A 144,179-nucleotide genomic window follows, 5' to 3' on the forward strand; every position below is an offset into this window, starting at 1 on the left:
CGTTTTTAACGTCAATATTGGTTAACGAAAAATAGTGAATTGTTAATAACTTTGCATCAGGCAAACCACCATCTGCTACGAGGGGATGCCCAGTTTTTGCCAGACGAAAGTTTTCAGATCACTTTCTTCTATGCTCATTCAGAATTTTATAAGGCATTACTAATTACGTTGAAAACTGCAGTGCGCGCTTAGATATAGCAGTTAACTATATTCCTTCCCCTGTCCCTAACCAAAAAACAATAAATAATGTAAAAGACTGGCTTCTCAACAAAATTATATATATCAGCAAACCACACAATTCGTGAAGATTTTAACCTTCCACCATAGTTCAAGAACCTGCTGGAAGCCATGTTAAATATTCTTCAGCTATATAGCCTCTCTGTTATCAACGACTACTCCACAAAGGGGTTAAAAAAAAAAACTTGACCAAATTCTATTCGTCTGGTAAATTTTCCATCTGAACACATTCAAACTGCAATTCAAATAATCCCACTCATATTGACTTCAATGTCAAGGAAAAATGTAAGAGCCAAGTAAAATGAAGGGGGGGGGGGAAGATCCAAGAACCACCTATCAGTGATAAATTCGTGGTGGCGATGCCTATGGGAAATTAGTTATCGCCGCAAGAGCGGAGATAAGTAACTTCCTCACAGTCCAAACGGCGATACTCAATACTTTCCAATCCAATCCAACGTTGGGGCCCCGGAGGCGACGCTGGGCAATGTTTTATTTTTGCTGATTATATTGCGCCATTTAGCTTGTGCAAGACATAAGTTATTGATTGCATTTTCTGGCAAATAAAACTAAGCGTCTAAGGCTCACACTTCCTCGTGGTCCGGGGCGGGCGGGTAGGGGACGAGGTCTCGTTAATAAATTTGACTCAAGAGGGGGGGTGTTCAAATTTTCTCCTCTTGAGGTGTGTTAGAGCATTTCCGTGCTCTTAGTTAAATTGTGAGTATTTCCGTGCCCTTTGGCACAGTTTGCCTTATTGGCACAAATTCGTGAGTCGATCCTCTGGGACCTTTGCCTGTTAAACTTGGGCAAAGTGTTTTAGACGCATTTATTGAATAGATTTTCTAAGTGCAATTTTAATATTCCATTTTGACAAGTGGATTGTGGCTCCTTGTTTGCGTACATTGATTGTATATTTGTAAATAGTTACTGATTTCTGTTGTTAGATTTCAGTTTTTAATTGTAAATATAGAGTTTTATATTATACATTATGTCTTCTTCTTCTGCCTCTTCAAGTGAGGAAGATTTGATAAGGATGGATGATCAAGAAGTACAGCCAGTTGTGAACGTTATTACTGAAGGTGAACGACAAGATTTGACAAAAGAAATTTCTTGTTCAGCCCAGGAACTAGTGGAACAGGATATCTTTATTGGAAAAACTTTACAGAGAACACCAGTAAAGACAAGATCAACATCATTACCAGGTACTTCCCAATCTTTGCAAAAAGGAAGTAAAAGTAAAAAGTTAAAAAAAGTGGAAGATAAACAAGAACTAAGTGATGGGGAAAACATAAGAAGAGAAAACGAAAAAAACAGTGTAAGTGAGCGGCCGAGTATGGAAGGTTTTGATTACGTTAGAGAAATAAGGAGCGAATTAAGCTCGGTTTTGTGGAATGAGCAAAGTAAAGTCCCTATTGCAGTGATAAGAATTATTTTGGAAAAATGGGATAAATTGGAACAAAAGGCGTAAGAAGTATATCTTGAGAATGTCTTATTGAAAGAGAAAGTAAAAAGAAAGCAGGAAAAACAAAGTTATTCTACTCTTGTGAAAAATAAACTTGAAGATACAGTGTCAAAGGTTATGATTATTAAAGCAACGACAGATAAACATAAAACGAGCGAAGATGTTAAAGTGGATATCTTAAAAGAAATAAGGCCGATGTTATCAAACCTTAAAGTTCGGAACTTAAAACCAATAAGAGATAGGGGAGTCCCGATAGAAGCTGAAACAAATGATGATCTGATAAAGTTGAAATCGTGTTCCAAAATTCAGGACTTAGGATTAAAGTATATTGTGCCTAAACCTGTATATCCTAGAATTGTATTATTTGATGTGGAAAAAGATGTAGAGAAAGAAGAACTATTGCAGCAATTGTGGGTGAAAAACTTTAAAGACTGTGATATAAGTGAAAAGAAGTTTAAAGAAAATATTGAGATTTTAACTGTAAATAGGAATACACAGTTGAATAACTGGATTTTACAGTTATCTCCTATATTATAGAATAATGTTAAGGATAGAGTAAGATTATTTGTGAGATGGATGGCCTACAAATTTAAAGAGATATATTCAATTACTCAATGTTATAAATGCCTTGCTTTTGGCCATGTTGCAAAGTATTGTAGGAGAGAGATGCGATGTGGTCACTGTTCCAAAGAACATTTGTTTAAAGACTGTCCAAATAGAGGGAAACAGCCCGAGTGTTGTAATTGTAAAGGGAAGAATGAAGAGACTGCTCATGCTGCCGTGGATAAAAAGTGTATTGAGTATCAAAGGGCCTTAGATATTCATAAAAGAAAAATTAATTATGGATAAGTATATTAAAATTTTACAACTAAATGCACAAAGAGCTAAGGCAGTTGCATTGCAAATAAATCATATAATGGAATGTGAAGATTTCTCGGTGGCCCTCTTGCAGGAGCCATATGTAATTAAAGGTAAAGTAGCAGGTTATCCTATTAGATATAGAATTGTTTCTAAAGGTGATAATCCAATGACGGCCATAGTAATTAGAGATCCTGAAGTGGTTGTAACACAAGTGTTATCACTGTGTGATGAGAAACACGTTTGTTGTGAAATTATAGGGAAATGTGGCAAGTTGTATGTTGTTACAGTATATTGCCAGCCATCAGAAGGAATGGAACAACATATAAAGTATTTAGATAAATTATATGAATTAGTTGGCTCTTGTAATGTAGTGGTTGCCTTGGATTCTAATGCTTGTTCTCCATTGTGGGGTAGTGATGTATCCGATGAAAGAGGAGTGATGCTGGAGGAATTCATTGCTGCCTCAGGTATGGAGGTGTTAAATGTGACAGGACATGCTCCTACTTATTCCACGGTACATGGACAGTCATATATTGATTTAACTTTGGCGACTACCTCTATTGTGGATAATATTAGAAATTGGAAAGTGATAAAACATCATACTACTAATGATCATAACAGCATCTCTTTCTCCTGTGTTATAAATGATTCAGTGAGAATATTGAATGATATTGATAGATTTATGGATAAAACTGAAAGGTGGCCAAAGTTTGAGCAGGTGTTTTTGAGTAGTATTAATGAAATAAATTGGGTGGGCCTGACATCAAATGATTATGTTAAACAATTAACTGTTATTTTAAAAGATGCATGTTCTAGTAGTATGAAGAAAAGGTATAAGGTTAATAAGCCAGTATTCTGGTGGAGTACTGAATTATCTGAAAAAAGGAGAGAGACTTTTCGCTTAAGAAGAAAGTTCCAGGCTGTAAGAAGAATTGGAGATTTAGATTTGTGTGAGGTGTATAAAAATATGTATAAAGCTTGTCGTAAAGAATATGTTACAGCTATCTGTAAAGCTAAACAGAATAAGTGGAGGGAATATGTGAGCAAACAAGGATCTAGGGATCCATGGAATTCTATTTTTTAATTATTAACTAATAAAAGAAGCCTATCGGAAATAATGAGCACTATTGGCAATGAAAATAGTCAAACTTTAACTTGGGAAGAATCAGTGAACAGGATATTGGACGATCTCTTTCCAGATGAAAATGAAGAAGTCAATGAATTAGAAATAGATGGTCAAAATATTGTTGTGACACCAGAAGAACAGTTTACGTTAGAAGAGTTGACAATGGCCATGGGCCAGCCGAAGGATGGTAAATCGCCGGGCCTAGATAAAATAGAAGTTTTGGTTATGAAAAGATCTTTTCAAATGGCTCCAGAATTATATTTAAATCTGTATAATCGATGTTTAGAAGAGGGTGCCTTTCTGAATGAGTGGAAGAGAGCACAGATAAAATTACTTATAAAAGGAACAGATCGTATGCTTAATGAAACTAGTACATATCGTCCAATTGCCCTCCTCTCTGTTTTGGGCAAGATATATGAAAGACTATGTATGAACCGTCTTATGATGAGGTATGATTCAAGAAATATGTCATCACAAAACCAATATGGTTTTAAGAAAGACTCATCAACTGAAGATGCGGTATTATAGATTGCTTCAAGCGGTGGAGGACAGTGAGGAACGGTATTGTTTGGGTGTATTTATTGATTTTAAGGGTGCTTTTGACCACTTATGCTGGGGAGGCATTATGTCTAGAATTAAAGTATGTACAACAAAATTATATAATGTATTTAGAAGCTACTTTTCCAATAGGGAAGTAGTAGTTAAAACAAGATATACAGAGATAACTAGGAAAGTTAATAAAGGATGTCCACAAGGCTCGGTGATTGGCCCCTTTGAGTGGAACATGGTCTTTGATGAATATTTAAATGAAGAAATGCCTGGTGTCACAAAGATAGCTTATGCTGACGATCTGGTAGTGATGGTTCAGGGAAATTCCAGATCTTCCATAGAAAGCAAAGCAGAAGAAGCTTTGAGAACATTAGAAATATGGACAAGGAAACATAAATTGCAGGTCTCAAAGGAAAAGACGGTTCAGATGTTGCTCAAGGGAAGACTAAGCATGAATAGAGCTCCTACTGTACGGCTGATGGGGAGTGCCGTTCGATATGCACAAGTAACAAAATATTTAGGCTTAATGATTGAAGAACGTTTGTTCTTTACAGAACACGTTAAGTATTTAAAAGTTAAAATTAAAACCTTATATGCCAAGCTCCGGAGGGTGATTAGAAGAGATTGGGGTATAAAAGGTAGAGGCCTCAATCTGTTATATGATTGTTTATTTTCGCCTATAATGTGTTATGCTGCCGGGGCTTGGGTTCATAGGATTGGGAATAAGGTTATTCAAAAACACCTAGTACAAGCACAAAGATTTGCATTACTAGGGATTACTCGGGCATGTCGGACGGTGTCCACAGAAGCCTTGCAGGTAGGTTGCCAGTCCAGTATGTAGTATTAATAGCTGGAGTTGGATATCTTACTAAGCGAAACATCAGGAAGACAATAGTAAGAATAAGAACTTGTCCAGAACCAGGAAAAATTTGTACAAGAGCAGATGTTAAAAATGAAAAGAACAGAGTTTTAGAAGAAGTTAAAATTAGATGGCAAATGGAATGGGAAACATCTGAAAAAGGACGACAGACCTTTAAGTTTTTGCCGAGAATTAATATAATTGATGTTAAAAGAAAGTTGTGGCAAGAGTTTGGTCTTTGTTCTACGTTTTTGTTAACTGGACATGGATTGGCATTGAGACTCTTTCAGCTTGGACTTAAAGAAAATGGGTTGTGTAAATGTGGAGAGCTTGAAACATCTGAGCATGTTATGCTTGACTGCAATTATTATGTTGACTTGAGAATGGAATTGGAATTATCAATTGGCTATCTGGAGAAAGAGAGACTCCATGTTATGCTCACTGATAAAAGGTACGTTTCGGAAGTCTTTAAAAGAAGATTTAGATTGCTGGGTAGTAGTGGCACGCCTCCAAGTGGCAGGGATGTCAACTCATCCAATTAGGATTAATGGATAGAAAATCAAAGTTGATTCTCCTTGCATGAAGCTAAGTGGCCAGATAGGAATTGTTTATTGTTCGGTTATTATTTATTTATTTATTAACAAAATTGAATTCTAAAAGTTAGGAAAAATCCCATTCTCTGACATTACCGCGGATAGGCTACGGCCTCGGTAGCGGATTCGGCGAATGGAGGTTAAAATGGTAATGGTAATCCAACGTTGGGTCCCCAGCAGAGGGGTCTAGTGGCTAAATGGCTAGATGACCAACGATACATAACACTACACTTACAAAATCCATACACTTTTAAATCTCTGGTCTTTGCAGTGAGCTGTTCAATCATAATTAACCCTGGTGCCGTTTGACATCAATATACTTTACACTTAATCCAGAGAAATGAAGTTGCAATGATATAATGCTGACATTAAAGCAGCCTTCACTAGTCTGAATGTGCATGTCCTACTACGTCTACCTACAGCATGCCTTTCAAATAAAAGAAAACATACTTTCCTGCAGTCGCTACTAATTTGTAGGCCTCTGCACTCAGGTAATCAGATCCTCCTACGCATAACTGACGTGCTAATTTAATTCTTATTCCAAGTTTTAATTGATTTTAATTCGTTTTGCAAGGGTAGGGATGATGTATGCATTTACGTAGATGATAATAAGACTAGCGACTAGCCGACCATCGTTGACCAATAGTGCGTTGCGCGAGCAGATAACCAATAAGCTTAAATTCATAAGATTTATTTATATGCTTGGGTACTTTAGCTTCACCCTAAATCCACAGAAAACTATGACAGTGATGTACTTCCTGAAGACTTCACTAAAAGGTTTTACAACCGTCTGTTTTACCTATCTCGATTATCAAAGCTCATAAAGACTTTGGAATAACGTTCAACGCCAAACTCGTTTAGGTCGCATATTCACATGCTTGAAAAAGAATGAACTATCTATGCTGGACAACAAAACAGAACCTCATGCACGTAAGAATGGCAGCGTATCGAGCCAAATTTTATGGAAAGAATTATGAGTGTCGGCCACTCCTGCCTACATTACATTAAAAGAACACGTGTTATGGAATTCTGACTGTACCATTCCTACCACCAGTTAAGTATCGCATAGCTTGAAGAAAACTTCATCTACAGCGTTTACCAGACATAATTGCACGGAAATGACTACTAATAACATCAGTTAAGATGACTATGCAAGATCAACACCACCATGCTTCTGGCCATTATGTAAGTGGCACATCCCGATACCTTTCTTAAGATGCACTAACTCCTTGGAGATGAAAGCCAGCAGACTAAGGATAGCAGATAAATTTATAACAGATGGGCGTTTGAATCAATTACTCAATACTGGAATTGATTTTCAACTGAAAAGTGATGAGCGTTACAAGGAGCACACCCCGGCGTAGCTTGTTCAGGCTGCTGTTGCCTGACTAATGCGCTAAGACACACGCCAACATCCACATATTAGGATGCTGCTAATGAACCGTCTGAAATCTCAATTTCTTCAGCCAAAAGATTGTATTGAGGCGGTGCAAATTCAGCGAGGAATCCAAAGAAGTTGCACAAAGTTTACAAAGGTATGAGGCGTCCATCGCGTATTTTATGCGAACAATTTGTATAAAAACATTTCAACTCAAAAATTTCAAGTGTAAATGCGTTGTTAACCCTGATTAACTATGATGTATATAACGTGAGCATCACAATCGCATTTGGTGTTGTTAAACTGAATATTTTCTATATTAAGTTTGAAAAGCCTTTCAGTGTTATAAATGATAATTAACATCAGCAACTTGCGTGTGTGTGTGTGTGTGAGAGAGAGAGAGAGAGAGAGAGAGAGAGAGAGAGAGAGCGCGTGGGTGCTTTTTTTTTTTTTTTTTTTTTCCCTATATTCATAGAGAAAGGAAAAAACAACCACAACAACAACAACAACAAAAAAGCGCAAGTCGTCATTTAACTGGCATATTCATTAATTTGACCTTGAGTTAACCGGTTGGCGCTCTCATGCCTCAAGTCAACTTGAGGTACAGCAAAGGGAAATTGGGAGGATATAAATGAATGATGAGAAGTTCCAGAAGGAAAACTTCCGTCTAGGAAATGGATATGCCTTTTTAGATATAATGTACACTTCAGATGATAGTGTGACACACTAAACGCTAACTTATTTTGGCAAGATATTTTCATCCAGCACGAAGAGCATCTCAAAGTACAGAAGAGGTAAGCGTCAAAGGTAATTTGTTAGCCTTGATCCATTTATTTTCCTTTCTTTCCTTTTCATTTAATTGTATAGCTCTGGATTGAAGTTCAATTATCATTCGGTTAAAACATCGTGCAGAATGTGCAACTCATAGGAGGTGTCGCTTTTCTCTTGGTCCACAAAAACGTTTAAATACCGCGATCGCATCATTGATCAGAAAGTGAAACGCTGGAGGGGAGGGAGGGGAAAGAATTTCTGTATCATCATCAAAAGAAGAAAAATCTTCTCTACAAAGAAACCCGTTATCCAGGCGCCATTCTTTAATCGTGACGTCATGTCCGGGCAAATGCGGTATAGATCTCTCCCACATGTTTTCAGAAGTTACAAAGATTTCACTAGTTTGAATGCAATATGATTTTACGAGAACTGACGCGAACATCACTATTTCTAGATAGCAAACTGCTGAGGCGTCGTTCATAAAAGCCATAACCTCTATTCATAACCAGGTTGCTATTCAGAAGAAACGTTAGTGAAAATGCTTTATAGACATTATGTAAGTCCTAATGTGAATTTGTAAATAAGTACAGATGCTTTCCTGGTGATCACAAATACAGATTAATTTGCCAAATTTCATACACGTTTTCGTGTGGTCTGTCACCATTTACCTGAATATATATTTAAGCACATCATCTGGATAAAAGTACAACTGTTATTATAATCTTATGTTAGCTCAAATCTCTTATCTTAATTCCAACACGAATGCATATGTGAATCTCGCAGAGATGGATACCTTTTAATTTGTATTGTGCCCACTTTACGTTCAGGGTGTGTGGGGCAAAACCTTGTGTTTAAATAAACGGATAAAAAAATGATAATAATTATTATTGAGGAACTTTTGATCTGAGTGCCAAAATTGTGGCTGCTTAATGGGGAAGAGATTTAAAAGCAAAGGTTGTGCATAACCATCATGATTTAAAGTGCTTTTATTATTTGTTTCGCTCTGTATATAACGAATGGATTGTAGGGTTATCCGTTTATGTTTTAATGTCATCTTTAAACATACTCTTAAGTTATAAAATCAATTATTTTAAGAAATGAATGTCAATAAATCTTATATAATGCTTGCTCAAAATGTGTCTGCCTCCTATTTGGTTACACGTGTCCAAGTTATCCTTTTAATTGTTATCTGATCATAGTAGTGTGCAATGTCCAAAACCCTCTGATGCAGAGAGAGAGAGAGCTTGCACAACTGTCTAGTACCCATTCTTCTGCAACAGATGTAATTCACAATTGTATTCCTACACGACATTACTAAAACGTATCGGGATCTTCCCCTGGGATTTGTGAAAAATACCGGGGTATCCCGAACCATACCGCTATCAAAGCGTCAAAAACACACAAACTACACTTACATAAACTTGTCATAATTGGTTGCAGCTCTCACAAGAGAACTTAGAAAAAAACTGACAGAACTGCTACGTAAGTGATGACGTGTTATCTTGTTGAGCATAAAGACTTCACAGGATGTTTGACTGCAGTAATCTGAAGCCAGATTAGGGGAAAACGCGTGATCTATCAGATTTTGAAATGGTTTTATCGTGGGTGCATATTTAGTAGGAGCCACGATTCAAGAAAAGAAGCCATAACTGGTTTCTCAAAAGCATCCATCTCAAAGGTTTTTTAATAATTTTAATAACTAGAAAGAAAGTGGTTCTTCCACATCTCAAAGCCGTAAATGTGGCAGAAAAGCAACACTTCAAGAGCGAAACCGTCGTACTCTGCACGGAAAAATAGGATATCCAATGTGATGTGCAGCAAATAACACCTGAATTCAACCAAGCCAGAACTCCCCTATTTCAAGTATCTTAGTCTGGCCTTCATTGCAATATAATTACTCCTGCACTTCATTGTGTTGGATCTCTGACGCTGTCAGCGTCAGAGATCCAACACAATGAAGTGGAGGAGTATTTAATATTTCAATCAGGACCGGACTAAGGTATTCTGCACCCCAGGTAGAAAGATTATTTTGGCGCCCCTTTGCGCATCCTAGAAATCTGCGTAAGGTTTTATATATAAAAAAATATCCTTCCCTTGCTCTTCAGCTTCCGGCGGTCCTGTAAGAATGGCGTCCCGGGCGTCTACCCTGTTAGCTCGTGCCTTAATCCGGCACTGACTGCAATGTTGCAACGTCAGTAGGTCCGACAAAGGCCGGGGTTAAGTCGAGTCAGGAAAAAACGAATCCAGGAAAGTCAGATCTGCTGAAAAAACAGTCTTAACCTAGAGGAGGTCAGGTCTGGTGGTGGTTGACACGTTGAGTAGAAAGTAGCACAAGCTGACAGTGGACGAACTGGGAGGAGGCAAGTTGAACCAGATAGCGGGTGGTGTAAGGTGAGGTGTCGGGTGCTGGCCCTATGACGGGCGAAAGCCCACAGAGGTGACCTGATTGAGAAGGATAATAAAATAAATTAAGGCGGAATTCTCAATGTTATAAAGAATTCCAGAACTAGGGACCATAAATTCAAATTACAGGGAATAAGGTTTAGATTAGATTATAAAAAGTTTTCTTTTAGCCAGCGAGACGTTGATAGCTGGAAAAAGTTTTCCCCGCAGGTAGTTGAGGCTGACAGTTTGAATAAATTCAGAGGTCAACTAGATATTTACCAGTATGGGGTGGGAAGCATATAATTTGTGTTTTATTATCTACTTTGTTGGTTTTATTAGTTCTATGCACTTCCGCCATCTGAGTCAGACGTTGTATTCCAATCATGTAAAAGTCCTTTCTCTTTCTCCGGAGGGCTTCGCAAACAGTGTGCTTGAGCTGGTCGTTGTCCGCAAAATGGGTTTCACGGAGTACATCCTTCAGCCGGCCGAAGAGGTGATGGTCAGAAGGTGCAAGATCCAAGCTATGAGAGGCGTGAGGAAGAACAGTGCACTCCAGTTTCGCGGGCTTCTTTGTGCTCGTGTGGCAGCATTTTTAGAACCGACCGGGCGCAAACCTTGTTGTAGCCTAGTTCCTTTATGATGGTTATCACAGCAAGTTTCACTATACCAACTGCATCACACAATACGAGTGTTGTGATCCGGAGATCTCCTTGGATCAGTGCGTCGATCCGACTCTTGTTGTCTGTTGTCACTTACGTTACTGGCCGGCCACTTCGGGGATTGTCAACAAAGCCACTTTCTGAACTTTTTGAAATTAAAAACGTTTTTACTAGCGTTATTCCAAAAATTTTTTAACGAAAAACCGTCATGCGAAAAGTGCTACGGAAGTGACGTCATCTTCAGCTTCCACCAGAAGCGAATTCTTGTAACTTGTATTGTTGCAATCATACTTGTACGATGGGAATAATAATTTATCTTCTACTGGACCAAATTTAATAAAATTTTGCACGGACGGAGGTTTTAAAGTTTTTCCTCTATACTAGAGGAAAAACTTTAAAACCTCTGAACATTGCAGTAGTTTTTCCAGGATAGTGGAAAATATGAAATATGTGATCAAGGAAATTTTCTCACGTAATAAACGGGATAATGTGGACGTATAGCATATCGTTGGAAAGATAAGGAATTTAGAAACAGAAATATTAAGGTTTTAAGATACAAAAAAAAAAAAAAAAAAAAAAAAAAAAAACTTTCAGAAACTGGGAAATGCGTTAATTCGAAAACGCATCTGGTTTCAAGTCACCTGGTGTTTTCAGATTGAATGTAATTTTTTTCTTTACAATTAAACTGTGAAGCTGGAAAAGAGTTGTGCACATTTATGAAAACATTCTTCAACTTGGACACGTCATCAGATCTTTCGATAAATACTACACGTAATGGAACAACTATAGATGGTGTATTTAGTCGTGAACTCTTCAATGTAAAAATTACATATCCTACTTTAGTGATCACAGACCAATACTTTCAATAACCGATATGTAATTATTATTAATAAAATAAAAACATCGTTATATTATTATCGGAATTTATTAATATCTGAAAATTAAAACGTTTTTAACGCCTGCCGATGACTCCTAAATGTAAAACACGTTAAATATGCTAGCGGCAAGACACATTATGTACCTGGTACAGAATTCTTTTTTATTGTATGTGTGTGTGTGTTTTTTAATGCATAGGTTCTTGCCGCTGAAATCTTCGGAAACTAGGCGGCAGGACCTACCAGAGTACCACAGCGATCCCTCTACTGCCTGACCTGCTCCACGTGGCTAAGGATGGGCAACAGGGGGTTACACAAGGGACTCAACAGCTAAATGGTCAGAGGAACAACATAACATGACACTACACAACACTAACATACATTTTACACTTTTTTGAAACCTTCGGCCTTTACAGAGTACTGTGACACACAAAGAGAGTACACAACGCAGGAGACGGGGAAAACCCCCTGGAGCTGTTAGACAATGAACGCTTTATCCTTTTAATGCCACTTTCCCCACTCTTAAAGTGTCTAACTCAGTGGTTTTTCAACCGGGGTGCCGTGTAATTTGGGTTTAAGTTACTTAAAGTTATTATTATTATTTTGAAATTTATATATTTATTTCATTATAAAAGGGTACATTTTAAAGGGTACAGTACAATATCCATTGTACCGTATCTTTTTAATTTTGTGGTGATCTATAATTGATCTTTATTTAGTACCTCTATATAAAGAATAAATTTATTATATAGGTATATATTAAAAGATCGAAAACCACTGTGTTAGGTATTTCTTTTGTACTTAGGGATGCCGTGAAAAAATTACTGGGACACTAAGAGCGCCGTGAACCGAGAAAGGTTGGGAACCTCTGGTCTAACTGTACTCACATCTACAGTATTGTCAACATAACCATTTTTGAGACGCGTATGGATTTCGACAGGCGTCACTTCTTCTTGGTAAGAAATTCAATCACCACTGTTTGTTTGATATGTTTATCTGTAATATCCACCATTTTACAATCAAAAAAGTTAGTACAGCCAAAAATTTAGGTATCTTTATTAAAGAATTATTTTCCTTTGATGTCCATGTCTCTCACATTGTGAAGGCAGCTAGCAAAAAACTAGGTTTCCTGAAAAGAATTAACCGAGACTTCAATCAGTTGGCACTTTTCATCTTTCTTTACAAAATCTATGTTAGGCAGCCCTAGAATTTGCCTTACATGTCTGGTCCCCACATGTTGCTTACCAAAAATTAGAAATTGAAAATATTCAAAAAAGAGTAATCCAGTACGTTTGCTTTAAAAGTGGCCTTGAATACAATGAGAAATCCTACCAAGAGTGGTGTGTAAAAAAAAGAGATAAAGCCGAATTACTCCTTCTTAACCAGCTGTTAAATGGTACCCTGAATTGCCCTCATCTCGTCTCACAAATAAATTTCAACGCACCGACAAGAGCGTTAAGAAACCGTCCACTGCTGAAACCATCCTATGCGAGAACAAATTATGGATACTACAACTTCTACAACAGGACGGCAAGATCAATGAACAAAGCAAATATGGAGATATTTGACACCCTCCGACACTTCAAGAGGCAACTGAAATTGCTAACCACATCCGTTATCTGACTTAAAATGGACTCTTCTTGCAAGTTCTAAGACTCTGATTGTGTAATGTGTATGAAGAAATACCAGTGCTCTGCCTTACTCCTACCTGTTCACTTAAATAGGACGGATGAGTCCTACTTTTATTTATTTAGTTTTATTTCATCTGTACATTTCAATTCACTAGTCTTCTTATGTACATTTACTTTTCTCTTTACTTTGGGAAATGTATACTCCAAGCTTCTGCTTTGAAGCTGTGTAATAATGCTTTGTAACTGCACCCTCAGGCACGTTTGTTTGCTGTTTTGTAGCTGTTAACAATAATAATAACAACAACGTTTTGAACTATCCGTGTGCTGCACTCACGAGACCGATCACAGCGCCACTCAGTATGGTGAAACTAGAGACCTCTAGTGACCACTCAGTACGCGCGAAATGATCTGCGGCGCTACATTTGAAAGCAAAAAATGAGGCGGCATTACTTTCGACCGGTCCTCGTACTATTACTGTACTGAGTAGTCTTTATTTGCCAATGCCTTCCTTTCCAAATTTATCTCGTTTTTTTTTTTTTTTAATTTCTTCTGTATGTACACTCCAGTTAAATTAAACTAAAATAAAGAAACTTACAAAGGTTCCTGCAAAAGTAAAGTATAAACACATGAATGACAGCTAGGTATGTATCCTTTCAGGCTTAAAAACCAAGGCACGAGTTAGGAAAGATCTTTCACATAATATCTTCACAACAAAAGTTTCCTCGTTACTGAATTACTAGGCGCCTCCGTAGCCAGGTGGGCAAGAGCAGCAGTGCGTAGCACACGCGTCTGGATTAGACCGGGGTTCGAGCCCGCCACCACCAAATACGGAGGATGCGGAAAGGTCAGGGAATGACCACCGCATATCCCGGAGCAATATGGCCTTAGTTGCTAATGCGCTTAAAAACCAAATAACAACAACAACAAACATACTGAATTACTTCAAATAGCACTTCCACGGCCTTACTCTGCAAACATATTAGAAAACATTTGTTTAAACTGAGTGCAGAACTACACAGTGAAGTCCATTACATTGTCCATGTTATACTTGAAATTGCAGACCAATTATACTCGCCGTGTACAGTACATACTCACTCATCTCACTTAGCTTACATATAATATGGAAGCATGCAATTTTAAACGAAATTATTGTTTAATCAAGGAAAAATAATACTTTGGAAAGAAAAGTGCTTAACAACTGCCGCCATAGCCGAATGGTCAGGCGCGAGTGTGCATGAGTACAAGTGCTTTGAAGTCAAGGGGGTTCAAGCCCGTGACTGCTAAATACGGTGCTGTTTCTCGTATTCTCCGAATCCTGAGAACTCTTGCGGTCGTCCCGGAGTATACAAAAAGAAAATTTTATTTATTTAAAAAGCTTCCTGAAGCGGTGGAGTATAAACGTGTGAGTGGTAGTTAGACATATAACATTTTTATATTTTCGACTTACAAACCAAGGTATATACAGTATTAGAAAAAAATAAGGTTTTTATGTAAATGACATAGATCTCTTTTTTTCTCAAAAGGAGTAATATTTATATGAATAAAATTTTATCTTTGTACTCGGGGGATGACCACATAGGGTCAGAGGAGTTCACAAGACAGAGAGCTACAATAGCATTACTGTATTTAGTATTCTTTATTTATAAGTAGCTATAACACGGTCACTCAAAGCCCGTATACTTTTGTACCCTGGCACTTCACCGCTCGGCTACGGCTCTTACTATAGATTTCGAATATCCTCTTAACACGTGTCCTTCTGGAATGTAATCCCCGCGTTTCGTGTTGCTCGAATTTTTTTAGTAACTGTTTTGGAACGGAATCGAGGGGTGTGCTGGTGGAGTTCGGTAGAGCTCGCGCGAGCCCCTTATTAAACTTTTGGGATTATCATAACTTCTCGTTTAAAAAAAAAAAAAAAAAAGTAGTTTGTCAAAATTTAGCAGACTATTTTAACTGGGGCTGAAATTCCACTGAAACGAGAATAATTTCGGCCTAGTGGTGTGCTGCTAGTTTGTTAACAAGCCGAGAGCTGCTTGTTAACAAACTTGCAGCGCACCACGCGATCGTATCAAAGTGAAAATGTCACTTCCGTGTGATCTTTCATCCGCCTGAACAACTTCATTACTGAATTTCAACTTTGCCGTTCCATTGTCTTTTACGTAAAAGTTCGTGACACTTTTACTTTCGACAAGACACAAATTGCTAATTGTTTCACTTCCCACGTTGTATCTGTAGCTATCTAGCTAATTTATCGCAACACCAAAATTACACAAGCTGTAAAAACAGTTTGTTTTTATTATAGCGTTTTCAAAGGCCTATAAAGACAACTACAAATTATAACCGTGGGCTATTCACATAATTCATTCAGAGTTTCACAGGCAAATACGGGAAGGCTGACGTGACTCCTCTTATCACAAATATAAATCGATGGCCACGTAATCCATAAGTGGGTCATATATATATATATATATATATATATATATATATATATATATATATATATATATATATAAAAAAATACGAAAATTAAGTTCAAATTATTTATTAAAGAAAATAAGAAGAAAGTAAGAAATAATAAGCAGGAAACTAAACAAGAAAATATGGTGGGTACTGTTAACTGCAACGCATTTACATACCGCATGTTGCTTGCTTGGATAAAACGATAGAGAATCAAATTAAGGATAGGTATGCGCAGAATGGAGGAATACCTTACTTGACTTGGCCATTCTGGATACCTACTATTAATTTAGTTCAATAGCGTTTTACTCTTAACTCCACTGCTCGTAGAAATTTTTACAAACTTATTTGGGCTGTCCGATGCAATCGCACTCCTGCGCATCACTTAGCAAGGCATAAAACTGCCAGAGAGACAATTTTGACAACAGCCCATGAGGATTTTCTGCGTGCACAGTATAGGGCATCTACAAACCTCCTTTACAAAACTAAAACATCATAAAAACGTTTCGGCAGCCGTCGGGGTTTAGGCCGTTAACGTGGAATATGCAGCCTCCAGTTCTAACTCCACCCCCCCCCCCCCCAAAAAATATATAAGCCTCTATGATTACTAAATACGGTGATCTTTCTTGTATTCTGTCTATATTGTGAACTCGTGTGGTCGTCCAGGAGTATAAACACAAAATTGGATCGCCAGTAGTCAAGCGCTCGTACACATACCTGCATGACTACTAAATACGGTGCAGTTTCTTGTATTCTCTCTCTCTCTCTCTATGTCGTGGACTCCTCTGACTGTGTGGTCATCCCAGAGTATAAACAAATTTTTTTTTTTATTATGAGAATAAGGCACATGATACAAATCTCAAACCGATTTCAGGCAACAGAGCATATCTTCTAATATTTATTCACCAATCGCAAAAGTGTGCTCTGCAGTAGGCAGCGGCATACAGTAATTGAAAAAAATTTAATCATGGAGGAACACACCAACCTCCAGAGGGCGCAGCATATTTTAGTTCAACGAGTTGCAGTCTGCGACCGCTGCTATACGTAAATTTCGAACTCAGTTTGAAAACAAGCATGTGCCATTCCAGAACCATGAGTGTACTCAGAGTTCTAGAATGGTACGGAAAATTCATGAAAGACGCCTGTTTGTGAAATCATTCTGGAAGAGGTGAGGTGAGGTGCTGGCTGAACAAAAGTCAGTGAGGGCGCAGTGGAGCTGGTTAGAGGAAATTTTACACAAAAACCAAGGAAATCCATACGACATGCTAGAGTGACCTTAACATGCTAAGGTCATCAATGTGTAACATGTTACGTCACCGGTTGAGGATAAAACCATAAGCAATTTTGACGCCAAGAAAGCACCAGGTTCTGATGGAATTTCTCCATTTTTCCGAAAACCTGTGCTTACGAGATTACTCCTATTCTGTGTTCCTTTTTACACTTTTTTTTTATTCCACTGGTGTTTTTCCTTCCGCTGGGAAATTTGCTCATATCCAACCAGTTCTTGAAAAAAGGTAAAAAATCCCTCCCGTCCAATTATCGTGCCATTGAACTCACATCTGTTCTTTACAAAGCAATTGAAAAATCTATTAACCGCCAACTTCTAAACTATCTTGAAACCTTCCATCTGATCAATGATCGCCAGTATGGATTCCGTTAGTATCGAGCCACTGGTGACATACTTACTGGCTTATGTTACCCATCTGGATCGTTTTTGCGATAAAGGTTTTCTAAACAAGCTCCCACCTTATGGATTACCGACTGTTTTCTTGCAATTGGATATCCAGTTTTTTCTCAGGCTGCTCGCTGCGGGTGATGGCATTCTGTCTTCTAAATTCTCTACTAATTGATGGTGCTCCCCAAGGTTCACTTATTTCACCCATGTTTCCTCTTGTATATTAAATTTCTTCTTCCACTGATTGGAAATCCTTTCCATAGTTTAGCAGATGATGGCATGTTGCATTCCACCTTCCAATTTGATAAATCGTGCTCTGTACAAACAGCTTCATCTTATCGAGCATCCACCACCAATTTCTTAAATGACAATCTCCAGATAATATTCCAATAGCGCAAAGATAACTAATTTCAATCCTAAAACTCAGTTCTGTCTTATATCTCGCAAAAAAGACTCTGCTGCTCTATGCTGTTCCTCGATGACACTTCAGATCTCTAGATATATCACAATTCTATTAGGGATTACTCTGACTTCTAATCTCACTTGGCATAAGCACGTCATGAATACAAACAAACAAAAACTGGGTTTTCTCTTTCACTCTCGACGTACTTCTAAACAAATCCCTCTGTACAAATCCCTACCATGGAACGCTGTTCCCACATATGGGGTGGTGCACCCAAAACCTCTTTCTCAGGCTTCTAGACTATTCAAAAGAGGGCAATCAGGTTAATTAATGACCCATCTCTTACAAAATCTCTCCACTCTCTGTCTCACAGATGTATTCTTCCTTTTGAACGCCCTTTCTACAGATTCTTCAATCTATAATTAACTCTCTCTTTTCCAAACCAGTCCACACACGTGCTGCAACCAATCAACGTCCATTTACTTTCTAACTTCAAACTCACAGAATCAACAAAAGTGGGTTATGTGAGTTTGAAGTATTTTCTGAAAATTAGAATCCACAGAAATTCAACTTCTAATGTCAACAAGTATCATCTATCTTCTCGACCTTCATTAACTCACACATGGTACTTCTTCTTCTTCTTGGTCCTTAGCTGGCAGCTGGGGGAGGCGGTTGGCCACGCAACCAGTATGTTCCTGTAGGTGCCGCAGGGTTTCGGACTTGCTCTGTGATGTTCCTCCATACTTTACGATCCATGGCGTCAGTCCTGGCCTGGTTAAGGTCGAGACGTCGGCTCTTCAAGTCATTTTCCACTTGCTTGGCCCACGTTTTCCTAGGCGCGGTCCGTTGGATGCTCCATTGGGTGGGTCGTTGTCTCCAAAGGAGTGTGGATGGTATTCTGTTCGTGCCCATTCTACATACGTGGCCAAACCATCTAAGCCTTCGCTTCTGAATTTGGTCGGCAATGGTTGGTTGCTGTTGGCATCTGGTGCGGATGGTATCATTAGTGATGCGGTCACGAAGTGAGATGCCCAAAATCTGCCGCAGGCATCGCATATGGAATACCTCAAGTTTGTTTAAATCTAGCTTGAGACAAATCCATGTTTCTGATCCGTAAAGGAGAATGGGCAGGATCAAAGTCCGGAAGAGTCGGATTTTAGTCTTTGAGGAAATGTTGGTCCTCTTCCACAGACACCATTTGAGCAAGGCGAACGCAGTGGCCGCCTGTCCAATTCTGCTGTGGATTTCCATGGTGGATGCAACTTTCTTCTCCTGGACCAGCGACCCAAAGTATTTAAAGCCCTGCACTTGCTCGATCTGGACGCCTTCGAGATAGATGGTGGCTTGCGACCCATCTGTTGTCAGGGCTTTTGTCTTATCAGCATTGATCTTCAAACCGTATGGCCGGGCAATGCGGGCAATGTCGTAGAGGATGTCCGTGGCTTCAGAGTCGTTACCAGCAAAGATAGCACTATCATCGGCAAACATCAGGTCAGTCACATAGTGATCCTTGTCATATTGTATGCCCCGTCTGTTTCTGAATGCTTGCCTCATAATGGCGTCGACCACGATGTTGAAAAGCAATGGGGAGGCTACATCCCCTTGGCGGACTCCAGTTTGGATGGTAAATTCCTCAGATAAATCATTCTGGATGCGCACCTGGCTGGTTAAACCGTTGTATGCAGTTTGGAGGAGTGTGATGACTTTTCGAGGTACATGTTCGACCTCTAATAGTTTCCATAAGGCAGGCCGATGGACACAGTCGAAAGCAGACTTAAAGTCAATGAAAACAATGACGGTTCGCTGTCCACACCGGATCCTCTCCTCCATCAGCTGACGGATGGCAAAGATTTGATCACAGCATCCTCGCCCGGGTCTAAATCCAGCCTGTTCTTCTCGACTGGTTTGCTCGCGATGTTTTTGCAGCCTTGACTGGATGATCTTCATAAAGACCTTTCCGATGATGGAAAGGAGGCTGATGCCACGGTAGTTCTTGCTTGCAATCCCGGTTATCACCTTTCTTGTGGATCGGTACGATAATGGCTTTCCTCCATGTTAGCGGAATTTGTTCAGTGCACCAGATGGTTTTGAGGAGTGAGTGTAGTCGGCGAAGCAGTACATCTCCCCCGGCTTTGATCGCTTCTGTGGTGACTTGGTCCACTCCTGGTGCCCTGCCATTCTTTAGGGATTGTATGGCTGCTTTCACTTCTTCTACTGTAGGCTCAACATCGACCATGGAGACTTCAGGGGGATCGATCGATAGTGCGGCTTCTGGCGGTCCCTGAGGTGGATCGTGATTAGTACCACACATGGTACTAATTACAGTAGCCAACACGATTTTTACCTCCAAACACTTAAATGCTGTTTTTAACCAATTTTTATGCGTAGATTTCGAAAATCACCATGAGAGTTTCACATCACGTCACAGTTATTAAATATAGAGGGAGTTATATTTTACTAAAGTATGCCAATTTCGCATAAACTAGCCAGTAATGTATGACATACTGATTTATTTTAACAGACATAAGCTAATTCTCTTAATTTTAGCAATCGATTCTGGCCTCAGTTTTCTTGTGATAAACATAATCAGACTTCCACCTATGGTTCTTAGGTTCAAATTCCGATGCAACAATTTACAATCTGAAGAGAGCACAGCGTTTTTGGTGAGGATTTTAAGTTATTGGTTTGCAGGGGAGGTTTACAAAATATTGTTCTTGATTTTTTTTTTGTTTGTGGGACAGCGGTGCGACAGAAGAACGAGTTCATATCATTACAATGTAATGAATAATATATTCTTTTAGTGCAATCAAACAAGGTTCTTCTTCTTCCACCCTTGCACATCCAACTTGGATTGATGAAAAATTTCATGAAGGGACTAGATAAAGATGGTAATGGATTTGCGTACTTGAGAAGTGTGTTTCCTAATTTCACATATGTCAAACTTAAGGAAGGGATTTTTGCAGTACCCCAAATTAGGAAACTCCTGAAAGACGATGTGTTTGAAACCCAGTTAAAGGAAGTTGAATTGGCAACTTGGCGACCATTAAGGCGGTAGTACATGGTTTTTTGGGTAATAGGAAAAAAGAAAACTATGAAATGTTGGTATCTAATTTACTCGAGTGCTACCAAAACATGGGTTGTTGAATGCCGTTAAAAATACATTTTCTTCATTCCCATCTCGAATTTTTCCCCCGAAAATCTGGGAGATGTGAGCGATGAACAAGGGGAGTGATTTCATCAAGATATTTCCACGATGGAAAAGCGGTACCAAAGTCGCTGGGATCCTGTAATGATGAGGGATTACTGCCAGTTCCTTGTGAGGGAGAGTAAGCAGAAATACAAGAGAAAATCCCTTAGTAGCAAACATTTTTAAGGACAATTACAGGTATGCCGATTATATATTATTGAAATATAACTATTTTGCTATGATTTATGATATTTTTTCTGAATTTAAATGAGTTATAGAGAACTATATAACTCATTTAAAAGTGTATAATTTTTGTTTACAATTGTATTACAAACTTGAATTATACGTATATATCCCTTTATTTTAACATTAAACGTTGGTACATCTATTGATATAGACGTGACAGAGACTTTTTATGGTGATTTTCGTAATCAGCGCGTTTATTTCCTCCAGAATTACATAGTTTCAATGCGGATGTATGGCAATTTTTATTTTTTTTTTTGTTGGCAAGTGTTATTATAGGTTCTAATACCTTTCCAGTATCTTCATTTAAAAAACAAGTTAGAACTCGTACAGGAGCCGCTGTTCAACGAAAACAGCAAGATTGTTATGATTAAATTTTGCAATAATACTACTACTGTAGCGCGCACATTTTTCGATTGATGAATAAAAACTTGAAAAACTTCTCTTACTTGGAAGTGTTTTCGGATTTTTATCATATGCCCTATTCACACAATAACGTTTTAGTTTTGTCAACGATGTTTGTGGATACCATGTACATTCGATATTCCTGTATATTCGATAACAACTCGTTGCTTGACATTACTTCTATACCTACTTTAATGACAGCAGTGTCCACCTTTTTCACTGAGGTACAGTGACAATTTTCCTGTACTGTCACTTACAACTTTCATTGGGTAGTAAGAAATGGTGCTCGTTTAAGTAGCTTCATACGAAGTTTATCAAAATGAAATACTCTAAACAAAGCCATTTATATTCATTTTTACTAGAAGTTAACTTTGCATTTTTTTTATTTATTAAAAAATGCGGTCCTAGCCAGTTTTCCTGGCAACCCCACCATCTATTGCAATACTGTACAGGTAATTTCTAGCATAACTTACACTACCACTAGTTGGTTATCATTACTGGCACATGGAGACGACCAGGGATCGTCTGCCTGAGTACGGATGATATCAAATACAGCATCAATCGTCTGCCAGCGTACTGATAACATCATACGCAGCATCGATATAATACCCTCAATTTGGAGGTTATGTCAGTTCATTAATCAATGAAATAGCTATTTCGCACTACAGCTGATCATCAGTCTGCTGGTCTTAATTAGAGGATAAATCTTTCTCACGAAGAAATATTTAACTGTTTCACCTCACCACAGAAAGTCGACTTTGCAAACCACAACAATATATGCAGCTGATGTACGCATCACATCACAATGTTGAATTCCTAATCAAGAATAGCACTGCTCGTGAAATGGAACGCAATCTTTGAGACTAATGAAATCCAATAGTCTCAGAGAAATCTTAGATAACTGCTTGAAAAACTGTTGGCCCGTGGCTCGAAGGTTAAAGTCCAGTACGAAGTTGAAACGTCTGGAACTGCAAGTCCATACTTTCTTCGAGGAGGATGATCAAACTGTAATAGTTAATCCAGGACAATGCATCCATTTATTTTTACACATTTTCACAAATGAGTTTTAAGAATAGGAAAAGGCCAAAACAGAGTTTATTTCCAAAACTGGCTGCTGTAGCAGCCAGTTTTGGAAATCAGTATTTGGAAATCAATATACAGGCTTACGCGCATCAGCAACGTAAGGCCATATTGAGTCGTACATAACATGTCTGTAAATTGCACGTGTTCTGTAGTCGCTTTGCTGTTTGCTGGACGAAAAACCCGAGTTTCTGGGAGAAAAACCATCTCTGTCTCTCTCCCTCGACCGACTAACTCAACCCATGTTGTGGGAAAAAAAAATTCCTCGCGTTACTGATGGAATTCGAACTCAGTTCTTTTCTACTCGGTGTGGGGTGAATGGTGATTATACCAACTGTTCTACCCATGAGGGCTTTCCAACACACCACCAGCCCACACTTCCCGTACCACTATTGAAGTTTACGTAATATGCATCCTAATCATGTTGTTTCAAGGGCTAGTGACACTACTAAAGTTCCCCCATCACAGTGCAAATGACGCTTATTTGTTGGGATATTTGAAGAAAAGCGCTTTCCGTGATTTGCTTACTTATTTCTCGCACTTTTATGCTTCTATATTCCTACGAATATCGCTAAAGAGACGATCAAACAATAAATCAGTGATTGATGAAAACTTATTCGTATCATGGAAAATTTTGGACATAAATTAAAAAGTAGTCCAGCAAAATGAGTCAGTACATTTTAAATAAGTTTTATTATTTATTATTTTTTTTTTTCCAAGTTATGCCAATTTATTTAGTTGATACTGCAAAATAAACCCCACTAGTTTTCAGTGCCGCACCGTGTGCTTTCATTGTATATGTTGTGTTTTGAGTGCTTCAGTGACGAAGAACATCTGACGAAGCTGATCAGACACCTGCTGGTTCTTCACCGACATTCGTCATGTAATCGCATCTTTGCTGACAGTTCATTAAAACTTATCTTGATTTATTAAAATTAATTGTTCCAATAGACTGCTGCCTCGAGAAGTTCACTGTATTTAATTGAAATAGCTACATTTGCTGATAAATTAAAAATTTTCCTGCTTACAGCACCATATTATACGTTGTATAATGCAAAGGAGGCACTCATTGAAATCAAAGGTGAATAGTAAACAATTTCGTTTCAGATAATAAAAAGCTTCCCGTCTGTGCCAAACACAAAGGCCAGTTGTCAACAGTCAGCTTCTCTTTCTCCATACTTGACATTTTCATTAAACATTTTTCCATCGGAAAACTGCCGTAAGCTGGAATGATCATTCCTGCTTTTAAAATGATTTCGAACGATAAATGCCATAAATTTACAACGAACCACTTTGAAAAATAAACTGCTGTTTTCTGTAACAAAGGTTATTCCACGTGAGAGTTATAAAATAATCGTTATTCTAAAACTTTTCACTAAACAGTTTTTGCTACTTTTAAAAATTGATTGAATACAAAAAAATTGTTATTCCATAATAGCGTTTTGATGCATATTTTGGTATATATTATTTCATATTGCACGCATAATTTGCTTATTATTATTGCACATTATCCGTTGTCTACTTATCAAAGTCAGATGTCCCTCTTTGATGCTGCCAATTGCCTATCTCTCAATATTTAAATGCCAGTCTAGAGCCTGTCTGTATAACCCTGGAAAACTGAAAGGAAAGGAGAGGGAGAATGCGCTATTTCGTTTACTAACCCCTCGAGCTTTTATGCTTTCACAAGGTACAAGTAGTGAAATCAATAACAGGCGCAAACGACCGCTCGTGATGCGAAACTAGTGCAAAGGCGTTAATATCGAAGGTTATTCTGCCATGACGTCGCGTCTCTGAGTTGAGAAATCTCATAACCAGAATTGTATTAACTTATGTATGTATTCTTTCGGATTCAGGATTATGGCATCCATTTGTTTCGAGATTTGACTTCTCCCACGTGCAGTGCGGGCATATGGTTTGAAAGGGTCGGCGGCTAGGCGAGTGTAATACTCAACTCTGCTGATTTCCACGTTGAAAAATATTACCAAGCTGCTTTCTTGGTTTCCATCAACATTCTGTAAATTTAATAAAAGCGCTGAGAGCTTCAATAATAACTGAAGCAGGAGCATGTAGTGAAATGGGATCTCCTCTCTCTTTTATACAACATACTTTACGAGTGAAGGAATGCAATACCGATATCTGGTGGCCTGGAATCTTCAGCCTGGATATTTCCTACACTCCACGAAGCATTCAACAACACTGTCTTCAGTCATAAAAAGGCAAGTTTTGTATTTATATAACTATATTTGCTAATGACTAATAAAGAATATATAGTGTATATAATATATTTCGTATACACATTAATTTAGACCGATTCTTTAGTGTTCATTAAACAGGTATCGAAAAGTATCTTCTTCCAAATACAATATACAGGCTTTCTTTAACAATTTTTTATTTTATTTTAATGAAAAAGACTCATATGTAAATATTATAATTTAACTTATACGCTTCGCAGTTTAATTTTTTAAAAATAACAATAAGTTTTATGTTGGTATGTACATCTTCGGAAATAAAGATTTATTTATTTTATATAGGGGCCTGGTAGTTAATTTCCACTCTAAGTATTGTGGTATTGCTGCCTAAACCATTTGATTTTAGGACAAAATTCTAGTTTATAAAAAGGGACTGTGGGTGGAAGGTTCAATGATATCAATCTTTCGATCTTGTGAAACTCTTCCGACGATGTGGTTATTGTGGGAGGGGGGAGTATAAAAATAATATTTAATTTTTAATTTAAATAAAAACAGTGATGCCTGGATTTGGGCTTTACAATGAAACGGATTCGTACAAGCTGCGGGGGAAGCTATTGATGATATTGTAAACTAAGAGGTATGAAAGACCATAGTCACGTTGTTATTAGATGAAGCAATTACGGAAACATCAAAATGGAATAAATTTGGTTTAGAGAGAGAAGTGCAGTAGCGAAAAAAAATCAATCATATTACAAAACTGGAATAATAATTGCTAGTAGAGAATGATAATCAGTTTATCAATGTTAAAGACAGATCAGAACACTGGGCAAGTCACAGAAGCTTAGAGGCCTCAAAGATAACAGAATTAATATGAAGGCCGGATCGAAGGATAGCTCTTGGATCCTTGATAACATGACGCCGATAGTAGTATAACCCGAAATTTTCTTAACTGTACGATTAGGGGGAAATTCGGTATAATTTTCATTCCGAAGCACTTTGTCAATATTCATACGAAAAGTGAGAGAATTCAGATAATATAAGAGATAAGTTTTGTGCAGTCAAAGGATGAATCAATAACGAATCAATTCAAGAAATAATTTGCTGATTTAAGCAAATAATCAAATGGTGAAAGCCGATAACTGAATTAACTAGCCAAAATAAGCCGTCATTGAGAAAATGTTTCTGCACGTTTATAACGAGCTTGATGAAGTGTGGGATGTAATTCGCGCATGATGCTGGCAAATAGTCAAAAAGATTTGGGTCATAATCGGATCTTAAATTTCAAACACTGAATCCCTGAAAAAAAAAAAGAAGCGTTTTACACAAATAAGTCGATGGAAGCAGCATTTCACTCATCCGACCACATCATTCAGAATCATTTTTATTGTTTAAATTATTTTAATAATTCGGATATTCATTTTTCTTCACGAGGTCACAAGGTTTAAAATTATATAATATTAAATATTTATGACCCCCTTTTTTTATGAACGAGTTTTATGGTTATATTCGAGTTCTCCGCTATTCGAAATATTAAAAACTTTGTTCCAATTGAATTAACGATTTCTCAACACCACGCGGAACGAATGGATTTCATACAAATTTCACTTCTGGTTGAGGGGCAGAAAACTCACTGAATTTATGATGGAATTTTTTGAAGAGATTTTCAAGATTTTTAGAGAAATCAAAAGGGATCAAACGAATTTGCGCTAGATGTTGCTTGAGTGACATAGTGCATAGACCATGTAAATATATGTTGAAAGTGGAATGAAGCATTTAGGCTACAGCGGGAGAAGACTGTTAGATACATAGAAGACACAAAGAAAAAAAATTTGCCCCGTGTAAAAATCGTGTCTAGTCTTTCACAATTGAAGATCACAAATGGGCCTTTGTCAAAACCAGAGTCCTATCAACAGGAAGTTCCGCAGACCTATATATATTACTACTGGCTTATGTTTTTATTTTGTTTTATTTTGTATTATCGGATATATCTGGGCTTCATGTGGAGGATGTGCATTTTGCTGCCTCTAATGACAGCTTAATATTTATTTATTTTCTTATTTTATGTTAAACTTTAAGCCATTATTTAAATATATATATATATATATATATATATATATATATATATAAGCCTTTTAATAGAAACCATGGACAATAATATTAATCTGAACAAGGACATACAAATTGAAAAACATCCACAGTTTTAAATATATTCTTATCAAAAATTAAAAATAGGTAAAAACTTCATCATAAGCACTGCTCCAACCTCACCAACTCCACTTCTCCAAATAAGGAGGTTCCAAAGAGTTGCCCAAAGACTTATGAAGAACCGTACTTCTGGTAACGAAATTATAAAGCAACTAATTCTTTTGAACAACCTTAATTTCAATATTGTTATTAGATATTATTAAACAACCCGCTAACCAGATAAAAAAAAAAAAGAAAAAAAGTTATGTCCTCTGAAACAAATTTTAATTAGATCACCTTTGGCTATTTTGTTCTTTGTTGAAGGTAAGGTAGTAAGCAACGCAAGTAAGTACTGTATATACTTTCTAAGGTACCTAAATTCATTCCTAGTTCTAAATTTAACTCAAATCTAACCTCAAAATGTATTTAATCCAATTGAACTTTAATATTCATTTAATTCAAAACTAACCTTAACTGATAATTTTATCCTTGGGTAATTTACAATAATTTATTAATTCAGTAACTTCAATAATTTAATAACTTAACAACCTTAAGTTACTAAATTTAACTCTATTTTCCCATTTATTTGGTGTCTTTGCAGAACGCTGATGAAGTGGTAGGAACATACACGTAACGTCTGATTGCCATCTGTACATAGTTTCAAATTGGAAATAAACAGGTATTTAGATGTCATTTAGGTTAAAAGCGCTCATTTCTCTTTTAATATATGAATCTTCACTAGTTTTCCGTATCAATTTAAAGTTAGAAAATAGGACAAAAGGCTATCGGCAAAATACATGAGCGATAATTAAAGCTTGTCTTCGAAAGAATTTACTGTACTCATCACATCGGAAAATCTACTAGAGAACACACGCAATTTATTAATACAACACACATGGGCATATACCGTAAGTTAGTTCTTGGGTAGCCCTAATATGACATTAAGTTTTTTTTTATTTATTTATTTATTTTTGTACTCATCGTGTTGGATATTTCGCAAATTCTCCCTGCATTCATTTAATTAATTTATTTAAATATTACATTCATTTAATTTTATAGTTAATTAAATAAAATAATAATAATTAAATTGCCTCTTGTTTATTCATGAGGGTGGAGTAGTTTTAAAAAAATTTAAACAAAAATAAGTGAAGGCAATTTTCAGGAAACTTCACTTCATGAGAATATTCATACACTAAATATTACAGTATTTGTCGGCTTATAAGACGCACCCAAATTTTGGAACGGTAAATTGAAGAAAAAAAACTTTTGTTAATGCAATGGAAATTTAAAATTCAATAAAAATTAGCATAGTAGAGGCACATGATGCAAAAAAGCAAGCTTATACAGCATCAAAAAAAAAAAAAAAAAAAAAAAAATCCTCCCCATTTCACTGATCCATTCATTCCAAATGTTTGTCTAGTTCAGCCTTGAATTTATTTAAGTTATCAACTTCCACAACAACAGGTGGAAGCTTGTTTCAGCAATCAACTACCCGCTGGCTAAAGGCAAACTTCCGCACATTATTCTACAACTTTCTATAGTTTGAATCTATGCCCCTCAGGTTTGTAATATGAGCAAGAGGAAGAATCCCATCAGCATTGGCGCCTCCGTGGCCAGGCGGGAAGGAGCAGCAGTGTGTAGCACACGCTTCTTGATTAGACCGGGGTTCGAGCCCGTCACCACCAAATACGGAGGATGCGGAAAGGTCAGGGAATGACCACCGCATATTCCCGGAGCATATGGCCTTAGTTGCTAATGCTCCTAAAAACCAAATAACAAACAAACAAACAAACAACCCATCAGCATTAAGCCTGCTCAATCCATTCCAGGCCTTATACACCAAGGCCTTATACATATCAAATCACTTCGCGGGTGCCTAGTCTCCAGAAGCTGCAATTTGCAGCTTCTGGAGACTAGGCACCCGCGAGGTGATTTAAGCCTTTCTTCGTAAGAGCACCCCTTTACTAGTCTTGTTGCCCTTCTCTGTATTCGTTCTAGCAACTCTACATCCTTCTTAAAATGAGTCTTCCAGACCTGTATGCAGTACTCAAGGTGTGGCCTGACCTTTTACAGTCAAACCATTGATATCCTTATACAAGGGAATAATCACCTCCTTATCCCTGCTCGCAAAATTCCTGTATATCATTGACAAAACCCTATGACCTGCTCTGGTCAGAAAACTTCATATCCGAATGCACGATTACCCCAAGGTCTCTTTCATTCTCCACTACCCTGAGTGTAGCACCACCCAGTTGGTACAATTTCTCTGGAGTCACTGCTGCCCATATGTAGTAATTTGCATTGTCAAAGTTAAACTTCAATTGCCACTTCTCAGCCCATCTACCCAACTTTTCCAGATCCTGTTGCAGCAGCATACTGTCTTTACTGTTATTAACAACCCTGCCAACCTTTGTATCATCTGCAAACTTTGACATTAAGCTTGATATACCTTCATCAGTATCACTGATAAATATACAAAACAACAATGGGCCCAACACCGTACCCTGAGGGACACCACTAATAACATTAGTCCACATAGATCAGTACCCATTGACCACCAGCCTCTGTCTTCTCCCACTGAACCATCTTTTTATCCATTGTAGCAACTTGCCCTTAATGCCATATTGCTCCAATTTGTACAGTAGTCAATTCATCCCCTTCCTTTTAGAGTTTATATAAGTAAAGAAGTCCTTGCTGTTTTTCTTTGCATACTTTGCCAAAGATTTCTCATAATCTGCCTTCGCTTGCCTAACCTCCTTTGTGACTTGATTACAGATTAGCTTGTATCTAACATAGGCTTCTGTGCCACCTGACAATTTATGTGCATCCCATGCATTTTTCCTTCTCTGCCACGAGTCTCATTAGTTCATCTGACATCTATTTCGGCCTGAATGAGAGCCGTATTTCTTAGTTGGAACAAAAAGCGTATTACCTTCCAAGATTACTTCCTTGAATGCTTCCCATTTAGAATTCACTGTTTTTAACATCATCAGTTGGTCCCACTGTATAGAACCTAAAAAATCTCTGAGACCACTATAGTCGCCTTTAAAACCCCTTCCTTTTATCCCTGATGGTAGTGACATCTTAAAGATGTAACTACCATCAGATTTAACTGCCTTAAGTTACATCTTAAAGTAAGATGTAACTTTAAGTCATCAGTACACTGTAATCACTGCTACTTAGTAGTTCCTTTATCTGCAAATTTTTAATGCATGAATAATCACTGCTGATAATCAGATCAATAGTGTTACTCTCTCTTGTTGCCTCTCTAACATGCTGCTGTAGAAAACAATCCTCCAATAAATCCACAAAAGCCTTGCTAGTGTGCGAGTGACCAACCCACAAGTTCCAGTCTATATCTGGGAAGTTAAAATCCCCCATTATAAGACACTGATTTAGTGGCCCACTCTATTTCCCTGCATAATTATTCATTGTACTCAGAGTCATTAGGCCTATAACACACTCCTACCCTCATTTTTGCTTTCAATATCACACCAAACTGAATCAACATTGCACTGTCCATCTTTGTCAACTGGATGCACTTCCTTAGATTTTATGCGTTTATTAACCCCTCCTATCCTCTCTGTACACACTGTACTCCCCAAATTCCAATTCTGCATCCCTTATATCTGGGTGGCACCAAGTCTCTGATATATACCAACAATATCCCTTGGATGTCTTAACCAGCACTTCAAATTCATGAAATTTGTTTACTATACTCCTAGCATTGGTGTACATGCAAGTATACATACACCTGTTTTTACTCTTAATTACTCTAACACAGCCCATGTATTTACTTGTTTCATGACCTCCATCAGTTACTGAAATTCCCAGCAACTGGCTTTCTCGGCTGCTGCTCATTCCAATAGAAGCAGTGCAAGAATCAGTTTCACCTCTGCCTGTGAATTCCCCCCCCCCAAGCTAGCTGTTTTCCGACCCACCTAACATTGCCTCGATAGAATCAGCAAATATTCTTACACCCTTTCTATTTAAGTGTACCCCATCCCTGTAGAAGCAGTCTCTCCTGTCAACAAGCACAGACCACGCTGAAAATAATTCTACCCCGCGAGCCTTGCGCAATCTTTCCAGGGCCGAATTGATTGACAAGGCTGTCATCAGATACTCCCTCCTATCGTGTTTGGGCAGGATTGCAGATACTTTCAAATTTAACCCTAACTCGCGACTTTTTTTCAACACTGACCCGTACATGTTTAGTAAATCCGCAGATCTCATACACTTAATGTCATTAGTGCCAACGTATATAACGATATCACCTTTTGTGCCTTTAAAAGGCAAAAAAATTACCTTGTTACGCCAACAACAGCCTGGTAATTACTGAAAAGTGTACTAACGTATAGTAGTTAAAACTCTCGGTTTTGCGCATGTGCCGTATTGCCACTTTCGACGTCTAAGACACAGGGCGATTTTTTAAAGGTATTTATAAGGGGTCAAAAAAGTGCGTCTTATAAGCCGACAAATACGGTACTTATTAATTTTAATTCAAGGCTTTCTTTGAAGCCTGTCTAGAGGTTTTAAGGTGGAAGCCCCACCTACCCCGCGATAGACTGGTAACCTATCCGGGGGACATTCCAAATACCCGAAATAAGCTCAAGGGTAAAAACTAAATCGCTTGCCAACGACCTAGGCAATCGATATGGGACTATGATTAAGGACATTAAAGTAGCAACCTGGAATGTTAGGGGAAAAAAATCATAAATTGGATGAATTAGTAATGGAATTAGAAAATAAAAATACTGATATTGCAGTAATTATCGAAACAAAAAAGAAAAATAACAGATCTAAAGAAATGGGTAATGCATAATGATATTCTCAGGCGTACCAAATGAAATGTGGGCATCATCGGGAGTAGTAGTTATAATAAAAAAAAAAAAAGAATGGAAAAACAAAATATTAGATTACTCTTGAATATCACCCACAATGTTGAAATTAAGACTACGCACCAGTAGAAGACAACATTGATGAAACTGTAGAATTTTATGATGAATTACAAGTGGTCATAGAAGAAACTAACAAAAATGAATACTTAATACTAGCAGGAGATTTTAATGCAAGAGTTGGTACTCAATCAACTATATTATCATTAATGAAAATTTAAATAACAAAATTAGCGACACTAGAGTACTTAGTGGCAGTGAAATCGACAGTGATTACTACCTACTAGAAAGCACTTTCAAAATAAACAGAAATTATTTTAATAAAAAGAACAAAATACCAATAAAAATTACTAAGAAATTAAAAATACATTTTTTGGAAGATGAAAGCACTAAATTATTCGCCCTCGTGGATAGCACAGATAGTAGGATCGCCGCCCGCCCACACCAGGTAAAAAAAGACCAGAATTCGAATCCCATCGATGACGGGAGGAATTTTTATGGGTCTTTTTCACAGCGTGGCTGAATTGGTCTCAGGTCTCAGGCGAGTGTAGCATGGTTTTTTTCTCCCGAAAACTCAAGTTTTTCGTCCAGCAAACAGAAAATCGACCTCAGAATACACGCAAATTACAGACAAATACACGGAGAAACATGGCCTTAGTCGCTTGCTCCTAAAACCCAATAACAACAACTAAATTACTCTACGAGAGTCACCTGAAAGAAAAACTCAAATCAGACGAGAGTGATAATGTTGAGGAAATCTGGTCAAACAAAAAAAAAAATCAATTCTGGGAGCTGCTGAAGAAAGTCTTGGATATAAATCTATAAAAAATAAAAACCTGGTTAAGAACTTGAAATGAATAATTGAAACAAACAGTTGATGAAAGAAAAGTAAAGGCCTATAAACTCTTCCTACAAACTAAAGACCTACATTTACATATAAAATGCTTACCGCAGAAGTCAGAAAACTAACCAGAAGAATCCGACGAGATGACTGGGATAAATTTGTTAAATCCTAAGAACGTGATATCACGGGCCCACAGAGAAGAGGTTTCAAAATTAAGAAAATACAAGATACAAATGATCAAATAAAAACCAACTCCATTTCTCAAGCAGAATGGAAGAAACACTATCCCAAACTGTGGTATAGCCCTGGAACTAGGGAATGGAAAGATGAATCTGTGGTAACCGAAGATGAAGAAAATATAACAATGGAAGAATAAGATTTAATATTACAAAAATCAAAAAACCGAAAAAGCCCAGGAATAGACAATTTGAACGTGGAACTATTTAAATATGGTGGCACCTTACTAAAAAACGCACTACCAAAATTATTTAACGTCATATAGCAATAGATACCCAAAGATTGGGAAATAAGCAATAGATACCCAAAGATTGGGAAACAGGAACAGTAATCAAGTTATACAAAAAAGGCTCCAGAAATAATCCTAACAACTACAGCGGATAACACTGCTATCAACCGCAACAAAGCTATACTCTAATATACTAAAGAATAAACTTAATAAATACAGTGAACAATCCTTAGAAAAAGAACAATGTGGGTTCAAAAAAGGAAGAAGTACAATAGATGCCATATTCTCATAACAGCAAATTTTGGAGAAAAGAAGAGAATTTAACGTACCAACATTTCTGCTGTTTATTGATTATGAAAAAGCATATGACAATGTAAACCGGGAAAAATTTTGGCAGATTTTTACATGAATAAAATATTCCAACCCAACCTGGAAAGCGATACAAGGCCTATATAAAAACTCAAAAGTCTGCATAAAATATTCTAATGGCCAACTACCAGACCCAATTAACACCAATAAAGGAGTCAAAGAAGGATCCGGACTATCACTAAATTTATTTAATATTTTTACATCAATAAAATTATTAAATAATGGAAACAAACAATTAACAACGGAATACAGTTAATGAACTGAATAAAACAGGCAAAAAGTAAGAGATGGTCTCCACCCCAAAAACAAAATCAATGGGATTATGTGCCGTAAATGCCGGTTATAGTGATCACATATGCAGATTGAAGTTTTATTCTAATGAGCGAAACAAACGACAACTGAAACAAAATTATGATTGCACAACATCACTTCAAAATCAGCCTTCTTCTACAGCTGTGAGATTTTGGTAATAAATAAGAAAGATAGAAGCAGCACAAATGAGATTTTTAAGATCATTATTAGGCCTTACAAAGCTAAATCATTAAAGGAATTCAGATATTCGTGAGAAATTAAAAGTAGATAATATAGTAGATGACAAAACGGTATAAAAAAAATGGATCAGTCACATAGAAAGAATGAACCCAAACTGGATTCCAAAATTAGCACTTAATTGCAAACCTATACACAAGACAGATGTGGGTCGACCAGGACAACGATAGCGAGATCAAGACCACCTCCAAGAGTTACAATAAGACCTAAACCGGTTCAAGTTCATGATGATGATGAATTTTAATTCAAATTTTTCAAAAATATCTTGAGTCCTCCAACTCACTGTTTGATGCGGGAAACGAAATTTGTTAATTACTGAAATGATTTCACTTTTGTTTTCAAAAGCTTAGAAAAAAGCGATTCAGCGTTTTAGTAATGATAACGGAAATCGTTTCAGTAACACTGAGAGAATTTCCGTATCGGATAGTATCATTTCTTTTCCCATCTCATCATCACATAACATCGTCAATTTTTATGCTACGTTAACACGTAATAAATTCTGAATGACGTAATAAATTTAGAAATAATAGATCAATCACACTTTCTTGATTGATCTATTATTTCCTTACAACAGCTGGTTTGGCAATTTTCATTTCGTATTACTCACTACAGTAATCCCTGTTAATAGCTTACATTTTTTTATAAACACTTTTCACATTACCTTTTAGACATAGTTTGCCAATGCGCCATAAAAAGCCAAATAAAATCTTAGACACAGGACTACAATATTTCACTGCACAGAAATCATACCCCTTTGTCGTCTTTTGTAATGACAAAAATGACACTTGTTCCTATTTATTGTTATTGAAAAACAAAAAGAAAAAGAAAGATAAAGATAGAATTCCGAAGCTCACGAACAGCACTGTTACAGACCGTTTTAGATCGACTGATATCATTTTGGTATCAGAAGATTTTTAATATTCGCTGGCTAAAAGAAAATTTCTGCAATCTATTCCAAACCTCTTGCCTCGTAATTCATATTTATGGTCCCTAGTTCTAAAATCAATGATAACAGTGAGAATTTCAATCTCGTTCATTTTACTTTCACTTCTCAGAGCCTGATAACACCTCAATCACGTCTTCTTTTAAGGTGTCTAGTTTAAAACTCTGTAGCTAACATATCGGAGTCTTTTCACACATAAACGCCCTTTTGCCGATCTCACTAGGCGCATTGCTCGTCTTTGGGCATCTCTCAAGAACCTCGATGTCTGTTTTTTTTTTTTTTTTTTTGGGTGTGGTCTCCATACTTGGACACAGTATTCCAAGTGTAGTCTTAAATTGCCTTATACAGAAGTATTATTACATCCCTATCTCTACAAGCAATTGTTCGATAAATCATCGACAGGACATAATGGTCCTTTCTTGCCACCTGTCTACACTGCTCGGAGAACTTCACCGTATCTTAACTTCCACATCGCTTTCTTTCTCTACTGTTTTCAGTTCAATCCCACCAAGTGAAAATTATTTTAGGGTTACTATTCCCCATGTATAAGATCTTGCATTAAAAGATAACTGTCCCTTTTCGGTCCATCTGTGAAAACTGTAAGTCGCCCTGAAGAAGCCGTGTTTGGTGCTGATCATTAACTACTCCACCATTCTTGATATCATCTGCAAATTTTGACATCACGTCCTTTATCACTTCATCGATGTCATTTAAGAAAATCATCCCCCTATACCTCCTTCCTTGCATGGCATTCTCAGTACATCTAAGGATTTTCTCTGTGATTACAAAACAAAAATTAGTAAAATTCTTTGCTGAAAGCTAAAAACAATGTCGAAATTATTTTCTACATCCAGCTCATGAGTGACTGTGTCAAAATAGCTAACATGTTGTGTAAAGGAAAAATCAATTTCTATCTAAATGATCCTGTAATGCACTCCTCATCGTTGCCTCCATGATTTTCCTTACTACTGAAGTCAGACTAACTGGTCGCTATGTTGTTGTTGTTGTTTTGGTTTTTAGGAGCATTAGCAACTAAGGCCATATTGCTCCGGGATATGCGGTGGTCATTCCCTGACCTTTCCGCATCTTCCGTATTTGGTGGTGACGGCTGGAACCCCGGTCTAATCAAGAAGCACTGTGATACGCACTACTGCTCCTTCCCACCTGGCTACGGAGGCGCCAACTGGTCGCTAGTTACCCTCTTCACTCTTAGTGCAACCTTTATGTATCAGAGATACATAACTTCTCCATTCCAAAGAAATAACGCCCGAGTCTCGTGACGACCTCATAATTAACCGCAATGGTCCAAAGCTCTCTTGCTGTCTCCCTCAAAATTTCGGGTGTATGACACCAACTCCAGAAGCCCTACTCGTCTTTAGGCTAGAAAGCTTTTCTATTAAATAATCATTTGAAATTTCAATATTACTGATTTCATGCTTTCTAGCTTCACTCGTATGGTTTCTCCTCAATAAGAAGGATCGTTCCTCTGTAAATATCAATGCAAAGTACCTGTTTAATTCATCTGCAACATCATCAGGATTATCTATAACTTTCTCTCATACATTATGCAAAATCCGACCTGATTTGCTCTTTTCTTATTAGTATTACGTCAAGGGTTCAAGGAAAAATTCTGTGCCCTTTCTTGCTCTCTTAGCCAGCGATTTTCTCATACTCTGCATTTGCCAAACTAACCTTTTCTGTGGTATTGTTACAGATCAAGTTGCAGCTGTTATAGGCTTCAATACTTTTTATCTCACTGTTACGCGATAAACCTTTGGTCGTATAAATTCCTCTCTGAAGAGACGGTTGGCCACAATGTGAATTATTTATGTGAATATGTACACACATAGCCAAAAAATTATAACCACCCCGGTCTCCATGAGTGGGCGCATCCCATTGCACCTAGGAATGAAGTCAACGACTGGCGCAGCATATATAGTGACGGCACGGTAGTGCCTGTCAGTTCGTCAGTACGAAGCCCGTGCAATAGGGAAAAGGAAGATCCGGATGGGGTTTGAACGGGGAAGAATTTGTGGAGCTAGGATAGGATGCTAAATAAGAGTAAGATACTGGCCCCGCCAGCATCTCAACAACACAGGCATTGTCGGTTGTTCGAGGACGGCCGTAGTGAAGGTGTGGCGGGAATGGTCCGAAGAGGAACACATAACCACCCACAGTGTCAGGACGGGAAGACTACCACTGGTTCATAGTCGAGGTGAACATCGGTTGGCATGCGCTATCCGGGATAACAGCCAGGACGCTCAGAGCAACGGTTCCGAGGACACTATCCAGCGGACGCTGTAACGAATAGGCCTAAGCCTGTGCGAATCAAGGTTCCAGCTCCATCATGCCAATGGAAGGGTGCGGATTCAACTGCATACAGATAAACAGTGTCTGCGCGGGTAGCACAGTGGTATCGTCACCGTCCTCTCCACACCGGGTGGAAAAGGCCTGGGTTCGAATCCCGTCGATGACGCGAGGAACTTTAATGGGCTTTTTTCACTCCGTGGCTGAGTTAGTTGGTCTCAGGCGTAGATAGCGAGGTTTTTTTCCCCAGTAACTGGGGATTTTTCGTCCAGCAAAACAGGCAAATCAACATAGAGCATACGCAATTTACAGACACAAATACGGGTTAATGTATTTAATTACGGGCAACCCTAAAATAATAATAATAATAAAAAATACAGATAAACAGTGTAGAGTGCACGGTTGGACAAAAATAGGTAGGTGGAATCATGGTGATTCCATGTACATTACTGGGTTCCCTCCTCCCCATTAAACATAGACACTCACCCCTAGATCCTACCTCCACATTTTCGGACAAAGTTTGCCTTCCATGGTGACCTTGTATTCAGATGGCACTGAACTCATGACAAAGCCTCGTGCCACAAGGCATGCATTGTGCAGGAATGCTCCAAGGATCATGTCCAACCGTTTCGTGTGCTTCCCTGGAGGACAAATTCCCCAGACATCCTTCCCATCGAACATTTTCTTGAGGCGGTGGAACGCAGCATTCGTCAGTCCACGCCAGTGCCTCACTCCGGTACGTCCTTCTGTCCAGGATACTCGAAGCCACTTTCCGCAGTCTCATGAAGTTGATGGCACACAGGGCGCAAGCAGTTATCATAGCGAAAAGGCAACCCTACACGCTATTAGGTGGGTGGTCATAATGTTTTGGCTCATGAGCGTATGTTGATGAGTTCGTTTGCATGTCTGAAGAAGAAAAACCCGACAGAAATCCTGGAGTAAAGTTCTACATGTTCGTCTGAGATTGTCTAACTCAGCTACGAATGGAAAGACTATAGATTTTACTGATCTACGACATGAGTCGAACCAGACCTTGCCTTATGGGTGGTAAAACGAAATACAAGTACCAAAGGGAAATGAAGTCCCTCCTAGAAGACGAGGGATGGATTTAATCCTTATAATTTCAATAATACAAATGAAGCAGCAAAGTAACTTTAGTCTTATAAATAACATTTAATGAAGATTCTCGTAATTACAAATTGCATTTTGGGTGATTTGTAATTACGAGAGCCACTGAAAATATTTCTGCAGAGTGCTGCCTTTAGAAAAATACAAATACTGACACGATGGCACTAGAGTTGTTCGTTCATCTCAGATTAGGTTAGAGAGCCTTCACATCAATAAAGATGACAAATATCAAGGATAGAAACGTGGGTCAGTACATATAAATTACCGTAATAAAAACGACTCTAGGTTTGTGAAAGAAGTTGTTAAACAAGTTCTCAGCTCCGTTATTACACAGCGCTGACGTTGCCGCGTTAGCTAGAGCTAGTATCAACTGGGAGAGGTTGCAAACTAGTTCCTCATGTAGAAAATATGGATTGCCATAAAGTTTTGTTTACTACAACACCTATATGCGACATTTTCTACGTTCTAAATAAATACGTGGTCTCTCTCTGCCCCTCCTACCAACGAAACGTGAATGCACGTATCCATAACTGAAGAGCCAGTTCAAAACTGCATCCTCCACAGTGTTTAAGAAACATTCAAGACGTGCACTTACTCTAAAGATCACGAGCTTCATATTCTCTCTTTGTAGCTCTGTGATGGAGCACTGTGTGCCTCATGGCATAATATTATGCTACGAGGAAATCATAAAGTCACAAAATAAGGGGGGTGGGGAAAGTAAGCAGAACACAGAACGTAGCATTTGTTTTTAAAGTCCCATCGCCTTATCAAATTTCTGGAGCGTAAAAAGACATCTGCTGTTGTTATCAATAACGCACATCATTTTCAACCTCCACATAGTCAGAAAAATGTTTGCAACTAAACTGGGGTTTAACCAGAACAAACACATTGTTAGAAGCAAGGTCAGGACTGTGGGGAAGACGATCAACAAGTTCCCACCCCTGTCATTACTGGTTTCTTGGGTATACGCTTTGTAGTCTGGTTTGTCAAACAGCACTGCCCTCGTGGGTAGCAGAGTTGGTAGAATCGCCGTCCTCCCCACAGAGGGAGAAAAAGACCTGCGTTCGAATCACGTCGATGACGTGAGGAATTTTTATGGGCCTTTTTCACAACGTGGGTGAGAGTCGGTCTCAGGCGAATGCTGCACTGTTTTTTCCTTCCGGAAACTCGGGTTTTCATTCAACAAACAGAAATTCGACCATAGAACACACACCATTTACAGACAATATATACGGAGCAATATGGCCTTAGTCGCTGATACTCCTAAAACCCTACGACACTAACAACACTGCATTACTCAACAGCGCAGGCGCAGTTTTCTGCTAATTAAGCTTCTAATAAAATATAATAAACTTTGTAATAAAATGTGAAGGGGAAAAAAAAAAAAAAAAAACCACCATCCTACTGACAGTACAGCCTTTGTTCTTCTTCGTTGAGGATGAACCTCGATACTTTGTTGCATTTATGTGTTTGGATTCAGGGGAGAAAATTATGTTAAATTATGTACACCACCAGTTGCAACAGCAATTGACTCCTTTTTATACAATAGCGCGTTTCCAGAACTCGATAAAGCGACGAGATAGGCATATTAAATGTTTTTGCTGATAATATTATGCTGAAGAATCAATAGTATTTTCAGGTCAGTTTCTCCCTTTTTTTATTATTTCAGGTTTTACTTACTGTCTCTCATACTATGCTGCGGGAAAATTAACAATTGCAAAATGGTGCTTTTCTCCTTACAAACAACACTGCTCTACATCATCCAGACGTACAAGCCTTACACCCTCAGTTCCGTTCCTACCCAGTGCTAGATTAAACGCATAACGGGTTCTAGGTACTGTACAGTGTAATTTTGGGGGTCCCCATGTTAAAAATAAATACAGTAGTACTGGACACTAGCTTGTGTCCTAAGCCATAGTGCTGCTCTGTTTCTAGCACTAATCAGAACCAACTTTTGTTGTTTTTTTTTCTTGACCCAAGATATGGGTCAAGAAAAAAACAACTTTGGGAGAATGAAAGAGACCTGGGGGTAATTGTGCAGTCGGACACTAAATTCTCTGATCAGTGCAGACGGGCTGCCAGAGCAGGTCATGGAGTTTTGTCAATGATATATAGGAATTTCGCTAACAGAGACAAGGAGGTGATTATACGTTTGAGGCAATAGCCAGGCCACGCCTTGAGTACTGCGTACAGGTCTGAAAGCCTCATCTTGCTAGAACGAGTACAGATAAGGGCAACAAGATTGGTGAGAGGAACAAAGGAGTGCTTAAGTGCTTGAGCGTCTTAAGAAGAAAAGCTGAAGTTCTGCAAGTTGCAGCATCTGGAGACTAGGCATCTGCGAAATGATCTGACTGAAGTGTACAAAGGCCTTGAATGGTTTCAGCAGACTCAACGCTGATGGGATACGTCGATTTGCTGAGATTAAGAACCTGAGGGGGCATAGATTCAAATTGAAGAAAGACAGTTGTTGAATAGATGTGCGGAAGTTTGCCTTTAGCCAGCGGGTAGTTGATTGCTGGAACACACATATCTTTTGTTGTGGAAGTTAGCTTAAATAAATTTAAGGCGGAACTAGACAAAAATTTGGAGTGACCGGATGGGTGAAATAGGAAGGGGTTTTTTTTTTGTTGTTTTTTGACTGATGCTCTATAAGCTTGCTTTCTTGCATCATATGCCTCTGCTAATGCTAATGCTAATATAGCTATGTACGTATTTCTAGGCAGGAGTGCGGACTTAGTGCAAAAACCGTTCGTCTTATGTACGAAGCTGTTCTCCTTCTTCTTCCTATTGTTACTTATATGGCTGGAGCCTGGTTTCATCGTTCCAGGCGCCTTACCCTTCACTTTAAGCCTAATTCTATTCAGCATACTTTTTTTCTTGCCCTTGTTCGTACCTGCCGCACGGTCTTCACTCCCGCAGTCCAAATTCCGCGCAGCCATCCCTTCCCCTTGATTTTCTCTTAGTATACAGCGGGCTTTCTTATTATATACGACAAGGTCGTTCTGGTGAATTTGATAAATTTTAATTGACCCTGAAGCGTCTCCTAAAGAAGAAAAATCTCGCTGTTTCCAAATTTTATTGTACTTCATCCAAAGGTACAATTAATTATAAGTTTTGTCCACTGTCTACGTTTTCTTGCAATAGTTCACTCTGAGCTCACTCATTTGTTTATCATTTCCGGCAGTGGCTAAATTAATACCAAGTTATTTTATTTCAACCTTTTCACAAGGCAGTTTTGTTCCTGTGGTGTTCGCGACGACGTTCCTCATATATTATTCTACTAGTCCAGTTAAATAATATGATATTGTTTAACTTCTCCATTCTTACTTTTCTTTCCTGTCCCATTCCTCTCTTCTCTCTTATTTATTTTTATTTTTAATTTTATTTTATTTATTTTTCTGGTAGTTGAGACGCGGGCAGTCTTAACTACGGAATGTCTGGCACCCACTGGTATTGCACTACCTCCAGTAGGTGCGGAATATTGTCCGTTTCAGGACCAGCAGACGAGATTCTTAAGGTGGGCTAAGGCACCTACTTGATTGTGGCCCACCTCCTCGTGGTGTAGATGGATACTGGGCAGGCTTTCGAGGTGATTGCCTTCCTGGTGACTAAGTGGCCAGAAGCTACCAGACAACACAACAACACTTTCACTGCACAAATACAACATTACACATCTTTCTGGCCTTTTTCAGAGATCTGTATCATCACAGTGTACTACGGCAAAGTTGAACTAAAGTTCTGGAGCTGCCCTGCATAAGGTACTATACATATCTACATGCCCGAAAGATACGAAGCATCGGTGTACTATGTCTGTAAACTATGCGTATTCTGCAACTGGTTTACCTCTTTTGATGAATGAAAACCCGAGTTTCAGGGAAGGAACCGCGCAGCCATCGCCTGAAATCGACACTCGGCAATGGTGTGAAAAAAGTCCATAAATATTGCTACTGTCTTGAAGGAATTTGAGCTCACTCCTTTTCCAAATAAAAATAGTGATCATAACGATACTACCCACAAGCCTCTGCAACTACTAGTAAACATCCAGGAAACCGGGATCTTTACTCTCGGAATAGAATTTAGTACACACAGTTCCATGCACACTCAGTTCAGACTTAAATGCATAACGGATCGCAGCTATCACGATACCGCTGAGTGTGCTGAGCGTTGGGATTTTCTGTTTTTGCCATGATTAGCATTGACCCGACGGATGAGCATATGTAGAGTAGGTTAAGGACCGAACCTTCAACTGAAATAGGCAATAATTTATACAACATGTTAAGAAATGTCGAAATGCACACAGGAAACTGGAAGATTCGGCTTCCCGAAGATTGTGAACTTGATGAACCGACACTACGTGACGCAGGGTCATGAACAAAGTGACATCGCCACCAATCAATGGCTATAACCGGGTAGGAGAACCGTAAGCCTTAGGGAAACATAAAGATGATGATGATGATAATAATAATAATAATAATAATAATAAGCACTATGCAATAATATCAACGTGGCTAAACCAGTTTAATCACGTACACAGTGAAATTTTCTGGTTTGAATACAAATTTCCTCGATCGCGACCGGTAACTACCATAAGCTCTTGCCATTCTTGATCGTTGTTTCATCATCCAGTTATTAAAGTACATTAAAAGTTAAAAAACTTCCCTCAGTTTACTGAATTCAGGTAGCAGATGCACTCATAAATGGGCCATTTTTACGTATATTTTCAGTTTTTTTTTTTTTGTTGTTTTTTTTTAAGCAATACGAGTTAACTTTGAAGAAAATAGAAACGGCACAAATTGCTCGGGTGATTCTTCTACCAAGTTCATTCAAAGAACACTGATTTGAAATCATCAGTCAAATTAAATTCGCTTGATGAGCTCGAATCAGCACATTTTCCATGGTCCTCACCCGAAAGATTAAAAAAAAAAAAAGTTCTATTTCTCCTTGAATAGATGGTTAAAATTTACTGAAATAGTTCATTCAGTGTTCGGAAATCATCGCGTGTTGTAGTCAAATAGAAATGGCAATACACCAGAAACAGATACATGCACCCGTCCCAGATCATGTGCAATGCTTTGAAAACTTTTAATGCAACATCTCGTATGCTGTGCTCCAGAAACGGCGCTAGCGTTTGTGGCCTCTGAAACAAAACCCTGTCACGGCGCCTAATTTATATCGTATCTTAACAGGCATATACATTTTTTTTTTTGTATATATATTTATTTATGTATTTAATCAGGTAAAGAAAAGGTTACATACAGCCCTGGACAAGAATAAAATGCTTGGAGGGTAAACACAACTACAAAAATTAATACAATATCAATATTAGGTAAAATAAAATATAAAGAGATGACGTCAATAATTAATTACAGAAGTTAAGACATTACTGTATTTCAACATAATACTCTAAATATATTCACGTCTATCCAAGATGAGTGCGGGGATGCCGGCAAGATGCTGCAGGCTGTCCGGAACAGGAGAAGGAGCGCATATCATCCTCTAACACAGAAGCCACGTAAAGCGATGGTGAAATTAAAGCTCTAAAAATGCAAGATTGTGTAGGTATCAGCAAAAACTTTTGATCTGTAGGCTTTGTCCACGCAAATCGTCTCAGGGTTGATATTTAGTTGGTTGAGAAGCCCAATCGTATTTTCTGGGAACATATGGCTGAGCGAGTTGATTTGGTTGAGGGAAGGTCTGATCAAAGATGTTTTCCGGTTAGTTTTCTGCTGTTCTTCGTAGGCAGGATGATAAGGCTATCGATGTTAGGAGCATCTAGTCTACCTGAAATGAGCTTGGAGAGGGTAATTATGTTACGAGTGGTGACGATTTGCTTCCATGCAGCGAGCGTAGTATATCCCTAGAGATAGTAAGGGGATGTCCTGAAATCCTATGCGTAGGGTACCACCGGTACCACACAAATTCGGACAAACCTAGTTATCAGCTTGCTATTGCCGTAACCCACAAGTTCCTGTAGAGCCGCCCAAAGGGCTGCCACGAATTTGTTTCTTGCTTCCTTGAAGTGCTCCAGAAAGGTCAGGTTCGAATCCCAGACCAAACCTAGATCCCTGTGAGAGTTGACAAGTTTAATTCGATGTCCATTTATATAGACATGCATTGGATTTAATCTTCTCCTCTTTGTAAATGGTAAATGGGCAGATTTTTCGGCATTTAATGCTAAATACGGTGGTTTCTCGTATTCTGTCTATCTTGTGAACTCCTCTGACCGTTTGGTCGTCCCGGAGTATAAACAGAAATTTTATTTATTTATTTAACTCAAGACCAATGTATGAAGAAAGATACATATCTGAGAGATTTGTTTTGTTGCAGCTCATTGGACAGAGCGCTTGCTCCGGCTGCCCCGAATGAACGAAGAGCTTCAGATCCTTAGCGTACGATATCATGTTTTGAAAATTTGCTAACAGTGGTTCGAAAGCCTCTGCGAACAGCGCTGCTGACAAAACGCCACCCTGTGGAACCCCTCTGAAGGCAGTAAAGGCTCATGAGACCATTGCGCTCAACAAAGAGCCGTCTTTCATGCAAAAATTTTTTTGAGTACAGTGAGGAGTTTATCGGAGATCCTGAAGTAGGTCATTAGGATGTTAAGTAGAGATGTGATAGAAATCCTATCATATGCAGATTTAACGTCAAGAAAAATGATGTCGAGCTACGTTCGAGCTTCCTGTATGTGAAACAGCGTTTGAAGGCGATTGGTGGCAGTAGATCTCCCAGGGATAGTCTGGCATGGTCTGTGATGAAAATAGTGCTCAATAAGTTGCGCTAGTATTGTCTTTTCAAAAACTTTAAGGAGCGAAGAGCCCATTGAGATCGGACGAATATCCTTTGCAGTTTTAGGCCTCGAATTCTTCGAAATGGGTTTGACGCAGTAATGTGTCCAAATTTGAGGCACCGAAGATGTTCGCACAATTTCATTAAAGATATGAAAAAGAACATCCACAATGAAGACACAGGATATATTTTAATGCTGTGACCAGACGACAGTAGCTTTGTTCGGTAAGTCGTTTATTACTTTCAACAGATTTTCCTTTGTGATATTAAGTGTAGACAGGGGAGTCAAATCGCGTAAAGGGATGGAGAAGGGACGATTAGATTCTTCCTTTACATAACTCTCACCAAAAGTATTGGCTGCTCATTCTGTGAAGAGGCTCTCCTCCATCTCAACATCCTTGCAGTGCTTTGCAAATGGCCGCTTCGAACATACTAATCTGTTAGCTATATATCTATAGCTGGCTTGTCGTTTTTGCTTCAGAAAAGGTGCGCGTTTCTTTTTAAAGTTGATAAAATCGTGTGTGGTTCCAGAACTCTTCCGTTTCCTGAAGGCACGCTGCTTATCTAGAAAGGCGGGCTTCAGATCTCTTGAGAACCATGGTTTTGTCCATTTGGAGAATCTGATGGTTTGTGAAGCTTCTTGAATAGCCATTGCTGTCACGTGGGAAGTAAGGCCATTAGTGGCTTCATCGATCGGCAGGGTGGAAAGTGCATCCCAGTTGGTTGAGGTGAAAAAACTCATAATGCCATCTTGCTTAATGAAATTAACTGAAAAAATGGTTTTGGTTAGGGCTTCATCACCCTTAGGATGCATCAAAGGGAACGTATAGGCAAAGGTTTGTGGTCTGGGTTAAAGGGAAAGGTCGGGATTGTAGGCGTCAAATCTGCAGTACGATGAAATACTAGGTCTAATGCCTGGTTGCACCTTGCAGGCTGTGATTCAAGGAAATCCAGCCCTAAATTTTCGATGAAGGTAATGAAGTCTCGTCTAGTTTCAGTATATCTTGGGGTGGGCTTATTGAAGTCCCCTGTAGGAAAAGTTGGTTTATCAGAGATGAGATGGCTCGCGAGCCATGAATTCGTCCCTGGAGTCTTGTGTATGATCAGGTGGAAGATAAATTAGACAAATTTGGATCTGGTGATTTCCACATGTAACATTGGCACACAAAGCGTTCTGTACAGCTGATCTTTAGCAGGAAAGTGAAAAATTACGATGGTTAATAACCATAACACCTTCCCCTCATCTTCCTTTACGATCATTAGAAGCTGCATGATAATATGAGGTTCTCAACAAGGTATCGAGCTGTTTATTGGATGGCATCGGTTTCTGTAAGGCAAATAATCCCGAAGAACAAGTGTGATTGCAGAGAGTGGAGCTTATTGCTGATGCTCCTGACGTTTTAAGTAAAAACTAAGCAGTGCTTGTCAGAGCTAATATCTTCTAATGTCGTCTGAGCTAATGTATATGCAGTAGCGCATCTAGCAGTGCCTATTTTAGGCGGCGCCTGTGTCAAGTGCTTCACTTGCGCACCCCCTAGCACCGGGCCTGCTGTGCCCCCACGCGCTGTATGTCTCTTACCGAAATACATTGCTGGTCAGGAAGCTCAGGTGACCCTGGCGGAGGCCAGCCAGAGTATGGTGGGCAGCCTGGCTCACTTCCCAGTGGGGGTGGTGGTGGCGGACAACGCAGGGTCCCACCAGGGGGCTCTGCGGCCGAGTAGCCACAGACACAACAGCAGAACATAACGCTACTTACATAAACCAGACATTACACTTTTCTGGCTTTTACAGAGATTCTATACTTCTTCAAAAAGTACTATGGTAGATGTGGAAAACCACCGGTTGAGCCTTCCACAAAACATTATGCCTCTACAGTACATGCTTGCACGCTTTGAGTTCAAAATAAGTGGGGGCGGTAAATATCAACGTAGACAAGAAATAATTCACTTTGTTCGGTAGTATTTACTAACGAACATGTGGTGCACATCAATACGAAGTCAAACATCGAAATAGAGTTCAGAAGGTAGCAAATGTCATCTTGTTGAATACTTAACTACTTTAAATGTACTGTTTCTTGATCGTGGTCCAGATCATATAAGATATTTCTATTTTACCCCATTTGCTTACTTAGAGATAAAAATTTAAATTATCTTAGAGAAAAATCAATTTCATTGTGGTAGAAAAAGTACGAGAGATGTAGTGTTATTGATTTTGAAATAAATTCTGCACGTAGGCTTTGCAACTACGGCAAAATCTTGTTTATGTGAATGAAATAATGACAGTTTCACAATTTTATGTTGGGTGGGTTATGATCATAAAGCTCGTTTTCGGGCCTTTGGAAGAGAATCTCTAAGGCAATTCTTCTGAACGTTCTTAAATATATGAGTGAGGTATTTATTTCTAATATATGATGTGAGTACTGTATATGTTTTATTATTTATGTATGCTCATCTTTTGTAAATAAGTAAATATTTAACTTTCAGGTCGAGCATCATGACGCCTACTTTCAATATCACCGATGTAGTCCTTGACAGCATATTTGGCCAACCTGGTTAGTAAAAAAACCTCTACTTTTAATTGAATTTTCGTTTGGAATCTTTCTTTATGCATTACTAAAATCTTTCTGTTTGCACTCTTTTAATTTAAAAAATGAAGCAATACTTGGTTTGAAAGCTCTAAAACTGCATTCTACGCAAGCTTATTTCTAAAATGACATGTAGAGTTTACATAACCATAACAATTTCATAAGCAAAAATAAAATAAGCAAAAAATTTTATTCAAAAATAAGCAAAATATTTTTAAAAGTGAAGCGTGTCTGTTATACTCTGCAGCACACAGCTATATATGAAGTTTTTCGAATTACTGTAATTACTTGTAATTATTATTGTTAGGAAGTTTAACGATACAAGAGCTACTGAAGCCAAATTGCCTCTGTTCAGTTTATTTCATATACTATATATATTATAGCTATTGACTATAGGCCAGTACGCGTCAAGTATGCCAACATAAGAGTTCTTCTACGTTGGCATGAAATCTGAGCTTTGTTCAATTCCCCGAATGACTGGAAAGCGTTTGAACAGATGCATACGTAAAGAGGACAGTCTATAAGAAAGTAACAGACCGTAAGTTGGGTGTGACAACTTACAGTGCACTGGGGGTGGATCTCCTCCCAATAATAAAAACAGATGTGTAAGATGAGTATGCCCAGTCCTGATTCTTGATTGTGCAAGGCTCAAGGGGTAGAATTTTTTTCAGCTTGGACTGTACTTGTTAACAGGAGAAACTGCTTCTATAGGGATGGGATACACCTAAATAGAAAGGGTGCAAGAATATTTGCTGATGCTATCGAGGCAGTGTTAGGTCGGAAAACTGCTAGCTTGGGGGGGGATACAAGGAATAATAGTTTAACAGTAGCCGTAGGCAGAGGTGAAGATGATTCTTGCACAACTTCTATTAGAATAAGTAGCGACCTGGAGCGTGGGGTGTTGGGGGTTTCAGGGACGGATGGCAGTCATCCTGAAATAGGTGGGTATATGGGATGTGTTAGGGTAACTAAGAATAGGAGTAGGAGCATGTATGCTTACATGTATACCAATGCTAGAAGTATAGTAAATAAATTTGATTTGCAAGTAGAGATAGGGACGTGATAATCCCATTATATAAGGCTTATGTTAGACCACACTTGGAATACTGTGTTCAAGTATGGAGACCGCACCTAAAGAAAGACATCGAGCTTCTTGAAAGGGTGCAAAGAAGGGTAACTCGCCTGGTGAGATCGGCAAAAGGGCGTCCTTATGAAGAAAGACTTCGAATATGTGGGTTGCAGAGTTTGGAAACTAGACACCTTAGAGGAGATTTGATTGAGGTGTTTAAGGCTCTGAGAGGCATCAGTAAAATGAATGAGGACAAAATTTTCAAGATTATAAATGATGCTAGAACTAGGGGACATAAATTCAAGTTACGGGGGGAAATATTTAGATTGGACTGCAGGAAGTTTTATTTTAGCCAGCGAGTTATAAATTACTGGAATAAGTTGCCTTCATGGGTGGAAGAGGCCGACAGTTTGGGGAAATTCAAAGGTCATCTGGATAGTACTTTCGGGTAGGGAAGCGCATAGGCTGATAGGATTAATTTCCTTTTTATTTATTTTTTATTTTATTATTTATTTATTTTTTATTTATTAATTATTATTATTTAGTTATTTATTTATTTTTTGTTTTTATCATTGTTTTGTTCGGATTTTTTTTTTTTTTTTTTGGCTGGTGCAGCATAAGCCATAGGCTTTCTTGCACCATACGGCCGTTACTAATACTAATACTAAGACATCAAAGGCGGATATTGGGATAGCAGAGACGTGGTGTCACACAGATATAAGGAATGCTGAACTGGAATTTGGGGAGTACAATGTGTACAGACAGGATAGAAAGGGAGGAGGTGTTATGCTGTTAATTAAGAAAAACATGAAATCAAAAGAAGTGCATCCAGTTGATATAGATGAACAGTGCACTGTTGAGTCAGTTTGGTGTGACATAAGCACTGCGAAAGTAAAAATAAGAGTAGGAGTGTGTTATAGGCCTAATGACTCGAATGAGTACAATGAACAATTGTACAGAGAAATAGAGTGGGCTAGTAAATCGGAATGTCTTATAATGGGGGGATTTTAACTTCCCAGATATTGACTGGAACTTGTGGGTTGGTCACTCACACACTAGTCAGACTTTTGTGGATTTATTGGATGATTGTTTTCTGCAGCAGCATGTTCGAGAGGCAACCAGAGAAAGTAATACTCTTGATCTGGTTATCAGCAGTGATCATTCGTGTATTAAAAATTTGCAGATAAAGGAACCACTAGGTAGCAGTGATCACAGTGTACTGATGTGGGATTTACTTAAAGATTTAATTACCATCAGGGGTAAAGGAAAGGTTTTTGCTTCCGTAAAGGAAGTACAGTGGTCTCCGACAGTTTTTAAGCTCTGTACAGTGGGATAAACTGACGATGTTACCAACAGTAAATTCTAAGTGAGAAGCATTCAAGGAATTAATCGTGGAAGCTACTAAAAATTTCATACCTATTAAGAAATATTGTTCAAGGTTTAGGCCTAAATGGTTATCAAATGAACTAATGAGACTCGTAACAGAGAAGAAAAATGCATGGGAGGCATATAAATTATCAAGCGACTCGGAAGCCTATGGCAGATATAAGCTAGTCTGTAATCAGGTGACAAATGAGGTTAGGCAGGCGAAGGCAGATTACGAGAAATCTTTGGCAAAGGATGCTAAGAAAAACAGCAAGGATTTCTTTACTTATATAAACTCTAAAAGGAAGGGGATGAATCTGATTGGTCCACTTAACATCGATGGTTCGACTGTTGATGATCCTGCTCAGATAGCAAACAGTTTGTTTGCTATCTGCATCTACATTCACACATGAGGAATTATTAAGGTTTGAAAATGGCAGAAGGTTATCAAATTGTAGCAGGATACTTAATGATTTTGTAATAACTGAAAGCAAAGTGGAAGAGAAATTGTTGAAGTTAAACATAAGAAAAGGACCTGGGGTGGATGGAATCTATCCAGTTATATTAAAGGAGGCGGCAAAGCAACTAAGCAAACCCTTAGCCATAATTATGAGAGCATCCTTGGACTCAGGAGAGGTTCCCACGGATTGGAGATGTACAAATGTATCCCCAATTCACAAAAGGGGATCGAAGGGTGACACGAGTAATTACAGACCAGTTAGTTTAACTTCTGTTCCGGGTAAAATAATGGAGTCACTGGTTAAAGATGCATTGCAGGATCATCTAGACAAGACTGCAGCAATAATTCAGACACAGCATGGGTTTGTTAAGGGAAAGTCTTGTCTGACAAATTTGATAGGATATTATGATGTGGTTACAAAGGAACTGGATGCAAAAAATAATTTTGATATCATATATTTGGATTTCAGGAAAGCTTTTGACACTGTTGCGCATGGAAGACTATTGTACAAATTGGAGCAGAATGGTATTAAGGGTAAGTTGCTACAATGGATAAAAGGATGGTTAAGTGGGAGAAGACAGAGGGTGGGATGCCGACCGGGCTAGCCGAGTGGGTAAAGTACCTACCCGGCAACCCAAAGGTCGCGGGTTCGATTCCCGCCTCGGGCTTGGATCAAAGTACTGCAAAAACCTTGGGAGGTGCAATATGGCCACAGAAGCCGATGCACCAACAACTACCAAATCAAAAAAAAAAAACAAAACACAGAGTGGTAATCAATGGGTGCTACTCTACTTGGACTAATGTTATTAGTGGAGTCCCACAGGGTTCGGTATTAGGTCCACTGTTGTTTTGTATATTTATCAATGATATTGATGAAGGTATATATCAGGCTTAATGTCGAAGTTTGCAGATGATACAAAGGTTGGCAGGGTTGTTAATGACAGTAATGGTATGGTGTGCTACTTTACGTAACAGGATCTAGAAATTTTGGGCAGATGGGCTGACAAGTGGCAATTGAAGTTTAATATTGACAAATGCAAAGTACTGCATATTGGTAGAAGTAACCCCAGAGAAACGTACCAACTGTGTGGTACTACACTTAAGGTGGTAGAAAATGAAAAAGATCTGGGAGTAATTGTGCAGTCAGATATGAAGTTTTCTGAGCAATGCAGACAAGCTGCCAGGGCAGGTCATGGGGTTTTGTCAATGATATATAGGAATTTTGCTAGCAGGGAAAAGGAGGTGATTATCCCTCTGTATAAGGCAATGGTCAGGCCATGCCTTGAGTACTGCGTACAGGTCTGGAGGCCTCATTTTAGGAAGGATGTATATTTACTTGGCGTGTACAGAGAAGGGCAACAAGATTGGTGAGGGGAATGAAGGGATCCTCTTATCAAGAGAGGCTTAAGTTCTGCAAATTGCAGTGGCTGGAGACTAGGCACGTGCGCGGTGATCTGATTGAGGGGTATAAGGCCTTGAATGGGTTCAGCACGCTGAATTCTGATGGGATCCTTCCACTTGTTCAGATTACGAACCTAAGGGGGCATAAATTCAAATTAAGAAAAGACAGATGCAGATTAGATGTGCGGAAATTTGCCTTTAGCCAGCGGGTGGTTAATTGCTGGAACAAACTTCCATCTGTCGTTGTGGAAGTTGATAGGTTGAATAAATTTAAGGAGGAACTGGACAGGCATTTGGAGGGAATGGTGTGATTTTTTTTTTTTTTTTTTTGGCTGATGCTGCATAAGCTAATACACTTGCTTTCTTGCATCAAATGCCATTGCTACTACTACGGCGACGCATCTTTCAAGTGTCTGCCTTATCAACTGTCACGCACTGCAACGCTTTTCTCACAATCACATTCTCATTGATTGTACACTATACACTGATGCCCGAAAATCCTCATTCAGTATTATACGAAATCTTCAAGAACCTTTAACACTTCGTCATATTATAGGCAATGATGCAAATCTTCAAGAATTTTTCTGCTTCCTCAAAGAGATACAACTATATGATTGCATCTGATATGATTCTATAATCACAATATCTGAACTCCATACCTTTGATAGGCGCAATATGGCCCTAGTAGCCCTTGCGCCAGAAATAACAATACCAATGCTACTACTACTACTACTACAATTCCACTTCTCGTCTGAAACCAGAGAGCCACAAGTTTGGATCTAGCATCGAATTAGCAAAGACGGATAGAAATTATATTAAAAGTGGTAAGGTCCAGCCAGCTTTGTACATGTCAATTGGTGGGGTTCAACTAATGTGCAAGAGCCGCCATACATAAAAGGTAAACTGCAGCCATTATCAATCCACTGCAAGATGGAAGCCTCCTCAACGATTCATGTTGTGGGAAGTAGACCATAATCTGCCACGCTGGTCCAGTGAGTGTTGGCAGATCGACCGTATTTAGCAGTCAGGGGCTTGAACCCCGGTCTACAAAAAGAGCGTGTGCTACTGCACTCCCGCTCCTGACCACTCGGCTACGAAGGCCTCCCATCATACATAAGATACTATAAATGCCTGTATGCATGTTGAATAGCCCTTCCGGGTAGTATAGCGTTTATAGTCACCTCCCGTTTGTGCGGTGTAGAAAAAGCCTGGGTTCGATTTCGATTCAACGATGCAAAGAACCGTTATGGACAACGTGGGCGTTGTCGGTCGTTCTGGGGTAAGGAGAAAAACCCGAGCTACAGGTTTTTCGTCCAAGAACACAGACAAACCGACCAGAGCAGCCAGAAAATGGATGGGCGAAAGGGGAATTTTTTTTTTTTTTTGGCTGATGCTGTATACGCGTGCTTTCTTGCATCATAGAGTATGAGATTTCAGCTGGGGAAAATCTCTTATATAAAAAATGTTTAGTTTTTTTTTGCTTTCTACATGTCGAATGAAAGAGGAAATGAAAAATAATAAGAGTTATATGATGCTATGAAAGAATGGATTAAAAATATACATATCTCGTCTAAGAGCTGCGAATAAAGAATTTTTTTTTTTTTTTTTTTTATTAATTGTTGGCGCATCAGCTTCTGTGGCCATAATGCACCTCCCAAGGTTTTTGCATTTTACCGTGATCCAAGCCCGAGGCGGGATTCGGACCCGCGATCTTTGGGTTCGAGGAATACAGAGCCCTGACCAACTTCGCTCAAGAACTCTTCTCAAGAAGGAGAACCCTATATGCAATACACCAGGAGTGAAAGGCGACCAGCCAGATAACAAAAAAAAACATCCTTTAGGACACACCCCAGAATGAAATTATGTGGAAGCTACTATCTGTCTACCAAGAAACCCTGCCTATGTACCAACAAATATGAGACCTAAATGAAACTGACAAATATACTGAATGAAGATAGAGAACCAAAAACAGACATTCAACTTGGACGGGACACTATCCCACAAGTGACTCTACTACCGGAGTTATGACTACACTACGACTGATGCAGCCTCACTGCCATGTAGCCAAATGGCAATCTCTACCAGCTCCCTTGCCTGGTACCTTTTTTTTCCTATCCCTGGCAGGGGGGAGGAGGAGATGGTCTTCCTGTTTCCTCCCTCCCCTACCACCCCATATATTTCGCCTGGTGAGGCATGGGCATGCCTTACTGACCATCTGGGGTTGCCTTCCCTATCGACCCCATACTTCTGTCTTTCCCAGTCTTCAGTCTCTTCCCCCTACTCTGACTAATACGCCAGCGTAAACCCCACATAATTAATCAATATTATCGATTTCTAAACTGAAAACTGAACCATATCAACTTCTCCTGGCTTTTCTAAACTTAAGTGCCCCCGTTTTTTTTTTTTTTTTTTTTTAAGGTCCTAGCCACCGAAATCTCAGGAAATTAGGTGGCAGGACCTGCCAGAGTGCATATAAGCTACTGGGTTCCTGGTCTGCCTCCACGGGGCTTAAGGGGGGCAACGTTGGGCCCCAATTGGGGTTTAGCGGCTAAACGACCAGAAGAACAACGGTACATGACATTAAACGATCCAAGACACACACACTTTTAAATCTCTGGCATTTACAGCGTACTGTAACACACCACAATGTAAACTACGCGGAAATGGGGGAAACCCCTGGTGCCGCTTGACCCTAAACACACTTACACTTACCTTTGGGTTCCACCCAAAGGTCGCGGGTCCGACATTGCTGCCACCTAGCCATATGGCGATCTGGGCTGGTAGCCTTGACCAGCCTGCTTTCACTCCTATTCCTTAGTGGGTGGGGGGAGATGGCTCGCTGTCTTCTCCTCCTCCTGCCATCCCCCACTGACTGCAGGGGCTATCTGCCCTATCGGCCCCTTACTTCTCTTTCTTCCCCCCAGCCTTCAGTCTCCCTACCCTTCTCTTTGACTATACACCGCGAAAGCCCCACGCATCCAAATTTAAATTAGCACCCAAATTATTGCCCGCCCCATTAGGCCTCTAGAACTTGTCATTTTAGCGTACAACCGCATTGTGATTTCGGGGAACAAACCCCACATACTATCTCGTAATAGCGATTTTGCAACTATACCACCGCGATTATCTTTTTTTTTTTTTTTTTTTTTATAGGACCCAGCCGCTGAAATCCAGGAAATTAGGCGGCGAGACCTGCCAGAGTATAATATATTTCAAGGTACACCTGGCCAGCTTCCTCGTTGGCATAGTACGGACAACGTCGGGTCCCATCAGGGGCTCGACGGCCAATAGGCCAGAAGAACAATAGGCACAACATACTACACAACACATGATCCACACACTTTTAAATCTCTGGTCTTGACAGAGTACTTTTCCCTCGATACAGCGAACACTCGCGGAGATGGGAGAAATTCCTGGTGCCGTTTGACCCTCAACATACTTTGTACTTTGGGTTCTGTCTTTTCCTCCCAGACTTCAGTCTCCCCACCCACTCTACCTGCACATACGCAAGCGAATGCCCTACACGTCGGAATTGATTTAATCGTCTCCAAATTACGTTTTTCGCCCATACACTCGGCCTTTCAAAAATTTAGCGTTATTCCTCATCGAATTTACCAAAAATATATATATTTATTTTTTATTTTTTTTCTCTTTTTTTTTTTTTTTTTTTTTTTTTTTTGGTCCTAGCCGCGGACCTGCCAGAGTAAATCTTAGTCTACTGGTGTTTCCTGGTCTGGCTCCACGGGGCGAAAGTGGGGCAACGTTGGGCCTCAGTAGGGGTCCAGTGGCTAAACGACCAGATGAACAACAGTACATGACACTACGCATATACAATATCCATACACTTTTAAATCTCTGGCATTTCCCAGCGAACTGGTTCACCCACAATGAAAGCAACGCGGAGATGGGGGAAACCCCCTGGTGCCGTTTGACCCTAAACACACTTTACACTTTACCTTTGGGTGGCCAGGCAGGCATTTTACCCACCCGGCTAGCCCGGTCGGCGAATAAAGAAATGGATTACAGGAAAAATTTGATGAAAATATATAGGCCAATAACACATTTTACTCCACTTTGTTTATATAAAATAAGATTCACTTTACTTGCACATGACAGTTAGGTACAGATAATCGGGTTAATACAATTAATGTAAAACCCTAACGCAATTACCCCTTAACTAAAAACCAAATTTTTGCGTGGCCTTATGGATCCTATATAAAATTCTGTCATAAAGGTTAGCGCAGTGATTACAATCCTGTCAGCAGGGAAAAAAGGAAGGTGATGGTGCGCAAAAAAGGTTTACTGTTTCATATATATGAGTATTTCATATATATGTTCACTTATCACATTTACTAAGTGTTGTAAACTACCATTACTATCTTATAGAAGTTAATAAATAAATAAATAAATAAATATTAATTTATTGCAAATACAGCAAGCCCATCACAGCACATGGCTAGGGGCAGATAATAATACAAAGGAAATAACATAAAGTAATCGAATATATGTACATAGCAGATTTCATATAAACATTAACAATGACCAGGAATTAATTTAGTTTACTGACATAACGAAACAGGCCTACGCGCTCTGGATTCATTGATTAATTTATTGTAGCTTAAACACAGAGCGTACAGATAAAGCAGAAATATATGAGCTTTCGGCTATATTATTTTAATTCTGACGAAGGCTACCATATAGCCGAAAGCTCATATATTTCTGCTTTATCTGTACGCTCTGTGTTTAAGCTACAATAAATTAATTAGTTTACTGATTTTAAATTGCTATTTTTAATTGTAGTTTTATTTAAACCTTGGTTAAAATGCATATTTTCTGATTTTAAATTATAACGAATTAAGTGAATTAAGTACAAGTTAGTGCAAATGCATCATATTAGTACACAGCCAATTCTAGATTAGCAAATTATTTGCAAAAGCGGCATCGTTTTAGTCATATCTCATATTGTGAATACCTTCACGACGAGTTACCATGACATTGCACTACTTCGAATAAGTAACGCTTCACCTAAGTTTAAAAAGATCAGCTTTAGCCAGTGTGAAAGGATAAAATAACATATGCTCTACATTTGTAAAATGAAATAACTGTATTGAATGGCGTTGTAATAAATATTACAACACAATACGAGCGCGGTAATAATATAATAAAGAATGATCATAATTTTTCATAAACAATCGTACTGCTTGCTATTTCTAACTAAGCTGCAGAATTTAAGATCAAACCAAGCTGCATCACATGCAGAGTGGCTGCAAGAGTAGCTCATGGTGTCTTATTAATGATATACAGGAATTTTTCTAGCAGGGATAAGGAGGTGGTTATTCCCTTGTATAAGGCAATGGACAGGCCACACCTTGAGTACTATATACAGGTCTGGAGGCCTCATTTCAAGAAGGATGTAGAGCTGCTGGAACGAGTACAGAGAAGGGCAACAAGATTAGTGAATGGAACACAGGGGTACTCTTATGAAGAAAGGCTTAATTTTTGCAAATTACAGTGTCTGGAGACTAGGCACCAGCGAGGTGATCTGATAGGTGTATAAAGCCTTGAATGGTTTGAGCATGCTCAATGCTGATGGGATTCTTCCTCTTGCTCAGAATAATCACCTGAGAGGGCATAAATTCAAATTGAGGAAAGACAGATGTAGGATAGATGTGCGGAAATTTGCCTTTAGCCAGCGGGTAGTTGGTTGGTTGGTGGAACAGACTTCCATCCCTTGTTGTGGAAGTTGATAGCCTAAATAAGTTTAAGGCTCGGCTGGACAGTTATTTCGAACGAACGGAGGGGTGAAGTGGAAGTTTTTTTTTTTTTTTTTTGGCTGATGCTGCATAAGCTTGCTTTCTTGCATCATATGCCTCTACTAATGCTAATGCTAATGCTAACATAGACACTGCGCAGTTGACTTGTGCGCACGGTGTGACCTTGGCGGTCAGTCAAGTTTATGTCTATTCAGTGTCACCTATACGCGAGGAATAGTATGCAGTTTTCAAATTTTGTTTCCATCTCAAGTAAACATCAGCTGAAGAATATGAAATGTTAAGAGACTTATGATGAATCTACGCTTCCATATAGCACAGCTCCAATTTTTTTTTTTTTTTTTTTTGATTTGGTAGTTGTTGGCGCATCGGCTTCTGTGGCCATATTGCACCTCCCAAGGTTTTTGCAGTACTTTGATCCAAGCCCGAGGCGGGAATCGAACCCGCGACCTTTGGGTTGCCGGGCAGGTACTTTACCCACTCGGCTAGCCCGGTCGGCCACAGCTCCAAGGTGGTTTAGAATGTTTAAAGATGGACGTGATTCAGTCACAAAAATCGGTGGTCCTGGAGCTCGAACCACTGCTGTCACCACAGAAACCATAAACACTACTTCTGTAACTGTTCTGTAACAGTAAGACAACTGTTAATAAATAAATAAATTTTCTATTTAAATTCCGGGACAACCACAGTCTGAGGAGTTCACAAGATAGAGAACACAAAAGCTACAGCGGCGTCGAGAATATCAGTAGGAAGCATGCACGGTATTCTCCATGACAATTTGCATATGACACGCGTTTGGGCACGTTGTGTTCCAAGACTACTCACACCGGAGCAACAGCAAGTTCACATGGGGCTTTGTCAGAAGATGCAACAGATGGTTACTGTAAATGGTGAGATTCTGTACATCAGTGCATAGTGTTTCTTGTCTAGCGGCACCGGGGATTTCCCCAGTGTCGCTAGACAATAAAAAACTACAAACTACTACGCTAGACTACAAACCGCGAAAGTGGGGTTCTCTATAAGATAACAAGGCGGATGACACATGGCTTCATCATTTCGACCCAGAGAGTAAGCAACAAAGCTTGTAGTAGTAGTAGTAGTAGGGTTCAGGAGAGCATTCAGCGACTAAGGTCATATTGATCCGTGTATATTGTCTGTAAATTGCGTGTGTTCTGAGGTGGAATTTCTGTTTTCTGGACGAAAAACCTGAGTTTCCCGGAAAAAAAAAACCATGCCACCCTCTTGAGACCGACTAACTCAGTCACGTTGTGAAAAAGGCCCATAAGAATTCCTCCCGTCATCGACGGGACTCGAAATCGGGTCGTTTCCACCCTGTGTGGGGAGGACGGTAATCCTACCAACTCTGCTATCCACGATGGCTTAACAAAGCTCTGTTTGGAAGTCTGCGTCATCACCAACACCCAAAAAAGCAAACTTTGTGTCTTTTGCAGGAAAAGTTATGGCCATCTCTTTTTTTTGACATCGAAGAAATGGTTTACCAGCATGTTGTGCCACATCAGACTGTTACAGAACCTTACTACAGAATCCCAGGGACTCACATCTGGTGAGTATGGGCTTGGCACACCAGGGTCCTGAGCTGGATATCATCATTCTCTCTTTTTTGGCGATTCCCTTCTACTTTTGACTTCCTCTCTCTCTCTCTCTCTGATCATATTCGTCATAAACGAACACAACTGCACGCAGATGGGTGGATGGTGCACCACGACAAAGCAAGACTCATAATACAGTCATTGAGTACTTAGCCAGAATTAAAGTCAAATGCGTTCCTCATCCGCCCTACCTTGCACCCTACGATTTTTTTTTTTTTTTTTTTAATTTCCAAAGTTAAAGAAAACGAGCAGCGAGGAAATCGTTTCCAGTTGCCAGAATAAATTGTAAGACATCGGAGGCGATTGCACGCCTCCGATGTCTTACAATTCCGATGTCTTACGATGTCTCAAATGCACGTCAAAAAATAGCTTCCACCATGATTTTGAAGCCTGTTGGGGTAAGTGCATTTCATCAAATGGGGTCCATCAAAATATGGATGATTAATAAAGGTATTTTGTGAAAAAAAAATTATTAAGTCTTTATTGAACAGCCCTCGTACATAACACGGTAAAGAATTGCGTTTCAGCAGCATAGTATCAATTGTCCTCAGAATTATACTGATTTGAAACAAGGAAATGAAATGAGGAAATAGTTTGAAATATGGAAATTAAATTCTTTGTTTAAAAGCTCCAAGAACGACTTGCGCTATCCAGCTGAAACGTCAGCTTTTACAGCATATGATATTGGAATATTTGTTTTTGTTAAATAAAATAAGTGTTAAACAACGAGAAGAGCGAGTGTCATTTGTCTTTATGACGTGATATCCTACAATCACTCATCGTTAGGAAAGAATACATGGGATGTGCGATGAGCACCTATTATGAAAGATCATAATCATGTCCAAGTTAATACCTTGAAATCTTCTAATCGTTTGTAATCTCCTTTAGGAAGTCAATAAGTTGGAAATTTCAAAAGAAACATTAAGCCCGAAGTTCCCAAAGTGTGGGGAGGGGGTGAAATGGGTGGAGGAGGAGGAGGAGGGGGCGTGCTGTTTTTATGAAGCACTTTTGTAACGAAATATGGAGAAACCATCTCACTAATCCAGATACGAAATGTATTTTATTTCAATCGTTGAAATTCAATGTATTGATGTATATATATTAATTTATAAACGTATGTATATTGAAAACTAAAATTTGTCAAATCAGCTCATTTGCACTTGTTATGGAAGATAGGGGAGAGCATGAAATTTAGGAAATGTTTTAAGGGGGACACAAGACATAAAAGTTTAGAAACCTCTGCATTAAGCAAATGATTATATTGAAATGTTCTAATAGTCAGGGATTCGTAAGTTTCTAATTTAACAGATGAATGTAATTTTAAAATAAGCTAGGTTTCATTAATGCCAAGTGAGCGATAAAAAAAAGTTCGCACTGCGTTAGCGGCACAACTAGAAATTCACATTGCAAGGTATTCGTATATGCTATATTAATTGATTTAGTATTGCACATATAAAAGATCTACCCTCTTAGCTTATAAACTAAGTCTAGTTGACTTTTTTTAGTAACTTAAAGATAGTAACTGAAAGTAGATAGTAATAAAACTAATAGCGGATGATTTGTAATAAATTGAAATGATAATTGCAAAATATGCATATTTATTTCTTGGTGGGTAGTACAAATACACCCGATCTCCCCCCACCTAGTTGCGTTATTGCACGCGCATTTATTCTGCCTAGGAATAATCAGAAGAAAGCCTATGGCGATGATTTCAAAAATTAATATGCAAATTAACACATAATTAATAAAAAGTTAATTAGATCATCAATTATAATCAGTAAGTTATAAAGCAATTTTAACTGATTATATTATGTTTAAGTTATAAAATAATTTAAATACATTATGATATAATTTTTGGGTCGCTCCCAGAGTTATATACGACTGTGAAAATTCAAAAATGCTTCCTTTTATTGCCAAAAATGCATTTCAGTATTACGAAAGTGAATTGTGCCGCCCTTGTGGCTTGCCTTCTGCGTGTTGATTTGAACGGCTCTGTACTGAGGGAACATATGCTACATCACAGTGTACATAAAGGGGTGTACATTAAAATGAAGGCTCACCACTATAAACTATTACGCGACTTTTTAATATTTAAGTTATCAATATTCCACGTTATTGTCCTTTAGAAAAATAACAAGTTGGATAACATTTCAAGCACATTTGACTTTTCATTCTTAAAGTAACTGATTTTTCCCCCTTTTTCTGTGATTTAAAACACAGAATTGAAAAGTATGTTACCAATTAATTACTAATTAATTAGCTAATAATATATGTAGCCGAGTGGGCAGCAGCGGGAGTGCAGTAACACACGCTCTTTGAGTAGACCGGGGTTCAAGCCCCTGACTGCTGAATACGGTCGATCTGCCAACCCGCACTGGACCAGCGTGGCAGATTATGGTCCATTTTCCTCAGCATGAATTGTTGAGGAGGTTTCCATCCTGCAGTGGGTTGATAATGGCTGCACTTTACTTTTTTTTTATATAGAAATGTGATTGTTTTCGCTAAACTACACATACCTCACAATATAATAGTCACTGAACGTTTTTAATACTTTATTTATTTTCTCCTGGATTTTTAATAAAATTGAAATGCAACACTTACTTCACAGATCTTCTATGATCTAATAAAAAAAAAATAGCAAAAGGTACTTCAAATCGTAGTATGCAATCAAAAACATTTTTATATTGTACTTAGTTATTTCCTCCTGGATTTTAATAACAGTTAAAATATAATACCTTATTCACATTTCTGCAAATCATGAACTGCAAATAGCAATTCATAATTTGTATACTTAGTAAACGATAACAAAAAAAACGAGCTCCTCAAAAAAAAAGCAACTTCATATGCGAACAATTTTTTTTTCTACGAGAACTTTTTTTTTTTTTTTTGTATGCATCCGCCATATTGCCTATTCGTTCCTCCAATCAAGACACGGTAACAAACATAATATCCAATTACTTCAGCTACAACATAAGATATACGGATAGCCTATGTCATATGTATGAAAAAAAGAAATAACTACAGTTTTTTTCGATTTTAATGCAATTTGAAAAAGCTGGACAAATCATTCTGAAAGAGCCAAATATAAAATTTCATGAAAAAGTGTCCGCTGTGAGCGGACTGTTTTTCAAGTTATATGTTGACGAACGGACACGGTGAAAACAACAGGCGCTTTACGCACATGCGAATGCGCCAAAAAAGTCTTACTGTCATATTTCAGTGGCATTTGTATATTGGAGAAATGATCAGGATAAGCGTTAAGGCCGCCAAATACTATGAAAATATTCCACAAATTTACCTCAGGTAAATTCGACTAGGCCTATAGACCTTGACGATTACTCTGATACAAGTACATACAGATCTGCAACCACCCAATTTGCAACAACTGTGGGAAGCAGTTGAATCAACATGGACCACCAGTCTTACGTACACTTCCAACATATTTGTCGTTTAGCTCTCGTGACAATGAATCCAGGTTGTTCTGAGAGCTAAAGTACACTTACATAACAGATGCTCCTTATTATGTAGGTGTACTTAATAAAGTGGGCACTCAATGTATCGCGTTTTATTCACATCTTCCGGAAATTAAAATAGTATTCTACTGTCATATCCGTATTTATCACTTTAAATTACATAAGATTTCATAGAAAAATTTAAGCGATTACGTGTAAAATTATAAAATAATATGTTTGTAGCTTAACTTTTGGGCTGATGTATATACTGTACTGCTTCATTACTTTAATTATATGTTCACGATGACTTAATGCTTTAGAGTAAGTTGGCGAAATACCTTTTTCTGATATTAAAGAGAAGTTCTTGGTATTTTTAATATTAGATTAGTAGGACAGTATAACTATAGTAGAGAGAATTTCCGCAGGCGGGTCAAGGATCATTCATTGGATATTCTGCAAGGCATTCATGATACGATTCCATTGCTTTTCATCAACAAACTGCTGTTATATATATATATATATATATATATATATATATATATATATAAAAAGACTGCTTACTAAGTGGTCGGTACCACGGATTGTGTGGTGAAAGATAAAATGAGTTAAAAGAGGTAGATTAACGAATGATCTTCTACCGCCTATAGAATTTCTCTCCATCACAGTAACTATTGGTTATAATTAATGTCTGAAATATCTTTGTTTCAGATGAAATGCTAAAGCCATATCCCCTCATGCAGAATACAAACCTAGTTCTGACAGTTGCAGCAATCTATTACGTACTGGCTCGATATATAGGGCCAATGACAATGGCAAATAAAGAACCTTTTGAGATGAAAACAGCTATGATCATTTACAATGCGGTCATGTCATTAATCAACTTCATCATATTCAGTGATGTAAGTATAAGCAAATTTACTTTTTTTTTCCCCCATTAAATGTGTAATACGTTCGCAGGTGAAGGGCCATGTCAAAACTTAAGCACTTACTTGCAAACCAGAAAATTCTTTCCCCCACTACATGAAAAGGCTCCAGTAGTGAGGTGTCCATTTTGTTGGCCCTCAGAGCTGACGCCTCCCTTGTTTCTTCCACGTTAATACGTCTCTGCTTATTTGCATACTAAATAATGACCTCTACTATCCAGTTGACAGAAGTAAAATGCGCTGTAAATAAAGACACCCACAATACATTAATTAAATTTTATTCAATTAATATTATATTAAGTGAATACAATTTAATTAATATAAAACATGTCCTTAGCTTATCAAATATGTCATGATATTTTTTTTTATAATTAATAACTGTAGATTTTAACTAATTTGAAGTAGCAGCTCCATTTATTCAGATGAGCTTTCAGTACATGAAGATTTCTGGGAGGAAAGGCACCTACAATTTGAACGTCTGCTCGATTGGCATCTTTTAAAATATGAAGTTTTTTACCTCCCACAAGCAAATTTTCCTAAAATTGAGGGATGAAAGTGGCCCTTCCTCTCCAGTGCACGTTTGTACAGTTGCTATTTGAGAAAAGCACAAAATCAACAAGTGGAGGAAAAGGCAATGCTCCTTAAAACCAGTATGTTGGTGTTTTACTTTCGTTACATTGCTTGAAGCTGGTTTTGACTACCAGTGGACTCAGCATGTATAATTAAGTAGAGCTATAATTAGCTATCTAATTCCAAGTATTTATATTTTAATGCTATATACACATTTTGAGAATGAAATTTACAAAATTTAATATAAATCTCTGGTTAAGCTTTAGAATATGATACACTATTCCACGGATCATTGCGAAGAAAGGAACAGTGATTCGAAGCTCCGACTTATTATATACGGTATCCATTTCAGTTAGCGAGTTTATTCCCCCCCCCTTTCCGCTTGATTAAAGTCCGATAATCAGCAGTCTATCAAAGTAACGTGTGGAGGGGAGCCAGCGCCACCCTATCCCCCCCACACACACTAAAACAGAATTCCAGACGAGATATTGGAAAATACTTTGCTAATTCAATTGTTTATATTAGGAAATTAAAACAATAAAAATGAAAATAAATAAAATATTTGGGAAAATAAAAACGTTAACACCAACATGACAATCGAACTCAGAGTGAAGGGATACATGCGTTCCACTCATCCCTCGCATTTCATTATACATGAAGTACTAGTCGAAATAGGCTTTTTCTTTGAATATTTCGTCGCATGACAACTCGTGGAACGTTAATCCTATGGGGTTTTTTTATTAGTATTATTATTTTTTTTATAAGAAACCCAAAACGAGAAATATTAGAACCTATAGTATTTAGTACCGTGCGTGGGTTTCTATTAAATACCTGATCTTCGATGCCAAATTTGAATAAATTTTTAATATTTTTGTAGTTATTAAATTTCTTGACAAAATATCTCGAAATATCCGTTCATTTTCCCAAGGAGACCATACAAAGTTATTATTAATATTATTATAGCCATGTGGTGCAATGAAGCCTGTGGTTTATGCAGCACCAGGCAAAAAAATAATAATAATAATAATAATAATTCTGAATTACCCAGAGAGAGAGAGAGAGAGAGAGAAGTAGAAGGGAATCACCAAGAAAGAGAAGAATGATGATATCCAGCTCAAGACCCTGGGTGTAACAAGCCCATATACTCACCAGATGTGAGCCCCTGGGTGTGCCACTCAAATTCTAATCCCATTGTAATACAATTAAATATTACAAGATCGCTAATTAATAACTAGTATAATTATAGTTCTAAAATAATTATCTATCCTTACCACCACGTACACACACTAAATTTGGCTTAGACAGGACTGTAAACATAAACATTACTGTGACAAACATAAATAGTCAGTTTTCCACTTGTGGAAGTAAATGCTCCTAATACAGTATATAAATTTATTTTAATGTATATGAAACCATAGAAAGTTAAATTCAGCAGGTTTTCAATTTTAATTACATTTATATAGCTTACTTACTCCATGGTGCTTTGGGCCACCACGAACATCCTTGACAGCAAAATTCCAGAATTCTCTATTATATGCAAACTCTCTCATATTTATATAATGTAATTAAAATTTATTTTAACGTATAAATTTCTTCTATGGAGTTTACCCTGCATAGTAAACTTCAGTACAGGTAACCAAAGATTTATAACTTAGATAATAGCGCATTAAACTGAACGCTAAGTAAAAACTATGGGCAAGGTTTTATGAATGAGCCATCACTTATTGAAAGCGGTTAACAAAGTAGTTCGCTGAAAACATACAGAAATACATTGACAAACATTAATATACAAGTACATACTTTTCTGATTCTGGCTAACTTAATCTTCTCAAAAAAATAAACTCTATAGCAAAATATATTATGCCACGATTGCATTAAACGATACACTCACCTTAAGAAGTGTTATAAAGAGAAGCTTGCTGTGCCGTTCTTGTCAAGTTACTTATTTTGCGCCATCTCGATAACTTCTTTGCCTATAACAGAGCCCGACTTCACTAATGAGGCGTAACACTTATCAAAAGCACCAATGTATCAAATCGTTAATAATACAAAAAATATCAACCATGCAATAAATATTTAATGCATTAATGTTTTAATGATCCTTCCTTATATAACAAGAGTACACACACTAAAACAGAATGACAGACGAAAACTTTTACCCAACGGCTGCTCGCGCTTGTAAGTCACTTATCTTGCGTTGCCTGCACTCTGGTTACAGGGATTAACAGTAATAAGCCATAACAAATAAAAGAAATAATTAAATTAAATAATTAAATTAAATAAAATAAATAATTAAATAAAGAAAATATATTATCAATAATTTAAATAAAACAATAAGAAATAAAATAAATAAGATGATCGATTAATTAAAAACAATAAGAAATAAAATAAATAAATAAGATGATTAATTAATTAAAATGACTTTATTTCAGTACATTTATGTAATGTAATTAACGTATAATAGTATAATTGCTGTATAACTGTCTTTTAATAATATAATGCTTGGAATATGCAAAAGGAGCAAAATATAACTGCCATAAAATAGCCGAAAAAATTATAAATAATATTTTCTAGTAACTAAGCCTACAAATTCAAACTACAGATACTGTAAATTTCCAAATATGATTTGTAAACTTCCAATCGATATCTCCATGTCTAGTTGTGAATTTTATAAAAAATTAAATCAAAATTTACAAACACCTGGATTGTATTAAAAATATATATACAATATTACTTATTGGATATTCCATGTTGTCATTCTAGGAGGAGTCCCTTTGATACACATAATAATACAAGGAATCTTGCGATTCTGCAATTTTTGAAAATTTGCTGACTACCCCCTTCCCCTTTTTTTATAATCTTAAGCGTGGCTCTGGAAAAGCTTTCAACAGCCTTAGAATCGCTGGGCTCGCTATAAAAAAAGGACTGTACTACTGTACTTCGGGGATACCAGCGTGGAATGCCCAAAAAATGAAAACTTTTTGATCGTGCCTCGTAACTTGCTTTTGTACTTCAGCGTTTTAAGTTGTGTGACAATAAAATAAAGTAAATGCTTGACTTCTTTTGAACACGTTCTGTGGGGGACACTTGCCACTTATCCACTGCTCTGCCTTCCAGACAGCATAACCTCATTGAGATCCGTTGGATTAGGTAGGGATTTCTACAGCGCATTTTGTGTATTTCAACTGTCTGGAGCTCCTAAATATTGGGAATCCTAATTGCACACCTAGTGCGCCTATGCGAAAACGCGCTAATACGTGGCGGTACAGTAGAGACGCTGCCTCCAGTCCATTTCGAAACGATCAGTTCCATCAACCTTTCATAAATCTTAGGGGTATTCCAAATTGAATTACAGGCGTCCTAAATGTGAAGACCTGGGTCTTGCTCGCATTCCACATTTCCTTCATACGCCAGGGTTCTAAGCTGTCTCATAAAAAGAAATTCACTGGATTCAGATAGAGGACTACGCACAGCATCACAGTTCCCAATATATTTATCAATGATATTGACGAAGGTATATCAGGCTTAGTGTCGAAGTTTGCAGATGATACAAAGGTTGGCAGGGTTGTTAATGACAGTAATGGCAGTGTGCTACTGCAACAGGATCTAGATAATTTGGGCAAGTGGGCTAAGAAGTGGCAACTGAAGTTTGACCTTGACAAATGCAAAGTACTGCATATGGGTAGAAGTAACCCCAAAGAAACGTATCAACTGTGTGGTACTACACTTAAGATGGTAGAAAATGAAAAAGACCTGGGAGTAATTGTGCAGGCAGATATGAAGTTTTCTGAGCATGGTCATGGGGTTTTGTCAATGATATATAGGAATTTTGCTAGCAGGGAAAAGGAGGTGATTATCCCTCTGTATAACGGAATGGTCAGGCCACGCCTTGAGTACTGCGTACAGGTCTGGAGGCCTCATTTTAGGAAGGATGTAGATTTACTTGAGCGTGTACAGAGAAGGGCAACAAGATTGGTGAGGGGAATGAAAGGATCCTCTTATCAAGAGAGGCTTAATTTCTGCAAATTGCAGTGGCTGGAGACTAGGCCTGCGCGGTGATCTGATTGAGGTGTATAAGGCCTTGAATGGGTTCAGCACGCTGAATTCTGATGGGATCCTTCCACTTGTTCAGATTACGAACCTAAGGGGGGCATAAATTCAAATTAAGAAAAGACAGATGTAGATTAGATGTGCGGAAATGTGCCTTTAGCCAGCGGGTGGTTAATTGCTGGAACAAACTTCCATCTGTCGTTGTGGAAGTTGATAGGTTGAATAAATTTAAGGAGGAACTGGGCAGGCATTTGGAGGGAATGGTGTGATTTTTTTTTTTTTTTTTTTTTTTGGCTGATGCTGCACTCATACATTTGCTTTCTTGCATCACATGTCACTACTACTACTACATTTCTCCAATCAAATTTAGCATGATGGTACCCTGCTCATAATGAACAGAGAACCAATAATACTGAAACCACACATTCAGAAGAATATTGGTCACTAATTCAAGCAGAATTCGATCGCAATTTTTTAGATTTTTAAAACTCATAAAAGAGGGCTGTAACTCCGAAAAAATTTACACGAACTTTTTCCTTGTTTTGGAAAATTATAGAGCTTCCCATATAATTTTATAGGGTCTAGGTATGAATTTCTGTCACTAGCATCTTACATATTTAACTCTGTTATTATATCATTGCTGTATTTGTCCTTTTCATAGAGTATTAAGTTGACTATTTTACCTGGAATTTTTTTTTTTTTTTTTTTCATTTGTATTTTCAGGGAGTTCGAGTACTCTGGTTACAATATGAACGGTTGTTTTGTGCTCCCATATCTGTTCGACATCCACTTGGAGCTGAGCGGGTAAGTTATTTGGCACAACTCATAAAATAACAGTCATTTAAACCTTTTTTAAAATTTACTGTCATCTAACATTAGATTACACTAAGTTTTAAAAGTTCAACTTACTAAGGTAATTTACATTACTAATTACTAAAGTAATAAGGGATGCAAATTTTAAAAAAAAATCTCTGTTTATCAAAATATGCAGTGGATGAATGAAATCCGGCCTTCATTCTGTTACAGTATTAAGAAACCTGTGAATAAAGAAAGTTTCAATGGCCAAATTCATTTTTTGGAAAAAAATTGTTATTAATTTATTTCTGCATATGACATAAACTGAATGGTAATGTAACATTTTTCAGGGCAATTTTCTTGCTTGGGTTTATATGATGACAAAGCTAGTGGAATTACTGGATACTGTGAGTACTTTTTTTTTTTTTGTTATTTTTATTTTTATTTAGAACAGAGTTGTCATTTTCCAGTAGGAAACAAATTAATGGTGGTAGTGGAGTGTGTTTAACAATACATTAACCAGTGCCATGAAGCTTCTGTATACTTTGTCTGTAATAGAGTGAATGCTTCGGTCGGTTTGCCTCCCTCTTGGGTAGAACAGTTGATATAATCACCGTAACCCCCACACGGGGGTGGAAAAGACCTGACTTTGAATCCCATCAATGACGCGAGGAAATTTTATGGATCTTTTTCACAACGACGTGGCTGAGAGTCGGTCTCAGGCGACGGTAGTAGATTTTCGTCCACTACATTCGTCTGAGGAAAGGGTAGTGGTAGAAGAAACTCGCTTTTTTCGTCTAGCAAACATCAAATCGACCACAGAAGACATGTCATGTACGACATAATATGGCCTAAATTTATCATGTGCCTAAAACTTATAACAACCAACCAGCCTGGTTGCTAGACGAAAAACCCAAATCTCTGGGAGATAAAACCACGCATTCTCGCCTAACCGAATAATTCGGCTACATTGTGGAAAAATACCAATAAACGTTTCTTCTGTCGAGACGGGATTCAAACCAGGCCTTTTCCACATGGTGTGTGGGGCGGCAAGTGTTACATAACATGCGGCTTTTCGATTTTTCGCCTTTCGAGCGAAAAGGCGCATGTTATGTAACACAACGTCAATTACAGCAATTACTTGTATTAGAAATTTGTTTGAAAACGGTTCCATTCCTAAAAACAACAGTATCCGCCAATTTGGAACATCTCACCTCTGGAAGCAATAGTTAATTTCTGACGTCATATGGCAGATAGACGCACTTGCCAATTAAAAGTAGAATATAAAAACCAAGCACACCCAGTGAAGCGTCATTAAACATTTTATGCATTTAAATCGGAGGATAAGTTTAGATCTTATATTCAAGACTAAATAACTACTGTACTCTGATCCTATATGATCGTCCCGAAGTATAAACAGAAAATTTATATATTTATTTGAAATGTTTCAAGTATCGTATAGTGACCTAATTAATTAGGTCACTGAAAGTTTACTCTTTTATACATGACCTGGTCTTGGCGCATTATAGCCTAAGTTGCTAATGCGCCAATAAAACCCAAATCAAACTCAAACTCAAACTCAAGTATCGTATTCGGTAGCAATCTGACTTACCAAGAACGAGCAAAGTCAGGTACCAGACATACTGATGAAGACCCCATTATTTTACAGTATTTCATGTTACGTGTAGAATCCTGATAAGCTTGATTTCAGGTGCGCCCCCGATATACAGTACAACGAAATCTAATAAATTATCATAACACATGCATTTTATTGGTTTTGCCTGAATAAACTAAAGAAGATTTATATATGTATGTACAGGGGCTTATAGTTACTCCAGAATCCTTATTGTTTTTTTTTTTTTTTTTTTTTTTGTTAGCTGTTGGCGCATCGGCTTCTGTGGCCATAATGCACCTCCCAAAGTTTTTGCATTTTACTCTGATTCAAGCCCGAGGCGGGATTCGAACTCGCGACCTTTGGGTTACCACAGGCAGGTACTTTACCTACCTGGCTAGCCCAGTCGGCTGCTCCAGATTCCTTATTGTCTTTTGTATACGTCTAATATAGAGACTATGGAAATAATATAGCTCTATTGTTTCTGTGGAATATACTGAGGAAATAAAAGTGCAAAATCATCTGGGTTTTTTTTTTTTTTTTTTATTTGCTGGATGTTTGATTAGTTTAGATTTCTGGAAATTACTGTTTAATGCTTTCATTGCGATTAGGAAAATAGTATAACTACTTTTAGTTCTTTAAAGTGAATTTCTATAAAAAAAAGAAAAGTACTTTCAAAGTCTAATTTAGCTTAGAAATTTTGAAAAATTGCACTACTCTGCTATTAATAGGCTTAAACGGATGGATTTGAAATGCATGAAACAGAAGTGTTTGGGCCTGCTTCCTGAATTTAGTTTTGCTAGTGTCAAGATCACGGTGTTTCTTTATGGTATAATTTAATAGACAAAAAACTGCTGATAACGCATCCCTGAAGGGTGCAAGGTTGTGTTCACACGAATTTTAACTCTCGGAGTGTCCTACTTCAGCAGCAAAAACGGCTCACCTTAGCAGGGCCTCAACTGATGTCAATGTGATACTCCTCAGTTAGCTTCAAGGTAACATTGCCAAATTCCTGGACTTGTCATATCATAAATTTCCACACGTACGTAGGAAAGTGCTTTTGTTTCTCTCTCTCTCTCTCTCTCTCTCTCTTCTCTCTCTCTCTCTCTCTCTCTCTCTCTCTCTCTCTCTCTCTCAAATGCTATCATATGCAATATAAAAAACCGTCTTATAACAAGTTCACATAACGCTGTATAATGAAAGAAAACGTGTTGCTTAAAATATTGCGATAACGATCACATCATTAAATTATGAATAATATAAAAGTGTTTAAGGAACATTTTTGTTTTTTTTTTTTTCACTACGGTGAGCTTGACAATCATTGTCCAATGCATATACAGTCCACAAACTCAAGTAAATATAAAGCAAAGCTTGAAACATACGATAACTTAAAACGAGAGTTGCCATCATTCTCATATCGTGACTGATTTTCTTCACAATGCGAGAGTCGTATTCTGTAGCAAACATAGTTGGCTTTTGAATTTATCACTTATTTATTCATCAGACCTTGCCATCTTAGAAGCAGCCGCAAGGTAACTAAAAACGGATTAAGAACAAAGTACATAGTTGAAGTGTTTGCAAACGTATTTACATTAATGTTTTATAGCTGGTAATCTTTACTCTAATTTTATATCAGCTTTGAAATACGTATCAACACCATTCTCATACTATGGAAATATTTCATTTCTGGGTTGCCAGGTTCTGTGCTATGTCTAGTTACCTACTGACAGGGTCGGTCCCAGTTAAAGGCTAAAGAAGCTGTAGCCTCTCTCTATGTGGATTCTTTTTATTGCTACATGATGAGTAAAGTTTAATGATGCCCCTGAACAGGGCCTTAGTCACCTTTAATACCTTAGTTACTTTCTTTAAAAAAATCCTGGGATCGCCACTGCCTACTAATGAAGATGCGAGGATCTCTGTAACGGTTGTGTGGATAATGGCACGAGCAGCAAATGAATAGCAACGTACACTTTTGAGAACAGCGCTGTTTATTTGAAGTTCAAGACAGGTAACTCGTAGTAATTTGCTTCACACAGATAAGGTTTTGCCAATTCATGTACGTTCTTATTTTCCTGAATAATTTATTTATTTACAAATATTTGTATACAGGTCAGGAATCTATTTAAAACTTGAAACTGCATAGATAGGAGCGCTTTAACAATAGCATAGCGAATAAACACGTACAACGGATAATATTAGTATGACTTATGATAATAATATGCAGGATTTGCAACATAAAGTGTTACAGGCATTTATAAACCTGTAACATTCAATGGATACTTCGCATTTACAAAGTTTAGCAACATAGCAATAACCAGAGAATATGATTTATGCCTGTGGTTTTCAAACTGTGGATGTACCCTGTTGCACTGCTTCAGCGTCTTTTGCTGAAGAGCCAAAAAAATCATTTTAATTAATTGCTATAAAAATGAACTACGAGGTTCAAAAAATATTTGTATTCACCCAGAAGATTGGATAGAAAGTTGAAACAAACACCATGTATTACAACTTTTTCAACATGGCCACCACACAAAATGACACGCTTTTGCCACCTCCCAATACACTTCCGCAGGCCAATTTTGTATAAGTCTTTTGACTGTCCACAACTAGGCAGAAGAAATCACCTCGTCATCATCTGTAAGGTGTTTTCCACGAAGAAAAGACTTTAGGGCAGGAGAGAGAAATAAATCGTCATGGTAACAATTCACAGGCGCATGCCTTTTGACAGTTTTCCCCGTCTTCTTTCTTTTATAGCAACACGTAGCTTTATGACGAGTTTGAAATAATACTTCAACGTCATAGTACGGCCCTTTTGAAAGTAATCTGTGCGTATTACACCGTGCTGATCCCAAAAAAACTGACAGCATCACCTTGCCAGCACTTGGTTGCACCTTTGCCTTTTTGGAGATGGTGATTCTGCATACTTCCATTGTTTTGACATTTGTGTAGTATCGGAATCGTAGTGATGGATCCACGTTTCATCCATAGTTACTAGCTGTGAGAAAAACACCTCTTGCTTTTCCGCACATTATCGCCATTTTATGCACATTATACCCTTTCCTCCTTCTAGTGAGGGGTAAAAAGTCTTGGAACCGGTCTACCAGACACTTTACTCATATGCAACTGTCAATAAATTGTGCTCTCCACAGACACTACACTAATTTGTAGCTCTGCAGCTAGTTCTTTGATGCTAATACGGCCATTTTGCAGGATTAATGCCTCAATTTTTGCAAGACTCTTCTGTTTTTTTTTATGAAAACCCCAAACACGAGAGATATTAGAAGCTATATTACTTAGTACCTTGTATGAGTTGGAGGCTGAGAAGACGAGAGAAGATATTTGTTGACATTAAACTTGAAGTTCTGCAGACTGTAATTTTCAGGAAATACATATGAAGGAAGGTTGTTCCAGAAAACGGCAGCTGAATGAATATGCGAGGAAGATGAAAAGTTGGTTCTGTCGGTTTGAAGTTGGACAGTAAAGGGATGTTGGCTGGTGGTGGCACGTGTTCGGACTGTTTTGAAAGAGAGAGCGAGAATTATAGATGTCAATTCAGAAGAACAGTGCCCATGGAAGTATCTGTAGAAAAGGCATGCAGCAGAAACAATACGTCTATGAGACAGAGAGTAGAGAGACTCTGTTAGAGATGAGTCATTAATTAACCTAACTGCCCTCTTCTGAATGGAATCTAGAAGCGTGAGAGAGGTTTTGGGGGCACCGCCCCAGTTGTGGGAACAATATTCCATGGTAGGGCGGATTTGCGATTTTTTTTTTTTTTTTTTGTACAGAGTGAACAGCTGTTTGAACGAAAAGTAACGCCGAGAGAGAAAAAGAAAACCAAGTTTTTTTGATGCAGCCTCATCTGAAAATATTTGTAATATGGAAGCAATATTTGTAATATGCTTGTGCCAAGAGAGATTAGAAGTCAGAGTAATCCCCAAAAGAGATATATCATCTTGACTAGAAATTGGAGTGCCACCAAAGAAAAGCATAGAGAATACTTTTTTACGAGATTTAAGACAAGATTGAGTTTTAGCAGGATTAAAATAAACTAAGTTGTTTTTGCCACACTGGAGATTTATCTGGAGATCAGCATTTAAGGAATTGGTAGCGGATATTCGAGAAGTTGAAGCTGATTGAGCAAAGCGAGGTTTATCAAACTGGAAAGTGGAATTAAATGTGCTGTCATCATCAAAACAATAGATAGGATTTCCGGTAAACGGAAGCAGGTCTTAATAACATACAAGTGGAAAAGAGTGGGGGAAAGAACTGAATCTTGGGGGACACTAGCATTAGTGGAGAAATTAGAAGACAGAGATCCATCTACCATCACCCTCAGTGAGCGATCAGAGAAAACTGGATAACCAATTACAAAAAAACAGTTGGCAAACCATAAGATAGAAGCTTGTTTAGAAGGTCTTTATGCCAAACACGATCGAAAGCCTTTGAGATGTCAAGAGCAACTGCTTGCATTTCGCTGAACTTTTCCATTAATTTGCCCATAAATGGGTAACATAAGCCAGATTATCACCAGTGGATCAACACTGGCGGAATCCATACGAGCGATCGTTGATCAGACAAGGTTTCTAGATAGTTCAAGAGTTGGCGGTTATCGATTTCTCCATTACTTTAGAAAGAGTAGAAGTAATTGCAATGGAACGATAATTGGATGGGAGGGATTTTTCACCTTTTTAGGAACTGGCTAGATATGAGCAAATTTCCAAGCAAAAGAAAAAACACCTTTGGAATAAGAAAGTGAAAAAAGGGGGCAAAGAAAAGGTTTAATTTCAGGAGCGCAGATTTTGAGAACAAGCGGAGAAATACCATCAGGACCTGGAGCTTTCTTAGCATCAAGATTCGTCTATTAACGGAAGACCACAGGAGGTATTGAATGGAGCATGTTGGGAATAGTGGGAGTCATTCTACTAAGATCATTAATGCGCGAGTTGGAAGAAAAATGGGGTGCTAGCAGGTCAGCTTTATCCTTAGCTGAAGGACAACAGAACCAACTGGCTTTGACAGTGGTGGGAGCAGAGATGGGCAAAAGTTGCGACCGATAGCTTTGGCAAGAGACTAGAATGCTCGGCTACCATTAGGGCAAGAAGCAAGTTTTCTACTCTTAGCCTGTAAATCTAGTTTGGTCTGATTAATAACTGCTTTACAATTGTTGAGAGCTTTGGCGTAGGCAGAAAATGAAACTGAAGAATTCGAAGCAAGCCAAATACGATATGCAACATTCTTCTCTTGAACAGCATTTGCACATTTATTGGAAAACCAAGGTTTAGATAAATGACAAGATTTTAAAATGGAATGTGGAATAAAGGATTCCATTCCCACAAGAATAAATTTGCCTTGAATGCGTATATACCATTAAAAAAAATACTCCATGAGGAAGATTCCAAATTGAATGAATAATGAAGTTGCCAGATTACTTGAGCAGAAAAAGACGGTGTGTGTAAAAGTTACAGAGAAATGAAAAGTACTGAAGCCTATAATAGCTATGCAAAGGCAGATTATGAGAAATCGCTGGCAAAGAGAGCAAAGAGCGATTTATGGAATTCTTCACATATACGAGGTTACCACCTGAATTAATTTTTTTTTTCAGATTTCAGCAAAGCATTTGACTCAGTTATGATCCGTTACTTTATAAGCTGGAACAGGTTGGAATCACAGGGAAAATGCTTAGATGGACAGCAGGATGGCTTCAGGGAAGGAGGCAAAGGGCTGTGATAAATGGTTATTTCTCAGATTGGGTTAATGTAAAAAGTGGGGTTCCCCAAGGATCAGTGTTGGAACCACTATTGTTTTTGGTGTCAAATTTGAAGATGATGTAAAGATGAGTACAGTAGTTAATGATCACCACTAAGAAAAGTGGCAGCTATGCTTTAATTCAACAAAATGCAAGGTGTTATACCTGGGGAAGAATAACCCCAAAATAACTTATAAACTTGGTGGAGTTGAACTAAAGCCAGTAGTGGAAGAAAGAGACTTGTGAGTTACAATACGGTCAGACATGAAATTCCAAGCATTGTAGACAGGTTTCAAGGAAGGCTGGTGGTGTCCTATCGATAATTTATCGAATAATTGCTAGTAAAGGTAAGGAAGTACATTATATATAATATTCTTATTACACCACACTTGGAATACTGTATTCGAGTATGGAGAGTGCACCTAAAAAAAGACATCGAGATTCTTGAAAGGGTCAAAAGACGGGTAACTCGCCTGGTGAGATCGGCAAAAGGCGGTCATATGAGGAAAGACTTCGAATATGTGGGTTGCACAGCTTGGAAACCAGGCACCTTAGAGGATACTTGATTGAGGTATTTATGTCTCTGAGAGGCAAAACTAAAATGAATGAGGATGAAATTTTCACGGTTATAAATGATTCTAGGACTAGGGGCCATAATTTAAAGTTACGGGGAGAAGAGAAACTTAGACATGGATTGCAGGAAGTTTTATTTTAGCCAGCAAATTATAAATTACCGTAATGAGTTTCCTACATGCATGGTTGAACTGACAGTCGAGGGAAATTCAAAGGTCAGTTGGATAGTTACCTAAGGGAGGAGGGAAATGCACAGGTTGTGTATTTCCTTTTCTTTTATTAATTATTTATTTTATATACTATTTTACTTTTTTTTTTGGCCAGTGCACCATAAACCTTACGCTTCCTTCCATCATGTGACTAATACTGACGCTAAAAACGTGGTGTAACTCGTGCAGGTTGCGATTAAGCGGGATATAATTCTGGTATAGTCTTCTAGCATACAATAATGATAAAATAGGAGACTGTAAGAAACTTAAAACAGGTTCATATAAGGGACATTTATGGGGATTGTATAAGAATTACCAAATACACCGATGAGGCAAAACATTACAACCACCTATCTAATGTGATGTTGGTCCTCAACGTGCAGCCAAAACAGCTCATCCCTGGCGAGGTTACAAGATTTCTAAATGCGTCTTTTGGTATCTGGTACCAACACGTGACCAGCAGATCCTGTAAAGTCCATGGTTGAGACGCCGCAAATCGGAGTTGCTGTTCCAACACAAACTACAGATGCTCGATGGGATTGATGTCTGCGGAATTTGGAGGCTAGGGAAGTCTTCCTCATGTTCTGTGAACCAGTCTCGAACAATCCGGGCGGTGTGGCATGGCGCATTATCCTGCTGAAAGACGGCACCGCCTGAGGAGAAGACCGTTGCCATGAAAGGGTGTACCTGGTCAGCAATGATGTTTAGGTAGGTGGTAGATGTCAGAGTGCTCGGCACATGGATGACTGAACCCAGGGTATCCCAGCAGAACATCGCCCAAAGCATGACACCGCTGCCACCAGCTTGTTTTCGTCCCATGGTGCATCCAGGCACCATCACTTCCCCAAGTAAACGACGCACACGTACCCGGCCGTCCACATGGCAACAGGAAACTTGATTCATCGAACCAGACGACCTTCTTCCATTCACTCAAGGTCCAGTTTCGATGCTCGCGTCCCCATTGTAGGCGCTATCGCCGGTGAACCGCGATTAGCATGGGCCCTTGGAGCAGTCTGTGGATACACAGCCCCATTTTCAGCAGGGTTCGATGTAGTGTGTGTGTGTGTGTGTGTCTGTTGTGACACATTACTCCTGTCACCAGCATTTCAATTACTGGCGAGTTGCGCCCCAGTCGCCATTCTGTTGCCACGTAGCATCCAGGAATTCCTTTGTTCACCTCGAGCATTGATGAGCCATGGTTGTCCAACACCTTGCTGGCGGTTCATGGGTTTCCTCACCTCGGACCACTTCGGTAGGTATTATCGACAGCTGACTGAGAGCATCCCACCAGCCATGCCATTTCGGATATGCTTTGACTGTCTGCACGGTAGCACAGTGGTATTGTTACCGTCCTCCCCCACACTGGGTGGAAAAGGCCCGGGTTTGAATCCCGTCAATGACGTGAGGAACTTTATTGGGCTTTTTTCACTCTAGGGTGTGTTAGTCGGTCTCAGGCATAGATAGCAAGGTTTTTCCCCAGAAACTGAGGATTTTTCGTTCAGCTAATAGGCAAATCGGCCAGAGAATACACGCAATTTACAGACAAAAGAAATATGGGTAGATGTAATCATTTGCAGGGGAACCTAATATAATTTGGATATGCTCTGCCGAAACGTCTGGCTATTACAATTTGACCTTTGTGAAACTCACTCAAGTCCACTGCCATCTGAAGAACAAGAGTAACACTGATTAACGGAGCTCAGTATCAGGTGTTTTTTATACCGTGTCCTGACCCGCACGCGCTCTGTAGTTCACCTGCAGTTGCTTTTATTTGCATAACGACTCGCTAGGCGTAATGTTTTGGCTCATTGGTGTAGGTCACATCAGAGAAGTCGATACAAGATGCTCGAAAATATGGTCCATGACATCAGTATGGCATACAATATAGGCCTCACAATATAGGCTAAATAGGCCTCACAGCAGTGACCCATGCTCGATTTAACGGTTTCTATAAGATTCTGTGTTAACAAATCTTCCACTAGTGCACACCTTAGCTTACCAAGTGATTGAGGACTTGGTGTCGACACTCAGGGCGTCCTACGCATGTTCGATCGGATTTAAGTCTGCTGGTCATGCTGGCCACTGCATTCGCTGGATATCTTCAGTTTTTAGATATTCCTCCACCAATTGAGATCAATATGCAGTGGCATTGTTGTGCATGAAAAGAAAATCTGAGCGAACCGTGCCCTAAAAAGTCACACAAAGTTCGAGGATCTGTTTCTGCAGCTGTGTGCAGCTAAAGTACCCGTATCAAAAGCATGAAGAGGAGTGCTGCCGTTGATCATTGTTTCACCCCACACAAGAACACACCTCCACCATAAGTGTACTTTTCTCTGATGTTGGAAGGAGAGAACCGATTCCTCGTTGTCTGCAAACGAAACAGCGTCCATAATCTGTTTATAGGATAAAACGGAACTGATAAAAGAACAGGACTGTATCCCGTCTATCAGGGCTCCAAGTCACATATTCATGGCATCAGTTTCAGTGAGTTCTGCAGTGATTTTGGATTAATGAGAGCGGTGAGTTTGGATTAAAGGGATTCAAAGTATGATTATATATGGCAGTAACCAGGGTTTCCCCTATATGCTGCTGGTACATCTGTAAGGGCATAGCACCAAGGCTGGCAAGTGTGTGTGTGTGTGTGTGTGTGTGTGTGTGTGTGTGTGTGTGTGTGTGTGTGTGTGTGTGTGTGTGTGTGTGTGTGTGTGTGTGTGTGTGTGTGTGTGTGTGTGTTAGAGTATGGTCTGCGCACATAGCACAGTGGTATCATGATCCTCCCCACACTGGGCGGAAAAAGCCCAGGTTCGAATCCCATCAATGACGCAAGGAACTTTAGTGGGCTTTTTTCCCTTTGTGGCTGAGTTAGTCTGTTTCAGGTGTAGATAGCAAGGTTTTCCCCCCAGAAACTGAGGTTGTTTCATCCAGCAAACAGATAAATAGACTATAGAACACATGTAATTAACAGACATAAGATACACAGCATGGCAGATGAATTTCATTATTTGGGTGGCCTAAAAATGTAAAAATAATAGTTTTTTTTTTTGTGTTAGAGTATGTGTCTGTGCATGTAGCACAGTGATATCATTACCATCCTCTCCACACTGGGTGGAAAAGGCCTGGTTTGAATCCCATCGATGACGCGAGGAACTTTAATTGGCTTTTTTCACTCTATGGCTGAGTTAGTTGGTCTCAAGCATAGATAGCAAGGTTCCCCCCCAGAAACTGAGGTTGTTTCATCCAGCAAACAGGCAAATTGACCAGAGAACACACGCAATTTAGAGACAAAATACATATATGGGTATATATTAGAAATAATGGGTGGCCCTAATATAATAACAATTTGTTTTGATTTTTGTTTTAGAGTATGTGTGTGTGTGTGTGTGTGTTCTGTTGAATGTTGTGTGCTGGTGCTTGGCATTTTGCAGTCAGGGGACAGGGAACACCTGGTTCCCTGACTCCCATCCCAAGCCACATGGAGGAAGCCAGGCTCTACAACCCAAAAACGCTTACTGAAGTGTCCAGACAAACTAGAAACCTCAAGGTGAATAAAGAAAGGAAAAGTTTATAGAAGGAGAAGTATGAGAACTGGTAGGGAAGGAAAGAGGATAGAAAGAAAGGTGATGAAAAAGGATATCCCTCTGAAACAGAAAAGAAGGGTTTAAACAGAAAACAGAAACAAGTTAGAAGAATACTAGACATTTACGCTGTAACATAATTAAATTCAGCATTATTTACAATTACCATTAGGTGCAAGTTAGCAACCTAGAATAAACAATATCTAATGATGAACATACATATATCGTGTAAGTTAATAAGTGTTATACTATTGTGACATCCTGAACTATCCTTGTATGAATTGCCACTTAATATTCAATTACATTCATCAAGGTGATTGAACCAATCGTACAGCATCATATCAGCATTGACAATCATTTAATTCCACAAAACCCAAGCTCACCACCCTGAGCCCAAAACTTTGGATCACCTATTGTGATATAGTAATAGTAATCGTGGCATGTGATGCAAGAAAGCAAGCATATGAGCTTATGTAGCATCAGCCAAACAAAAAATTCACACAACCATTCCTTTTAAAGGTTTGTCCAGTTCCTCCTTAAATTTATTTAACCTATCAACTTCCACGACAGATGGAAGTTTGTTCCAGCAATTAACCACCTGCTGGCTAAAGGCAAGTTTCCGCACATCTATTCTACAGCTGTCTTTCAATTTGAATTTATGTCCCCTTAGGTTCGTAATCTAAACAAGTGGAAGAATCCCATCAGAATTCAGCGTGCTCAACCCATTCAAGGCCTTATATACCTCAACCAGATCACCTCACAGGTGCCCAGTCTCCAGCCACCTCAACCTGAAGAACCTAAGCTTCTCTTGGTAAGAGGATCCCTTCATTTCCCTCACCAGTCTTGTTGCCCCTCTCTGTACATGCTCGAGCAAATCCACATCCCTCCCAAAATGAGGCCTCCAGACCGGCACGCAGCACTCAAACTACGGCTCAACGACTGCTCTATATAGAGGGACAACCACCTCCTTTTTCCTGCTACCAAAATTCCTGTATATCACAGACAAAACCCTATGACCAGCTCCTACAGCCTGTCTGTATTGCTCAGAAAACCTCAATATCTGACTGCACAACCACTCCAAGGTCCCTTTCACAATCTACCACCTCAAGTGTAATACCACACAGTTGGTACGTACCTCTACCCATACTCAGCACTTTGCATTTGTCAATGTCAGACTTCAGCTGCCATCCCTCAGCCCATCCTCCCAAATTTTCTAGATCCTGTTGCAGTAGCACACTGCCATTAACAACCCTGCCAACCTTTGTGTCATCTGCAAACTTCGACACCAAGCCCGACATACCTTCATCAATATCACCGACAAATACACAAAACAACAGTGGACCCAACAACGAACCCTGTGGGATTCCACCAATAACATCAGTCGATGAAGAGCAGTGCCCATTGATTACCACCCTCTGCCCTCTCTCACGCAACCATCCCTCCATCCATTGCAGCAACTCACTCTTAATACCATTCTGCTCCAATTTGTACAGTAGTCTTCCGTGTGCAACAGTGTCAAAAACCTTCCCGAAATCCAAGTACATGATATCAAAATTACTTTTTGCATCCAGCTCCTTTGCAACCACATCACAATATCCAATCAAATCCGTCAGACAAGATGCACAACAAACCCATGCTCTGTCTGAATTATTGCTGCAGTCTTGTCTAGATGATCCTGCAATGCATCTTTAACCAGTGACTCCATAATTTTACCCGGAACAGAAGTTAAACTAACTGGTCGGTAATTACTTGTGTCACCCTTTGTGAATTGGGGATATATTTGCACATCTCCAGTCTGTGGCGACCTCCCCTGAGTCCAAGGATGCTCTCATATGGCTAAGGGCTTGCTTAGTTCCTTTCCCGCCTCCTTTAATATAACTGGATAGATCCCATCCACCCCAGGTGCCTTTCCTATGTTTAACTTCGACAATTTCTCCTCCACTTTGCTCTCAGTTATTACAAAATCATTAAGCACCCTGCTACAATTTGATAACCTTCTGGCATTTTCAATCCTTCATAACTCCTCATGTATGAATGTAGATGCAAAATACTCATTAGTTTGTTTGCTGTCTGAGCAGGATCATCAACAGTCGAACCATCGATATCAAGTGGACCAATCTAATTCATCCCCTTTCTTTTAGAGTTTATATATATTGTTTCCTTTTAATTCTGTACAGTTCTTTAAACACTAATGCATCAGCAGAATCTCTACTTCTACATCTTTGGTATTTCTTCCTAAGGGCAAACACATCCCTTTGTAAAACCATCAAACCATTATATCACGAAGGTACACATCTCTTATTTTCTCTTTTGCTTTTAACAGCTAACAGTAAAGCTCTATACAGAGCATTTTGCACATTAAATACATATTCAACAGCATTCAAATTATTTAATTGACTCAAAATATTATCGCCAAAAGATATTTCTAAAGAATACTTAAATTTATTCCAGTTAATTCTTTTATACCCAAATCTTACATGATCAAATGCCAAATTACTATCTAAATGGAGATCAGTCAGCAATACATGAAACAATGTGGCCTTGTGATCACTGTTGATGCCACAAAGCACCTCATCCCAATGACATACTCTCCTGCTAAATTGCTGATTTGCAAAGGTAACATCAATATTGGAACTTCCATGTAAGTTATCAAATGTGAAGGGTTTCCTCCCTAGGGTTGTTTGAGAACACTTAAATTATGGTTTAGAATAAATTCTTCCAGTATCCTACCTCTGTTGTCAACTATGGAACTGTGCTACAGTTTTGACTTGGCATTTGCATCAACAGCAACCAAAAGGTTTCCACTACCCACAATTTCCATAATTGATTCCAGACACTGCAACGTATTCTCAATATTATGAGAGAGGGTACAGTAAATTGAAGCTAGATAGAATGATATCAGTGGAGCTGATATGTGCACACAGATAAAATTCTGTGTGCACATACCAGAAATAACAGTGACATTAATGCTCTTATTAAAAATAACAATTGCTGATTTAGGTTTATCATTATCTATATACACTGCCCTTGCTGTAATAGGAAGATCAGGAAGACCAGTCACCTTATATACCCCTCCAAAGCAACCAATATATGGCTCTTGGAAACACACAATATCTAAATTCATCTCATAGGCTATAACCCTTGCCTCATTCATTACTCATCTACTCCTTTGTGCATTTAATTGCATAATATTTATATAATCATCCTCATTATGATATTTAAAGACTCCATATTGCTCAAATAAAAACTCACTATCCATTATTAACCTTCATACTTGCTATTTCCAAAGCTCTAATATACTCTGGACAATTATTGTGCCGAACTGAATGATCACAACTTTTACCCTTCCTTTTACAATTGACACACATAGGACTCATCTTTATTAATACAGTCAGCAAACATATGCCCTCCTTGGGCACAGTGTTCACATGAAACAGTTTTATGGGAACAATAGCTTGCAGAGTGTCCAAAACCTAAATATTTGAAACATTTAGCTATTACTGTGAATTTTCTAAATTTATGTGATGAATAACCAATAAACCAAATTACCTCTAACTAAGTCATCAAATAAAGCAGCTCTTGTCTGCAATTCCTCTACCCTTGCTTTTAGTCTTTCATTATCTATTAATAATGTTGTGGTAATTATTTCTAAGTCTATCCACTTATCCAACACAAAATTTGAGACTGCCTTTGTTACCTTGCTACTCTCACTTGTTGTATAATCAACTAATAATTTTTTAAGCTAAGTAATTAACTCATATATTGAATTTACCTCTCCTGGCCTACATTTTTGCTCATGAATGTTACTGACAATATTACTCTCTCTCTCTCTCTCTCTCTCTCTTACATTGGCTCCTGTGCTTCTCCTACTAATATCACTGTAAAAGCTATCTATATCAACCTCCAAATCCCTTTGCTGAAAATCTGACTCATCCAATGATTTAGGTTCTGAGATCTTCAGTCCCCTCCCCTAATTTCCTCTATTTGCACACCCTGATCATGATACTCTGCCTGCTTGTCAACAGGCTGACTAAGACCTGTATTTAGATTAGATCCACTACTCCCAATTGCTCCTGCATCTGTAGAAGCTTCACCACTTGATCCACCTGTGTTAGCTAACTTAAGATTTTTTCCTTTTAAATACTTTGCATCCATTAACTTCTTGTTTTGATCTGAATGTAATTTTGGAACCCTAGAAGGAAGTGGGGGAAAGCACCAATCTCCTCCTTTTCTCCCCCCTCAAAGTCTTCCTAGTAAGCTTACTTTCCATTTCCTATAGCATAATCTGAGAGAGCATAACAAATAAACCATAAGAAACAACCAAACCTAAACTTACTGCTATTTTCCCACTGTAACGTTCAGTATGCTATTACCAACCATCCTTTACTCTATAATTACCGTCTTTTATTCTATAATAATCTGGTATTTGGACCACCAATTAATAAAACACAATCTTCTAATTTCACCACAAAATTTATTAAACACAGCTCAGCAGAAGCTTAATGCAGCTATACAGCAATCACAGCATGGATTTGCTGAAGAGTGATTTTGACTGACCGATCCAATTGGCTACCATAATGCAGCAACAAAGGAGTTGGATGCAGGTAACAATTCTGGCATCACACGCTTGAACTTCAGAAAAGCTCTCATAGCCGAGTGATCAAGAGCAGGAGTGTAGTAGTACACGCTCTTTGAGTAGACGAGAATTGTAATGGTTCCTGTCTCCTGAAATTACTTCCATAGTGCCGAGACAAAACTGCGTGACACATTAAGCTAATGTGAAACCTCTGCCTGTTGCTGCATGGCTTCAAGTCTTCCAAACTGCTCGCAATCTCGAAGAATCATCTGAATGATGATGATTTGTCTGTGCGGGTAGCACAGTTGTGTCGTCTTCGTCCTTCCCACACCGGGTGGAAAAGGCATGGGTTCAGTGGCATAGCTACCATTGCCTTCAGGCCCGGGTCCTGGTGTCTTTGGCTGTCTCCTCTTTTTTGCAATATTCATTAATTAAGTAGGGGCCCGAACATGTTCTTTGCCTGCAGGCCCGAAAAAGAATAGCTACGCTACTGCATGGGTTCGAGTGCCATCGATGATGCAAGGAACTTTTATGGGCTTTTTCACTCCGTGGCTGAGTTAGTCTGTCTCAGGAATAGATAGCAAGATTTTTTCCCCTCTGGAACTCGGGGGTTTTTTGTCCAGCAAAGCAGGCAAATAGACCATAGAGCACATGCAATTTACAGACACTATACACGTGGGTAGATGAAATAACTTTCCTGGTGACCCTATTAAATAGTTTTTTTAAACGATGATGACTTGCCATCCTCAGTACTGGAGATGTGGCTGTCTCACTGAGCAAGCCAAAAAAACGGAATGAGTTGATTTGGTCGTGACCTATATGTTTATTGGCATGAATAATTGCATAATGTGCGGCTCTGGTACATCGATTTCTGTTGGATACTTGGAACACTGTTCTCAATAAAATATTCACGAAAAACGTTTTGTTCTGTTAATTTTGTCTTTTTTCGAGCAGTGTAGTACAAAATAAATTTTAAAACAGTTCATATAGTACATAATTTACAATCATTAATTAATTTTAGAAATGGATGCAAGGGATCGTTAGTTCTGTAGTTCTAATGATTCCTTGCCTCTGTTACTAAAATAGTCTGGTAGTAACTTTGATTTCATTTAATTTTTTTATATTAATTTATGTTAATAGAGATTACTTTTTCCAATACCACAGCTGCGCGTGCGCGCGCGCAAACACACACACACACACACACACTAAGCATGTGCAAATTATTTTTTTTTTGGAATTATATTAAGAACAAGTTTTTCTTTTATGAAAAAATAGTTTTAAATAGTGCTGACACTCGCCTAGCATAATTACGGAGACAGCTCGTGAGGTGTACTGGCAACACGCGTAAAAAAATTTAGCGGTAAAAACTTAACAAAGGATGTGAAAAAATTAATGAGTTTACGAAAATATTTTTTAGCTTTGCTTGCCATTTTACATTTTCTGTATATTAAATTCAACGATATTTTTCGGTGTGCGTCTCCTTCCCCCGCATCATCTTTCCTATTTGGGACGTACGCTGTACCAGCTTTCGCGGCAATAGGGAAAAAAATATAGGAAATAATTTGAGCATCTAGTGCTTTTATGGGACAGCAAAATTCAACTGCTCGGGTGGAAAATAGAGCTACCAAATTTCCGGTTATTCCAGATTTTTAACTGAAATTAAATTTGGCCTTTTTAAATTATAACTATCTAAAATCATATGGACTTATATATAAATTTCTATGTAAATCTATATATGAAATTTTTCTATATAAAAATTTTCATATGGAAAATATACGAAATTATTGAGGCCAGTTCATATGACTCTTATAGCCGTGTCCTTTATATGTATTTTTTTTTTTCGCCTGACTTTCATTAAAAATACCACAGAGTAGTAACATAGAGAGTGAATACTCATAAACGATAATAGTTCCCAGGGGCTCACATCTGGTGAGTATGGGCTTGGCACACCCAGGGTCCTGAGCTGGATATCATCATTCTTCTCTTTCTTGGTGATTCCTTTCTATTTCTGATAGAAAGGAATGACATGTCAAGAGGGTTACTTGGGAATTTTTTGAGATGTCAATAGGTAACTCGGAAATTTTTTTTGGCTGGTGCATCATAAGCCGCAGGTTTCCTTGCACCATATGACTAATAATAATAATAATAATTAGCCGTTAAAATGCATAGAAAGTGGGGTCACCAATATGAAAACAGAGAGAACCACCTGCACCGCGAAACCTTTTTGATGTGTTTTTCTGTATTGCTAAATTTGACGTAGGTTACATAATACGATTGTAGTTTCGAAACGTATCTTGTTCTTGTATGTGTGCATTTTTTCTTTCTTTTTATCCAAACAGTAGTGATTTATTAGCAGTTACTTTAAAAATTGTTTATACAGTAATTTTTTGGGTTTTTTTTTTTTTTTTATAAAAACCACAAACCGTGAGGTATTAGAACCTATAATACTTAGTACCGTACTTGGGTTGGAGGTTGAGAAGACGAAAGAAGATATTTGTTGACATTAGACTTGAACTTCTGTAGACTTTAATTTTCAGAAAATACGTATGAAGGAAGGTTGTTCCAGAAAACGGCAGTTGAATGAATAAACGAGGAAGATGAAAAGTTGGTTCTATGAGTTTGAAGTTGTACAGTAAATGGATGTTGGCGGCACGTGTTCGGACTGTTTTGAAAGAGAGAGCGGGAATTATAGAAGCAAATTCAGAAGAACAGTGCCCATGGAAGTATCTGTAGAAAAGGCATGCAACAGAAACAGTACATCTATGAGACAGAGAGTGGAGAGACTCTGTCAGAGAAGGGTCATCAATTAACCTAACTGCACTCTTCTGAATGGAATCTAGAAGCCTGAGAGAGGTTTTGAGGGCACCGCCCCAGATGTGGGAACAATATTCCATGGTAGGGCGGATTTGTACAGAGTGAACAGCTGTTTGGAAGAAAAGTAACGCCGAGAACGAAAGAGAAAACCAAGTTTTTTAGATGCAGAGGAAGTAATATTTGTAATGTGCTTGTGCCAAGAGAGATTAGAAGTCAGAGTAATCCCCAAAAGAGATATATCAACTTGCCTTGAAATCAGAGTGTCACCAAAGCATAGGCTTTTCCTATGGGAATTTTATGGGCTTTTCCAAAGCCCTTGAAACTTCCTGAGACCGACTTACTCAGTCACTCTGTGACTGAGTAAGTCGGTCTCAGGCATAATTATGGTATTATTATTAATTATATCAAAAGACAGTATTTTGCGAAATCGAATATAGTAATGAATTACATGAAAGTGATTCACCGTTTTGTAATTTTTTTTGTGTTATATTCAGTAGAAAAGTTTCTTCTATTATTATCTTTATTTGGAAAATCAAAATTTTTTAATTGTTCTGGTTTGTTTTCAACTAACATCATTCTTATTTTATTATTTAAAATTTGCAGCCATTTCTCGGGATCACTAAGTGAAATTAGTTGATCTTGTATTGTGATCTTCACTTTTCTCTTCATCCGAATTTTCTTCACCTGCACCTAGTGTTTCTTACTGAATTGGAATGTCAACATCTTGATAATTCACGTGTTTCAGTTTCTTCATCAATAGCAGTAATGCTAAAGAAAATCAAAGTCAATGGGACCTGGCTGTGGCTGGGATATCCAGAAACCTGGTAATCGAACTTGTTGCTTTTTTTTCTATTTGGTCGTTTTTAATTTTTTTTTTCTTTTTCTGTATTCATAACCAGAGAGTCGTTTCCTTCCATCAGACATCCAAGAAATATTTTAAAAAAAAAAAGTTTTAAATTTAAAATTCATTATTTATTAACATAAAATACGACAAAATTCATTCTTCGATACACTGAACTTTTAGTTGCCTTAGTCTTTGCCATCTCTTTTAGTGTTTACAGAACACTGGTGTTTACCGCCTCTTAGTCTCAGCCACCTCTTAGTCATTGCTGCCCTGGTGCAGACACCGCTTGCACCACGGGATTGGCGCGGCTCTGTCCATGTATATTAGTTCATGTTTTGCATTGGTCATGCTGCGAGTAATTGAGCGAGTGCCACTCTGTCTCTTTTTATTCTTTAATTAATCCAAATGTGACATAAAAGCTATAGACTGTTCAATAAATTTTTATTATGATAAGCTGAAAAATACTGCTGTGAGAAATTCACTGAGGAATATATAGTACAGTATTTAGTATATATTCCTGATAGACTCATTTAAAAATCTTTTTAATGGAAGAAATTATATTAAAATGGCCCTTGTGACTAGCACAGTAGCTTCAATTACTGAACATTCATAGAGCGTGGAAAAGGTAAGGCGAGGGTAGTGGCAAATCTACTATATACTGCCAGACCTGCGATCACAGGCCTGGCAGTATACTTATCAGAGTATGCCTACAGCATATTCCTACTCTCAATTTTGCTTTCCCAGTGCTTATGTCACACCAAACTGATTCAACACTGCACTCTCCACCCATGTCAACTGGATGCTCTTCCTTAGATTTTATGTTTCTTAATTAATACCACTCCTCACTTTCTATCCTGTCTATCCATTCTCTACACATTGTATTCCCCAAATTCCAATTCTGCATTCCTTATATCTGTGTGACACCACTTCTCTGATATACCAACAATATCTGCCTTTGATGTTTTGACCAACACCTCAAATTCATCAAATTTATTTACTACACTCCGAGCATTGTTGTACATGCAAGTATACATGCACCTGTTCTTATTTTTAGCTACCCTAACACAGCCCTTGTATTTACTTGTTCTGCAGTGACTCTCAGCAGTCTCTGAAATCCCCTGCACCTTGTTTTCCAGGCTGCTGCACATTCCAATAGAAGCAGTGCAAGAATCACTTTCACCTCTGCCAGTGGCTGCTGTTAATCTATTAGTCCGTGTATCCTCCCAAGCTAGCACTTTTCCAACCCAACTAACACTGCCTTGATAGCATCAGTAAATATTCTTGCACCCTTTCCTTTTAAGGCACACCCAGGGTCCTGAGCTGGATATCATCATTCTTCTTTTTCTTGGTGATTTTCTTTTTTCTCTCTCTCTCTCTCTCTTTCAGGGTGACTCAGATATTTTTTTTTTTTTGCCTGGTGCAGCAAAAGCCTCAGGCTTCCTTGCACCATATGGCTGATAATGATAATGATAAAGTGTATCCCAACCCTGTAGAAGCAGTGTCTCCTGTTAACAAGCATAGACCAGGCTGAAAAAAATTGTACCCCATGAGCCTTGCACAATCTCTCCAGGGCCGAATTGATTGACAAGGCTCTCATTATATACTCCCTCTTATTCGCGCCTGGACAGAATTGCAGATACCTTCAAATTCAACCCTAACTCACGGAGATTTTTCAACATTGACCTGTACTTGCTAAGTAATTCCGCCATTCTTCCATTGGTGTCAAAGTTTACAACAATATCACCTTTTGTGCCATTAAAAGATGATATCTGCTCTACAATGTCATTAACTTTTGCCATTGGCACACATACCCTGATCCTGTTACACCTTTCCTTTTTGCACAATATAGCATTGGCATTAGTAGAGGCAGATGATGCAAGAAAGCAAACTTATGCAGCATCAGCAAAAAAAAAAAAAAACCGCTCCCATTTCAACCCTCCGTTCATTCCAAATACCTGTCCAGCTCAGCCTTAAATTTATTTAGGCTATCAGCTTCCACACCAAAGGATGGAAGTCTGTTCCACCAACCAACTATCCACTAGCTAAAGGCAAACTTTTGCACATCTATCCTACATCTCACTTTCCTCAATTTGAGTTTATGCCTTTTCAGGTGATTATTCTGAGATAGAGGATGAATCCCATCAGCATTGAGCATGCTCAAACCATTCAAGGCTTTATACACCTCAATCAGATCACCTCGCAGGTGCCTAGTTTCCAGACACTGTAATTTGCAAAACTTAAGTCTTTCTTCGTAAGAGCAACCCTTTGTTCCATTCACTAATCTTGTTGCCCTTCTCTGTACTCGTTCCAACAGCTCTACATCCTTCTTAAAATGAGGCCAACTGACCTGTATACAGTACTCAAGGTGTGGCCTGACCATTGCCTTATACAAGGTTCTAGTAGTTTGTTGTTTTTTAGGAGCATCAGCAACTAAGGCCATATTGCTCTGGGATATGCAGTGGTCATTCTCTGAACCTTTCCGCATCCTCCGTATTTGGTGGTGACGGGTTCGAACCCCAGTCTGATCAAGAAGTGTATGCTACGTACTGCTGCTCCTTCCCACCTGGCTATGGATGCGCCTCCTTATACAAGGGAATAATCACCTCCTTATCCCTGCTAGAAAAATTCCTATATATAATTGACAATACACCATGAGCTACTCTTGCAGCCCGTCTGCACTGCTCAGAAAACTTCATATCTGCCTGCACAACCACCCCCAGGTCCCTTTCATTCTCTACCACTGTCAGTGTAGTACCACAGAGTTGATACGTTGCTCTGGGGGTTGCTGTTTCCCATATGTAGTACTTTACATTTGTCAATGTTAAACATCATTTGCCACCTCTCAGCCCATCTGCTCAACCTTTCCAGATCCTGTTTCAGCAAAATAGTGTCAGTAGTGTCCTTGACAACCCTGCCAACCTTTGTATTGTCTGCAAACTTGGACAGTAAGCTTGATATACCATCATCAATATCATTTATTAATACAGAAAACAACAATGGACCCAACACTGAACCCTGAGGGACTCCATTGATAACATTAGTCCACAATGAACAGTGTCCATTGATTACCACTCTCTGTCTTCTCCCACTCAACCATCCCTTTATTCATAGCAGCAATTTGCCTCCAATGCCACATTGCTCCAATTTGTGCAGCAGTCTTCCATTTGCAACAGTATCAAAAGCCTTTTTAAGATTGAAATATATGATATCCAAGTTATTCCCTGCATCCTGTTACTTTGTGACCACATCATAGCATCCAATCAAATTGGTCAGAAAAGACTTCCGTTTAACAAAATCATGCTGTGTCTGAGCTGTAACTGAAGTCTTGTCTAGATGATTCTGCAGTGCTTCTTTAACCAGTGCCTCCATTAATTTCCCTAGAACAGAAGTTAAAGTAACAGGTCTGTAATTACTTGTGTTGCTCTTTAATCTTCCTTTGTGAATTGAGGTCACATTTACACATCTCCAGTCCATGGGTACCTACCCTGAGTCCAAGACAGCTCTCATAATTATGTCTTAGGGTTTGCTTACTTCCTTTGCTGCCTCCTTTAATATAACTGGAAAGATCCCATCCACCCCAGGTGCCTTTCTTATGTTTATCTTCAACAATTTCTCCTCCACTTTGCTCTGAGTTATTACAAAATCATCTAGCTCACTGCCAGAGTTTAATTCACCTCTGGCATTTCCCTCCCTGAATAATTCCTCATGTGTGAATTTATATGCAAAATACGCATTTAGTTTGTTAGCTATCTGAGCAGGATCATCAACAGTTGAACCATCGATATCCACTGGACCAATCTGATTCATCCCCTTCCTTCTAGAGTTTACAAAAGTAAAGAACTGTTTGCTGTTTTCCTTTGCATTCTTTGCCAAGGATTTCTCATAATCTGCCTTTGCCTGACTAATCTCCTTTGTTACTTGGTTACAGACAAGCTTATATCTATCATAGGCTTCCATGTCACCCATTAATTTATATGTATTCAATGCATTTTTCTTTTCTGCCATATGTCTCATTAGTTCATCTGACATCCATTTAGGCCTAAACCTTGAACAATATTTCTTAGTTGGCATGTAAAGCCTAGTAGCTTCCAAGATAAATATTTTGAATGCTTCCCATTTTGAATTTGCTGTTGGTAACATCATCAGTTGGTTCCACAGTATAGAATTTAAATACTGTCTCAGATCACCGAAGTCGCCTTTACGAAAGCAAAAAACCCTTCCCTTTACCCCTGATGGTAGTTACCTCTTTGAGTAAATCCCACTTGAGCACACTGTGATCACTGTCACCTAGTGGTTCATTTATCTGCAGATTCTTAATGCATGAAGAATCACTGCTGATAATCAGATGAAGAGTATTACTCCCTCTAGTTGCCTGCCGAACATGCTGATGTCGAAAACAATCATCCAATAAATCCACAAAAGCCTTGCTAGTGTGTGAGTGACCAACCCACAAATTCCAGTCGATATCTGGGAAATTAAAATCCCCCATTATAAGACTCTCTGATTTACTGGCCCACTCTATTTCCCTGTACAGTTGTTTGTTATACTCATCACAGTCATTAAGCCTATAAAACACTCCTACTCTCAATTTTGATCTCCCAATGCTTATGTCACACCAAACTGACTTGACACTGCACTGTCCAGAGATGTCGACTGGCTTCACTTCCTTGGATTTTATGTGTTTCTTAACTAATAGCATAACCTCTCCTCCCTTCCTATCCTGTCTATTCTTCCTATACACATTGTACTCCCAATATATTCTTCTATATATTACTCCCAATATATATTCCACTCTATATTCCTCATTTCCCTGACAATAGAGTCTCTGACAACAACTAGTTCCTATGTTGTACATTAATTATTAGCTATATGGTGCAAGGAAGCCTGAGGCGTATGCTGCACCAGCCAAAAAAAAAAAAAAAAAAAAAAAATTCCTGAGTTACCCTGAGAGAGAGAAAGGAATCACCAAGAAAGAGAACAATGATAATATCCAGCTCAGGACCCTCGATGTGCCAAGCCCATACTCACTAGATGTGAGCCCCTGGGGTTTGTCTTAGTAATATGGTTACTGAGCCTATCCCACATCTGAAATCTAAACTGATAGTACAAAAATTATATATGAAATAAAAATCCTTCATGAGACTCTTCTGAAAATAGACACAAGGAATCATAATTACTACCACATAATTTATATCATGGTAACAGTGAGCACAAAATAATTTCTTGTCATGAATTAAAATTTTTTTTAGGTTGATATCAAATAATCATTATGCAGGCAATACACGAGATGCAAATTTTATATAGATAAAGAAGCTGGCTGATAGATGAAGGTGGTCTTACCAAGCACATCAGCTGAGGCTGTGGAGACTTTGTTAACACTGCCCCCCTCCCTCCCACTAATTTCAAATTTGTTTGAAAGCAGTGCAAATAGTTGGACAACTTGTTGTAAAGACAATGTTTGTTCTGCAGTTAAAGGCCACATTTTTCATACCTTACTTATGACATTCACATTCATAACCCCGGCAACCCAAAGGTCGCGGGTTCGATTCCCGCCTCGGGCTTGGATCAAAGTACTGCAAAAACCTTGGGAGGTGCAATATGGCCACAGAAGCCGATGCGCCAACAACTACCAAATCAAAAAAAAAAAAAAAAAAAAAACATTCATAACAATACAGCTGTTGTAGTGGTAGGGATATATATATATATATATATATATATATATATATATATATATATATATATATATATATATATATATATATCATTGCTGATCGTTTCACAAGAGCTCATGAAGTAATATGCAGAATATTAACCTGGAAAGAAAGTAGTCTCAAATATGTGATGATACACAGTTCTTGTGGGTCACCTTCAGAAGGATACATTTTAAAGATATAGGGCATCCTTGGCACACAATGAGACTGCCTCTAGAAACCAGGGATGCCTGGTAGCTCTCTCATATATAAATTAATCCCAAAAATATGGCATCTGTGTACGTGTGCATGTATGCACAATGCATGCATCTGTGTAAATTACTTCTATAACTAGATTCAAGGAAAACTTGGAGTATCAAGGTAACATTTTATTTCTCATCTTTTCCATGACCTAAATATAAATGTCTATTCAAAATTTAAATACTTTATTACCTAACATTTTTTTGAATATCTGCAACTCAATGCTGGTGGAATTCTTTCAAAAAAAAAACAAAAAAAAAACATCCCATTTCATCCCTCCATTTGTTCCAAATGCCTGTCCAGCTCAGCCTTAAATTTATTTAGGCTATCAGCCTCCACAACAAAAGATGAAAGCCTGTTCCACCAATCAACTACCCGCTGGCTAAAGGCAAATTTCCGCACATCTATTCTACAACTATCTTTCCTCAATTTGAAACTGTGCCCCCTCAGGTTCTTAGTCTGCACAAGATGAAGAATCCCATCAGCATTCAGCTTGCTCAACCCATTCAAGGCCTTATAAACCTCAATCAGATCACCTCGCAGGTGCCTACTCTCCAGGTGCTGCAATTTGCAGAACTCAAGCCTTTCTTGGTAAGACCACCCCTTTGTTCCCCTCACCAATCTTGTTGCCCTTCTTTGTACTCGTTCTAGCAACTCTACATCCTTCCTAAAATGAGGTCTCCAGACCTGCACACAGTACTCTAGGTGTGGCCTGACCATTGCCTTTTATAACAGGATTATCACCTCCCTGTCCCTACTAGCAAAATTCCTATATATCATTGACAAGACTTCATGACCTGCCTTGGCAGCCCGTCTGCACTGCTCAGTGAACTTCATATTTGGCTGCAAAATTACCTCCAGGTCTTTTTCACTTTCCACTTCCCTGAGTGTAGTACCACCCAGTTGGTACGTTTCTCTTCTGTTATTGCTACCCATATGCAATACTTTGCATTTGTCAATGTTAAACTCCAGTTGCCACTTCTCAGCCCATTTTCCCAACTTATCCAGATCCGGTTGGAGTAGCATACTGTCATTACTGTCGTTAACAACCCTGCCAACCTTTATATCATCTGCCAACTTCGACATTAAACCTGATATACCTTCATCAATATCATTGATAAATATACAAAACAACAATGGGCCCAACACTGAACCCTGGGGAACTCCACTAATAACATTTGTCCACGAAGAGCAGTGTCCATTGATTACCACTCTCTGTTGTCTCCCACTCAACCATCCCTTTATCCATTGATGCCTCCGTAGCCAGGTGGGCAGGAGCAGCAGTGCGTAGCACACGCTTCTTGATTAGACCGAGGTTTGAGCCCGTGACCACCAAATACGGAGGATGCGGAAAGGTCAGGGAATGACCACTGCATATCCCCGGAGCAATATGGCCTTAGTTGCTAATGCTCCTAAAAACCAAATAACAACAACAACATAACCCTTTATCCATTGTAGCAGCTTACCCTTGATGGCATACCTCTCCAATGTGTACAGCAGTCTTCCATGTGCAACAGTATAAAAAGAGGGGGTATAAATAATATATTGAGGAAAGATGATTCCAGGGTAGATGAGCAGAGGTTTGCCTTCAGCCAGCAGATGGTTGATTGTTGGAACAAACTTCCATCTGTTGTGGAAGCAGGCAGTTTGAATGAATTCAGGGAAGAACTAGAAAAGTTATTGGAGGAGGTGGACAGGTGATGTGGGAAGTTTTTTATTTTTGGCTGTTGTTTTATAATCTTGCTTTCTTGCATCATAAAATGCACTACAACAACAAATACTACTACTAACAATAATAATAAATAAATTGCACTGGTCAGCAAAATAAAACATTTTTTTCACTCCCATTTAAAATTCCGGGTGTGATTTTTGTAGATTTGACATTGCTGAATTCAAATATGGCAGTCAGTAACACCCACCAAATTTAAGAGAGAAGGGATTAAAGTCAAAAACTAAGTTTCTAGTAAAAAAGATTTCATATATTTTGAGAAATTGTTACATACAGTACTAAATATTGAACAATATGTCTATTAACCTTATTCTATTTACAAAAAGGTTTATCTGGTAACAAAACACTTATTTTATCGTTGTTTGCCTATTATAATTGTCCACTGGTGTCTCATGTATGAGATTCCAATAGTAATCTGCCTACATATTTGGACTCCATTTTCCTTGGTATCTTTTTTGCATTTGAGAAATATCTTGGTGAAACCTCTTCACTGTATTCATCAGAGACCACTCTCAAGTTTTCAGGAAAAAAGTCTAAATGGGCCTGTAGGAAATGAAACTTTTTAATGACATGTTGCATACCAACTCTATGTATGCCAAAATTAGCTCATCCACAATTTCACTGTAATTTTGTGATTTCTCATTGCCTAAAATTTTCCAGCAGACATTTTCAAATGCCTTCCAGGCTGTTCTTTTTGTAGCATTTAATTTTTTAGTGAGTTCCTCATCTTTGAATATCACTTTGATTTGAGGACTTCCTCCCCCCCAAATGCCCTCTTTTATCTTGGCCTCACTGATTTGAAGAAACTTTTGCCTCAAACAAGAAGATCCTTCTCCTTTTTTGTTCATCTCTTTGGTCCTTGAGGTTGTCACAGACATTCTCTCAGATATGCCAGACAAGCTGTACTTGCTACCTGCGTGTCTAAAACGCTGATGGAACTGATATTCGGGTGACACTCAAGTCAAGTAGACCCAATTTCGGCGAAGCCCGGACAGTCTGTGACAGCCAAATCCTCTGCTTGCACTTTCACGATGGTGGGACTGTTAGTAATCCTGGGTATAACCTCCATGCACAAGTACATTGTGGGTGACCACACAGGTGTGAACCAACGTAAGCAGGGGTCGAGGTGTGGTGCCAATACCACATGGACGAACGCCGTCCCTCTATGTTACCAGGCAGTACTAGGTGGTAAATGACTCTCATCAACTGGTGCAATACCACCACTTTGCATATTGGAGGCTTGAAGTGGTGGAACCCATGTTTAGTCTCTAGAGCTAAGTTCCAGTCAACCCTTCCCTATCTCTTCCATCATGCAGTGTGATGACTTTTGAGGTTATGATGAACATCGTGGCGAGATCCAATATTCCTTACATTTTGAGGGTACAGCTTTAAAATGGTGTTCACAGGCCGGCCGCTAATTAGTACAGCGGACCAAACCTATTGGTAACTCTCTAGGAGGCTTCCGGATCAGCTACTATATAATCTTGCTACCTCTACTCTGCCAGATAGTGACTGGAAGGAGTCCGAGTAGTGTGTATGCGTGGAGCATTGTCGGGGCCATGTTATGTCAAGGATCTGGGTGTATTCTTACCATGTGTACACCATATCCAAAAATTTCATTACTTCATACAGCATGTCCCACCCACTTTTTCTTACTATTGAATTCACCATGAATTGTCAAACTAATAGAGCAAGCTTATCTGCGAAAAGATCTAAACCTTCCAAGCACTTCCTAATTCATTTCACAAATATACGTGGTCTCAATTCTAATCTCAACGATGTCCATTTCCCTCTGCCAAACCCCATGTACTTTTTCTGACAGAATCTCAGTTATCGGTTGATTCAACTACTGCTCATCTCAGATGCCCAAATTATTCGCTGTATGATTCCTTTTGCCTCAAAGGTGGTACTTGTGCATATGTCCATTCTGATATTTCCTGTCAGAGACTTGGCAATTTGGAATCTCCTCTCTTTGATCTGCTCCAGCTTAAAATCCCTGTACCTCATTGTGTCAAATTCATCTGTTGTCTCTACCATTCTCCTAACTCCACTAATCACTTGGAGCTCTTTGACTTCCTCTATTTGCAACTTGACTTTCTCCAGTCCAACTTTCCTAACAGTGAGGTGATTTTCCTTGGTGATTTTAATGTTCACAACTCCAGCTGGCTTCCGTTTTCTAGTCACACCGACCCAGCTGGTCGAGATGCTGAGGCTTTTGCAATTACTAATGACCTTGCACAGATTGTTCATTTAACTCCACGAATACCAGACAATCCTAATCATACAGCCAATATGCATGCTCTTTTCTCACAAACAACCCTTCTAAGTACACGGTCGAAGTGAGAGGTCCTTTAGGCACTTCAGATCACAACTTGGTGATTGTCTCTTCTCCAATGGAACCTTTATCTCATGGCTTCTCTGAACCTCGTGTTGTTTGGCATTACAAGAATGCAAAATGGAATGACCTGCGAGACTTCTTTTCTTCTTTTCCTTGGTCGGATTATTGTTTCAAAACTTCTGATGTCAACATTTGCTCAGATTGTGTCAGTGAAATTACTCTTGCAGGAATGGAATCCTTTATCCCACACTCCTCTTTAAAATCTTGACCTTTATCTAAACCTTGGTTTTCCAATAAATGTGCTAAGGCTGTTCAAGAGAAGAATTTTGCATATCGTAATTGGCTTGTTTGTAATTCTTCAGTTTCATTTTCAGCCTACACCAAAGCTCGCAACAATTGTAAAGCGGTTATTAATCAGTCCAAACTAGAGTTTGAACGGGCTAAGAGTAGAAAACTTGCTTCTTGCTCTAATGGCAGCTGAGCATTCTGGTCTCTTGCCAAAGCTATTGGATGCAAACTTTTGCCCATCTCTGCTCCCACCTCTGTCCAAACCAGATGGTTCTGTTGTCACTTCAGCCAAGGATAAAGCTGACCTGCTAGCATCCCATTTTTCTTCCACTTCATTCCAACACACTCCATTCAATGCCTCCTGTGGTCTTCCATCAAAAGGATGTCAGAAGGATTTTGACGAATCTTGATTCTAAGAAAGCTCCAGATCCCGATGGTATTTCTCCACTTGTTCTCAAAACCTGTGCTCCTGAACTTACTCCTATTCTATGCCGCCTTTTTTCACTTTCTTATTCCAAAGCTGTTTTTCCTTCTGCTTGGAAATTTTCTCATATCCAGCCAGTTCCTAAAAAGGGTGACAAATCACTCCAATCCAATTATCATCCCATTGCAATTACTTCTATTCTTTCTAAAATAATGGAGAAATCAATTAACTGCCAACGCTTAAACTACCTAGAAACCTGCCGTCTGATCAACGATCGCCAGTATGGATTCCGTCAGTGTTGATCCACTGGTGATATTCTGGCTTATGTTACCCATTTATGGACTAATTCAATGGAAAGGTTCGGTGAAACACAAGTGGTTGCTCTTGACATCTCAAAAGCTTTCGATCGTGTTTGGCATAAAGGTCTTCTAAACAAGCTTCCATCTTATGGTTTGCCAATTGGTTTTAGTAATTGGTTATCCAGTTTTCTCTCTGATCACTCACTGAGGCTCTCTGTCTTCTAACTTCTCCACTAATGCTGGTGTCCTCTCAGGTTGTTCTTTCCCCCACTCTTTTCCTCTTGTATATTAATGACCTTCTTCCATTGACTAGAAATCCTATCCATAGTATTGCTGATGATAGCACATTGCATTCCATTTTTCATTTTGAGAAACCTTGTCCTGCTCAATCAGCTTCAACTTCTCGAAAATCTGCTACCAATTCCTTAAATGCCGGTCTTCAGGTAATTCTCCAGTGGGGCAAAGACAATTTAGTCGATTTCAACCCTTCTAAATTCAGTCTGGTCTTATATCTCTCAAAAAGGATTCTTCTGCTCCTATGCTTATCTTTAGTGACAGTCCGATTTCTAGGCAAAATGATATATGTCTTTTGGGGATTACCCTGACTTCTAATCTCTCTTGGCACAAGTACATTACAAATATTGCTTCCTCTGCATCTAAAAAACTTGGTTTTCTCTTTCGCTCTTGGCGTTACTTTTCTTCCAAACAGCTGCTCACTCTGTATAAATCGCAAATCCACCCTGCCATGGAAGGTTGTTCCCACATCTGGGGTGGTGCCCCCCCCCAAAACCTCTCTCTCACAGGCTTCTTGATTCCATTCAGAAGAGGGCAGTTAGGTTAATTAATGATTCATCTCTAACAGAGTCTCTCCACTTGCTGTCTCATAGACGTACTGTTTTTGCTGCATGCCTTTTCTTCAGATACTTCCATGGGCACTGTTCTTCTGAATTTGCTTCTATAATTCCTCCGGCTCTCTCTTTCAAAACAGTCCGAACACGTGCCACCAACATCCATTTACGGTCAAACTTGAAACTCACAGAACCAACTTTTCATCTTCCTTGTTTATTCATTCAACTGCCGTTTTCTGGAACAACATTCCTTCATACCTATTTCCTGAAAATTAAAGTCTACAGAAGTTCAAGTCCAATGTCAACAAATATCTTTTTTCGTCTTCTCAACCTCTAACCCAAGCACGGTACTAAGTACTATAGGTTCTAATAACTCTTGTGTTTGGGGTTTACATAATAAAAAAATAAATAAAATAAATAAATATTTTTATCAAACCTAGCTTGATGTGCAATGGAAGTAAACAGATTTTTGACTTATCCACTAAAGGAGGATGTGCTACATTTTTCTGGCCTAGTGTAGTTTCTGAATGGTCTGAATTGTTTACCCTGCAGTGGCAATCTTTCACTCGGCTGTCCCACTTGCATAAAAAGTAGCAGTATTCAGTGTGCCCACCTTGCAACCCAGTAATCAAAGCTACCACTTTTAGGTCAGTACAGGTATTCCATTTGCATTCTTGATAGCATATTTTTTGCAAAAGAACTTACAGGTTCTTGTATGTTTCCTTCATGTGAACTGCATGGGCCAATGGTATAGATGGATACTAATTTCCGTTATGGAGCAAAACGTCTTTCAAACTGACCTCGGGTTAATCAATGAAAAGCCTCCACTTCTTGGGGATGTGCTCCATATGTAACTCTTTCATTAATTCCTGGATACTTACAATAAACCAAAGCACCATCAATGAAGTAAAAGGTCATGTTAGAATGCTTCTTCCTATAAAAAGACACCTTGACACTCTTTTCAAGAAGATTTCACTGCCGAAACTGTGATCCTAGTAATTGAGCCTTGGTTTTGGAGGTCCAAATCTCTGACCAAATCATTCAATTCTGCCTGAGTGATTAGATGTGGCTTTGCAGTATCAAGAGATGAAAAGTGTGGAACTGTTCTTGTTCTGGGTTCTACATCTTCTGGAGACTCCTTTTCTATTCCTGAATCAGAGTCAAGTCGATAAGTTTCTGGTAGATTTGGCATTGTATCATTGTGAGAAACAGGCCTTAGAGCAGAAGATATGTTGAGATACTCTATTTTATGTTTGGATTTCCCAGAAAAATCGGAAATATTGGTCATGCAAAAATAAAAATTGTTTATGTGGTCTTGAGGTTCTGATCATATCACTGAAACAGCAAAAGGCGTCGATTTATGAATACCTCTAAGTCAGTCTGTTAATGTCCTTGAACATGAGCTACAGGAAATCTTTGGCACCCATACTTTATCTTGATCTCTGACCTTACATCCAAAATAGAGTTCACAAGTTGTGACAGTGGCTTCTACTGTGATTTTAATATCACTTCTACACAAATGTAGCAAAAGCTATCGGGCCTATTTCAGCAAGAACGCAACATATTTCATGTACAGTTGAATATGAACAGAATTAAGAAATTGTCGATTTTTATTTCTAATTTAAACACAGTTCACGATTTACATTAATGCACACAACACTTGTTTACAAACACTAATTCACTAAAACACTTGTTCACTTTATTCACCATTCACTAAAACACTTGTTCACTTTATTCACCATTCACTAAAACACTTGTGCACTTTATTCACCATTCACTAAAACACTTGTGCACTTTATTCACCATTCACTTTCTGAAACAAGTACACTTTTTTATTACGAAAATTCTTGCTTCGTGTGGAAACACTCATGTATATATCAGTAGAGAAGTTTTTAGAAGGCTCACAATGTTTCTAGAAAACTCCATCAAAAGTTCTAGAATCTTCCAGAAACACCCCCGGTCTTTCTTCCACACATAAAAATATTCTACAATGTTCCAGAACATTCTCAAATGTTGTAGAAAGCTCCTGAATGCTCCAGTAATCTCCAAATGTGCTAGGGAAAAAAATAGATAAAATAGATGGAAAAGATGATTAAACCATCTACAGGTCTTGGTTTTTAGTCATTATCCTACGATATTTGAAAACTGAGGATGATGAAAACTTTTTAAGTACATATCTGAGTTTTTCAACATATTTCCTATGAAATAATTCTTAATTAGAATTATTTCAAGAAGAAAATTGATGCCAACCAGTGTTGATTTTGAATATTTAATGTAGCTCTTAAAATCAAATAGATTCTGGTTATCAGATAATTACTCTGATATAATATTTTTTGATATAAATGTCTAATAGCAATGATTTTGACTCTGTAATAATGCTATAAAAATCTGATTTAAAAAGATCTAGCAACTTACACAGTGAGCAATGCTAATATGTAATATTCATATAAATTCCTGTCTTAATACTGTCTATGCAATTATATATATATATGAAAAAGAACTAAAGGTGTGATTTAACTTTGTACTAACTTTGTAACATAATTTTAAAACAGCACTAAAGTTATGATTTAATTTTGCAGGCATTTTTTATCTTGAGAAAAAAGTTCAATCATGTGACACACTTGCATTTGATTCACCATACAGGCACCTTTGTAGCAACTTGGATTTTATTAAAGTATGCCCCAGGTAAACATTATTACATTAAATAGAAATTTTTTAATGAGACTGCTGTCATTTATTATGCCACTGAAAATGTACAGAGTTATCCAATTAAACTGCGACCCAGTTTGCAGTACAAAAATTGTATTAAAAATGAGTACAGCAATTCATTAAAATTACACTGCCCAACAAAATTAATAGAACAAAATGTTTTTCAAGAATATTTTATTGTGAACAGTGTCACCAAAGATGAATGTTTGATATAATAGGCATCCTGGCATGCAAATTCTGAGTATCCAATAGAAATCGAGCTACCACCATACAGAGTCATTTTATAGGCATGAAAATTATTCATGCCTATAAAAACATGGGTTGCGACCACATTGCGTCATTCCCATTTTTTTGACTTGCTCAGTGGGATAGCCACATCTCCAGTACTCAGGATGGCAAGTCATCATCATTTAAATGATTCTTTGAGGTGGTGGGCTGTTGGGAGACTTGAAACCGGGCAGTCGCAGGTGGAGGTAGTGGTGGTGGTGGAGGCATGTGGACATGTGTTTTTGTAATGGGCAGCACCTAGAACGTCAGTTCATCTCCACCTCGTATCTCTGTGAAGAACAGTACCACTGTAGAAGGGCCAGAAATAAGTAGTGTATGTTTGTGTGTATTATGTGTGTGTTCTGTTCTTGTGTCTGACCACTTGGCTACCCAGAATCATCAGTCACCTGGACAGATGATTCTGGGTACTCGTCCACACCACGGGAAGGTGGGCCAGTCTCAATGGAGCTCGCACTGTCTCAATTCGAGACTCTGACCCACCTGATGTTGGCAAAAGATGGGCCAGATTCCTCTGGGGGCCCACTACAGAGGAGAGAAAAAAAAAAAAAAAAAGGATTTCCCCGTGGTGTTAAAAAAAAAAAAAATAAATAATAATAATAATAAACAAATAAATAAAAAGTAAATGAATAAATAAATAAATAGAAAATAAATGAATAAAAAAAAATAATAAATAAATAAATAAAATAAAAATAAAAATGGTGGTGGAGGCAGGCACTTGGCTTAATTTGTCATGCAATGTCGACTTAGCACTTTGGAAGCAGTTTCGGGAGACAGGAACCATTACAAAAAGAATTGGCCAAGGATCGCTTGAGGGCTACGTCAAGCAGAACAGACCACTATTTGGCTCTAACAGCAAGACGAAACCTGTGATGTCCTGTCATCAACTGTCTCTTCAGGTTGCTGCAGCCCCAGGTGAAAACATTTCCAGCTGGATATCATCATTCTTCTCTTCCTTGTGATTCCCTTTAATCTCTCTCTCTCTCTCTCTCTCTCTCTCAGGGTAGTTCAGAAATTTTTTTTTTAGCTGGTGCAGCATAAGCCTCAGGCTTCCTTGCACCATATGGCTAATAATAATAATAATAAGTGGACTATGTTAAGAAAGCTCAATTCAAGTGGATTCTATGCAAGGAAGTCACTGGTTTGTCTTTGTCTCCCATTAACCCCAAACCACTGCAGAGCCTGTTGAAACTGGTGCCATGAACATGGAGATCTGGCAAATGGGGTACAGTTCTGTTCTCAGATGAGTCCCGTTTTAACCTAGTGTGGGGAAGAATAATGATCAACGGCCGCACTCCTCTTCATGTTTTTGATAAGGGTACCATAATTGCATAGAAGTACCAAGAACAGATCCTCGAACCGTAGAATGTGCAACATTTTAGGGGTGCAATTAGCCCAGGCTTTCTTTTTATGTACGACAATCCTTTTGCATGTAGAGCTAAGGTGGTGGAGAAACATCTTGAAACTGAAGATATCCAATGACTGCCATGGCCAGCACAATCCTCACACTTAAATCCAATGGAATATGTGTGGGATGCCCTTGGGAATCACATTGTATGCCAATAGCCAACTCCTCAGTGACTTGGTGAGCTAAGGTTAGAATGGGATTTGTTGTCATAAACATCCTTGTATTGATGTAATGTGACCTTTTTGGTATTTCTTATACAATCCCATAAATGTCCCTTATACCTGTCCAAAATTTTTTGCTGACTCTTCATTTCATTGTTATTCTATGGTACACCACCATACCAAATTTTTACTGCTTTGTTGCAAGCTGCAAAAGTAACATCATGTGGTCTCTACGTGTTCTGTTAATTTTGTCAGGCAATGTATACAGAATGTACTTGAAATATCTACACTACTCATATAGAAATGCAATCACTCTTTTTAGTGCTTGATGCAACTCTATGAAGAATATGGTCATCAAAGGCACAAATACAGTTTTCAGGTATAAATATTTATTATTAGCCTCTTGGCATTGCTACAATAATTTTAATGAAAAGTGGTGTTCCAATATAAACATGTTCTTCTCTGAAAAATCCTATGTTATGCTCGTAACATTGGATTTTTCCTGTTATGTGAAAACATAGGAAAAATCCTACATTATGTGAGCCAGGAAAGCCCATGGTGTCCTATTGATGATTTATCGAATGTTATCCTGCAGAGATAGGGAGGTCATAATCGCACTGTATAAGGCAATTGTAAGACCACATTTGGAATACTGTGTTCAAGTATGGAGACTCATCTGAAAAAAAGGCATCGGGTTTCTTGAAAGGGTTCAAAGACAAGCAATTCAAATGGTGAGATCGGCAGAAGGATGACCATATGAGGAAAGACTCCAATTTTATGGGTTACAGAGCTTGGCAACCAGGCACCTCAGAGGTGACCTGACTGAGGTTTATAAGGCTCTGAGAGGGATTAGTAAAATGAATGAATTTGGAATTCTCACTGCTAAAAAAAATTCCAGAACTAGGAGTCATAAATTCAAATTACAGAGATTGAAGTTTAGATTAGATTATAGGAAGTTTTATTTTAGCTGGGAAATTGTTGATTGCTGGAACAAGTTGTCCTTGCAGGTAGTTGAGGCTGACAGCTTGAATAACTGAAAGGTCAACTGGATAGTACCTGTGTAAAGATGGAAGCATATAATTTGTATTTTCTTATCTACTTGTTTTTTTTTTTTCCAGTGCAGCAAAAGCCTGTGGCTTCCTTGCACTGTATGGTGAAAAAATTCTATGTTATAGTAATAGTAATAGTAGAACATATGATTTTTGATGTACTGCTCAAATACCACATCTGTCACAACAAAAATATCTTAATCCATATCTGACAATGTCACAAGCTCTGTTCCCTAGCTGCATCACCACATACACTGCTTAACAATGGGTTTGCTTGATAATTGGATAATCCTGTATAAAAATGAGTAATTTTAATTGAGTGAATTGGTTAAGTCTAATATTGAGCTTGTGATGCAATATGCAGAATAAACTGCATCCATATTTATTATTGTGTTTTTATACTCAATTTAATAATTTTTTTAAAATTTTTTTTGGTGTACCTGCTTTTAATTTTCAAATGATAAGCTCTGTTACACCAGCTACAATACATCATATTTTACTTTTGCATATTGGTCACAGTAGAACATTAGATAGAACTACAACTCTGCAACTAAAAGGCTGTGGATTTGAATTATGGCAAGTATATGGTGTTGCTCAGTGGTTCTTATTAAGGATCCTGCTGTTTACCATTTTTATAAATGCTTGGGATATGCCGACTTTCTGGAGTTCCTTGTAGGTGTTTGCTGGGAGACCTATTGCTGTTAGGCTGTCATGTAGGGTCTTTGGCACCATACCTGTGGTTGACATGATGATCGGGATGGTCATTACTTGTTGCATATGCCACATCTCTTTGATCTCCTGTCTTTGAATTGCACCATATGGCTAATGATTATTATTATTATTAGCCATATGGTGCAAGGAAGCCTGAGGTTTATGTTGCACCAATCTATCATATATTTGGATCTTAGTGTATACTGTTGCACATGGAAGACTGCTGCACAAATTGGAGCAGTGTGGCTTTGGAGGCAAATTGCTGCTATGGATAAAGGGATGGTTGAGTGGGAGAAGACAACGAGTAGTAATCAATGGACATTACTCTTCGTGGACTAATGTTATTAGTAGAGTCCCTCAGAGTTCAGTTTTGGGTCCATTATTGTTTTCTGTATTAATAAATGATATTGATGATGGTATATCAAGCTTAATGTCCAAGTTTGCAGATGATACAAAGGTTGGCAGGGTTGTTAATGTTACACTAATGACAGTACACTGCTGCAACAGGATCTAGAAAAGTTGAGCTGATGGGCTGAGAGGTGGCAAATGAAGTTTAACATTGAAAAATGTAAAGTACTACGTATGGGAAGCAGTAATCCCAGCGTAATGTACCAACTCTGTGGTACCTCACTGACAGCGGTAGAGAATGAAAAGGACCTGTGGATAGTTGTGCAGGCTGATATGAAGTTTTCTGAGCAGTGCAGACGGTCTGCAAGAGTAGCTCATGGTGTCTTGTCAATGATATACAGGAATTTTTCTAGCAGGGATAAGGCAATGGTCAGACCACATCTTGAGTACTGTATACAGGTCTGGAGGCCTCATTTTAAGAAGGATATAGAGCTGTTGGAACGAGTACAGAGAAGAGCAACAAGATTAGTGAATGGAACAAAGGGTTGCTCTTATGAAGAAAGGCTTAAGTTTTGCAGATTACAGTGTCTGGAGATTAGGCACCTGCGAGGTGATCTGATTGAGGTGTATAAAGCCTTGAATGGTTTGAGCATGCTGAATGCTGATGGAATTCTTCCTCTTGCTCAGAATAATCACCTCAGAGGGCATAAATTCAAATTAAGGAAAGCCAGATGTCGGATAGATGTGTGTAAATTTGCTTTAGCCAGCGGTTAGTTGGTTGGTGGAACCGACTTCCATCACTTGTTGTTGAAGTTGATAGCCTAAACAAATTTAAGGCTCAACTGGACAGGTATTTCGAACGAATGGAGGGGTGAAATGGGAGTGGTTTTTTTTTTTTTTTTTTTGGCTGATGCTGAATAAGCTTGCTTTCTTGCATCATATGCCTCTATTAATGCTAATGTTAATCTGCACTGCTCAGAAAACTTAATATCTGACTGCACAATTAACCCCCCACAGTTCTTTTTCATTTTCCACTACCCTGAGTGTAGTATCACACAGTTGGTATGTTACTCTGGGGTTATTGCTACCCATATACAGCACTTTGCATTTGTCAATGTTAAACCTCAGTTGCCACATCTCAGCCCATCTGCTAAACTTTTCCAGATCCTGTTGCAGTAGTGTACCATCCTTACTATGATTAAAAACCATACCAACCTCTATCGTATGCAAACTTGGACATTAAGCCTGATATACCTTCATCAATATCATTAATAAATAGAGAAAACAACAATGGATCCAACACGAACTCCTGGGGGAAAACCCCTAATAACATTAGTTCACAAAGAGCAGTGTCCATGATATAAAAATTATTTTTTGCATTCAGTTCCTTTGTGACCACATCATAGTATCCAATCAGATTGGTCAGACAAAACTTACCCTTAACAAACCCATGCTTTGTCTTAACTATAACTGCAATCGTGTCTAGATGATTCTGCAATGCTTATTTAACCAGTAACTCCATTATTTTACCTAGAACAGAAGTTAAACTAATAAGTCTGTTAGTTTAACTCGTGTCAACTTTCGATACCCCCCACCCCTTTGTGAATTAGGGCATCTTCATTTGCGCATCTCCAGTCTGTGGGGATCTCCTCTGAGTCCAAGGATGCCCTCATAATCATGGCTAAGGGCCTCCTTTAGTATAATTGGATATATCCATCCCAGGTGCCTTTCTTATGTTTAACTTCAACAATTTCTCCTCCACTTTGCTCTCAGTTATTACAAAATCATTTAACACCCTGTTAGAGTTTGATAAGCTTCTGGCCGCCACTTTATTATTATTATTAGCCATATAGTGCAAGGAATCCTGATGCTTATGATGCACCAGCCAAAAAAAAAAAAAAAAAATTCTGAATTATCCCGAGAGAGAGAGAGAGAGAGAGAGAGAGAGAGAGAGTCAAAAGTAGAAGGAAATCACCAAGAAAGAGAAGATTGATGATATCCAGCTCAGGACCCTGAGTGTGCAAAGCCCATACTCACCAGATGTGAGCCCCTGGGGTTTCTCTACAGATTTCCTCATGTGTGAATGTAGATGCAAAATACCCATTCAGTTTGTCAGCTACCTGAGCAGAATCATCAATAATCGAAGCATCAATATCAAGTGGACCAACCTGATTCATCTGATACCCATGAAAAGGAGACAACTCCTTTTCATGGTATCAGAAACTGAGCACAATAGCAGAAAAAGAAGATGAATTTTTAAATGTGACAGAGTAATATTAGTACTAGCAAACAATGCAAATAGCAACAGAAAAAAAAAAAAAATGCTACCCATATCACCTGCCCATCCTCTTTAACACATTAATTCTTTCTTTCAAAATAACCACTTGTGCAACACCAGATGAAAATTTACAATAATCAGCTATCTGCTGGCTGAAGGCAAATTTCTGCACATCAATCCTGCAACCCTCATGCTCCCTCATAGTCTGGGAAGAGGAAGGATTCTGTCAGCATTGATCTTACTCATTTATTTCCACCAGGCCTTATCATCTTGAAAACAGAAAACAGCATCAAAAGTTCTTTGTTTAAACTGTTTAACTGTTATTGTCACGGATGATTACACTATCTGTTAAAAGTTTGAAGTTGGCAGGCCTGGCCCTCAGTTTTGAGTAGTCATGAAAGTGGAGGCTTATTTTTTTTGCAGTCTCAATATATACTGAATTTGAATCTTATATTCTTCTACCAGAGACTTAAGAGAATTTCATGAAATATATATTTTCCATTTTCCTTGTTTTCTATTTTTTATTAGGTTAAACCATTTGTATGGTTTAATCTAATTTTTGGTACCGTTACTTGAATTACAATACCTGAACAAGTTTCACATTTGAATCTATAGATTTGTCAATGTGAAGGTTCACATAAGCTTTAATACCTTGAATCCACTACACTAGGCCATCTTCTTTATCCCAGCTTCATTTAGAACCAGTTATCCAATTAAGCACTTTAATCACATTTCAAAACTTGTAAACATTACCCAGTTAAATCTTTTTTGATTGTACCAGTTACTTTCCAAAGGAATCTAAAAAAAAAAAATAAATAAAGGCACTTTCTTATCTCAACTTTTGAAATTATTTACATTGTATCTCAAAATATTATTGTTGTTCCATTTGGTAATAGCAAAATAACAGTAACAAATTATTATTATTATTATTAGGTAAAACAAATATTTATAGTTGTTCTTTGTTTGGTGGTAAAGAAATAACTAAAATATAAAATGAACGTGATTTCTATGAGCAGGTCCATATATCATAAAATTCCTCACTGTGTTCTTTTTGTTAGTCTAAAATTAATCAAAATATATTGAACTATTTAAAAACATTCCATTTTCTCCTGTAGCTTTTTTTGAATGACTCTTCTTAGTTCTAAATTAAATAAATAATGTTATTACTAATATTTATAATATTTTCAGGTGGTAGCAGTGGCGTGGCAATACTCTTGAACACCTTCGTGCATTTATTCATGTATGCTTATTATGCATTAGCAGCTATAGGACCACAAATGCAAAAATATTTGTGGTGGAAGAGACATCTCACTGAATTACAAATGGTAAGCTATTTAAATATTCTTTTTCCATAAAAAAGACAAAAATATTTTTAAACTGCTGATAGACACAAGGTTCCCATCCATGATTAAAATTCACTTTCCCCTTGCAGTGAACTACACAATATTCTTTCACCCTGCCATTGATTCACTACAATATAAATAATTAAATAAACAATAATTAAGGATTAACAGATTAGACATACCGGGTGGTTATAAAATAAGTTTTCCTATTCAGGAGACCCTAGTGTCAAAACGGTTAGAGATAGTGCTGTGAAAATCAGTGGGTATGTCATTTAGAGTATGGGGAAGTGATTTGTAGAAGAGAAAAAATTAGTTCAAATTTCCGCCACCAGGGGAGAAATTGGCACTGTAACCATGAGATGGAATACTTAACTTAGGATTACATTTTAATATCAGAACTTAGACATCTACAGATATTGTTCTATGCGCTTTCCTTCACTTGAGATGACATTCTGAAAATGGAGGACTACAATTTTATGTAGCATCTCATTGGGGCTGTTGGCTACATGCTACTTGCTTTCAAATCGACAAGCATTTGTATGCCACCAGGCAAACTCTGTGTTTCAGGTATCCCCATAGCCAGAAATCACAGGGATTGAGATCTGCTGATCGGGCTGACCAGAACTGCTGAAAGTCTCTAGAAATTATGCGATCATTTCCTAATGTTGAACGGAGCAGTTCCTTCATTTGTCGACCACCATTGCCTTTCTTGCTGAGCAGGAATAATGTATTCTCTTAGAAGAGTGCAGTACCATGCACTAGTTACCATACACCTTACGGGGGGGGGGGGAGATGAGGTGTAGACGCTTCAAAGAAAAATGGTCCAATTATAAACTCTGCTGTGAATCCACACCATATTATAACATATGGACTTTGTAGTGGTCCTTCATGCACAGCAGATGAATGAGAAGTTCCCTATATTCGGCAGTTTTGTGCATTTACAGCTCCATGAAGAGTGAAATGTGCTCTCATTAGACCACAAGATCATTCGAGCCCATGTATTGTCCAGTTCCATATGAGCCAGAAATCGTAAAGCAAAGCCTATTCATTGTTGCTGTTCACAAGACTTTAGTTCTTGCACTATGAACCTTGTATGGGAATCAGCATAAAATTATTCGAAGCACTTTACGTACAGTAGACCATGGAAGGTTCAAGTCTTTTGACACTTCTGGCAGGCACTACTGACTGGTAGTGTTTCAAATTCTGACCATCGCAACCCACTTCATCCACTACCTCCGTTCCGATATGTGGTCATCCCCTGCCTGGAATTACTCTCCAGTTGCTTCAAATTTCTTTATCAGTTTTCGAAGCCCCACTGATATCAAAGGTCCTTTACACAAACCTTTAAGTTTCCGATATTCATGTAGTGCTGCTTTAGCGTTACTATTATTCTGGTCGAACAGTTTTACTAAAAGAACACGTTCCTTTTTTTTGTAAGAGCCATAATGGTTATTGACGGTGGCATTGGCCTTTCTGCTTTTATCTAGCATTATGTCATTAACATTAGCAAAGGTACGTGATGCAAGAAAGCAAGCTTATATAGCATCAGCCAAAAAAAAAAGTTTGCATAAGCAACGTGTCCTGAAGTAAATGACAACTTTTACATGTGTGCAGCGCCATTTTCCCTGGTGGCGTAAGTTTGAACTATTTTTTTTTTTTTTTTTTTCATCTACAAATCGCTTCTCCATCCCCTAAATAACACTGATTTTCACAGTGCTAACTCTAACCTTTTTTGACACTAGGGTCTCCTGAATAGAGAAACTTATTTTTTAACCACCCAGTATATATAGTTAGATGCAAATTTTATCAAAGGAACAAATAATACATCTGCAAGGAATGGTGGGATTATATCATGTGGGCATAAACAGTGGTACATTATACCTTCATGGGGCCAAGGCAAAATGGAATTCAGGGGGCCTAGCTAAAGAAAAAACTAATAAAGAGCATTTTCAATTTCATTTTATTGTGACAACAAAACAAATAAATTATATGACATAAGGACAAAATAAAAATTTCATCAAAATTGGTAAAACCATTTTTGAAAAAAGCATAATTTCCAAATTAATCTTCAAGTAAAGTTCATTAACCTTGGCAGCTAGACAGTTCAGTTTCCGATAAAAAAATTGCTTAAAATATTAGCAAAAAAACAGTAATGAGTTTTTTAAACAGTGATTTTGGGGTGAGGGCCCTCTGATCGGAGGCCTCTTTTTTGCCTATAGGCTAATGTGCCACTGGGCTTAAAGCAATGTTCCATAGAGGTATGATAGATACAGGATATTTTTTAATACAAGTAGTTATGTTTTTAATAATGCTATTCTGCTGAGATGAAAATGTGATAAATTTTTACCAATTACCAGGACTTTAGCAACTTGAAAGTTTCTATTTACTATTTTCTCTTATTAGTTTCATAAAAGTAAATCTATTACAATATGTGAGGACCAATTATAGTTGATTAAAAACAAAATGTTCCTGTAATATATAATCATTTAAAATGCATCATAACACGAGCAAGTAAAAAATTGAAAAAAAAATAATGGCTTGAATATAGTTGAAAAATTCATTGTTGCTATTTTTATACTCTACACTTTTTTTTAAGCAATATCAGGTATTATACTCTTTTCCGTCTTTAAATTAAGTATAATTCTCTAGCCACTAAGAAAGCATCAAAAAGAAACTTTTCCAATTAGAGACACATCTTGGAGCACCATTAAATTGCAGACCAGCAAACCCTTTAATTATCATGTAAAAAATTGTAATATTCAGTAATATCCTAAAACTAGTTACTAAATTGGGGACAAACACTTCCTGGATATGAATGGGTCCAATGATTTTCAGTTGAAAATATTTCAAGAGATAAACAATTACTGGCATAGCTTTTCTAATGTGTAGACAGCTTTCTAATGTAATCACTAGAGTCAGTCTTCTAATATGACTATCACAGGACAGTTCAGGAAAATACTCATTGAATGAGTACTGAAATAATTGAAAGGAGAAGGTAAAGTTATTGCTTTTGAACAGCTTTAAATTTAGCAAGGAAAAACAGAGCTAAGACATGGCAAGAGCTTCTGGAGCTGCACAAAGAGACAGGCCACTGTAAAAAAAAAAAAAAAAAAAATTATAGGACAAGATAATTTATACCAAGAAGGGGATGAAAAACATTGTCATAAAAAATTAACAAAATTGTTATTTCTTAAGCCAAAAGAAATGCTGAAGTGGATATATCAGAAAAATCATCAAAATTAATTCATTCTTCTCTGAACCAATGTAACAAAACAGGAGTAACATACAAAACGTTTATATTGCTAGGTGAAAAAGTGTTAGAAACTTAATTTGGAATTTTCACGAAACTTGATGGTTGCAGACCATGAAAAGCCATTCACAACACTGTATTAGCTATCTGGCCAAATTCTTGAATCAAAGAAGAAGCATTATGTGGATAGCGGGAACTTGCTATGGCCCAACTGTTCCGTTGTTTTAGTAAAAATATAATTTTTGTCCCATTTTTTTTAAAAAAAATGCTTAAATATTGACAGAACATAACCTATAATTGCGTTTATATCATAGGATGGCTGTCATCATAGGTAGTAGTCATTTGTGAACCACAGGTTAGAGATGCATAGATCGAATGCCAAGAATTCCATCTGCTGGTGATTACCACCACAACTGAAAGAGATTGACAATTTTTGTCACAGGCCATTAAAATCAGTTCAGCAATGTGTTGCATATCAGTAATTGATCAGTAAGTAATCTGTAGTTGGTATTTGTTCTGTGTGCCTGTTGGTTTCCGCGTACACACACTTGAAAGTTTTTATTTTATAATTTTAAAAGTTTTAAGCCTCAAAATTTAAAATGTCAAAAAAGAGAAATTGCACATTTAAGAAAGATCTTCAAAAAGAATTCAAATTTATTAAACTGGACAATTAAAATAGTAATAAAACAAAAGTGGTTTGTCAACATTGTAATGTTCATTTTACTGTTGCTCATGGAGGTAGGAGTGACATTAACCAACATCTACGCAGCTAGAAACAAGTATGCTGAGAAAATTTTGAATTCGATTCAAAGCATCAGCTTGTTCATCATAAGATGTGATGATGGTGAAAGTGATAAAATCGCAGCATGCAAAGCTCTTGTTGCCTATCATACCGTGCATCACAATCAGAGTTTTCGTATAAATGACTTCATTGTCAAAATTGATAAAAAAATATTTATCAACCAAAATTTTCTTACGTGCATACAAAATCAGAATCAGTAATTACTAAAGTTTTATCACCATATATACTGGATGAAGTAATAATGAATTTGAATGAAACTAAAAGCATTACAATAAGTTTAGATGTGTAAAACAAAAAAGACATGAAACTGTTTCCGATTGTTGTGCGATACTTTTTGCCAAACTGAGGTGTTCAAGTTAAAATTATAGATTTTACTTCTTTACCTGGTGAAATATCTGAACTACAAAGTATTATGTTGAAGAAAATAATAGATAAATTCTCCTTACAAAACAAAATCGTTGCTCTGTGTGCCAATAATACCAATACAAATTTTGGAGGTTGTAAAAGAGTTGGTAAAAATAACGTATGGAGAAAAATTGAAAATGAGTTTGGAGTGAGAGATTATTGGTATTGATTGTGGTGCACATATTATTCACAATTGTTTCCAGTGTACTGTCAACTGTCTACCGATATTGATTGTTAAAATATACAAATACTTTTTTTATATACACAGTCAGATTCGAAGAACTTAAAAACTTTTGTGAATTTGCAGGAGACAATTATGCAAAATTATTAGAATGTGGAAATACGAGATTTTTGGCCTTAGGCCCCATCAATTGACAGAATTTTAAGCATATTTGATGGACTTCGTTCATATTTTCTTTCTGAAGAGAAATGTCCTGTTATGTTGAAAACATTATTTGAAATTATGGTTGTCATTCGCAAGAGATCAATGTTTCGACATCCCAAACATATATTAGTTTTATTGAAAAGAAAGATAATATTTCAGCTACAGAAGTAGCTATGAATATTGAAAATTTTACAAACATATTAGAAGTCAGAAAAAACTAACTTTTTATAACAACAGATGTTAAAAATAAACTAAAAATGTTTATAGACGGAGGTGAAAACCTCCGTCTATAAACATTTAGTGAGGTCAAGTTTTTTGAAGTAGTTAAGAACTTTTATGAAACCAGCTTAGAATATGTAAACAAGTGGAAATGCAGCTTAGGAAATACTGAAAAATTTAAATGGGTATTACAGAGAACAGTATCTGAATGGAAAGAAATACAGGAAGTTTCAATGAGGAGCTTATTACGTGAACAGGAGAAGATAAAATCTTCTCCTATTCATATTTGAACAGGAGAAGAAGGCAGTTGGACACATGGAATAAAGGAAACATTTCTGTATTTGATAGATGGGTTCAAATATTTTCTGAAATGAGTGAAAAACGTCTAGCTTTCCAGGATTTTAGTAATGTTATGGAATTTGTTCTTTACCTCCCTGGAAGTACAGCTTCCATAGAGAGAATATTTTCCATAATGAATAGCATGTGGTAGAAGAAGAAATCCAGATTAAGTGTTGAAACCTTGAAAGCCATGTTAATTATAAAGCAAAATTGTAATATGGAGTGTGATAAGTTTTACGACATGATTTTAAAAGACCAAAATTTGTTACACAAAATATGTTCATCTGAAAAATATTCTTGATATGAACTTGACAAAGTGCAGTACCCTCCACATCGACCTAAAAACATTTTGTTGAATATATTTTTTTTTCTGTTCCTTCCAAACAACATTTCATCTCTGTGTCCCATTTTGGCCTCAAGGAATTATGGTCAGCCTAAAAATAGGAAGAATATGTTGTGAATATATGGTTAACTTCAGGCACAAGCTAGTATATCCTTTGTGCATGGTGTTAAGAAGATGGTGGACTGACGATCTTCTTAATGTCACATTAGAAAACAGGGGTGGACTTACCCAGGCAGCATTTGCAACTAGGGCCAGTAACATTGGTAGTGTGTTACTGCTGCAAAAATAAAGGGACTAAAATTGATGGGAGCTGGAGGCCAATTGCAACCAGTCTGCCTCTTTTAGCAACTCGAAATCACATATTCTTGCATCATTTGCCACTATTAACGCAAAGTTAACTCAGTGTATATATAGCTCTGGTTCTTGCTAATAATGTTGAGCATTGCATTAGCCACATTATACTTTTTTTCTTATAATGTTTTTTAGTGTAATAAGAGCTGTTATGCACTTATACATTATACACACATGTATAATGTTTTTATGCATGTGTGTACAATATATAAATATATGCTTTATTATTTCTTATTTTATGTTTTTTGCTACTATAACGAATTAACCTATTAATTTTAAGTTATATATATATATATTTTTTTTTATTACAGGTCCAATTGTTCCTGATGTTTGTATACTATATGCAGATAATACTCATACAGGACTGCGGTTACCCTGTTATATTCTGTATGATATTTTGTTCTGCAAACTTGATATTTTTTATACTCTTTGTGAACTTCTACATTCGGTGCTACTTATTTACTAAAAATAAAGCTTCCTGCAGGACACAGATCATAGCTGTGCCGTGTGGCAAAGAAGGACCCTTCAAATCAAATGAGCCAATGATCAATGGTAATTACAAAAGTACTGCTATTCAGAATGCTGTTTTGATTAACAGACAAATGGTGTCGACCTCTAAAGATAAAAGAACATAACCAAAAGAGAAATCAAATAAATGCAGAAAATTTCAAATTTCAAAAAAATTTTATTTGTTTGTTTAGAAGCATTTAAATTAACATCTTTTGTCTTGCAGTCGGATCAACTAAGTGTTGATCTGAGATTTATTACTTTGTAAGCTCAAAATGTTTTTGTTATATGCGTTATGTATATTATGTGTTATATACTGTATATTTTCATTTATAAAGAAATGTGCTAAAGTTATTATGTATTCTATGTGTACCTTTGGAATTCACAAAACCCAATTTCTAAACTAAGTTATAATCTAAAATAAAAATCACTGATAATGGTTAAGAATAGTCATTTTCTGTTCTGACAGTAGCAAAATAATTATGTCACAACTGATATTATGCATTAAAAAAATATGGTTTCAATGTTGAAAAAAAAAAAGTTACACAGTAATTGAATTTGTGAAATGAGCCGACCGGGCTAGCCGAGCGGGTAAAGTACCTGCCCGGCAACCCAAAGGTCGCGGGTTCGATTCCGGCCTCGGACTTGGATCAAAGTACAGTACTGCAAAAACCTTGGGAGGTGCAATATGGCCACAGAAGCCGATGCGCCAACAACTACCAAATCAAAAAAAAAAAAAAATTCTGAAATAAATATGAGATCTCTAAATAAATAAATACAGTTTAGCCCTCTTAATTGGCTCTTGAGAGCAGAGTGTTATGCAAAAATAGAGCTAAATATCAATGGAAAATGTTGCCTATGGAGATAGTATCTGAACTGCACTAGAGTTCACATGTAAACTCTGTAGGTTGAAAGTTGTCTAACAGTATTTACTTATAACTGCTATTGGGTAACTCCCTTGGTATTGTCTGAAAAAATAGAATTATACACTAAGAAATACAAGCACTTGGTGATGCCACAAATGCTGGTTTGCACTCTTAATTTATAAACAAGTATGGTGATTAAGTTCATTTTGACTGTGTAGCTGTGGTCACTGAGTAGTAACATTTCAGAGTGGACACATGTTATCTCCAGTAAGCTGTTAAAACAAATAGAAAGTGGGGCCACCAATGTCTATTTGTTTTAACAGCTTACTGCAGATAACATGTGTCCACTCTAGTAAGCTGTTAAAACAAATAGAAAGTGGGGCCATCAATGTGAGAACTGAGAAACAATCTCTGCATTGGGAAACTTTTCTCAGAGCTTTTCTGTATTTATTGCTTAATTGTGAAGTAGGTTATATCGTTTTCTTGATTAAAACTATAAAATTCACCATAAATATTACTGCTGTAGAAGAAAAAAAAATAAAAATCTTTTAATATCATACCACTCTGTGGCTACATGAATGCTGATTGGCACCTATTAATAAATATAGGGGCGCCTCCGCAGCCAGGTGGGAAGGAGCAGCAGTGCGTAGCACACGCTTCTCGATTAGACCGGGGTTCAAACCCGTCACCACCAAATATGGAGGATGTGGAAAGGTCAGGGAATGACCACTGCATATCCCGGAGCAATATGGCCTTAGTTGCTAATGTTCCTAAAAACCAAATAAACAAACAAACAACAAACAATAAATATAGGATAAAAGTGCATAATCCATCAATAAGGAATGAAGATATTGGTGCATAAATACCCTACTACAAACTATTTCTTATTAAACTTTTTTCCTTACATGTATACATATAGACTTATGTATGCAGAGAAGGAGAAGTTGAGATAAATAAAAACCCAAGTGATTCATCATCACATTTGCTGAAGAGGCTGTCAGAATGGCCAGGCATAAATACACATCCATGCTGCAATTTAGAGACACCCAATTTTCCATTTGTGACATTTTCAATCTAATCACTGCAGGACGATTAACAATGAAACATATATATGTTTCATTGTTATATATGAATATATATGATTATATATGAATATATATAATTGTTATATATACATTGTTATATATGAATATATTAACAATGAAACATATATATGTTTCATTGTTAATCATATATATATATATATATATATAATAACTGAGTGGTACATATACATATACCACCCAGTTGGTACATATATATATATATATATGTATGTACCAACTGAGTGGTGTTACACTCAAGGTAGTGGAGAATGAAAAAGACCTGGGGATAATTGTACAGTCAGATATGAAGTTTTCTGAGCATGACCTACTCTGGCAGACGGGCTGCCAGAGTAGGTCATGGAGTCTTGTCAGTGATATACAGGAATTTTGCAAGCAGAGATAAGGAGGTGATTATCCCCTTGTATAAGGCAATGGTCAGGCCACACCTTGAGTACTGCATACAGGTCTGGAAGCCTCATTTTAGGAAAGATGCAGAGTTGCTAGAACGAGTACAGAGAAGGGCAACAAGAGGAGAAAAAAGGGGTGCTCTTATGAAGAAAGGCTTAAGTTCTGCAAATTGCAGCATCTGGAGACTAGGCACCTGTGAGGTGATCTGATTGAGGTGTATAAGGCCTTGAAAGGATTGAGCAGGCTCAATGATGATGGGATTCTTCCTCTTGCTCAGATTACAAACCTGAGGGGGCATAAACTAAAATTGAGAAAAAACAGTTGTAGAATAGATGTGCAGAAATTTGCCTTTAGCCAGCGGGTAATTGATTGCTAAAACAAACTTCCATCTGCTGTTGTGGAAGTTGATAGCTTAAATAAATTCAAGGAAGAAGTGGACAAACGTTTGGAGCGAATGTATGAGTGAAATGGGAAGTTTTGTTTTGTTTTTTTTTTTGCCTGATGCTGTATAAGCTTGCTTTCTTACATCATATGCCTCTACTAATGCTAAATATTGTGGATTTATGTCTCCAAGTATATTTTAATATTTTAAAATATCAGTCATTTTATAAATATTTAAAATAATGGATACCTCAAATTATACTTTCAAATAAACTGTATTGAAAAAGAAAAAAATATGTATATAAAGTGTACAAATATTCTAAAGAATAGCTGAATATGAACAATCAAATAAACAATCAACTGAATATGAACAATCAATAATGTATATACATGTATTGATCACTAAATTATGACCACCACATCGGTAACAGACTATGCCGCATAGCTCATAATATAAAAAGCTGAACAGCTTTACATGCTAGAGCAGTGGTAATTTTCATCTGTTTGTGCAAATCAAAGTGATAAAGGAGCAGTTATGGGATGTAGTAAAGGTATTGCAGAGTTTCAAGGGGCATGATTGTGGGATTTCATGCGTTGGATGCTTCCATATAGGAAATGGCATATCTTGGTCACTCACAGCTCACTATGGTTAAGGTGTACAAAGAATGGTGTCAAATGGGTCAGACCACCTACTACAACAGAACTGTAAAAGATTATGCAAAGTGGATGTTTGTGGTAAGTGAAGGGTGCAACGTGTTGTACAGGTTCAACAACAGTTGACATCACAATACAATATGGGGAAATAATGAACAACATTCCAAATTATGATGCACCAACTAAGAAGTATGGGGTTACATAGAAGATGACCCAAGAGACATACTCACCACTGATCATCATTGACGGTGAATGCCGTAGTGTCAACAACATGTTGTTTGAACACTTGAGGAATGGAAACGAGTGTGTTAGTCAAATGAGTCCAAATACGTGGCACAACACACCAGTAGACACCTTCATGTGCGGTACAAGCAACACAAGTCAATAGACCCATTGTGCATGGTGCCCACTATCCAGGCAGATGGTGCTGGTTGTTTAATATAGGGCATGTTTTGCTGGCAAGAACTAGAACCCCTGGTGTGTATGGACAAATGTTTCACTGATGAGGTCTACCAGCAGGTCTTAGGAGACCATGTGCACCCTGCCATTTTTGTTTGTTTTTTCCTGGACAGAAATGGTATCATCCAAGATGATAATACACTGTGTCATTGAGCTGCACAGTACACAAGTGTTTCGAGGAACATGGTGAAGATATTAGTATTAGTAATAGTAATGGCCACATGGTGCATGGAAGCCTATGGCTTATGCTGCACCAGCGAAAAAATAAACATAAAAATAATAACAAAAAATAAATAAAATAACAAAAATAAATAAAATAACAAAGATTAAATAAAATAACAAAAAATAAAATAATAATAAGAAAAACAAATTAATAATAAGAAGAAAATAAAAAAATAATAATAAGAAGAAGAAAATTAAAAAATATAATAATAATAAGAAATTTAGAAAAAAATAATGATAATAAAAGAAAAAGAAATGGATAACCTATACGTTTCCCTCCTCCCTTAGGTAATTATCCAGCTGACCTTTGAATTTCCCCAAACTGTCAGCCTCTACCACCTATGTAGTCAGCCTCTACCACCTATGTAACTTGTTGTTGTTGTTATTTGGTTTTTAGGAGCATTAGAAACTAAGGCCATATTGCTCCGGGGATATGCGGTGGTCATTCCCTGACCTTTCCACATCCTCCCTATTTGGTTGTCATGGGCTCGAACCCTGGTCTAATCAAGAAGCATGTGCTACGCACTGTTGCTCCTGCCCACCTGGCTATGGAGGCACCGTAGGTAACTTATTCCAGTAATTTATAACTTGCTGACTAAAATAAAACTTCCTGCAATTCAGTCTAAACAACTCCCCCCGTAACTTGAAATTACGGTCCCTTGTTCTAGAATCATTTATAACTGTGAAAATTTCGTCCTCATTCATTTTGCTTATGCCTCTCAGAGCCTTAAACACCTCAATCGAGTCTCCTCTATGGTGCCTAGTTTCTAATCTCTGCAACCCACATATTTGAAGTCTTTCCTCATATGGATGCCCTTTTGCCAATCTCACCAGGCAAGTTACTTGCTTGTTGTGCTTGTTGAAAGAGTCTTTGGACTCTTTCAACAAGCACAATGTCTTTCTTTAGGTGCAGTCTCCATACTTGAACATCCAAATGTAGTCTAATAATAGCCTTATATGGGATCATGTTGTCCTTATCTCTACTAGCAATTGTTTGATAAATCATCAATAGGACACCATGGGCTTGCCTTGAAATCAGTCTACAATGCTCGGAGAACTTAATGTCTGAGTGGGTCATAACACCCAAGTCCCTTTCTTCCACTACCGATTTTAGTTCAACTCTGCCAAGTGTATAAGTTATTTTGGGGTGACTTTTCCCCAGGTGCAATACATTACACTTTGCTAGATTAAAGCATAGCTGCAATTTTTCTGACCATCCCTGAAGTCTGTCTATGTCATTCTGAAGAAGCTCTGCTTGGCGGCAATCATTAACTACTCTGCCAATCTTTACATCATCTGCAAATTTAGACATCATGCCCTCTATCCCTTCATCGATGTCATTTATGAAAATCAAAAATAACAGTGGTCCTAATACTGATCCTTGGAGAACCCCCTTCTTACATCAACCCAATCTGAGGAATAACCATTTATCACAACTCTCTGCCTCCTGCCCTGAAACCATCCAGCTATCCATCTAAAGACTTTCCCTGTGATTCCAACCTGTTCCAGCTTATAAAGTAAACACTCATGTGGGACTGTGTCCAATGTCTTACTGAAATCCAAATAAACAACGTAGAAATTATTCCCCAGGTCCAGCTCTTTAGTGACCCTGTCAAAATAGCTAACCAGATTAGTTAAACATGATTTTCCCTTTACAAAACCATGCTGAATATCCTTCAGAATTCCATTTCTATCTAAGTGATCCTGAATTTCACCCTTGATCATAGTCTCCATGATTTTTCCTACTACTGAAGTTAGACTAACCGGCCGGTAATTTCTCATTTCACTCTTAGAACCGCCCTTATCTACTGGAGATACATTGGCACTTTTCCAATCCAACGGAATCACTCCCAAGCCCAGTGATGCTCTCATAATTAGCCTCAATGGTTCAATGCACTCACTTGCCACCTCCCTTAAGATTAAAGGATAAATGTCATCAACCCTAGGAGCTTTACTTGCCTGTAGGCGCAGAAGTTTTTTCATTAAATATTACCCATCTTGACTGGCCTCCAAATTTGCCTGACCTCAATCTGATTGAACACCTGTGGGATGTTTTGGAATGGAAAGTGAGGTGTATGGACACACAATCATCATCTATTCCAATACTGTGGAAATCTTTGCAGGTGGCATGGCTGCAGATCACTATAGACATCTTCAGACATCAAGTGTAGTCAATGCCTAGACAAATAGCGGCTGTTATCCTTGCAAACGGTGGCCCAACGTATTATTAGGCAAGTGGTCATAATTCAGTGATTACTGAGTGTACAAATGCTTTAAAATAATAAGAATAAATTGCCATTTGCCTAATGTTCACAATAAAATCACTTAAATCCAATGGCAGCTAACAATAAAGGACCATTGAGCCTTGGCACTGCCACAGTAACATTGAAAATACATATAAAAAAAATATATTATTTTTATTTTGACATTACCAAAATCACCAACAGCTATTATTGCTTCAATCTATTTTAGAACCATTGTATGCTTTATGCATAGCACAGTTGGTAGCATTGCCATCCTCCCCACACTGGATGGAAATGATCTTAGTTGAAATCCTATTGAAGGCATAAGGAATATTTATTGGCCTTTTTCACAATGTGACTGAGTTAGTTGGTCTCATGCGAGGGAGGCATGGTTTTTCCTTCCAGAAACTCATGTTTTTCTTCTATCAAACAGCCAAATTAACCATAGAATATATACAATTTACATATATAATATATACATTTTCATTTCATTTGAGTGAGCTTCCATCTCAGTTGCCACCCGGATTTTCATCCATATGCAACCAATTCTCATTTAGTATATCAGTCTCAACCTTAGTTGTAAAAACCAATATATAAAGACCAAATGGTCAACTCAAATCAAACAAACAAAATAACATTAATCGACCATTCAGCCTTGTGGTGGGGATGGGCAATCACACCTCTCACCACAAGTTACCGTCCCCACCACGAGGAGGTAGGTCACTACTACCATCCGGGCATCGCCCGGCAGCGACTATAAGCCAGCTTAGCAAATCTTAAAAAAGAACAAAAGAATTCATAATTATCAAAAATATACATCAAATTAACTTCAGTGAGAGCCAGTGTCCCAAAGTCCAACCTCGCTCTTAAATCCTCATATAGAGGACAATATAGCAAGATATGAAGGCCAGTCTCAGTCTCTCCACACTCACAGAACTCCGTAAGGGTCAACCCCAAACGAAACAGCCTTGACCTCAAGCCATGCCCCGTAACGACGGCAGCAGCTGCAAACCCAAATTGGAGCCAGGAGCGTCGCTCCCTACTCACTATATGGACCAAGGGCATAAAGGTATACAAATGACGACCTTTCTCAGAGTTTGTCCATTGGAATTGCCATATGGTACTCAACTCATCATTGATTCGCCCCCGTTCTGCTGTTATATCAGGGATACCAGCCAACCGCCCCACCGGGCACGACTGGACGCCAAAAATCACTCTGGTAATCCCCCACTCAAGGGCATACCGTAAAGCAAACTGTGCCACAACCAACTCCGCAGGCATCTTCCCTGCAAGGACGCACAAGGCATCTGTGGAAACAGTTCTGCAAGCCCTGGTTATACCTAAGAGAGCAAACCTCTGTGCCGAAGACAAGATTCTACGAACATGAGAATGTTCTATATACCCTCCCCAAGCCCCAGCAGCGTAAGTCAGAATCGGAATAAAGATGTTATCATAAAGTAAGTGGAGGGCACCACCCTTTATACCCCATTCAACACGCGTAACTCGCTGGAGCTTGGCATATAATCGTTTCACCTTATCTCGGACAAAGGCAGCATGAGCTACCATAGAAAGTCGCTCTCCCAGGACAACACCCAGGTACCTGGTCTTATTAACCACTCTAAGCGAGAAATCACCAGAACGACACAAAGGAGGTCGAGTTCCACTGAGGCGTCCCCTCAGAAGCACTGCTACAGATTTCTCTGCAGAGACCTCCAACTTATGCTGAGCAGACCAATTCAACAATTGGCCTAGAGAAGCAGCTATACGCTCCTCAAGCATCCGGCGGGACTCTCCACACACCAAGATGACTAAATCATCAGCATAAGCTATTCTGATCGTACCTTCCACAGCTTGCATTTGTAGGAACTCATCGAGAACCCAATTCCAGAGGATCGGCCCCAGAACCGAACCCTGTGGGCATCCTCTATAAACTCTTCTCTCACACTTCATGAAAGGAGTACAAATGAGCACATATCTCTCTCGGAGATAGTCCTCAAGAAGACGGTATAAATTTCCTGGACAGAGGGATGCCCTAGCCCTGCGTAGGACACTGCCCCACCACAGAGCATCAAACGCCCCCCTAAAGTCCATGAACAAGCCCAGGACATATCGACCAGGCAGCTCATTGACGCCTTTAATCAAATTGTAAATGGCATCCTCAGCAGAGGAACCAGCCTTAAAACCGTACTGATTGTTAGCCACCAGCCCCTGACCAGCATAATGAACCATCAGCCGACCAAGAACAAGCCGCTCCAACAACTTTCCGATAACTGACAAAAGAGCTATCGGGCGATATGAACGAGGCTCATCCACAGGCTTCTCAGGACTCTTGAGAATAACCCTCAAATTAGCCGTCTTCCATACTGCCGGAAATACTCCTTCACGAAGACAAGTGTTGAAAAGGTCTAGGTACACATCAGGACTCGCCTGACACGTTTTCCTCACCACAGCGGTGTCAATATTGTCCAGTCCCGGAGCACGACCTTCTCTGGTCTGCTGTAAAGCTAACTCGAGCTCAGCGGGAACAAAAGGAGACTTGCTCCCACTAGTAACATAATCTAAATTCTCCCGAACAAACTGACTCTGCAGCAAATTATCCGGAGAATCTTCAACTAAAATTGAATTGATCAAGCAGGAGACAGAGTCAGCCCATCCCAAAGTCACTCTGTCCGTCGCCACAAACGTGGACATAATTTCACCACCACAGATTTTATCAGTGACTATTTTATACACAGAAGACCAAGGATCAGCCGACCCCCTCTCCTGCACATAATTTCTCCAAGAAGCCCGTTTTAATAACATAATCTTATTCTTATATTCATTCCTTTTAATCTGATACTGCAACCGCAACTCAAATGATTCTTGAGAGTAACACCTCCTCTCATATTGATACTGCTTACGCGCATGTTGAAGATCTTTCCGCATACGCGTAAGTTCTGGTGTCCACCAAGGTACCGATCTTTGCGGCCTTCTCTTCTTTCGCAAACACTGTTTACATAGGTCCTGCAATACACTAGTTAATTTCCAGGCTTTCTCTGACGCAGTCAGATCATGCCACATCTCTAATTGATCAATTTTGGAATTCCATAGAGTGAGAAACCTGATCCAGTTTACACCACGCATAGAATATCTACCAACATCACTCCAGTGCCTCATTGGCTCCACTGTAGTAATATCAAATGTGATCACTCTGTGATCACTAGTTGTGAGACAATCCCGCACTCTCCAATTTTTAACCATCCTCAATATGGATCTAGAACAAATAGTGACATCAATAAAGGACTCACCAATTACAGAGGAAAAAGTTGGCAGTTGTTCTGAATCATTAATCACCTCCATGTCAGTAGTAGCCAAAAACTCTTTTGTATATAATACAATATATACAGTGCAATATGGCCTAAATTGCTAATGCACCTAAAACCCCAATAACACACAAACAGGGCCAGTTCTAACATTAGGCCAACTAGGCAGCCGCCTAGGGCACAGACCTCAGAGGGACACAGGAAAATATAATAGTTCATTGTTAGTTCATAACCAGTTTATTGTTTTCAACACTAACTACTGTTAAACTTAATTCAATTTGGATCACAGTGATCCCATATATTTTTATTTCTTTTTTTCTTATGAGCTATGGCTGATAAAAAACAACCTTCTGGATCCCAGTACCACAAACAAACGGCAGAAAAAGCTAAGGAACAAGCAAAGCAAAGCAAAGCAAGAGGGGTTCTTCCTGAAATACCTTCATACACAGAAAACAAATCAAGAACATGAATATGACTGTACTCTTGTTGAAACCTGCATTGGGGGAGCTGAATGTGGTGCTCCTACTACAAATGATATAAACTTTAAGACAGAAGTTTCACAAATTGGAGATATTTCTGGAAAACCTACAGAAGAAAAAGAGAATGTCAAGAAAAGTGAGAGTACTGCAAAGCCTGCAAAATAAGATGGTATTGTGCCTGCTTGAATTACACTTACCCTGCCAAATGACCCTACTGTTTCAGTGATAATTTGTGACAGCTTATAATACAACATGTGCCACAGCAGGTTGTAGCACGTGATTTTCCCAAAGACTCAAAAAACAGAAGATTTTCTTCTATACACTACAAGAGGAGACTGGTAAATGGTGAAGAAGTGTGCCATCAATAGTTGATATATTCAACCTCAAAAGATGTGGTTTTTTGTTTTTGCTGTAAGTTGTTCAGCAAAAAAAATGGTGCATCACCCTACAAGAAACAGGTTCAAAAGCCTGGAAGAACATTGGGGCAATTCTTTCTTCACATGAGTGGAATACTGACCATTTAGAAAACTACCAAGCCTGGCATGAACTTGAATTGCACTTATCAAAAGGAAAAAAATTGATGCAGAAAAGTAGGAAAGAAAAACAATACTGGTGACAAATCTTGCAACGCTTGATATTGCTTTGGTCAGAGTTCTTGGCATGCACAACTTATCATTCTGCGGTACAAATGAAAAGTTGTACAGTGCCAGCAATGGAAATTTTTTAAAGTTTGTAGAATATCTAGCCCTTTTTGATCCTGTCATGAATGAACATTTGCTAGAGTTCAAGATCAAGAAACAATGGTTCACTACCTAGGAAAAGATATCCAAAATGAGCTTATACAGCTTCTAGCCGGTGCTATAAAGCAGCAAATTTAACACATACAAACTCAGCCAAATTTTATTCAATTATTCTGGACTGCACACCTGATGTTAGTCATATTGAGCAAATGACAATAATTGTATGTTTTGTTGATGTAATCAAACCATCAGATGATGAGATGTCTAAGCCTGAAGTTATCATAAGAGAACATTTCTTGGGATTTGTTCCACTACAGGAGACTACAGGTGCCTTTATAGCTGAAACTCTTCTTGAACAGCTTGAGCAAATGGGATTACCAATTGAAAATCTGCGTGGTAAAGGTTATGATAACGGAAGTAACATGAATGGCAAAGAAAATGGCATACAAAAGAGAATCCTGGACATAAATTCATATGCTTTTTTGTGCCCTGCAATGCACACTCTTTAAGCTTGGTAGTCAATAATGCTGCTAGGTGTTGCCTGGAAGCAACTAGTTTCTTCATTTTGGTTCAACAGATCTATAATTATTTCTCTGCATCGACTAAGTATTGGAAAATTCTAACTAGCCATATATCAGACTTAGGCATAACTGTTAAGCCATTGAGTGAAACAAGATGGGAGAGTCAGATTGATGCTTTGAAACTACTGAGATATCATCTTGGTAATATATATGATGCTTTAATAGAGATCTTTGATGATACAAGCCTAACAGATTCATCTAGAAATACTTCCCGAATTGAAGCTAAGGCCCTTGCTGGTGAAATTGGTAAGTTCAAGTTTGTAGTATCCCTTGTTACATGGAGCTGATTTAAATTCAGCTACAAGACAATTGCAAGTGACTAAGAATGACCTTGTGGACTGCAGGTGTGATGAGTGTTTTCAACAATTTTTGACAGATGCTACTGAGATTGCAAAGGAACTAGAGATACTACCAAACTTTGAGACAGAACAAGTTAGAAACAGGAGAAAAAAACAGCAATTTGAGTACAAGGCCCAAGAAGAGGCACCACAAGATCCAAAGCAGAAATTCAAAGTAGGTTTCTACTATGTTGTTTTAGACATGGCCATACAATCAATCAAAGAGAGATTCCAACAGCTACAACAATATAATTCCCTACTTAGCTTCCTGTATGATATATACAATATAAAGAAAAATCTACTTAAGATGTACTTAAGGACTGCAAGAATTTGTAAAAATCATTAATTCATAATGGAAACAAAGGTATTGATGCTGAAGATCTGTGTTGCAAACTTATAGCAATAGCTCAGAGAACCCCAGGGGCTCACTTCTGGTGAGTATGGACTTGACACACCCAGAGTCCTGAGCTGGATATCATCATTCTTCTCTTTCTTGGTGATTCCTTTCTACTTCTCTCTCTCTCTCTCTCTCTCTCTCTCTCTCTCTCTCTCTCTCTCTCTCGGGGTAACTCAGGAATTTTTTTGGCTGGTGCAGCATAACCCTCAAGCTTCCTTGCACCATATGGCTAATAATAATAATAATAACTTCCAATGTCTATGCCACCACAAGAAGTACTTCTCTTCATACTACAACAAAAACTCCTGGATAATGTGCCTAACGTTTCCATTGCTCTGAGGATCCTTCTCACACTTCCTGTATCAGTGGCAAGTGATGAACGTAATTTCTCAAAGCTCAAACTTATGAAAACTTACATATGGTCTACAATGTTGGAAAAGAGACTAGTTATCTTGGCAATTATATCAATTGAACATGCCTAGGTATCGGCACTTTATCTGGTTGAACTGGTGACAAAATTTGCAAAGGAAAAGGCACACAATATGAGATTTGATGTGCCTGAAATTGAAACTTTTATGAGATGTTTTTAAATCTGTTTTTTGTTTGTTTCTCTGTCTGACTGTAAGCAAAATATTGTGGTAACATGACGAGTTGGTTATGCCAAGTAACCTTAAATAGTATATTTATTTAAAGGTGTGCGAAATAAAAGGTTTTAATGTTGTGTTGCCAATGGCAGAGGTATACATACGAGGTAACGCATACCTCTGCCATTGGCAAGTAACCTTAAATAGTATATTTACTTAGAGGTATTAGTATTAGTAATGGCTGCATGGTGCAAGAAAGCCTATGGCTTATGCTGCACCAGCCAAAAAAAAAAAAAAAAAAGAAACCGAATAAAACAATGATAAAAAAAAATAATAATAATTAATAAAATAAAAGGAAATTAAACTATCATCCTATGCTTTCCCTCACCCAAAGGTACTATCCAGATGACCTTTGAATTTCCCCAAACTGTCAGCCTCTATCACCCATGCAGGCAACTTATTCCAGTAATTTATAACTCGCTGGCTAAAAGAAAACTTCCTACAGTCCAACCTAAACATTTCCCCCTGTAACTTGAATTTAGTTCTAGTTACAGGGGGAAATGTAATTCTAGCATCTAGCTAGAATTACCCCTAATTCTAGCATCATTTATAATCTTGAAAATTTCGTCCTCATTCATTTTACTGATGCCTCTCAGAGCCTTAAACAGCTCAATCAAATCTCCTCTAAGGTGTCTAGTTTCCAAACTCTGCAACCCACATATTCGAAGTCTTTCTTCACAAGGACACCCTTTTGCCGATCTCACCAGGCGAGTTACCCGTCTTTGCACCCTTTCAAGTAGCTTGATGTCTTTCTTGAGGTGCAGTATCCATACTTGAACACGGTATTCCAAGTGTGGTCTAACAAAAGCCTTATATAATGGGATTATCACATCCCTATCTCTACTTGCAAAAGTTCGATAGATCATCGTTATGATACCATGGGCCTTCCTTGCAACCTGTTTACAATGCTCAGAGAATTTCATGTCTGACCGTATCATAACACCCAAGTCCCTTTCTTCCAGTACTGGGTTTAGTTGAACTCCACCAAGTGAATAAGTTATTTTGGGATTACTGTTTCTCAGGTGTAATACCTTACACTTTGTTGGATTAAAACATAGCGGCCATTTTTCTGACCATTCCTGAAGTCTATCTAGGTCTCTCTGAAGAAGCTTAGCTTGACAGTGATCATTAACTACTCTACGAATTTTAACATCATCTGCAAATTTAGACATCACGCCCTCTATCCCTTCATCGATGTCATTTATGAAAATTAAAAACAACAGTGATCCTAATACTGATCCTTGGAGAACCCCACTTCTTACATCAACCTAATCTGAGGAATAGCCATTTATCACAACCCTCTGCCTCCTGCCCTAAAGCCATCCTGCTATCCATCTAACGATTTTCCCAGTGATTCCAACCTCTTCCAGCTTATAAAGCAACCAATCATGTGGGGCTGAGTCAAAAGCTTTGCTGAAATCTAAATAAACAATGTCGAAATTATTCCCTAAATCCAGCTCGTAAGTGACCATTTCAAAATAGCAAGCCAGATTTGTTAAACATGATTTTCCCTTTACAAAACCATGCTGAGTATCCTTGAGAATTTCAATTCTATCCAAATGATCCTGAATTCCACCGTTGTTCATTGCCTCCATGATTTTCCCTACCACTGAAGTCAGACTGACAGATCGATAATTTCTCACTTCACTCTTAGAGCCACCCTTATGTATGGGAGATACATTGACACTTTTTCAATCGAACGGAATCTTCCCAGAGTCTAGTGATGCTCGCATAATTAGCCTCAATGGTTCAATGCACTCACTTTCCATCTCCCTTAAGGTTATAGGGTATATTCCATCAACTCCAGGAGTCTTACTGGCCTGTAGGCTCGAAAGTTTTTTCATTAAATAAGCTTGTGAAATTTCAATATCATTAATTACATATTTTTCAAGCTTCTCTATTGCTGACTCCAGAACCACTCCCCCTTGCATGGGAGTTTTGCTCACCCCCCCCTCCTCTGGATAGTATTTTCTACTGCTTCCTGCTGGCTTGCACTGTCTTCGCTCCCACAATTTCCCATTGCCACAAAAGGTTTTTCATTTGTAAATATCGATGCAAAATAACTGTTGAGTTCATCTGCAACAGCAGCTGGTGTATTTAATACTATTCCCTTTTCCTTATGTAAAGGTCCGATCTGGTTTGTCCTGCTCTTCTTGGCCAATTTATATATATGAAGAATTCCTTATCCCTCCCCTCTTTGCTCTGTTTGCTAGTGATTTCTCATAAACTGTCTTTGCCTGTCGAACCTTTTCTGTGGCTCTATTACAGATCATCTTGTAGCTGTTTTAGGCTTCAGTACTTTTTATCGCTCTGTAACCTTTCCATGCCACCTTTTTCTGCTCAAGTAATGTGGCAACTTCACCATTCATCCAACTTAGAACCCTCCTCATGGGGTATTTTTTTAATGGTAAATACACATTAGGCATCTGTGATTAATGTTTTAAAAGCATACCACAGTTCAATTGTATTCATTCTCTGTGAGATATCTACCAGTTAATAGAGGCCATGTAGTACCTTAAGGCATCATAATTTCCTTTTCTGAAATTAAATCCCATTCCTTTGCCTTTTACTACTGCTACCTCTCTCATCATCATCCACCGTAGAACTCCGTGATCACTTCCTGCTACTGGTTCCTCTACTGTCAGCCCTGTTATGTCATCTGATTCATAGGTGATGATGAGGTCTAGGATATTCTTTTCTCTAGTACTTTCCCTGACATGTTGATACAAATAACAGTCATCTAGTTGATTTAAAAATTTTGTTCCCCATGTCGAATTTCCTTCCCATTTACTCCAATCAATTAGAGGCAAATTGAAAATCACTCATAATAAGACATTCACACTTACTTGCCCATTCCATTTGCATGTAGAGTCTTTCATCATAATCTTCACAATCACCTGGTCTGTAGATTACTCCTACTCGCATTATACTTTTGTTTCCAACTATCTCACACCATACAGATTCTATACTAGCATGTGAAAAGGCTGAATCTGGGAAAGCTATCCTTGCACTCAGGCTGCTTCTGATAAGAAGAATTATCCCACCACCCCTTCTATCTACCCTATCCTTCCTAAATACATTATACAAGCCATACTGAAACTCATCATCCCCTATTTCCGGGAGGCACCAAGTTTCCGTAAGCCCTATTATGTCCGCATTACTTGTTTTCACCAGCAATTCAAATTCGCTCATTTTATTGACGACACTTCTAACATTACTACATAAATAATTAAGACATACTGTTCTTGTATATTTAACAACTCTAACACAACCCTTGAAGTTTTTTAGACTCGCTTCACTGGCAATAGCTACCCGCTCACTTGAAACGTTTCTGCTCCCAGAACATCTGGATAATATGTCCAGTTGGGGTAACAGATAAGAACTCTTGAGGTATGTGCAAGAGTTACTTTGACCAATATTATCGGATAAACGCGTGTCAGTATTACCTACATCCCCCCTAACTAGCAGTTTCCTTGAACCTTTAAGGTATCCTCAATAATACTGGCAAAAACGCTTGCACCACCTTTGTTTAAGTGTATTCCGTCTCTACAAAACAAATTCCTTCTACCTACAAGTGTGGGCCATGCTGATAGAAATTTGTGTGTGAAATAAAAGGTTTTAATGTTGTGTTGCCAATGGCAGAGGTATGCATTATACCGAGTGCGCTTTAGTTCAAAATGATTTGAGCGCCAAAATATTTTCTTTTGTATTTGCAAAAGATAATCATAGATTGATTATTACTTATCCTTGCAATTTAAAATAAATTTAGCAATTTCAAGTTTTGTGCTTTTTATTTTTTCTACAAAACATCTGTTCTTAAAAATCAAAGTTGGCAATTTTTTATTTGGGGAGTGCAAGTAGCTCTCCTTGCCTAGGGCACAAAATAGTCTGGTGCCGGCCCTGCACACAAACCCCATATAACTGACTAAGATTATATGCTGTAAGAAACTTTCTGTTAAGCTTGAAATAAACAGTGTGTAGATTAAATTAATTTTCTGCATCCAGCTCATGGATACTGCCATAATAGTCTATATAATATCGGTGTAAATACACCATAGATAACTCTTAAACAAAAAAACTACGACAGTAGTGTAAAAAGGGCATAATTTTATCTGTATCGCATATTGTGCACTTCCTTCGCAACTAGTTGCCATGTATTGCACTACCTCGAATAAGTATTGCCATGTATTGCACTACCTCAGTGGGCACCATTTCAAAGCTGGTTGGCCTCTTGTCAGTGGTTGAGCAGGTACCCTGGTATTGTAGACAAGACAATCAAGTTGTGAAGATAATCACACAATAAAAGGTGTACACGATAATGTTTAAGCCAAACTAAATGCAGCAAGGCATCATATGTTCAAGAGTATAAATTATCTATATAATATCAGTGTAAATACACCATAGATAACTCTTAAATGAAAAAAACTACAATAGTATTGTAAAAAGGGCATCATTTTATCTGTATCTCATATTGTGCACTTCCTTCAGGAGTTGCCATGTATTGCACTACCTCGAATAAGTAACGCTTCACTAAAAGGGAAGACTATTGTTGCTTATTCTCAGTGGGCACCACCACCACCAGGCTGGTTGGCCTCTCATCAGTGGGTGGGCAGGTACCCTGGTATTGCAGACAAGACAATCCAGTTGTGAAGATAATCTCACAATATGAGAGATGCCAAAAGGTGTACACCTTTTGGCATCTCTCATATTGAAGCACTCACAATGAACCTTATTGGTTCCACAGCACAGTGGAACCAATAATCACCATCCATCCCACACTAGGTGGAAAAGGAGAGGTTCCGATCCCATCAATGACTCGAGGTACTTTTATGTTTTTTTCACTCCTTGGCTAAGTTAGCCGATCTCAGGAATGGATAGCAAGATTTGCCCCTCCCTGGTACCTCAGGTTTTTCGTCCAGAAAAATGCAAATGGACCAGAGAATACCCACAATTTAAAGACAATATACACAGGTAGATAAGATTATTCTGATCTACCCGTGTATACTATTAGCCTAATATGATAGGTATCTCTTCCACTGCATCTGCATGATACCACAGTAGTTATAATCACTGTTCTCTCCACACTGGATAGAAAAAGCTGGGGTTCAAATCCAGTCAATGAAGCTAGGAAATTTTATGGGCTTTTTTGACTCTGTAGCTGAGGTAGTCGGTTGGGGGTGGATGGCATGGTTTTTACTCCTGGGAAGTGTTTTTTTTTTTTTTTTATTCCTAGAAAAATCAGCAAACTGAACGAAAGCACATGCAATTTATAAACATATAAATGAAGAGATATGTTCATTCTTCGATGGCCCTAATGTGATATATTTGTAGTCCCGCCACTCTCTGAAAACACTTCTTGCTGACCCAGATAGACTCATCTTGTCCAGGTGGAATTTAAGTGCAAATTCTGGTACAAGTACAATGTAATTGACTGTTTCTACAGCATATGATCTGCTGATGACGAACTCTGCTGTGGGATTTATTCAACAACATCAAGCTTCTCTATTGCTGACTCCAGAACCACTCTCTCTCTTGCATGGGAGTTTTGCTCACCCCCCCCCCCGCATTTGGATAGTATTTTCTACTGCTTCCTGCTGGCTTGCACTGTCTTCCAACTTATGGGAGGAGATCTTTCTTGCTTACGATGCTCCACTTCTCTACTTGGTGCACTTTACATTTGCAGGGAATGTGGAGGTCTCTTATCTCCATATGTTCTTCCAGAGCTTCACAACCTTAAAGGAACCTTATTTGCTGAGCCTGGCATATCCCAGGAGTGGGATTATTATGCTGATACCTAGCACTCCTTCCTAGGTATGGAATCTTTTCCTCACTGGTTCTGCAGGCCAATATCTGACGACGCTTTTTCATTTTCTATCTTTTCCCCAACCCATTCCTAGATTTCCTAAACCATTCTTCGGGTTTCTATCCTTACTATAAGTTTCTGTGTCCTACTTTCACCTGGTGATGTCTCTCTAATAGCTCCTCTATGCATTTCTGTTTTATTCAAACTCTTCCTGCTGTTAACCTCCTGTTTCTTTCTCACGGCTTGCCTGCACTCTTTTTAGCATTAGTAGTAGCACATGCTGCAAGAGAGCAAGCTTATTCAGCATCAGCCAAAAAAAAAAAAAAAAACACATTTCACCTATCCATTTGCTCCAAAGTTTTGTCCAGTTCTTCCTTGAATCTATTCAAGCCATCAACTTCCACAACCACAAATGGAAGTTTGTTCCAACAATGAACTACTCACTGGCTAAAGGCAAATTTTTGCACATCTATACTGCAACTGTCTTTCATCAATTTGAATTTATGCCTCCTCAAGTGCATAATCTTAGCAAGAGGAAGAATTCCATCACATTGAGCCTGCTCAAACCATTCACAACCTCAATCATATAACCTCACAGGTGCCTAGTCTTCAACAGCTGCACCTGCACTCTTTCCTCTTTTCGAGGCAAGAGTGGAAGCAGTCCAGCCAGGTTCAGTAATCTTAATAATGATTCTGTAGTCTTAAACAGGGATGTTCCTATCAATTACATTTGAATTTATTGGTTGCTTTGCTGCCTGATCTGCATTTTCATTTCTGAGTACTCTGCAATGAGCTGGGATCAAGCAGAATACCACTGTACATTGTTTGTCTTGTGGCCTGACCTGATTTGTTTCAGTAGGGAATGGTAATTGTTTGATATGCAATGAGTTGATAGAGTGGTGGAGAAGGAAAAAGAACTGGGGGGGGGGTAATTTGCAGTCAGATATGAAGTTTTTTCAGAGCAGTGCAGACAGGCTGCAAGAGCAGCTCACGGGGTCTTGTCAATGATACAAAGAACTTTGCTAGCAGGAATAAGGTGATTATCCCTTTGTATAAGGCAATGGTCAGGCAACACCTTGAGTACTGCATGCAGGTCTGGAGACCTTATTTTGAGAAGGATGTAGAGCTGCTGGAATGAATACAGAGAAGGGCAAAAAGATTGGTGAGGGGGAAAAAGGGGTGGTTTTGCCAAGAAAGGCTTAAGTTCTGCAAATTGCAGCATCTGGAGACTAGGCACCTGCAAGGTGATCTGACTGAGGTGTTTAAAGCTTTGAACAGACTGGATAACCTGAATGCTGTTCTTCCTCTTGCTCAGACTACACCCACGAGGGGACATATATTCAAATTGAAGAAAGACAATTGCAGAATAGATGTGTGGAAATTTGCCTTTAGCCAGCGGGTGGTTGATTGCTGAAACAAACTTCCATCTGTCATTGTGAAAGTTGATAACTTAAATAAATTCAAGGAAGAACTGGACAAACTTTTGGAGCTCATGGATAGGTGAAATAGGAAATTTTTTTTTTTTTTTTGGCTGATGCTGTATAAGCTTGCTTTCTTGCATCATATGCTACTACTAATGCTAGCTTAAAGAATCTGTTAAATGATATGCTGTGTACTGGTTTCAGAATGTGGGTCAAAAGATAGGCTTAAAAGATAGGTGGATGGCAAAAAGTTCTGCAGAGAAATTGCTGAACTCTGTTGGCAGAGAAGAAGAAACAGTGAACACAGGTAAGACTGCCGGAGTGACCACTCTTTTGTCTGATTTAGAATCATCCGTGTGTATCTGATTATATTCAGCATAACTTGGGGTGTGTATAGCATGAAGCTGTCTTATATTTAAGCTTGTCAGAGAATACTTACCCCAATCACTGAAACAAGTATCATATTTAACCATAACTGTAGCCCACAGTTAGGGAGGGGCACAACCTGATAGGTTTTTCAATCTGTAGATTCCAGTCTCAAGTGATTTCGTGGAGCCTAATGCCTGCAGGTTTACTGAAATGCGACTTATTTCTATATTGTATTCTCCATTAATGCTGGAAGAAGTATGGAAAAATAGGATGAATTGGTAGATGCCAAACTTTGGCTGCATAGTTTACTAATAAAATTTTCCTTCTGAGGTATAATGGTGGTTCATGAACTTCTACATATAAACTTTGAACTGGAAAAGTTCTACAGGTTCCTAATGCAATTATGAGATTGTTTTGCTGGATAAGCTGAAGCCATTCTAATGCACTCTTCCTGACAGAGTCATAGACTGGACAGCCATAGTCCAGATGCAATCTAATTAAAGCTTGATAGGAATTGAGATGGCCCGATTAGCACCCCAGTTTTTGGAAGATATTGCTCTAAGAATGTTCATTTATTTATAAGCAGTTGGCTTGGATTTGTTTTATATGTGCTAAGAAGTTAAGTTTTTTGTCTAGTATTAATCCAAGGATGCATGGTTCTAGTGAATGGGATGATATGTCCTGTAAATAAAACTGAGGGTCCAGATGTGGTTTCCTTTTTTACAGAAATGTATGGCTACTGCCTTTTGTTTTGATAGATGATAGCCATTTCAGGTTTTCCATGCAGTGATTCCATTAATTGTAATTTGCAGCTGTCTTTCTATATATGATACAGTGTTAGTTAAAATATTGTTGATAACTTTTGCAGCTTATATCAAATATACTACATACATTCTGTGGGCATAGTATATTTATCATGAGCTTCCTGTGATTTCCCACAAATCCATGCTGAGTACTCTGTTAGGCACAACTTTGAAAACCAGTCGGTGTAAATAGTTTGGTTTATGTGAGCAGTATGTGTTTGCATTGTTCGACTGGTCACTTAGTTACTGGGAGGCATGATCACCAGTAAGCAACCTCCTGGCATCCATCCACGGCACGGAGAAGCAGACCAGGCACATTTGTTAGAAGAGACGTCTGACTGTGCCATTTTTTTTTAATTATATTAGGCCACTCAAATATTTTTATTCATCTGCTGTGTATTATGTATTATGTCCATAAATTGCATGTGTTCTATGAATCGATTTCCTTGTTTTTCTGAACAAAAAATCCGAGTTGCCGTGGGGAAAAAACCTTGCTATCTATGCCTGAGACTGATTAACTCAGCCATGGAGTGAAAAAAAGGCCCATAAAAGTTCCTCGCGTCAGTGATGGGATTCAAACCTGGGCTCTTTCCACCCAGTGTGGGAATGAAGGTGACGATACCACTCTGCTACCCATGCAGACTGACTGCACCATTCCTCCAGCAGAGCAAGGAGAGGGGGAGGGCCTAAGGAAAGGAGTGAGGAGAAGACAGAGTTCGTGCACATCTGGTGAGTATGGGCTTGGCACACCCAGGGTCCTGAGCTGGATATCATCATTCTTCTCTTTCTTGATTCTCTTCTTCTTCTGATTCTTGTTCACTCTCTCTCTCTCTCTCTTTTTCTCTTTCAGAGTAACTCAAAATTTTTTTTTAGTTGGTGCAGCAAAAGCCTCAGACTTCCTTGCACCTTATGGCTAATAATAATAACTGAGAGGGGAAACAAAATAACTGAGTTTGAATCCCGTTGATGACAGGAAAATTTTTTATGGGTCTTTTTCACGATATGGCTGAGTTAGTTGCTCTCAGGCAAGGGTAGCATGGTTTTTTCTGCCCAAAACTCCAGTTTTTCTTCCATCAAAACAGAACATCGACCTCAGAACACACATAATTCACAGACAGCATACATAGAGTAACATGGACTTAGTAGCTGATGCTCCTAAAACTCAATAACAACGTGTATTGTGTCTGTAAATTGCATTTTCTCTAGTCGATTTGGCTGTTTTGCTGGAAGAAAAATCCAATTTTTTTCAGAGGAAAAACCTTGTTATCTATGCCTGAGACCGTCTTAACTCAGCCAGGAGTGAAAAAAGCCCATAAAAGTTCCTCGCGTCATCAATGAGATTGATGATGCCAGGCCTTCTTCCACCCGGTGTAGGGAGGACATTGATGATACTACTGTGCTACCGTGCAGTCTGAGAATCCACGTGAAACTGGAACACGAACAGGACAGTCCAAAAGTAAACGTTTTCTGGACAATGTCTGTGAAGATTTATGGGCCTTTCATTTTTGCCAAAGACACTGTGAATGGCATTTCCTACCTTGATATGCTGATCGAACGGTTGCTGCTGCAGATGACACAAGATGGAAACAAGTTAATTTTTCATCAGGATAGGGTTCCACCACATTTCCATAGGGAAGTGAGAAAATTTTTTTATGACAATTATCCCCTTTGCTGGATTGACAGTGCTTCCTGAAATGACAAACCTTTACTTCATTGGTCAACAAGATCACGAGACCTTAGTCCCTTAGATTTTTATATTTGGAGTTTTGTGAAAGATTTGGTGTTTGTCTCCTTTTCTGTCACTTTGAAAGAGTTGGTGGGCATATCACCGTAGCTATTGTCCAGATCAATAATATGTTGAAGAAAAGTATGGATGAATTTGATTACTACATGAGCCCATGCAAAGTCACACATGGGGCCCATATTGAAGGATCTTCACCCCAGGGGCTCACATGTGGTGAGTATGGGATTGGCATACCCAGGGTTCTGAGCTGGATATCGTCATTCTTCTCATTCTGGATGATTCCTTTCTACTTGTTTCCCTCTCTCTCTCTCTCTCTCAGGGTAACTCGGGATTTTTTTTTTTTTTTTTTTTGGCTGGTGCGGTATAAGCCTCTGGCTTCTTTGCACCATATGGCTAATAATAATAATAATTGTCAGATAACTGATAAAAACTTTGATGTTTATGCGTTCGTATAGCTTTTTTACAGAAAAATATGCGGTTACTTTCAAATAACACATTTTTACTAACCCGGTATATCTGGAGAATGGCATGATATTGATATATTTGCACTGCCTGTATTTAGCTAGGTGAGCTAGTGGACATCTAAAACGTTTCACTCATCCGTCTATTTCTGAAGAACCCCACAATGGGTGGTGGCCACTGAAGTCTTAATAGGAAAATTGGGGATGGAAATTATGTCAGAAAATCAACGAATTCCTTTAAGGACAAAGAGGCATTCGGCAGAAGGTAAACTCAAATTTAGAGTTAATCCAACATGTACTGCAGCTGCTTCCAATGAGGTATGTTTAAATATTTCTTTAATATTTTTAACAGCCACTCCAAATTTATATTCAAACATAAATATTTTTTGTTGGAGTGGCTGTTAGTCGGTCTCAGGGGTAGAAAGCAAGGTCCCCCCCCCCTGCAACTCGGGTTTCTCGCCCAGCAAAACAGGAAAATCGACCATAGAACTACGCGATTTATGGATATAACACACAATGCACGTCAGATTAATAAAAATATTCGAGTGGCCTAATTTGATCATTTTTTTTTTTAGATGTTGGAATCTGCGTGGACAGCACAGTGGTATTGTCACCGCCCTCCCCACACTAGGTGGAAAAGCATCGCCGCCAAAAAAGCGAAATCAAATTTGCTGCCCAAAATATTTCGATTAAAAAATAAAATAAGGCGTAAATAATTATTATTAATTTATTGAAAAAGAAAGAATTACAGCATATCTCACATATATAATATAATGAAATAACAAACAAAATCATTCTGAAATAAACTTTATTTTCTAAATACAGTAATCGTATTCTATCGCAATAATAAAATGAAAAGAAAATTATCATGTTAAAAAAAAATTATAGAAATTTATGTTTCCTTGTTTTTAAGAGAGTCTTTGTTGAGACATTGTCGATCGTAAATATTTTTTTGTTAATTTTAATTTCGAAAAACTACTTTCACCTCAGCAACTGAAACTGGTAAAGTCAGAAAAATTGGCATTGGTATTAGTAGTGACATATGAGGCAAGAAAGCAAGCTTATACAGCATCATCCAAAAAACTGTGGGGTGGGGGAGAACCCATTTCCTATTCACCTCTCCAAAAGTTTGTCCAGTTCTTCCGTCAATTTATTTAGGCTGTCAACGTCCACAACGACAGATGGCAGTTTGTTCAAGCATTCAACTACCCGCTGGCTAAATGCAAATTTTGCACATTTATTCTACAACGGTCTGTTTTCAATTTTAATTTATGCACCCTCAGGTTCGAAATCTGAGCAAGAGGAAGAATCCCATCAGAATTGAACCTGCTCACCCCATTCAAGGTCTTATACACCTCAATCAGATCACCTCGCAGACGTCTAGTCTCCAGACGCCGCAATTAGCAGAACTTAAGCCTTTCTTGGTAGGAGCACCTCTTTGTTCCCTCATTTGCATGAATTCTTAATGCAACTGCTATATTTGGAAAAGTGTCTTTAAAATTGTTTTTAAAAATATATTGTAACACTTCAGATGGAGTAATATTGTCTTTAATATAAATTTGAAGTACTCTTAAGTTTTTCAATAATGCTAAACTATCAAAATCAGACTCATTACGACCAAGGTCACTTAATTTAATATGTAAATTTTTGCAAAGATTTAAGAAATCGTTATATGATCTTTTTTTTTTTTTAATTCAGAAATAAGAGAGAGAGAGAGAGAGAGAGAGAGAGAGAGAGAGAGAGAGAGAGAGAGAGAGAGAAGAGAAGAGAAAAGTAGAAGGGAATCACCAAGAAAGAGAAGAATGATGATATCCAACCCAGGGTCCTGAGCTGGATATCATCATTCTTCTCTTTCTTGGTGATTCCCTTCTACTTTTCTCTTCTCTTCTCTTCTCTCTCTCTCTCTCTCTCTCTCTCTTAGGGTAACTTAGGAATTTTTTTTTTTTTTTTTTTTGGCTGGTTCTGCATAAGCCTCAGGCTTCCTTGCACCATATAGCTAATAATAATAATAATAATAATAATAATAATATTATAAAATATTTCAAATATTTCAACATGTTCTTTCCTATTTCTAAACCTTTCAGTTACTGGGAAAATTGTTGTGTCCATAATTTGAAAGAAAAAATTAATTTTTAAATTTTATTGCGGATCCTGAATAGCTTCCTCTCTACTTTCATAATAGAAATGACGTCTTTTCAATTTTTTCCTTACAGTGCTTACGTCTGGGAACTAAGCGGCAATGCCAATGATAGTAGCCATATTATTAGCCGAATAGAGAATTTTTTGGAATGCTTCCTGTGTTCTATTTTCTTGAAAATATTCCATGATTTACCATTGGTACGGGTGTAAAGCAAGTCTGTTCCATGTCCCCCATACTATTTGATTCATACGCAGAAGCACTGATGAAAGAATTCAAAAAAGAGTTGAAAGCAAGTATAAAAGTATAAGGGAAGAAGATAAAGACAATAAGATTTTCAGATGACTAGATATTGATTGCTTATAATGAAGAATTACAGA

General features: G+C 38.2%; 1 protein-coding gene across 4 annotated transcripts; it reads left to right on the forward strand.

The window, feature by feature from the left end:
- The first annotated feature begins 7,736 nt into the window (after positions 1-7,736).
- LOC150087264 (very long chain fatty acid elongase 7-like) lies at positions 7,737-118,404 on the forward strand. 4 transcript variants are annotated; one of them, XM_090371924.1, is made up of 9 exons: positions 7,737-7,869; positions 27,805-27,882; positions 47,974-48,041; positions 63,911-64,101; positions 69,469-69,549; positions 69,891-69,947; positions 103,949-104,054; positions 111,507-111,643; positions 118,067-118,404. In XM_090371924.1, the coding sequence occupies exons 3-9, from the start codon at positions 47,984-47,986 to the stop codon at positions 118,388-118,390; spliced, it is 954 nt and encodes a 317-aa protein (XP_090228050.1). In that variant the 5' UTR covers positions 7,737-7,869; positions 27,805-27,882; positions 47,974-47,983; the 3' UTR covers positions 118,391-118,404. The 4 variants fall into 4 exon arrangements, with proteins under 4 accessions (XP_090228050.1, XP_090228053.1, XP_090228051.1 ...); XM_090371925.1 differs by having other exon boundaries at positions 7,740-7,856; XM_090371926.1 differs by lacking the exon at positions 7,737-7,869 and adding an exon at positions 24,871-25,046.
- The last annotated feature ends 25,775 nt before the right edge of the window (positions 118,405-144,179 follow it).

This window comes from Mastigoproctus giganteus, chromosome 4, assembly GCF_048544385.1.
Source record: "Mastigoproctus giganteus isolate SK-2022 chromosome 4, ASM4854438v1, whole genome shotgun sequence".
Taxonomy (NCBI): Eukaryota; Metazoa; Arthropoda; class Arachnida; order Uropygi; family Thelyphonidae; genus Mastigoproctus; species Mastigoproctus giganteus.

What these genes read in the sequence shown, in the direction of transcription:
- LOC150087264 (XM_090371924.1), top strand. Translation starts at nt 47,984, where the DNA reads ATGACGCCTACTTTCAATATCACCGATGTAGTCCTTGACAGCATATTT. An exon ending in CAGCATATTTGGCCAACCTG is followed by an intron (nt 48,042 to 63,910) that starts GTTAGTAAAAAA and finishes TCTTTGTTTCAG; the next exon opens with ATGAAATGCTAAAGCCATAT. An exon ending in ACTTCATCATATTCAGTGAT is followed by an intron (nt 64,102 to 69,468) that starts GTAAGTATAAGC and finishes TTGTATTTTCAG; the next exon opens with GGAGTTCGAGTACTCTGGTT.